The sequence below is a fragment of the Arachis hypogaea genome, chromosome 7 (genome assembly GCF_003086295.3).
Source record: "Arachis hypogaea cultivar Tifrunner chromosome 7, arahy.Tifrunner.gnm2.J5K5, whole genome shotgun sequence".
Classification (NCBI taxonomy): Eukaryota; Viridiplantae; Streptophyta; class Magnoliopsida; order Fabales; family Fabaceae; genus Arachis; species Arachis hypogaea.
Window position 1 is genome coordinate 10785438 of NC_092042.1, and position 122368 is coordinate 10907805.

General features: G+C 32.9%; 7 protein-coding genes and 1 long non-coding RNA gene across 8 annotated transcripts; 5 read left to right on the forward strand and 3 right to left on the reverse strand.

Annotated features, from left to right (window-relative positions):
* The first annotated feature begins 10183 nt into the window (after positions 1-10183).
* LOC112702425 (probable aquaporin PIP-type 7a) lies at positions 10184-12557 on the forward strand. Its single transcript, XM_025753440.2, has 4 exons — positions 10184-11135; positions 11292-11590; positions 11683-11823; positions 12104-12557. The coding sequence occupies exons 1-4, from the start codon at positions 10799-10801 to the stop codon at positions 12194-12196; spliced, it is 870 nt and encodes a 289-aa protein (XP_025609225.1). The 5' UTR covers positions 10184-10798; the 3' UTR covers positions 12197-12557.
* A 12826-nt stretch (positions 12558-25383) lies between these two features.
* LOC112701126 (uncharacterized) lies at positions 25384-27294 on the reverse strand. Its single transcript, XM_025751922.1, has one exon. The coding sequence runs from the start codon at positions 27292-27294 to the stop codon at positions 25384-25386; it is 1911 nt and encodes a 636-aa protein (XP_025607707.1).
* Positions 27295-45068: 17774 nt separating this feature from the next.
* On the forward strand, positions 45069-46485 carry LOC112702426 (WUSCHEL-related homeobox 5). Its single transcript, XM_025753441.3, has 2 exons — positions 45069-45540; positions 46105-46485. Exons 1-2 carry the CDS (start codon positions 45246-45248, stop codon positions 46365-46367), a joined length of 558 nt encoding a protein of 185 aa, XP_025609226.1. The 5' UTR covers positions 45069-45245; the 3' UTR covers positions 46368-46485.
* Positions 46486-50360: 3875 nt separating this feature from the next.
* On the forward strand, positions 50361-53607 carry LOC112702427 (26S proteasome non-ATPase regulatory subunit 7 homolog A). The gene is made up of 10 exons (XM_025753442.3): positions 50361-50729; positions 50800-50892; positions 51011-51092; positions 51795-51891; positions 52070-52145; positions 52270-52328; positions 52536-52658; positions 52837-52894; positions 52976-53061; positions 53254-53607. The coding sequence occupies exons 1-10, from the start codon at positions 50543-50545 to the stop codon at positions 53323-53325; spliced, it is 933 nt and encodes a 310-aa protein (XP_025609227.1). The 5' UTR covers positions 50361-50542; the 3' UTR covers positions 53326-53607.
* Positions 53608-55298: 1691 nt separating this feature from the next.
* LOC112702428 (uncharacterized) lies at positions 55299-56478 on the reverse strand. Its single transcript, XM_029287882.2, has 2 exons — positions 56206-56478; positions 55299-56020 (listed from the first exon to the last, which is right to left on the reverse strand). The coding sequence occupies exon 2, from the start codon at positions 55974-55976 to the stop codon at positions 55506-55508; it is 471 nt and encodes a 156-aa protein (XP_029143715.1). The 5' UTR covers positions 55977-56020; positions 56206-56478; the 3' UTR covers positions 55299-55505.
* A 5686-nt stretch (positions 56479-62164) lies between these two features.
* LOC112702429 (uncharacterized acetyltransferase At3g50280) lies at positions 62165-64233 on the reverse strand. The gene has a single exon (XM_025753445.3). The coding sequence runs from the start codon at positions 64049-64051 to the stop codon at positions 62411-62413; it is 1641 nt and encodes a 546-aa protein (XP_025609230.2). The 5' UTR covers positions 64052-64233; the 3' UTR covers positions 62165-62410.
* Positions 64234-72744: 8511 nt separating this feature from the next.
* LOC112701127 (uncharacterized) lies at positions 72745-74988 on the forward strand. Its single transcript, XM_025751923.1, has 2 exons — positions 72745-72813; positions 73075-74988. Exons 1-2 carry the CDS (start codon positions 72745-72747, stop codon positions 74986-74988), a joined length of 1983 nt encoding a protein of 660 aa, XP_025607708.1.
* A 27863-nt stretch (positions 74989-102851) lies between these two features.
* LOC140174201 (uncharacterized) lies at positions 102852-105413 on the forward strand. Its single transcript, XR_011863429.1, has 2 exons — positions 102852-103014; positions 103111-105413. It is a non-coding gene; the product is annotated as an uncharacterized lncRNA (long non-coding RNA).
* Positions 105414-122368: the final 16955 nt, after the last annotated feature.

A 122368-nucleotide genomic window follows, 5' to 3' on the forward strand; every position in this document is an offset into this window, starting at 1 on the left:
GAAAAAGAAATTCTTAAAGTCATGAAAAGATTCATCAAAAAGGGTAAAAATCCTCCGACCTTGTATAGCTCGGAAGGAAACCCATTGTTGTTTATTATTCAGCCCACTAAAAGGCTTGGTCATATGAAAAAGATGGAAAAAGATTTTCAGAGAAGTCGGGAAATCCAGAGCATGGCTAACAAATTGGTAAATTTTCAAGAAACCCCAGGAGTTGGGATGAAGCTGGGTAGGGGCAACCCGACAATGCTGCAAAACAGACATCTCAAAATCGGAAAAAGGCAGAAAGACGCCCAGACGGGTGATCATGCACTCATACATAAAGAAGAAATGGGGAGCCGTTTCGTTGGCTCTCCCATGACAAACTCGGTCCTCTGAACTGGGAACAAGCAACTCATATTTAGGCTCATCCTCATCCGAAGTACAGAGCCGGTGGTGGGTGCGAAGATGAGTAATAAACTCCGCATCAACCAACGGCTCCTCCCCCAGAACAGTAACGTCAACCCAATCTACGGAGGCCATTTTCTTTCTCTAAGAAAAATGAGAAAACCTACAAAGGGAAAAAAGAAAAGGAAAAATCAAAAACAAAGGTCTCTAGAGAGGAGAAAAAGGAACCGAGCAAAAGTCTACAAACCTATTTCTCTACAAAGTAAAGTCATACGAAAAGTGCGAAGAAGGAGAAAGAAACTAACCTCTTTCTGGAAATGAAGGTAGGAAGAAGCAAAAGTCTCCGGAGCACGAGAATATAGTACGAGTAAATACAGCACGAACAAAGAAAGAAGAAGTTTGAAAGATTGCAGAAACGGAAAAAGGAAAGAGAGGGAAAGTATTTATAAATATGCTAAGGGGCATAATGGTAAAGAGAGTGCACCGTTACCAAAGCCATCAATCCCTAAGTGCATCCCTAACGGACACGACGCTTGAATAGACGTAACTGTCAGAAACAAAAGGTCGCGAAAATCACGTCGGTTTAAAAAACCCGTGTTTCCTCCAAGAAAGTCGGCTACGAACCCGAGTTAAATACTTGAACCCAAGCCCTAAAGAGATCTTGGGCTCAAGTAGGGGCACTGTTCATACCCTGGCCCAATGATAAAGGCCCAGGTCCAAATAAAAAGGCCTAGTCCGAAGGATTAAACCTAGCTAATCACCGACCTTCATATAAGAAGTCGGTGTCGACTACGACTTACGCTAAAGAAGTCGGACGTGAGGTTAGCTGGCGGATAAACACTCATTTAAATGAGTAACCGCCCCTAAAATCTCTCTAACCGCTTCATCGAGCCATATCTTAACCTCCCTAAGATAAAGGGACGGTTAACCCCCAAAAGATACGGCACTACTCCAACGGTGGTTATTGGCTCACCACTATAAATACACTGACACCCATCAGGTATCTCTAAGCCCAATACTCTCTAGACCTGCTAACACCCTTGCTAACTTAGGCATCGGAGTGTCTTTGCAGGTACCACCCCCCATTCACTCACGTATACAAGTCGGAAGGAGGCTCCAGCGTGCAAACCAGCTCGGAGTCTATCATCCGCGGACGATTGGGCCAACCTACGCCATCTATTCTATTAATCTCCGGTTACCCACCGTAACAATACCATAGTCACATTTTATTTGCTGGAATTAGTTAGCCTTATTTAAAAAAGAATGGAATAGATTATGAATAAATGGGATTAATAAAAATAGGTCAGAGATAATGTGAAGGTGTTTTTGTGTGACTTTATAGTAGTTCCAAAATGACAATTAAAAATACTTGTGAAAGACTGCAATCCTAAATCAGTAAAAGTCTAAACATTTACTTAACTGGAGATATTTTACTTAAAAATTTTATTTAAGAGTCTGTCATTGGCCAATAAATTATTGTATGCACAAATCGATATTCGAACTCCAACACTTACTTAACTGGACGAGTGAGTTGACCACTCGACCAATCTAAATTGGTTAAGCAAAGAGTTATTCTCCTTTGATGTGAATACTAAAAATAGTTGGAAAACCTTTATCTTATTCCCCAAGTTTGGTCGAACTCGGGGCCATGGCCTGTTCATGGTTTGGGCCGAATTGTTATGCGTGGCCCAGATAAAGAGGGAGATCCCCTGTTCCTGAGCTGCTGTGTTGGGCTTATCGCGTGGATCATGGTATAAACAAAAACAGAAAATTCTTGTCCAAGAAAAAACGTATCTATTTGTTTATGACTTGATATTGGGGTCAAAATTTATTAAATGAAAACAATTAAATAAAGCTTCATATAATTTCATTTGTCATTTAAAAAACTAATAATAATTGAGGGGGGCTAATGCTCCATGACTATTGTCTCACCGCCCCAGCAGCCCCTAATGGAACAATAGTGTCGTAAAATTGGATGGAAACTACTCTCATTATAATTAAGCATATGATTATTACAAGTTATATATAAATCAGCCCTTAGCTTTTACTATCAACTAAGAACATGTGGCCATAATTTTGTAGACGGTATATCGGCTGAATAATTTACGGTATATTCATATGATGTTGTCATTGGTTGTTAAACTTTAGGAATATATTTATATAATAATACGGCAAGAGAGAAATGATCACCCACTTTGTTAAGTTTTATCCACACATTTATTCAAAAATCAGTGCCATCATGATTACCTAAAATGAAAGAGACACCTTACAGTGACCACATAAGATAAGATAGTCACTATATTATTATTCGGGAACAATCAGCATTCAGCAATGTGTTGCTATAATGATAATGATACAATAACTTATAGTTAATTATAGAAATCTCTATAGGCTTCATATTGAACAATCCCATGATTAACTCATTCCTCCCCTTTAAATTTTTCAAATGTTTTAAGATAAGATCAATTAAAATTTTTTTGTGAAATAATCTATGAAGTTACAAAATGAAAGTCAATTATCATTGTTTGACATTTCAGTTGTTTATTAGTATTAATTAAATTTGACAATTGATTTAAATTGGACAAATACCTTATTCATTCTTTGATATTTTTTTAGTAAAATATAGCGTACTTTAATTATTTTTATATTTTAATCAGGTCCCACTTATTAAGAAAAATAAATAGATCAACTTTTGTTATTAGATGATAAATGGTTACTCGCTGATGTATCAAGTAATAGTGTTAAGAATCCCACTCTCCCATACTATTTAAAATAACCATCTGAGTACTAAACATAATAAATATCTTCCCAAAAGTTTAAACTAATTTTGGGGTTCACCAAAGATCAAACTCTTAACCTTTCGGATCTAATACTCTAATACCATGTCATGATACCACTCATTCCAAAAGCTTCAGCTGATGGGAAAAGGTAACACTAATGGTTATATCTCTAATACTCCATAAACCTCTATTGTACACATTGTACAATTCCATTGGCTCCTCATACTTTTCCTAGTGTCAAATATCAACTATAAATATTTGTAAAGACTAAAAACTCTTTCTCTATCAATACAAGACAAGATAAGAACGTTGGCATGTCACACGCCAGTCCAAAGACGTGGCACGATAGACTAAACTTCCAGAGACTCCAAACTCCACAAATTCATGGCGTGTAACATGCCAAGACAAGGGCGTGCCACACGCCCAAGTGGAATTTCCAAGATTAAACATTGGAGTTGGTATGCAACACGCCAGGACAAGGGCGTGCCACATGTCCAGGGTGAGCTCCCAGGATCCTTCATTTAAGGTGGCGTGAAACATGCCCAGGTAAAGGCGTGCCACATGCCTTCAACGAGCTTCCTAGGACCAACATTGAAGGTGGCGCACAACACGCCAACAAAGAAGCATGTCACACGCCCAAAGAAGAACCAATGAAAAAGGTGGCGTGCCACACGCCAAAACAAGGGCATGATATGCAGGGCCAACTTTTCAAAGGCTCAAATTCAAGACACTTCAAGCAAGAAAGTGGACGTACAACATGCCAAAGTTGAGCATGCTACACACCCAATAAAGAACTCTCAGGCCAAGAAAGAAAGTGGCATGCAACATGCCAAGAATAGGGCGTGCCACACACCTAAAGATGCATCTCCAGGATTGACAATTTCTGTGGCGTGCCACACGTCAATCAACAAGGACGTTCTGTTTTTACATGCCTTCGAAGTCTCATCCAATACTAAAAGTTAGCGTGCAACACGCCAGTGAGTGGGCGTGCCACACATCCAAGATGGAGGCTCCCAGAGATTTGGCAAAGTTGGCGACAACACGCCAAAGAGTGGGCGTGCCACATACTCAAGATGGAGGCTCCCAGGGACTTGGCAAAGTTGGCGTGTAACACGCCAAGCAGTGGGCGTGCCACACGCCCAAAGAACTGCTTTCCAGGGGCTTGAAAAGATTGGCGTGCAACACGCCAATAATTGAGCGTGCCACATGCCCAAAGCTCAAGAACCCACAAGCACTTTAAGTATCATCCAAACCCACATTGCATGCAGAAGAATTGAATCACTAAGCTTTGGACCTAAATCACAATGGAAGTTGAAGATTAGTTACAGAAAATTTGATTTGATTTTTTCTTAATCAAGTTTGAATTTGAATTTTAAGTTTTGTTTGAGGTTTAGTATAAAAGACTCTTGAAAAAAAATTTGACGAGACCTTTTGGTCATTTTTTATACATTGTCTTTGATTTTGAAGGTTAGCATGAGTCATTAATCTCCTTGGTTAAGGTTAGTAGCTCTGTTGATACTAATGAACTAATGTTATAGCTTTTCTACTTTTAATTAATGCATTAATGTTCTCTCAAGAAAGAGTTTTCGTTCTTCATCACAAGGATTTAAATCTATTGAAAAATAGTTCTAATCTTAACTGAATTCTAATTATCATATTGAAAAACTTGATTTTTGGAATTAAACTTGAAAACTCATTCTCACAGTTCTTTAAGTTTTGAAACTATACTTAATAAATGACATCGAATCAATTAGAGTTAACTCTTGTGAATTGTGTAGTTTCTAAATCAGTGAACGTACTTCACCTCTTTTCATGATCAATTAATCAAGGAGATGGTGGTTTATTAAGTTAAGAAAAATTAAATTACCAAGGGATTGAGATTTGATTACTAATAATTTGCCTATATATATCTTGCATGATTAAAATAGAAAGTGAAAAGTATTTTTCCTGAAGTTCTACATCTCTTAATCATTTACTGTTTGTCTTATTTTATTCACTGTTTTTATGCTAAGGAATTCTAAAACCCTAAATTCCGATTGTTTGACTAGATTAATCAATTGACCATTGCTTGCTTAATCCGTTAATTCACGTGGAAACAATAACCTAATTTCATAGTATTACTTGATACGATTCGGCGTATTTGTCAATAGTAGTTTGCAAAAATATGCATCAAATCCTATAAGCATTTTATTGAGCTTGAATCTTCCATATAATTCAAAATTTTCATATGGTGTACGTCAAAGAACTTATCTCTTTCATTATGTACTTTCACCTCATAATTCACGGCTAATTGATTTTTAAATAAAGTTCTCACACTATTGAAAAATTCTTTATTTAGGTCTTTTACTTGATATTTTTTTCTTTTTCTTTATATGTATGCTCTTGGATAGAAATTTTTCTTTAAAACAAGTTTTGTGAAGATATTATTTTTTTTTTCTATTTATCTTTAACAATATCATATTAAGAATCAGTTTCATTCATGTTGTGTCAATTATAACTTTAGCCCAAGTTAAAATCATCTTTTGAGATTGACAAACACTAAACACTGGTTTAAAAAATTCAAATCAAAATTTGTTGTAGCTCTAAACTGACATTTATTGTTCTTCAAAGTTTAGTAAAAGATTTCACAATTTTAAATCAATAACTAGGAGTTTAATCTTGGATTGTTCTTCCTAAGAATTGTAATCGGGTGTTCAATCATTGGCTATGAGAGAGTTGGGATTATATTCGCAATAAACAAGAATTTAAATGATAAGAAATTAAAGGGGTAAACAATAACTAAATGTCAAAGATAAGCAATTAAGAAAATTAACTAAGAATTGAAAGTGAATTCAAATGCTAAAAAAAATCTTAGAAAGGATTAAAGGTTAAGGATCTATCCTTATCACTAATTATAACATGATAATTACAAAGAGCGAACCAATTTGTTAACATTTATAAATCGAAAAAAGTCAATTAGGTTTAATTAACCCTAATTCACATGTCCTAACCAATTTACTGATTGAATTAGTAAAAGATTAGCGTTAGTAGAAATAAAATTAATTAACATCCCCAAATTATCAATCATCTTGGATATTAGTAATTCAAGATCACCCAAATTCTCAACTCAAAGCCAAAAATATAGAATCTACTTTATGACTAAGAGAAGTATTTCATCAAACACTTGGTATGCATCAACATAGAACATTATAAATTACAAGAATTAATAAAAATTACTACTACCAAATACAAAAAAGTAAAAATAACATCTCAAATATGTAACAACAGAATATAAAACATCAAATTACATTAATAGAAATATGAGAATTCAACCATGGTTCATAAACTAAAATAACACAAACAAAAAACTACCAAAAGAATTATAGTAAATTAAGGTAGTAGAACAATAAGATGTAAATAAAATAAACTAAAACAAGATTAAAAATTAAAATAAGAGAAAATTAAACCAAAAATCTTAAAAATTTTAGAGCTTCTCTCTCTAGAATTTACTAAAATATGCGAGAAACTAAAATCTAAGACTACTTGGTGCCATCTTTTTCAATGTTTGCCTCAAATATGGCTCCCAAGTGGTCTGAAATGGGCCGAAATTGCCCCAAATTGTGAGTCATGTACCATTTTACATGAGGTACGAGACCAGACATGTACGTACGTACAGGTGTAGATTTTTTATGTGTGCATGCGCACAGGTACTAGATTTCTTTCTCCTTCGTTTATTCGCGAAACCTCTGCTTTTGCATGCTTTTCACCCATCTTTCCAAGTCATTCTTGTCTCTTAACCATCTTGAACAAATATATCAAGACATCAAATGAAATAAAAGTGAATTAATTTTATAATTTTAAAGGTCTGAAAAACATATTTCAATCAGTTAATCACAATTAGAAGAAAATCACAAAAACATGTACTTTTAAAAAATAAGTGCAAGTTAAATTGATAAATTCCACTTTTTTCAATCCAAAAATCATCATAAAATATAGATTTATTAGAGATCGACTTACTCACTAATTTTATCACATTCTCTCAAACTGCAGTAATTTTCTAAAGTTTTTTTCATTCCATTCATAGAGGAACACACCAAAATTTCTACTCACATTTTTTTTTGTTGTATTCACTTTATATTTGGACTACATATTTAAGATTAATATAAAATTCTTCTATATTTTTTACCAAATCAAAAAAAATAACTATCTTATAAGACCTAATACATTTTATATCAGTTAGAGTGTGTTAATTTTTAAAAAAATACGAAATAATTTTTTTCACTTCTAACGATAAATTTACTTTTTTTATAATATTCTTTTGGAGAATTCTATAGTGTCCATAAAGTTTTTGCTTAATTTGCCTAAAAATAGAAATAATAGAATATAAAAGATCTACTTTTTTACTTTTGAATTCTACGAATAAATATTAAATACTATAGAAGAAACTTTTTTTTTAACATTTCCGTCCATCACACATTTCGTTTCTCTTAGTAGTCTCTTTTCATTTTCTTTATCCTTAAAGTTTATTAAAAATTTTAAAAATATCTATAAATATTATTTTATTTCAATTTTATTCTACAAGCTTTGAATTGTATCAAATATATTTCTAATAGTTAATTTTTTAAATAATTTAAGACCAATTTAATAATAATTTTACAATTACAACTTTTAACATAAATAAATTCGGCATAATTGTCATGTATTATTATTTAATTAATTATAAAATTTTTGAAAATTTAGCTATTAAAAATATATTTGATACAAATTAAAAATTTTAGGAATAAAATTAAAATAAAATAAAAATTAAAAATATTTTAAAATTTTTTGACAAATTATATATATATATATATATATATATATATATATATATATATATATGTGCATTGAACTCGTTCTCTGAAACTCTCTAGTAAAACCCCCACTATATGTAAATGCAATGTGAGTAATATATTCTAATAACTACTAATAACAAAGTTGATAACATGACAAGAAAATAATCTGTTTGTCTTTATTTAAATAAATCAAATAAAATAAAAATTGAAATAAAAATAAAAAAATAAAATTCTTCACATAAAATGTCATAAACATTTTTTTAAAAGGGGGTATTGAACAATCTGCTAAATTAAATATGTGTGTGGATATGTAGTTCCCTACCCCAACCTAGCAAAATTAAAAGGAAAAACATAATTTGATATAGCAAAAAAGGGAGGAGTCCTTAATTAGCTGCGTCACTATTTTTATTTTTATTTTTTTCTGTCTGTTCCTTAAATTACAAGCCACAAAACAAAGCCATAATAAAGATGCAATATTGAGGGCCCTGCCACCCAAACTTTGCTATACAACCCCATCCAAATGAACGTTGCCAGAGTAGAATGACTAAGAGATTTATAATTTGCAAAGATTCCATATAAAATTTTGGCTCATAATAATTTCAAAAATCAAAACGATCAAGAGCCGTTTATTTGTTGTTTATGTTATCTAGACAAGTCATTGAGGCTAATCAAGGCACTAAACTAATCCATGTTAGGTAGTACGATTAATATAATAAACCATCCAATAAATATTCAAATAGTTTCTTTGCCTTTTTTTGCCCAACTGCTTCCATGGCTTTGTGCTTATTACTTAAAGAAAATTAATATTATCCAGCAAATATAAAATAAAATAAAGCCAATGGCATAGATAAGCATGTTAACGTTTATACAGACTTAATCATCGTCTCATCCTCGAACATAGGAACAAAAATAATATGCAAAAAAAATTCATTATGTTCAGTCTATGAATGAGCAGGGAGATGATGAGGTATTACAATAAGTAACTAATATTTTTTTTTTAAAATTGACGGCAAATAAGAGATAATTGCTTACCGCCATGGACCGGCCATATTTTCTAAATTGATTTTATAAAATGAAAAGAAAGAAAAGTTCAAAAATAGTAATAGACTCACGAACCTTATTTGTGTAGTCCAATCATTTATTTCTTTCATTGGCTTCTAATGAAGACTCTACACCAATGACATAAAAAAATCCCTCATTAACTAAAATTTGGCAATTGCATTATCAAATATCATTTTTTTAACAGAATATAGGATTGATGTTTAAAATAAATTTTAAAAAATCATTATTAAGCCAATATGGTTTATGAAGTATTCGATGTTATAACTTTATTTAAAAAAAAAACATGATTGATATTGGTTCTTTTATTATTTTTTCTATTGGTTCATAAGACACTAAATTAATTCATTTTTTGAACATTCTTTATCAATTATCATCAATTTCGTATGTTTCTGGATATCAATTTATGAATTGCATCATAACAAATTCACATAATAAACAGAAAAAAAAAATGACAAAATAACGAACATGAATCACCATCTGTATCTTCGTTCTCAACATTTTTTTATTTATAGAAAAAAAAACTTTCATTTAAAAAAAATAGTTTAATGGGACTTACAAATTACAGAAACATTAGATCTAAAATTAAAAAACAAAATAAAATTTTTTATGTTAATTTATAATCTATTAAGTACAATATTCAATTACAAAAAAAAATTATAAATTAAAAATAAAGACAAATCACCGTTTCTTTTGTTTTTAAATTTACAGAATGACATGCTTTCTTAACCTACACTCTGGTCATATCACAAATTTACATCTGAAATGGAAAAATGAGAATTGTTCATTCTAAAATAATAATTTTGCATTGTTATGGCACGGGCTTAAAATTTTTAATAGAGCATGGTCCTAAACTTTTTTCTGAATTTTGGAAAAAGCAAAAGAAGAGGAAAAAGCTGACTGACTCCTGACTGTAGTAGTACCAAACTACTACTATTATCAGTGTGCAGCCACAGCCACAGGTGCATTTGCGTGTTCCTTTCTAATTCTCCCTTAAGCCATGCGACGCTGCTTTACTGCCACGTGTCCACTCTCCGACGCAAGTTCAACGTGATTATTTTGCACACTGCGACAATCGGCACCGCCCTCACCCCCCCCCCCTCATCAACTTAACTCTTCAAGTAACACGTGGAATTAATAACCAGAAATATTCTCAAATTTCAATCACCACCTTTTCCTAATCGCTAATTGCTAAGTTACTTTGCATCAAAATTGATTAATTGAAGTGCTAGACTGCTACTAGTAAAGTTACCACAATCTCCCTAGTCCCTATAGCTATGTGACGCCCTCACCATGTTTCACAATAGTAAATGAGAAACTGTTATATCAATAATAAAATAACTGGTTATTTATTCAAAAACTTTACAAGGAGCTCTCAGTTTAGGTGGTACCACTAATCAATAATTTGAGTTGAATTTATTAGAGTAAGGTAGCAATTATTATTTGTTGGCAGCAAATTTTAATGCGTAAGAATTTAACCGGTAGCAGTAAGCCAGGTTCAAGTGCTGCGAGGAACATGGCGGGTTTTGGCGCGAGTGGCTACAAAAACGCCAGCTAGGACCCGAGGGCCCACGATTCTGGGGTCCTTATCATAAGAGAAACATTAAAAATATTTCAATAAGTTACGCGGAGTGGACCCCACCACCTTTCGTCCTCACTTGAATTAACAAGAACTGAATGTGGTTATAAATCCGCACCCAGCCACTCTCGCTCTCCACTCACATAAAAGGAAGAGAAGAGAAAAGAGAAGAGAAGGGAGAAGAAATGGAAGCGAAGGAGCAGGATGTGTCGTTGGGAGCTAACAAGTTCCCGGAAAGGCAGCCGATCGGTACGGCGGCGCAGAGCCAAGACGAGCCGAAGGACTACCAGGAGCCACCGCCAGCTCCACTGTTCGAGCCATCTGAGCTGACGTCATGGTCATTTTACAGAGCTGGCATCGCGGAGTTCGTTGCTACTTTCCTTTTTCTCTACATCACCATCTTGACCGTCATGGGGGTTAACAGAGCACCCAACAAGTGCGCTTCCGTCGGTATCCAAGGTATCGCTTGGGCCTTCGGTGGTATGATCTTCGCTCTCGTTTACTGCACCGCCGGTATCTCAGGTACATCATCATTTGTACAGAGTACTCAATTCTATCTTCTATATAAGTTGGTGATCACTCACTTGTCTTTGTCTACAAACTTATTCACGAGTACATTGTGGAGAGTGAGTATAAATTATGTTCTTAGTTTAATTTTGTGTGTGGTGTGGTTTTCAGGGGGTCATATAAACCCGGCCGTGACGTTTGGGTTGTTCTTGGCGAGGAAGTTGTCGTTGACAAGGGCGGTTTTCTACATAGTGATGCAGTGCCTTGGAGCTATCTGCGGTGCAGGTGTGGTGAAGGGATTCGAGGGAAAGAACTTGTACGGAACCTATGGAGGTGGTGCCAACAAGGTGAACGACGGCTACACCAAGGGCGATGGCCTTGGTGCTGAGATCGTTGGTACCTTCATCCTTGTCTACACCGTCTTCTCCGCCACTGATGCCAAGCGTAACGCTAGAGATTCACACGTCCCTGTAAGCCACTAGTTACAAACTCTTCTTCTTCGATTTGATGATGAGCTGATCACTAATTATTGCTTTGATTGGTTTTGTCACTTTGTGAGTAGATTTTGGCACCGTTGCCAATTGGATTCGCTGTGTTCTTGGTGCACTTGGCCACCATCCCTATCACCGGAACTGGTATCAACGCTGCTCGCAGTCTTGGTGCTGCTATCATCTTCAACAAGCACGATGGCTGGCATGAGCACGTATGTTCTAGATTTCACACTTAATTATTTCATTAAATCTTTTATAATTTGGAAGTTGAATCAGAAAATGTTCCAGGAAAACATATCTATAGTCAAAGTTGGTATCTATTTACAGATCTTTTTTATGTTCAAATTCAAGAGTAAAGACAAAAGCAGCAAGTGGATTACTGAGATTAATATTGATCTAATATATGAATATTTTAGTCATTTTTGTTGCTAACAAATAACATTGTTAGTGGTATTAGTAGTAATTGAATTTTTATTTTGGCAATTTGTGCAGTGGGTGTTCTGGGTTGGACCATTCATTGGTGCAGCTCTTGCAGCTCTCTACCACGTGGTGGTAATCAGAGCCATTCCCTTTAAGTCCAAGTGATGATCTCAAAATCCAACGGTTCATGACCAACCAAGTTGTGAAAACTCAAGAAGGAAAAAAGAAAAATAATCATGAAGCATTGAATGTTTGTGGAGTACTGGAGTTCGTTTCATCATCATCATTATCCGTTTATCCTTTTCTCTCTAAGGCTTTGTATTTTGTAATTTATGTAAAGAATGTATGTAATTTTATGATGAAGAATGAATATTATTATTATTATTACTACTAAATTAAACATTAGGGTGGTGGTGCATGTGTCTCCGTCGTGGGCCAGTTATCCTCTGCTTTTAAGTTTGGAGTGGGCCCAATCTCATGTGTGATGTACGGCTGTGATTGTGTAATTTTACTGTTTTGCCAGTCATCCTGATCTATTTATTTTTTTTATATCAAGTTATCAACATCGAGTCCTCGCTGTGATTTTTGTCTTCTTTCCGAGAGTATATGCCATGCTGTATTATCTTTATCGGAGCTTGTGTTATTGTTGGGGTTTGTTATGGAAAAATCCGGGGAGGGACGTTGTGAGAGAGGGGTGGGTGATGATGTTACCTAACATGGGTCCACCACCTTCTTCAATAATGCAATTTCGTTTGGTACCCTAAGCAATAATGATTTGTGACGAAAGCATTTTGAGGAGGAAAATATAATAAGTGCATTGTTGTAATGTTTTTGTAGGCATAGTTTTGGTAATGTCGAGCTTCATTATTATGGAACGGCAAGAAAATATATAAACTGTAAAGTTGTTTCTGCTTTGTTAAGTGAATGCGAGTTTGAATTTGAATATAAATGTTTTTTTAATATGTATTTGTATTTTAATATAGATTTTATTTTAGTAAATGTAAATAATATATCATTATTTTTAACCGTGTTAAATATATATTAAAATTAATTATTAATATAAAATATATATGTTAAAATATAAATATATATTAAAATTAAATTAAATAATATATATTTATATATAAAATAATTTGTGTATAAATATTTTTATATTATTTTTATCAAAAATATTATTTATATATTAAAATTAATTATTAATATATTTGGATATAAATATATGTGATTTAATTTATTTTTAATATATATTTATATTTTATATATATTTTATATTAGTGATTAATTTTAGTGCATACGTCATATTTTTATAGAGCATGTGATGTGAGACAGGAAAGAAGCTAGTTGATAAGGTTTCGCCAATGGATAATCTATGTCTATATATTTTAAAAATTTAATTTCCCATCATTTTAATTATATATATGATGATATTAGAAAACAAAATTGTAATAGAATATGTAGATTCAATAGATTGTAGTTGTAAGGCACAACCAGAAGTGAAATGACGCAAATTTGCTATTTTAATTTACTGTGTAATATATGAGTAATTGAGTATGACTTAAGGTCATATATAATTCGAGCTGCTACAGGTGTTTGGTTGCAAATTAATCGGAGTTGTCACTAAAATTCAAACGAAGTAAACAAATAAAGTTGGTGGATACTAGTACTAGAAATTCTTAATGATCAACCGAATAAGAGGACGTGTATTACAAGTATTCTATGGCTTTCACCAAATCGTCAGCATTCACAGGATAACATAAACTAGAAGGCTAAAGAAAGATCTACAATGTGCTATTTGAATATGGTTGCGTACAGCGTACTAATGGTTACCCAATAAACAAATAAACATTTATGAGTTTCCTCTTTATTCTAGAAAACACTAATAATTCTTTTCAACTCCCACCCAAATTTATTTTGGAGAATTTAAAAAACTAAAATTAATCATTAATATTAACTATTAATATAACATATATATTAAAAATAAATTATATTATATAGATTTATAAATAATAATATATTAATTGATTTTAATATTAATTTTGTATGTACAGATAATATTTTTGTTAAAAAATATAATGTTTTTGTTAATATCAGTTAGTTTTAAAAATTATTATTTTATTTTAAGTTTTGAATTTTAAATGTTAAATTTTAAGTTATAAATTTAAATTCAAATTGCAAACATTAAACTTTATAAAAACAAAAATAAAAAATAATTTTACAGTAACAAATTAACTAATATTGATTAACTCTCTATACTTATTTGTCTCGAATATATATTACTTTTAGATTATAATGTGTTTTCTTATTCTTTTTAATCATGTTTTTGTTATTAAAAAAAAAAAGAATTTCTAATCAACTTAAATTAGTTAAGTGATTAGTTCACATATTTGCTTAAATAAGTGTCAATAATTTTAGTTTTATTTTGCCCATATAACAATTTATTGAATAGTAATAATTTTTAAATAAAATTTAAATTTATGATTGATTAATCCTTAATTTATTGGTTGAATAATACAATAAAAAATAAAAAAAAACATAAAAATGAGAATCTGTCAAATAAAATATTTTTTTAAAGGGTAGTGCTAGGGAGTCAATGGCCTAAGTATACCCTTGACCTTTCGGATCTAAAACTCTAATACCATGTCATGAACCCACTCATCCCAAAAACGTAATCTGACAGGACAATGTAATATTAATAATCATATCTCTAATACTTTTTAAACCTCCATTGTACACATTGTACGCTTAGACCATTAGCTCCCTATACTTTTCCTTTTTTAAATTCATGTACATAACTAAAAATTCATAATATAATGAGAATGAATATTGTCGTTTATATTTTAATAATATCATTTTTTAATTTAATTATACAAACTTACAATGTCAAAAAATTGTATATAAAGTGGTCATAGAAAATAGGAATAATATTATCATTTTCCAGATATAATTTGTAATACAGTACACTATCGAGTAAACGATAAATAAATTTTTTATTTTTTATTTTGAAAACAAATAAATTGTTGGCTAATTAAAAATATAAAAGCGTTTTTTACTTTTTAAAATATAAGACATTTAAATTTTTTAAAAATCTAATTTATATTTATATATTTTAGACAAAAAAAATTTAAACATCTCATATTTTATAAAATTAAAAATATTTTTATATTTTCAGAAATTTATATATTTTTAAATTAAAAATAAAAAATTTATTTCTCTTTTTCTCCTATTATTTATTATACGAAAGAACCCCATGCCAAGTAGGGGTGTCAAAAATCCCCAGGAGACGGGATCCCTGCGGGGAATGCCCCGAATGGGGCTCCGATGATGGGGAGTTTTTCCCGTGGGGATGGGGATGGGGAGCAAAATTTCTCCGAGACAGGCGCGGGGACCCGAGCGGGGATCCCCGCCCCCATCCCCGAAATTCCCGGAATTTTTAAAGTTACTTAAATACTCTTACTTTATTATTAATACAGGGGTATTTTAGTAATTTTACCCATTAAAAACCCTATGTCCCGTAACCCTATTATCAGTCTCTCATATTCTCATTCTTCCCTTCTCACTTTGCGCCGTCTACTACACTACTACTATTCCATTCAGCCATTCTTCCCTTCTCACCTTGCTGCGCCATCTACTCTACTCTACTATATTCACCGTCATCGGTCGCCACTCCTGCGCCACTCACCACCACATCGTTCTCTCTCTTCAGGCGCTGTGTCTTTTTTCTCTCCATTCCTGCATCTGCGTGTTTGCTTCCGCCTCTTCACTGCTCGCCGCATTACATCCGATTGCTCCACCATCTCTTCGCTACTCGCGTCTACTGGAGAGCATAGTTGCTGACGCTGAAACAGCCACCGGTTGTCCCTCTTCTAGTCCTCTTCCTTCTTCCCATCAACTTGACTTTAGGTTAGATTTTCTCTCCTTCTATGTATCTGAAGCAATTAGACATATAGGGTTTATAATTATGAAATAGTTAGGGTTTAATTTTGTTAATTATAATTTCTGTGATTCTGAGTTGTTGGATTTGGTTAGGGTTTTGTAAATTTCTGATTTTCTGCCTGTAGTTATTTTCTGTGATGGATATGGGGATTTAAGAGTTTAGGTAATTATTTTTTATTATGTGAAATTCATATTAAATATATGATATTTTTGTTTATGATGTATGTTAACATATTCATATTTGTGTTGTATTTTAACAGAGAACATGTAGTTGTTTGTTGGAAGTTGAAGACTTTATTTTATGACTTTTTTAAGAATGAAAGTTGTATTTTAAAATTTCGTTTTATGAATTATGATTTTTTATTTTATATTTCTTGACTTGTAAGTTGTAATCTTGGATAAGATATGTATGTTTGTGTGTTGTAATAATGTTTTGTGGTTTATTTTTAAATTTTTTATTGTAATTTTCATATAAATGTTCAACATAAAGAGATGGGGAATGGGGACCCACGGGGAACACGGGAAATGCGGGAAATGGGGATGGGGCCAATTATCTCCCGGTGGCGGGGATCGGGGCGGGGACGGGGACAAAATCTGAGGGCGGGGACGGGGAGCAGGGAGGCATCCCCCGCCCCCGCCCCGCCCCATTGACATCCCTAATGCCAAGCACAATCACTGAACCAGCCCACAGGAATGTTACTTATAGCCCGTTGTTAACGTCCATAAAAGAGAAATAATATTAACAGATAAATACAAGTTTATTTTGAGCTGTGATATCGCTTTCAGAAAATAACACGCCACCGCCTTGACAACAGAATACATGACCCCAACAAATTTCAAATTGAAGCTCAAAAAGGAATGAATACACAAGTGGATAGAACACTCCAATGCAATTATGCAACAACCCCATATCCTCATTCTAGGATCTTAGCTTTCTTGCTTAGCCTTTTCTCTTTTTCATTTACACACTCTGGCTTCAATTGTCATGTAGTTTCTTTTGTTCCTCATGATTTTTGGTAATTGCTTTTTGTTCCTTTCTTTCTTCTCTTTAACATTTAACTGTCTTCCTCCTAAAACAGTTAAACATTATAGTACTTCCCTAACCTTGTGTCGTTATTCTGTTCCATCGTATTCCTAGAATGAGTATATATATGGGCCATGAAAACTGTTAAGAGGTCACATATTCAGATATTCTACAATATAGTATCCCATGTCTCCACATGACGTTTCTACTTTTATACTATCATCCTTGGAGATTAATTCATTGAAATTAACCCATAGTACTAGAAATCAGGCTATCATCGACAAACCTTAGTGACGGAATTGTTTAATTGACCAATGAAATTTAAGTCGGATTTTCTATTGGCAATGAAGGAGATGATGAATTTCTAAAAAATTTACCGACAAATTCGTAAATTTTCCGGTAAAAATAAATAATTTTGTTAGAAAATTATTATCGAAAAGGAAAACCTGCTGGTAAAACGATTTATCAAAACGCTGCAATTAATTATCAATTCATCGATGGAAAATATATCTATAAACCGAAGTTAAGTGAATTTTATATTCTCATCCGATAGTGGTATAAATTGACATCATATACCATATAACGTGGACATGCACATAACGTAATATATAGTGTGTGTACATATGGTAACTTCTTCAGAACAAAAGATTGCAACAATCAACAACATTTTGGCCAAAAGTTAATCAACATATCAAATTTTGACTGTTTATTAATCTCTATACACGCATATACATATGAATAAGTATAATTTCTACTTTATCCAGATTTTGATAAAGATTATACACACATAAATCATTATATTTTGTATTTTATGTTAGCTACAACATGTATGTTGACCAAAAGTTTATTGACTATTGAAATTGAATTTTTTTAATTTAAAGAGGTAATGTGTAAATATATGTATTTCATAAGACTAAGAAAAAATATGAAGAAAAAATTAAAGGATTGAAAATCATATTTTATAATTTTTATAAAAAAATTGAAAAAATCTAACTTTTTACAATCTAGTGGAACTATGTAAGAATTAGTTGGTGACGTGAAAAGTACGTGTACATCATATAGAATTGTTTTGGGCAGGGTTTTATACTGGGCCTACATAAGGCAAGAAGGTTCCCTTGATTTTTATGGATATTCAACGTTTAGCAATGTTAGCCCAATTCATAAAGCAACAAGTAAACCAAAAATTTACAAAGCAAGGATTTTTCGCGGAAAGAAAAGTACAGAGAAACAATGAGAATAATGAACAACGTGAATAATAGAATAAAAAAAGAAATTTAAATTAATTAATTTAATTAATTTATAATTATTTTAAATTTTGAATTTTAAAAAAAAAAATTATAAATGGTGCAGTTATATCCAATATTATGCTAATCTCCCTTCTCTAAGGTGTAGTGTGTTTTTATTTTATTGCGCAAATTTTAGAACCTATTATTCACAGTATTTACAAAAATCATTATTTATCTAGCAACATTGGAGTAGTGCGGCAGAACTCTCTCTAATAGGGGTGGCAATATGTATTCTACCCGCGGGTACCCAACCCGACCCCATTCGATTGGTAGGGTTGTCAACCCGATCCGGAGCAGATAGGATAGAGTGCGGGTTGGATTCTCGTACGGGCCGGGTAGAGTGCGGGTTGAGTCTCAACTCTACCCAACTAACCCGCACCCTATATATGTATATGTTATATATTTATATAAAAATATGTTTTAAGTGGATGCTGAACCAAAGACCTCTCATTAAATGTAAAAAATCTTTAGCCACTACTAAAAGAAGATCATTAATTGATAATTTAATATATTTTTTTTTTACATAAAAGTCAGTTCTATTTTAAATTATCATAAAGTTATATAATAATTTTGCATCTTTTTTGTAACCCGCGGGTAGGGTCAGGTACTCGCAGGTTGAGAAGGGATATGATTAGGATTGGGATATTCTCAACTCGCGGATAAGATAGGGTTGAGTTTATATAAAAATCTCAACTCGCGGGTAGGATTATGATTGGTTTCAAATCCTACCCTACCCTACGCATTGTCAACTCTACTATCTAATACCATATTGAAGTATGAGTCAAGATGAAAACAAATTGAAGAAGAAATAATTACTATGTTATATTTGCATTACAAAAGGAATTTGAGGTGTGATTCGTCCGAACACTGGAGGCCGTTCCGAGTATTTCGGGTGATTGATGCGGGCGCCGAGCTCATTGGCGCACGTGCCGAGCTTACGGTGCAACCGAGGATAAGGGTGACGTATCATAGCCCCCAAGCTTGCCTTGGTGCAGACAGGACTAAGGCGAGCGTTTGGACCAGAAATACCGCAATCCTCGGTTGCTGAGTTTCGTTTGTCATCTATGGTCCTTGTAGCCCCCGAGCTTGGTTTAGTCCTGGTGAGAATACAGAACGTTTTGAAATGGCCTCGATTTTTGCGCTTTTGATGTGATTGATGTGAAAAACCGCTCCGCGTCTCTAGGCACCCCTGTCCGTTGGATTGTGTAGTAGATTTAATGTTTTCTTTTTCTTGCCGTTTTGAATTAAATGTATAGGGTGAGTAACCGTTTGGGACTTGTGTTATTTGGACATTCCTTTACTTTTTCAACTGTTGTATTGTGGGGTTAAAGTCATTTTCTTCTCTGTTTCTGAAAAATGAGCAAGCAAGGTTAGTGGTGATTCTTTTATGCTTTTGTCTTTATCTTCTTGCCCTTTTTCTTTCCTTGTTTCTGATGGAGAAATGTGATGTGGGTAGTTTGTATGACTGGGTTGACGTTAGGGTAAGAGAACGCAAGTCCCAATTTGATGACGAAGAGTCTGTGAAGCTCTTAGGATCGGGTGTTTGGGTTAGGCCTGGTAGTAATATTAGGATTGAGTTGCTGCCTTGTGGAGAGGAGGACCGTGTGTGCGACCAATTGAATGATTGGTCTTATTTTTACATGTACAGTTGTCTTTTCACAGAATTGGGGGTGAGGCTCCCTTTCACCGATTTTGAGTGTGGTGTTCTATACTGGTTGAACTGCGCCCCGACCCAATTGCACCCCAAATCATGGGGCTTTGTTCGAGCTTTTGAGGTGTTGATGGAACTTTTAGAGTGCCCGCCGTCCCTTAGGTTGTTTTTCTCTTTATTCCAGGCGAAGGGGGTAAACAGGGGTTTGTGGGTAAATCTCAGTAGTTATCCTCGTAGGGCAGTGTTTGGATTGTATAAGTCTTCGTTTAAGGATTTCAAGTCAATGTTCGTTAAGGTTAGGAGCGTCCCGGAGGACTTTCCCTTCTATTTGAACGAACATCTGGTTGAAAGGTTTCCTTTGTTTTGGTGTGCTAAGCCCTACCAAGCCCTGGATGTAGATGATAGGTTACTTGATGATGATATTGTCATGGATTTCCTGTTTAAGTCTTTGGGTCCGAAGGGTTTGTTGTCAGTTGCCGAGATGTTAAAATGGGACTCTGATAAGCAGGCAGTGTATGATCATATAGGTAATTTGTGTCTTATTATGTTTGTCGTTGTGTCTTTATCTTTCTTTGCTTTATCTGAGCTTTGTTGTTTGCAATGTTTTGCAGCTGAGAAGGCTCCTGCGATTACCACTGCCGGGCTGAAATCGTATTTTAGCCAGCGTAGGAAAAGCGAGAGAGAGGTTTCATCCAACGTGGAAAAAGGCCCCGCTGCTGTGGTAGCCCAGTATGGTCCTGGACCGAAGTCTAAACGAAAGAGAGGTCAGGCTAAGGGTGGTCTTGCCGAGGTGTTGGATGGTAAGGGAGAGTCGTCGCTGATACTTGAAGCGGTTGAGTCTGCGTATGAATCGCAGAAGAGGCTTCATGGATATGATGAAAATGAGCATGGTCGATCCTTATGGGCGAAGCTTTATCCTTTTGGTGTAATGGCTGATGAACTTTGCTGCTTTCCTGGCGACATGAAAATGATTGACGAGGTGGGCCGTGCTGGCGTCAGTCGATTCCTTCAGGTGTGATGAAGTTGTATGTGTTATCTGAGTTTTCTTTTATTATGTTGTTTGCTTATTGAACTGTGTTTCCTCTAGGTTATTGGTGCTCGGGTGGTCGCCATTGGCCGATCTCAGGAGCTTGCCTTAGAGCGAGAGAAAAAAGAAGCTACACATCTGGAGGAATTGACTGAAATCATCCAGAAGAAAGATGATAAGATTGCTAAGCTGTCTTCCTCCGCTGAGAAGAGAGAGCTTGAATTTGCTGAGGAACAAAAACTGCATGAGGCTTCTTTAAAGAATATGAAGTCTGAGGTCGAGCGGTTGTCTGCTCGGGTCAAAGGGTTGGAAGGTGGGGTTTATGAGGCTTTTGCTCAGGGATTTGACCGCGCTGTTTCTCAGGTCAAGGTGTTGTATCCCGAGGCTGATCCTTCAAAGTTTGATGTAATGAAGGTTGTCGTTAATGGAGAGCTTATGGACGATGAAGGTGCTGCTGAGAGTGAGGGATCTAGTATAGGTGATAAAATGGAGTAGGTTTTCAATATTTGTGAATGCTTGTATTTTGGTTTTGAACTTTTGATCTGAACGTTTGACAGTGATGCTTTGTGCCCCGAGTATATAGCTCGGTTTGAAACAAATAACTTTTGATTAATGTGATATGTGTTTTGATTAGTCCATAGTGGTGTGTCGTTATGAGAAAAACGACTATTTTGCGTTTACTGACGGTAGCTGAAGTCATTTTTTGTTTGGTGGGTCTGTTGAGTGGGATAATAGAGGTTTAAATGTATTGCGTTGGTTATCCGTTTAGGATTTGCTTCGAAATACCTTATTGTTGTGTTTTGTATGTGCGTATCCGAGTGTTATTTATCGGACTGTTCGCGTATCTCTCCGAATATGAAGCTCGGATTAGCGCTTAGTGTTCATTTATTATGATTTGTGGGAAAAGTCAGTTTGTATTTGTCCGGGCATTGTGCTCGGCATGCGCATGTTGAATTCCGAGTATGAAGCTCGGATTAGTATGTTTGTTAGAAACATTTTGACTTGTTTTTGTGGTGAGCATTTCCGAGAATTAAGCTCGGCTAGTGATGGCAAGGTTCCGAGGATTATGCTCGGATTCTTTGAAATGTACGTTTTAACTGTCAGAATATGAACCGTTGCTCAATAGTTCGTACGAGTACAATGGTTTGCTGCGTCCGGCCTCGTTAAAACCCTCTCCGAGTAAAACCCATGTATTTTGGGAAAGAACCTTCGGAGGGGAAAAAGAGTACCATCATTCGCAAATTATATGTTACATCATGATTGATATCTTCTTAAGGAGGAGACGTTCCATGTTCCTGGAAGTTGATCTCCTTGAAGAGTTTCGAGCTTGTAAGCCCCCTTTCCGAGATTATGAAGTATACGGAAAGGTCCTTCCCAGTTTGCCGCCAATTTGCCATGTCTTGGAGGTTTCCGGGCTTCCTCTGTGCGTCTAAGCACGAGATCTCCATTGTTGAAAGATCTGGGAAGTACTTTTCTGTTGTGTCTTTGCTCTAGGTATTGTTTTCTGGCCCGCTGTTTTATGGCGGAGATGTCTCTTTCTTCTTCTATGAGGTCCAATTCGGTTGTCCGAGCTTGTAGGTTGCTCGTTTGATCATAGAGCTCGGTCCTTAATGTTGGGACGCTGACCTCTACTGGGATAAGTGCTTCTGCGCCATATACCAGTTTGAAAGGAGTCTCTCCTGTGGCGGATTGAATGCTAGTATTGTAACTCCACAGAACCTCTGGAATGAGGTCTGCCCATTCTCCCTTAGCGTCACCGAGCTTTTTCTTTAATCCCTGCAAGATAATTCTGTTAGCTGATTCAACTTGTCCGTTAGTTTGCAGGTGCTCTACTGAGCTGAAATGATGTTTGATGTTAAAGTTTGTTAGAAAAGCGGCGAGCTTATGATCTGTAAATTGTCTCCCGTTATCCGAGATTATCTCTCTTGGTATACCGTATCTGCATATGATATTTTTCCATAAAAAAGATCGCACTTTTTCTGCCGTTATGTGTGCTAGTGGTTGTGCCTCTATCCACTTAGAGAAATAATCTATTGAAACCAAGAGGAACTTTACCTGGCCTGGCGCTTTCGGGAAAGGTCCGAGGATATCTAATCCCCACCTATCGAAAGGCCAGCTTACCTCTATGGTATGGAGTTCTTCGGCTGGGGTCTCCGAGAGGGTGGCATGCTTTTGACAATTATCACATGCCTTGACTTTGGAGATGCAGTCCCTTTTTATCGTCGGCCAATAATATCCTGTTCGCAGGATCTTTGCCGCTAATGCTCGGCCGCCAATATGGTTGCCACAGACTCCTTCGTGTGTTTCGGCCATGACCTCCTCGGCCTCTTTGTTGCTAATGCACTTGAGCAGTGGTTGTGAGTGCCCTCGTCTGTACAAAGTGTTTCCTAGCACTGTGTAAAAGCTCGCTCTTCGTCGGAAGAGTGACAAGTTCGGCTCGTCATTCGGTATGATGTCTGTGTTGATGTAATTGAAAAAAGGTGTTCGCCAATCTGGGATCTGCGTAATACTCAGAATTGTATCCTGCTCAAAACTCGGTTTGTCAAGCGTTAGCTGGGACAGTGCCGACGTGTTTTCGGTTTGCCGAGTTGTGGCTAGCTTGGATAACACGTCGGCCCTGGTATTGTGTTCTCGGTTTACATGAATAATATCAAATTCTTTAAATTTTGAAATTAGATCCTTTGTTATGAGCCAATATTTCTCTAACAAAGGATCTTTTACCTGGAATTCGCCCTTTATTTGATGTACCACTAACGAGGAGTCGCAGTAGGCTGTTATTCGAGGTATTTGCAGTTGTAGGGCGAGCTTTAGTCCAGCGAGTAGGGCCTCATATTCTGATTGATTGTTGCTTGCGTTGAAGCGGAACTGTAGTGACTGCTCGGCCACCACTCTGACTCCTTCTTTGAGTAGTATCCCAGCCCCACTGCCTTCTTTGTTGGATGCTCCATCTACATGTATGGTCCATCTCACTTCTGTGTTATATGTGTCATTTGTCATCTCTGATATAAAGTCGGCTAGCACCTGTGACTTCAGTGCTTTCCTCGATTCGTACCGAATGTCGAACTCGGAGAGCTCGACCGACCATTTTATTAATCTACCGGCGAGCTCGGGTCTGGTTAGTATCTGCCTTAATGGTTGGTCCGTTTGTACTATGATTGTGTGGCTCTGGAAATAGTGCCGCAGTCTTCTTGCTGTTGTGATTAGTGCCAGTGCCAACTGCTCTATCTTCGGGTACCTTGTTTCTGTTGGTTGCAGTACCCTACTGATGAAATACACTGGGTTCTGCTTTTTCCCTGTTTCTGTTACCAAAACCGAGCTTATAGCATGGTTAGATACTGATAAGTATAAACATAATGGGTTACCTGTCTCCGGTTTCTGGAGGATTGGTGGTGATGTCAAGTGTTGTTTAAGTTCGGTGAAGGCATTTTCACACTCGTCTGTCCAGTTGAACTTCTTGCCTTTAGAGAATGTCTGGAAAAAGTGATAAGATCGGTTTGCCACTGTAGGTAGGAAACGTGACAGGGCAGCTATTCGTCCTGCAAGTTGCTGGACTTCTTTTATCGTCTTCGGGCTCGCCATGTTTAGTACGGCTTTGCATTTTTCTGGGTCGGCTTCGATGCCTCGCGATGTTAGCATAAATCCGAGGAATTTTCCTCCTTGGACTCCGAAAGCACATTTGTCTGGATTGAGTCTCATGTTGTATGCTCGAAGCTGTTTGAAGATTTCTGATAAGTCGTCACAATGTGACCCCTGCATGGGTGTTTTGGCTACAATGTCATCTACATAGACCTCCATATTGCGGCCTATCTGATGCTGAAATACTTTGTCCATCAGCCGTTGATATGTCGCACCTGCATTCTTTAGACCAAAGGGCATTACCTTGTAACAAAAATTCTCATGTTCTGTTATAAAAGCTGTTTTGCTTTGGTCTTCTGGGTGCATTAGAATCTGGTTATAGCCAGAGTATGCATCCATAAAACTCAAAGCTTTAAAACCAGAGGCGTTATCAACTAATTTATCAATGCAAGGCAGTGGATATGCATCTTTAGGGCAAGCTTTATTTAAGTTTGTAAAGTCGACGCACATGCGCCATTTACCTGAGTTTTTCCTTACCATTACCACGTTGGACAACCATGTGGTGAAACGAATTTCTCGGATGAAACCTGCATTGAGGGGCTTTTTGGTTTCTTCTAGTGCTGCTTGTTTTTTCTCTTCCCCGAGATTCCTTTTCTTCTGCGCAACTGGTCGGGCTGTTTTGTCAATTGCTAGTTTGTGGCAGATAACCTTTGGGTTTATTCCGGGCATGTCCTCCGGCGTCCATGCGAAAAGGTCGGCGTTTTGACGCAGTGTGTGAATGAGTCTTGCTCGGTCTGCCCCTTCTAATGCTTCTCCAACGTATGTGTATTGGTTGGCGTCTGCTGTTAGTGTCACTTATTGAAGGTTGTCCATTGGCCGAGGTCTTTCGCCGAGATCTTCCCTAGGGTCAAGATCGGCTAATGACGCTGTGCTGGCAGACGTTTGGATGGTTTGGACCTGGGGCCGAGCTTCCTGTTTTGTTTGTACTGGTTTCAGACCGGCGTTATAGCATTGCCGAGCTTCTTGATGGTCGGCATACACCGTAGCGATCTTGTTTTCCTGCACTGGAAACTTGACACACAGATGTAATGTGGACACCACTGCCCTGAATGTGTTCAGTGCGGGTCTCCCAAGTATAATATTATAAGGGCTGTAACAGTTTACTATTAGGTATTGAATATCAATTGATTTTGCCATAGGGATCTCTCCCATTGTGGTCTTCAGCCATATGTGTCCCATGATGGGGACTCTCTCTCCGGAGAACCCAATTAGCTCTCCAGAGGAGGGTTGTATCAATTTTTCTGATAATTTCATTTTAGTGAACGTGGAGTAAAATAAAACGTCAGCACTACTACCTGGATCTAACAATGTTTTTCTTACCAACAGATCTCCAACCTGGATTGAAATTACCACGGGGTCGTCGAGGTTAGGGCTTGCCGATTTGAAGTCTGTTTGGTTGAAGGATATTGTGACGTCTGGTCCTTTGTCCTTCTTTGGTTGTATGGTTCCTTCGATTGCCAGCATTGCTCTGTAGCTCCGCTTCCTGGCCGAGCTTGTTTCTCCTCCGCTTGCGAATCCTCCCGATATGTGGTTGATGACTCCTCTTGGCGGATCAGGAGTGATCCTTTCTTTTTTGTCGTCAGCCGTTGCTTGCTTATGCTCTGCCCTGTCCGAGTTTCCTCCTTTGCCCTTCCGGGTCTCAATGTACTTGTCCAGGAGACCTTGGCGTGCTAGTCTTTCCAGGAGGTCCTTTGCGACGATGCAGTCATCTGTGGTATGACTGAACTTCCGATGGAATGCACAGTGTTTTGTCTTGTCCACGAATCGTTGATCCTGGTAGTTCCCTGCTCGGGCTGGTGGTTTTATGATTTTGGCGTTGAGGATTTCTCTGATGATGTTTTCTCTTCTGGTGTTGAATCTGGTGTATGTGTTGTATTTTGACGCTGGCTTAGGAGGTTTCTTTGTGTCCCTGTTGCCTGGAGATCTGAAGGTCCTTTCCTCATCTCTCCGGTGTGGTTGTTTGTCTGATTTCTGGGCTTCTCGGAGTTCTTCAATTTCCATTTGTCCAGCCGCTCTTTCTCGGAATTCCTCTAGGGTTTTTGGTTTTGTTATGGCAATGGTCTCCCGAAATTTTCCAGGCCTGAGGCCGGCCTTGAGAGCGTGTAGGTGAACAGCTGGGTCCAAGTCTTGGATCTCCATGGTGGCGTCAGCGAACCTGGTCATGTAGTCTTTCAGGCTCTCATGCTGGCCTTGTTTGATGGTGCCGAGATAGTCCGATCCGTGTACGTAGATTCTTGATGCGGCAAAGTAGTCGATGAATGATCTGGCAAGATCTTCGAAAGAGGAGATTGATCCCTCAGGGAGTTTGGAGAACCAGAGTAATGCAGCGCCGTCGAGGTAGGTTGGGAATGCTCGGCAAAGGACAGGCTCGTTCTTAGGGCCGTTGAAAAACATCATTGACTGGAACTTCTTTATGTGGGCTCGGGGGTCGCCGAACCCTTTGTACGGTTCCAATGCGGTTGGGAGAGTAAAGTTTTTTGGCATCTGATAATTTGTGATCTCCTCGGAGAAGGGGTTGTCGAGGGTGAGCTTCTCCTTTGGCGGGGCGATGTTCAAGGGGTCTGTGGCACTATGAGCCGAGCCTTTGGAGTTCTCTCCATTGTTTTGCGTTGAGAGCTCGGCTATCCTCCGTACCTCCGCCTGAAGCTCAGCGATCTGAGCTAGGAGGTCATCCTGTGATAGTTGTGGATTTTCCTTGTCAGCCATGTTCAAGGATCGGGAATCCTGCAAAATAGGGTAGAAGACTAAACAAAGGAAAAAAGTGGGGTTAGATGTACTCCGGCCCCACGGTGGGCGCCAAGTGATTCGTCCGAACACTGGAGGCCGAACTTAAGCACTTCCGAGCAGATCGCCGGTGAAGGGGAAGAGCTTTACGTCGGCCGGAATCAAACACCGCGGCGGGAATACCTGCACAAGATACTCCGACGCTCAAGTCAGTAATGATTCAAAGGGAATGAATTAAGTGAGTTTAGAATAAGAGACTGAGAGTGATAGAACCTGAGCCTTAGTCGAGTGTGTTAGCTAGGCTTTATAGGAATTAGTTTCTACCCGTTAGTGGGTGAGTCCTAGTTTATAGATTAGTTAAGATTATTCTGTTTTGGTGCTGTGGACCAGCTGAGCACGTTTCTTATTTTCAGTTGAGTAATGCTGGCTTCGGTCCTGATCATGTGCCGAGATTTCCGGACGGCTGATCCTGGCCGAGCTTTGTGGTGCACGTGTTCTTTGACTCGAATGGGTGCGGCCGAGCTTATCTGCTCCTGTTCCGAGTTTGTTTGATATGACGCCAGCTTTAGCTGTTTGCGTTCCGAGTATTTCGGGTGATTGATGCGGGCGCCGAGCTCATTGACGCACGTGCCGAGCTTACGGTGCAACCGAGGATAAGGGTGACGTATCAAGGTGAATAAAAGATGAGGAAAAAAAAAAGGGATACAAAGAGAAGAGAGTACAGGAAAGGGAAGATGGAAGGTTACCGTTTGTTACTTCTTATTGAGTGGGTTAAAAGTGACTTATCTCGTATGGTTTTTATCTAAGCTTATAGCCTCTAATAGGCATAACCAAAGAAAAAAAAGATGGATAAACTGTGTTGACTTCTAAAGGAAATTAAAGTAGAGAATTTTGTGTTCAGAAGTTCTAGTGTTAAATGGAAATGTGGGTGATCTGTGTATAATAATGTGCATATTGGATTCTTATGTTCTTAGAGAAAAATAGCTTGCTTGATACTTACTCAGACACTAATTTAACTACATCATGATGTCGATGTCATTGTCTATACTCATCAACAGTTACATAGAGCATGATTGAATAATCCAACGTTAGAATAAGAATAATCTTCAATTCATGACCCTTTTAAATAATATAATTCTTTGTTTGGTACAAAAACAAATTCAGAACGAAACGGTAACAATGGATGTATGTAGTTTCCCTTCTGGGATTTATAAGACTACACACTGATTTAGAGCTATTTTGCAGTTGTATCTGGGTTCCAAATATGGGTTTAACCCATCTAGTGAAATAGTATACGAACTCGGATAATTATATTTAGAATTAGGAGCTATGTAATTGATCTGACAAAAAAAAAAAAGCTATTTTGCACCACTCTCATGTAATCATGCGCATCTTTAATTTCCTTTATTTTTTTCCTTAGCATATTCATTTTTGGGGATCTTCATTTATAATATAACACATGAAATTGTTCATCAATTGATGTAGTTGCTCACATTTGGAACTTGGAAGTGTGTTCATTGTCCACATTTGCAGTGCTCTAATATAAAAATAGTAAGTGTGTGTTTGGATTACAGTTTGCAAACGGAAGTTTGAATAAAATTGATTTTGTAAACTTGATTTTGATGAAAAGTAAGTTTGTGTTAAGTGATTTATATTTGGCAATATTTATATCAAAATGGATTATAGTAAAATAAATGATGTTTGGATTACACTATTCAAAATCACTTTTTAGATACAAAATTACTAAAATAGACATCAATTTACATAATTTTTGTATATTATTTTAATTTAGATATTTAAATAGATCTTATTAATTAATTCTATAATAAAATTAATATTTATACACTAAAATAAAAATAATATATAAAAATTGGCAAAATATACTTTTAATTAAAACTAACAAAATATAAATTTTAGAGAGTACTAAAAATAATAAAAAATTAAATATTTATTTTGGTAGTAATTAAAATAAATCAAAAAAATTTTTATGATATTTTTTATATAGTATATTTTTAATACTCTTAGTACTCTTTTTTAGTATGTTATAATTTTTTATTATTATTATTTAGAATTCATTTTTTGTTTAATTTATTTTCTTAATAGGATCAATATATTATATTAAAAAAATAAAAATAATACAAAAAAATTATAATTATAAAAATGTATAATATCAAATAAATAATTAATAAAAAATAGTAAATAATAGAAAAAGATAGTTCATATAAACAAAAATAATATAAATAATACAATAGTATGCATAAAGGATAAAATTGGTAGAAGATAAATAAAGATTGAGTATTGATGACTAAAAGCCCGTTGGTGAAACGCAGAAGCTTAAAATTGTTGCTTCTTGAAAACGTGGTTTTGAATGCAAAATCACTTTTTGCGTTCATGATCCAAAAATTTGCCAAACAAAACATTACAACTTTCAAGATATCTAAACGTACTTTTTCTCTTTGAACGTGGTTGCCAAACACACCCTTAATTAAGTGGTAGAATGTTTGTCGCTGTCACTCACTAGTGCTAATTAAGTGCTAAGTGAGTGATGAGTATCATTCTCAGTGCTATCTTTTTGTCATGACTTGAAAAAGCGCATCCACATTCTAAGGAACATACGACATTTGTGTCCTAAAACTAACAGGGATCACTGATCACTGATTACTTTTCCTTTTTGGCTTTATTCAAGAAGCGCAATGTGTGATCACCATGATAAGATAAGCATTTTTTTTTAATTTAATGTTGTTTGTTTCCGCATAGTAGGTAGTTTTGTTCTAAGAAAAGCAGGGACAAAAAGTACGGGAGACAAGAAAAGTAAAAGACACGGTTGATACGGAGAAGGGTGGCGGCGTTCCTAGATTTCACGCCTGCCATACCCTTATTCTAGACTCCCCAATCCTAACCTTAATCAAGGTCTTTATTCTTCATTGTCCCTTTGTCTTTTTTTTATGATGCACACTTGGACGTTACAAGAAGGCGTAGCAAGTTGGCTAAAGATATATAGACACTTAATAGTTAGTAGCGCATAATTATTGGAGATTTCATGTTAAGGTATAGTTCAGATGATACAATCTCTTCATCTCGTACTTACTTAGAGGTCGTGGATTCAAATCTTCTTATCTTTGGTTAAAAAAAAATAGATATAGTTGTCGTAAAGCTCTATAAAAAATTATATATAGAGAGTGTTATGACTTTTATTTTTTGTTACCTAGTTCGCATCTCACACGAATTATATGAACTTATTCGTTGTCCTTCTTTCTCATATAGAGTAAAAATTAAAAAAGAAAATAAAAATAAACACACATAATCATACAGTAATTATACACTACCACTATTACTTCTCTTGTATATACATTTTTTTATTGTATAAAAGGATAAATCTTTTATCTTTTTATTAATTACTTTTAATATTAAAATAAAAGGTATACAAAAAATTTACATAAAAATAATACACATAACATTGCCCTTTTTACAAATAATATATATTAGTCTTTCTGATATTTAAGAATGCAATAAAGAAAAAAGTTTTAAAACTATCTGCCTAACATGTAAATTGTAATGCAACACTAAACAGCTTGGGTCCAAAATGGCCTAGAATTTAGAGCATGCATACCGCTAGTGTCAAGTTTCAAGAGACAACACAACACTTATGCATAATACAACATCTTTGGGAATTGTAGAAAGTGCACACAAAAGAATGTGGTCTCTTCTGTCTATGCTTGACTAGCCACTACAAAATTCTTATTCCTCGACAACTACCAAAATACACTTGTTTTTGGGGGCATTTTACTATATCGATTAAAGTGATACTAGAGTAGTATAGAGAGAGAAAATAAATTCTTTTTATAGTTATTTTTTATTATTTTATTATTATTTAAAGTGTGGATTCTACCTTTTTTAATTTCTCTTTCATTCCATAAAAAAAAATCTATAAATTTACATCTTTACCATATAATCACCTTGTTTCTTTTGATTTAACATGCATCTACATAATTCTTACTCTCAGGTTAAAAAATTTTGATATGGAAATAAAATGAGTGATATATTTTAACATGGTAATTTTTGGTGTTTTTTAAAATTGTGGGAGTACACAAATCGGACCCTCCGATTTGTGTTTAAAAAGTTAAAAAAATTCAGAGTACACAAATCGGAGGGTCCGATTTGTGTTAAAAAATTTGAAAAAATTCAGAGTACACAAATCGGACTATGCGAGTTGTTTGATTTTAAAATTTTGCTTAATAAATCGCATGGTCCGACTTGTGGTTAAACAAATATGAATTTCGGAAGCTAGAAAACGGACCCTCCGAATTGTTTGTTGTTATCAATTTTTTTATGAAAGAAAGAACTCGCATGGTCCGAGTTCTATTCACTAACACCACATGACTGTAAAGTACCTGTATTCCCCACATCTGAGTCTAATACCACTTTTTCTTCCATATTCGAATTAAAAAGTGTCTCACCGTTCATTGCCATTGAATTTTTTGTTCCATTATCCATTAGCCCTCTTTTTTAATTCACAATTATTGGTAGACTAATTAACATTCGGCCAAAAGAATAATATTGAACCTAGGGAGAGCCCTAGAAGATAGATTTACGGAAAAGAGACATCGATGATCATAAAGCAATTAGGCTGAATTTGTTTATAAATATTGAGATATAAATTAAGAAATACAAAATTATATCTGGCAGATAAAACATAAATAAAAATATTATATTTTAGAATATTAAATTAATATATTTTATATTTTTTTAATAAAACATAAATAAAAATATTATATTTTAAAAATTAAATTAGTGTGTATTTTATGTCGTTCTTAATAAAAGGGACATGAAGAAATATTGAATGGAGACATAATTTATTTTTTTATTATTATTATTAAATTTTTATAATTTTATTTTTTATTTTAAATTTTATGTGAAGAAAAAATAAATATAAAAATAAATTTTTTATTATTTATTTTATCTTATATTCAGTTTACTACCAAACAAAATATAAAAATATTAATTTTTATATTTTTATTTTTTGTGTTTTGTTCAATATCTTATTTTATCTTATTTCAAAAATTAAACGTAATCTTAAGATTATTTTAAATAGAAAAAAGGTTAACTTTAACAGAATTTATATCGTATAGTTGATGAAGCCTAACTATGACATGGTGTGTGGTAATGTATATTAATCTTTTGAAACTATTAAGTCTCACTTAAAAATTGCAGGCTAGAAATTATACTAATTGAAAAAAAAAACTGACCTCTTCAAAACTCAAGAACAAGAGGAGACTTAAGCATCCACTCAAAGGTAAAATACCAAAGGCGTCAATAAAAAGGACGAAATATTAATATATATATATATATATATATATATTTGTATTCACTTTTTCTTAAACAATAATTCAATTTATTCTTTTATAAAATTAGATAGAATGGAGAACTTATATCATATAAATTTCAATAAATGATAGAAAAGATTAGAATGGGTTGATTCAATATTTAAGGAAAAATAAATATCAATAAAAATTATAGTAAATATATGTAAAACAACTTAAACCCTAAAACAACTTAAAAGTTAACGAATATTTTTAAATTTTTTAAAAATTTTAAAGATAAATATATTTTATTCAAAAATAAAAAATAAATCTATTATGGAAGGCAAGTTGTTTTTGTTATTGTATTGATCTTGAGTTTTTTCTCCAAATCTCGTTCAAATTGGTTGCTTTGTTTGTTGAAATTTTGTCTCAGGTAGCAGAGAAAGAATTTTTAGTGAGAGCGAGGAGATTCCTAGAGTAGAATTTTGAGAGCTTTTTAGATGAATTCTGATTCACTAGAATAATGAATCACACTTACATTAGATACAAGCTTTTCTTTTATACAAATCATAATAAGTTTAAGGGATAAGTATTGTTTTGATCCCTAACGTTTAGGGTCAGAATCGAAACCTTCCCCAACGTAATTTTTTGTTTAGAATCGTCCTTAAAGTTTTATTTCGTATTAAAATCGTCCTTTTAACTTTTTACGGACAAAAATACCCCCACCACCCCCAGCACCTTTACCACAACCACCACCTCCCTTACGCCACCACCACCACCTCCTTTACTCAAATACTAATAATCAGATTCAAGTACACCAACAATAACACATTATTCAAATCCAGAAATAACAACATCAAATTCAACAATGAAATCAACACAAAACAACAATGAAATCAGAAAACAACAAATCAAATCAAAATTAGAAATAGAAGCAAAAGCAGTAGCAGAAGCAGAAGAAACAGAAACAGAAGTTTAAGCAGAATTTTAAGTAAAAGCAAAAAGCAGAGGCCAAAGCAAGAAGAAGAAACCAAAGCAAGAAGTAGAAACCAAGGCAAGAAGCAGAAGCAGAAGCAGAAACAGAGGCGGAAGCAGAAATGGGGAGGTGCAGCGGCGAAGAGCATCGGCGAGAATGTGGCGGCGAGCAGCGGCAAGAACGTAGCGGTGAGGAGCAGCGGTGCAGAAGCAGAAGCTCTCTCACTAGCTCACGACGGTGGTTCCAAGCTTCGCCGGCGCCGTCTCCCCTCCCCTCCCCCTTCCCCTTCCCCTATTCCCTTCTCCCTTTCCCCTCTCTCCCCCTTTCCCCCTTTCCCTTTTCCCCTGCCCCTAGCGTCCTTTTCTTTTTTTTAATTTTATAATTTTTTATTAGAATAGGGGTAGTTTAGTAAAAATATAAAATTTTATTAAAAAGGACGATTTTAATATGAAATAAAACGTTAAGGATGATTCTAAATAAAAAATTACATTGGGGACGGTTTCGATTCTGACCCTAAACATTAAGGATGAAAATAATACTTATCCCTAACCTTAACTAATAATTAATTATCTACACTATATAACTAACCATCTATTTTGCATTACTAAGCTAAGTTCTCTGACTGACTAACAAATACAAGTGACTTAGCTTGATAACTGAAATTTGTTATATTATCAAAGAGCTAACACTTTTATTTTCCAACATCCCCCCTCAAGTTTGGCGTGTGAAAATCTATTCAGCCAAGTTTGGAATGAAAGGTTGAAAAAGGTCCTGAAGCAAGTGATTTGATAAGTACATCGATAGTTTAATTTGCTAAAGATATTGGTAGAAGTTTAAGGACACCTTCTTGAGTCTTGTCAGGAACCACATGACAATTAATATCTATGTGCTTGGTTCTTTCGTGAAAAACTGGATTTGTGGCAATATGGAGGGCTGCTTGGTTGTCACAATACAAAGTGATTGATTTTTTTGTTGAGTTTTTAAATCATTGAGGATACGAGTCACCCATAAACCTTCACGAGTGGCTACCACTAGAGCTCGATACTCTACCTCTGCAGGGATCAAGAAACAGTAGTTTGCTTTTCGCTTTTCTAAGAGATTATGGCTGATCCGAGGAAGAAGTAGTAACCTATCATGGATCTTCTCAAATCTAGATATGTCCTCCAATCTGAATCTAAGTAACCAGTGAGTTAAGAATTTGATTGAAATGGGAAAAAAACTCCCTTGGCCAGAGCTTGTTTGAGGTATCTAAAGATGTGTAGGGCAGCCTTAAAATGAGCATCCATTGCATAATCTAGGTACTAACTCAATTTGCTAACAGAGAAGCAAATGTTAGGCCTAGTATTTATAAGAAATATGAGTCGGCCAATTAATTTTCGATAAGGTTGGAGATCATCCAAAGGAACCCCCTGATGACTTCGAGAGTGTTGTTGTATAGTTCATGAGAGTGGCAACTGGTTTTGCATCTAGTAATCCACATTCCTTTAATAAATCTAAGGTGTTTTTCCTTTGATACAATGAAATTCATTGGCTGTTTTGAGCTACCTCTAACCCCAAAAAAAATTTTAGTTTTTCGATATCCTTAATTTTGAACTTTTCATCCAGCAACTTCTTCACAAATTCAACCTCTTGCATATCATCCCCAGCCAATATTAAATCATCAACGTACACTAATATTGATGTAATGCCAGAACCTGAATTTTTGGTAAACAATGAATGGTCAGCCTTTGACTGCGTGTAACTTAAATTGAATAGTACAGAATATAATTTAGAATTCAATTACCTCGATGTGTGCTTCAATCCATAAAGGGACTTCTCAAGTTTGAAAACCATGCTTTGGGGGGCTTCAAGGCCTGGTGGGGTTTCATGTAAACGTCCTTTAGTAAATCACCATGCAGAAACATAATATTAACATCTAGTTGGTGAATGTACCAATGTTTCTTAGCTGCCAAAGCCAACATGATGCGTAGTGTAGTCATCATAATCACGGGACTAAAAGTGTCAAAATAATCAAAGTCTTGAACTTGAGTAAAACCTTTAGCTACAAGTCTGCCCTTGTGCCTTTCAATGGTATCATCCGCTTTGAACTTTGTCTAAATACATACTTACAGTTGATCATTTTATTTCCGGGTGAAAGTTTAGTCAGTTTCCAAGTCTTATTTCTCTCCAATGCATCAAGTTCGATTTTGATTGCCTCTTTCCAGTAGTAATGCACAATTACTTGCTCTTAAAATTGTGGTTCTTTGATATTGGATATCGCAATCGAGAATGTTCTGTGATCATTATTCAACTTGTCATAGTTTACAAAGTTGCATACAAGATATCGTTTAACATTGGAGTCAGCAATACTGAAAATTGAGGTCTGCATACACTGGAAATCGTCCAGATATCGAGGCCCATTTTTAATTCTTGTAGATCTTCTAGGTGTATCATTAACATGTTTAATGAATGGTTGTTGTGTGTGATTGAGGTGTGATGATATTAGAATTAGTTAGAATGTATGCATGAGATGTATGAGATGCTGGTGTATTATGTATGTGAGAATGAGATATGCTGTAATTAGGTAAATCAATGTGTGTCATGCTTATCCCTTGATCATCATTAGGCATTGAGATGGTCTTTATGTCATTGGCATGAGTTATAGTGTTAGGAATATTATGTTGAGAGTCAAATTGACCTTCAAAAGGATCAAGAGTATGTATAGAAGGAAAAATAGGTACTGTGATTCCTGGTGCACTATTTAACGCTATGTTGGCTAAAGTGGTGTGAAATGAAAAAATAATTTCATAAAAAATTACATTTCTTGATATAAATTTTTTTCTAGTATCAATATCTATTAAAATGTAACCTTTAGTGGTAAGTGGTAAGCCTAAGAAAATACATTTATTTGCTCTTTTATCTAATTTTTTTTCTATTTGCTATCAAAGTAGAGGCAAATGTGCAGCAACTAAAAATTTTGAGATGCTGAATTAAGAGCAATTTTTTTGTGTAAGATATGATAAGAGCTTTTGTCCTTCAATATTGAACTTGGCACTCTATTAATGATATAGGTAGCATATGCAGCTGCATAATCCTAAATATTTAGGCAAGCTGAATTTAAATAAAAGGGCCCTAGTCATATTGAGGATCTCTTAGTGTTTTTTTTTTTTCACTACCACATGTTATTGAGGTGTCTCAATACAAGATATGTGGTGAAGGATTCCTTTCTTTTGTAAAAAAATTGGTTGAGTTTGAATTCACTCCTATTATCATACCTAACACACTTAACATGAGTACTAAATTGAGTCTCAGCCATCAAAATGAATTATTTTAAAAGGTGAGTTGTTTCTGTTTTTGACTTCATGAATCGAAGTCATAGAAATATGTTGTTGTCCTCTACAATAATTAAAAAATATTTATTTCCATTCATTGAGAGAGCGGCTAATGGCCTTCATATGTCAACACGAAGTAGTTCAAATAGATTTTTTGATTTATTTTTATTGAGATAAAATGGTAAGCATTTTTGTTTTGCAAAATGGCTAAAATCACAAGGAATATCATTTTTTGAATGAACTAACATAGAATTCTTTTTCATTATTTTCAACCTATCAAGTGAAATGTGTTCTAACCTACAGTTCCATACATCAAGATCATCAAAGAAAATCAATATGCTTGTGTGCTTTATTGTGTTTGTGACCTGACTCTTTTTATATGCTCGTAGGTCTAATACTGCCTCCTTTTGATTCTTTTCTTTCAATATATACAAACTCTTTTCTTTTTTAGATGCTCTAATCATCTTTAAAAAAATTTGATCATGCACCTCACATTTTATGTGATTGAATAAAAATTGGCAAGACAAATTATTAGTGGCCTTAAAAATAGTAGAACCTATGCACAATTACTCAAGAGGGGGGTGAATTGAGTAATGCAACAACAATGAATCTTTTTGCGAAATTTAAAGACAATATACAAAAGTGTTATTGTACTAGTATTTTTCCAAGAGCTTAACTCAATTGCTAAGCATTTATAAGGAGCTTTTACTTTCCAATAGACACCAACTCAAATAAATTGATCAAGCTTTTCACCAATCGGACTTAAGCCACTCCTTAAGTACTTACGAAGCTACTTTTCGATCACAATTTATTTGCTCAATAGTAAAAGACAATAATATTGAAGAGATGAGTTTGGAGAGAAGCAAACGCTATTTAGAGTGGTTCGGCACAATCCTTGTCCTACGTCCACTTTCTTTCTCAATCGCAATTGAGAAGTTCCACTATTGCCAAGCTTCAAGGTGCTCGTGCAAAACCTTTTACAATCCGAGTCCTTAGTTTCTAACACCTCACGGTATATGATCACCACTCGTATACTAACCCACTCCACTTAGAGATACCTTCTCTAAGATTTGCCTTGAGTACTTAGTATACCTCTTTGGTATCCTCACCGACTATAGTGTTTATAACTCTTGACTCAACCTTGGAGATCACACTCCAATTTACAAGGTGTACAAGAAAACAATTCTCAGAGAATTGTTGAGATGAAATGAGTACTCTCTAGAAGAGTGTATGATTACAAGTTTAGCACTATTGAACCAATTGATATTGCTCTCTCAAATTGTGTATTATATTACTTTAAAAATGTGTAGAATGAAAGAATATGAACAAGATAGTTTCCAAATACTCAAGATTGTGAAATAAGGCTTCAATCCATCCATTTATAGATTCCCCAAACCTTAGAAACGTTGGGGAATTAATGGGATGGAGCATTTATGTCAAAACTAGCCGTTTTTTTTTATGTTTTTGAATTATTTGCATCGATGCATAACACTTTGCATCGATGCAAATGTGTCTTTGATGCTGAAATTTGAATTTTCAGCTAGGTTGCATCGATGCAAACATCTTTGCATCGATGCAACAAGTCGTTGCATGCTTTGCATCAATGCAAGATGAGTGTGCATCGATGCAAACCTTAAAGAATGGCTTAAAATCACTTCAAAATGCTTAGGATTGATCTCAAACTTGTTGGAGTCAATTCCTATGCTTTTGTACCTTTGAAAACAAGTTTTTAAACCATTTGGCTAGCATCGAATTGCAAGATGTGCATCAAAACATTTTGTGAGTGTGTGTTGAGAGATTTAGCAATTGGTTCTTAACAAGAAGTTACCTAAGTCCTAAGACACTATACTTGTCTTCAAATGTTGTGGACTTGAGTTTCTTGTTGTTGTTGTGTTGCTTTCAACTCTTCATTCCTCAACGTTGAATGTTGGTTGATCTTTCAATCATGCTTGTTCATTCAAGTTGTTTGTTGGTTTGTCTTTCATGTCGTTTGTTTGGTTTGTCATTCATCAAAACCTACAAATACAAACTTCGCATACAAGCAACATGATTTACATAAATTATATTGAATGAAAAATTGAAAACATATAGAACATCAATGAGGTAGAATTTACTGAAAAAATAGATTGTTCTACATATGATTGAAACAGTTTGTGAATCATTCAACATTTTTATAATCACTGGATTAATAATCCTATGTAATTAGAAGAATTTTAGAGAGAATGACACATGAGCGGTGACTCATGTGTCTAAAATCCATTTATGAGAAAAGTCTGTGTGAGTGTAAGAAAAAAGTATTTGAAAACACTTAAGGATGTGATCAATATTGTTGTTGCCGAATCAATATTATGAGTAGGAACTTGTGTATGATGTTAAAACAAGGCAATTATTGTTTTTTTCTTTTCTTCAAAAAATAATTCTTCGAAATTCTAATTCTTTTCCTCTGGAGTTGAAGTTTTGTTGCTGTTTTCATCACTACTTGCAGCAACTATTAGGTTATTAATGTTTGCTCCTTTTTGGGTTCTTGCATGTGTGGAGGGAACCCATATTGTGGTAACAATTATCAATCAAGTGGCTAGTTTTGCCACGGTGTGAGCACATCTTTATAGATGCTCGACTTCTTCCTCTACCAAATACTCCACGACCCCTCCTTCTTCCTCTATTGCTAAAACTAGGATATTTACTGCTGCATTGATCACAGCTCTAGAATTCAGGATTTAAGCTTGGTTCATCTGTTACTTTTGTTGCAAAAGTAATGAGAAAATTGCAGCTACATTGGGAAGGGGCTTCATCAATATTATTTGGGACTTCACAGTAGCATACTATTCATTGAGTTCTCTTAAAAAACAGATGACATTCGTCTGCTTCCTATAACCTTTCATTACTCCAAGTCCACAAGAAAATGTCTCAACACAGTTACATTGAGAAATGGGTCTAAAATCATCTAACTCTTCCTAAATTTCTTTAAGTTTAGTAAAATAGGATGTGATCGACATTTCTTCTTGTCTCATTGTGAATAAATCTTGTTGTAATTCATCTATCCTAAAAATGTCTCTTTCATAAAACCTATGCTTTAAGTCAGTCCAAAACTCATAGGCATCATTACACCATAATATATTATACAAGATTTTTTGACTCAAAGATGTATGAAGCCAAGAAAGTACTATTATATTGCATCTATCCCAAACACCGAAAGTACTATCATTTTTATCAGGTTTTAGAAGAGATCCGTCCACAAATTTGATCTTATTTTTCGATTTCAATGCAATCCACACAGATCGGTCCCAAGAATGGTGATTCTGCTTTGATAAGGGAATTGATGTAAGAACGGTACCTGGATTCTCACTATGATGTAGAAAAAAGGGACTCGATGGGTCTTGATTGAGACTGGTGCTCGTCTTTGCAGCTTGTGATTGAAACGACGAAAATTGTGCCATCATTTTTGCAAACTTCTAAAAATCTAACATAGTGAATTCTTGATTCTCTAGATTTATTTAATCCATTGTTCTTTCCTGTGTGTTCGACGAAATTGGGCTTGAATCACAGTATCAGAATTTACAAAGTAATTAAACCTTGAATAGTGGAAGGTACTCACGGATCTCTGGAATCGTCCACGTTCATCGCACCATGCTAAAGTTTTGTCTCAAGTAGCAGAGAAAGAAATTAATGATGATTTGGTGAGAACAAGGGGATTACTAGTACAGAATTTTGAGAGCTTCTTAAATGAATTCTGATTTATTAGAATAATAAATCACACTTACATTAGATGCAAGTTTTTCTTATATACAAATCGTAATAAGCTTAACTAATAGCTAATTATCTGCACTATATAACTAACCATCTATTCTACAGTACTTAAACTAATTTCTTTAACTGACTAACAAATATAAGTAACTTAACTTGCTAACTGAATTCTGTTATATCATTAAGGAGCTAACTAGGGGTGTATACGGCCCAAAAACTCGGTCTGGACCCAAACATTTGAGGAACTAATTTGGTGTGATTTCATCGGGTCTAGAGTCGACTAAGGATCTAAAAAATAGACCCGGTCAGGGTCAGATCCGGGTCAAAGTGAATTCGGCTTCACTCAACCCACGTGCACCCTAGTTAAGGAACTAAAAAAAGGTATAGATGTTTTAAATTAATTCCAATATTATGTTATATTAATTATAAGCTTATTATTTTGTTTTTATTTACACTTGTGAAATTAGAAAATAGATCAAAGAAGCATCAAATTACAATTTATGGACAAATTCAAATTCAAATATAGATATCAACTTCTCGATAATAAGTTTCTTCTTTATAAATAAGTGCATTATAAATAAGTTTTTTTATAAATAAATTCTTTTATAAATTATTGTTAAAACTTTAAAGATCCGATTTTCATCTAATTTAAACTAAGTATATATAATTGTAGTCCAAAAATATTTAAATTTCATTAAATTTAAGATCAAATTAAAATCTAAAAAATATATTTAAAACCGAATTCAAATTTAAAAAAATCTAATTTTACTCTACCCATATCCAATCCTAGAGCTAACACTTCTATTCTCCAACATTGATGTCCCTTAGACCATCTTAATAGGGAACTCATCCCAATCCCTATTTATGGCCCATCTGTCATAAAAAGTAACTCCACGTCAGCTTTTGCATGTAAATAGGAACTCAAAACATCTCTCTCTTCTCCATTAGCAGGAAGTAACTTTAGTCTCTATTGTGGTCTCACTTAATTAATTAATTGAAATACTTAAAATTAATTTAATTAATTTCTTTTAATAATATAATTTAAATCTATAAATTTAAAAATAATTCACTATTAAAAGATATTAATATTAAATAAATTCATATATAACAATAATAAAAAATATATAATTCGAGATTAAACTTGAGAGTTTGAGGTTTGAGATTGTTGGGTATTTAGAGTTTGAGAAAAATTTTGTAAATAATTGAAAAAGAATTGAGTTGGTTTGGATATATTTTTTCGTACAAAATCTAATATCAGTAGAACTTTGATTTCGTAAATTTGAAAGAAGATGAAGAAGATTAGAAGAAAGTGTGAGAATAAAAGTGTATGTAAGTAGTATATATAGAGTAATAAAATATTAATTTATTAATAGTAACGATAACATAGTAACAATTAATTTCCAACGGCTAATTTTGTAATGGCTAATTTTACAACTGCTAATTTTAATAATATGGTTAGTATTTTAAATTTCAAAAATAAAAATAACCAACTCAACAAAAAAATAGTTTGTAAAGTATAAAAATTAAATTTATTTTTTGATGTAAGTAAATTTAATTAATTATAATTTAATATAATAATATAAATAATATTTAATATAATAATATAAATAATATTTAATATTAATTATAATATAAATAATTAATATAAATCATTAATTAAATAAAAATTTAATTATTTAATCTAATTAATTATTATTTAAATAATTAATATAAATTATTAATTAAATAAAAATATCATTATTTAACTAATTAATATTTTATATAATTATTTTTTTAATATGGAGTCTCCATTTAAAAAGATTTCTCTTCCTCGAAACTGGTGCAGGAACTTAATTTGTTCCTTCTCTAACACTTAAATTCTTGTTTTTCTCTGATACTACAGTAGAAGGGCTCCAAATTTTCTTTGATTGGAGATGCTGTTAGTTTACGTTTCTACCCCTTAAAAAGAAGATTTTCGTGAACTTCAGTCATTTAAGTCAAAATCTGTCCATTTCTTCTGTTCTGATCAGAAACCTCCAATTTGAATCGACGTGTAACTTTGACTTTCACTTCCCTTTTTACGTATCTCTTAGACTTAAAAATTAAATATCTAAAAAATTTGCTTAACTCACGTGGGCTAAAAAATTTGGATATGGAAGTAGAACGAGTGTTACACCCATGGTTCTGAAAACCGGACCGGACCGGCCGGTTCAACCGGAAAAACCGGGAACCGGTCAGTTAACCGGTCCGGGTAAGCTCAAAAACCGGCCAGCAAAAAACCGGTAAAAAACCGGTCGAACCGGCCGATTAACCGGTAAACCGGTCAAACCGGTCAGTTTTTTAACGGTTTTTTATTAAATTAATATATTTAAGATTATTTTTAAGTTTTTTAATAATTTTATTTAATATTTAATTAAACCGGTTGAATCCCGGTTGAACCCCGGTCAAACCATTGAACCATTAAACCAATAACCTCACCGGTTCATTGACCGGTCCGGTTCTCGCAACCTTGGTTACACCTTAACATAATAATTTTTGGTATTTTTTAAAATTATGAAAATTATACGAATTGAATCCTCCAATTTGTGTTTAAAAAATTTTAAAAATTTGGAGTACATAAATCGAACCCACTGAATTGTGCTGAAAAAATAAAAAAATTTAGAGTACACAAATTAGATTGTTCGATTTGTGTACTCTAAAATTTTTTAATTTTTTCAACACAAATCGGACGGTTCGAGTCCAGAAATCAGACGGTTCGATTTGTGTACCTAAAAATCGGACAGTCTGATTTCTGTACCTCTTAAAAATCGGTTGTACTCCGTATATTAAATTATTCCACATTTTAAAAAAATACCATAGTAGATCACAATTTTAAAAAATACTATTGTTAATCCAATATTAAAAATAAAAAAAGTGAACTCAGAGAGAATTAAATCATCAATATGATAAGTATGATGCCTAATTAAATATTTGATTATATTTCGTATATACTAAAATTAATTATTAAAATCAATTATTAATATAAAATATATTAAAATATTAATAGATAAATATATTAATAATTAATTTTAATAATTAATTTAATATATAAATAATATTTTTATTAAACATTAAGCAAAAGACATTGAAAATTACATAAACATAAAAGGAACCAATATATGTACACACATATAAGTATAAAAATTTAGGAGTAAGTGCAGACTTTACTGAAAAACACATCGTGTCGTGTTTGAGAAGATGAACTCGAGGAACTAAAAAACTATAGAATATATGTTTTTTTTAAGTACAATTAGTGAAACTTATATTTTCTCTGTGCTGCAAAACCGAAACGTTGAACAATGTATATGCTTTTGCGCATGTCTTTATTATCTTTTTGTTTTTTATTACAGCACATAAACAATAATATACACTAGCCCAAGTGAAACCGATCTGTTCAACCTTATATTCCCTAAATTCAAAGCAGACAAAACGTAAATTGATAACATAGTGCAGATCAGATCTGTGATCCCCACAAATGCAATTAGAAAATAAGACAAAGTTTTATCTTTTCAAAGTTGAAAACTTCTAGTAGTCTATTTGATTAGCTAATATACTTCTATGATAATTATTTCGACCGAGTCGGTCATTTTATTGTATTCATTTTGTAGGTAAAAATTAATTTAACATTTTCTTATTATTAAATTGAACATGATCCCATTTTAAATGAGAATAAACACACCATATTCAGTAATAACAATACAATCCGACAATTATGGCACCGATTTAAACTCTTGTTGATTGGCGCCACATGTTGTGTTGGATTTCTAAATCCAACAATAATGTTTCGAGACTTTCCAATTAAATTGTTACTGTTAAGAATTTTTTACGAAAAATCCAATGATAATACTGTGGTTTAAAATCCGACAGTATATTAGACGTTTTTTTGTAAATAATAATATTAAAAAAATCAAAATTTATTTTATTTAATATTTATTAATTATTATAATAATTAATAAATATTAATAAAACAAATTTAATTATTTTTGGACTAATTTTTTTAATTATCAAACATTAAAATTTCTAGTAGTGTAAAAAATTTACTACCATAAAAACCGTTTCAATTTCTTAAACTAGATTAATTGAAATTTTTTATAACAAGATTCAAGTATATATCAATAAATAAACTAATAATAATAGCAATAAAAAATGTTAAAAAAATGATATTTGTTATTAATATTAATTAATATTTTATTCTAATATTTTATTTTTATACCAATTAGTTATCATGATAATATACCGAATTTGTTGTCAATGAATTATAACTCAAATGATACAGTCTCTTCATACTTATTTACGAGATTGCGGGTTCAAATCTTGGTATTTTTTGATATATATATATATATATATATATATATATATATATATATATATATATATATATATATATATATATATATATATATATATAGAGCAAAATCATAAAAGGAAAAAGACAAAGATTTTGGGAATAGATTAATGAGTTGAGGTACTCTATAAATATATGCACACGGAATAGGATCTTTATGGTTGGGATAGATAAACTCACATGAGAGCTAAAGCTGTTGGTTTGTTTTGAGAGAGAGAGAGAGAGAGAGATATTAGAAGATGGAATCGAAAGGTGGGAGCAGTAGTGGAAGCACAAGCAAGTGTGGGCGTTGGAATCCGACGGCAGAACAAGTTTCGGTTCTGAGTGAACTGTTCAGGTCTGGTCTGCGCACCCCAACCACTGATCAGATTCAGCGTATCTCCAACCACCTCAGCTTTTACGGCAAGATTGAGAGTAAGAATGTCTTCTATTGGTTTCAGAACCATAAAGCTAGGGACAGACACAACAAGCGCCGCAAGCTCTCTTCTTCCTTTCCTCATCACTCCAAGCATCTCAATCTTCTTCACTGTCAAAGTAACTACTCTTCTTTTTTCTATCTTCAATATTAATCTCTCAATTCTTAAATATTTTAATTTGGCCTCATCCATCTTTAGATAAGAATACACAACTTTATTTTTTAAAATATTATTTACACACAAAAAAATAATTATTAAATATTTGTATATAAATATATATTATTTAATTTATTTTTAATATTTTTTTTTATTTTAATATATACTTATACAATATTTAATTTGATATGAATTAGATTAAAAATTTAAATATTAAGTGTATATATGAAATCTTAAGAGTGATATTAGTCAAATAAGACCACATATAATCTTTGTTTGAACTTTGAATATTATTTATTAGAACTATCATTTTCGTGTGATATTCAATCTATTTCCTTCTATTATAATTTGTTAGTGTAACTTTTCGTATATTATGAGCTTAATGAATGTATCTAATTAACTGAAAATTCTCTATCAAATATTAAAAAAAAGAAACTTGACCGAAACAAACAAAGTAAAAAATGGATCATTATTGAATAGGCTTTGGATCTTGAAGGCCCAATTCTAATTTTGGCTCCTTTTGCAGGTTTAGCTGAGATGTATCAAGTTTCAGAGCCTGAGAATAATAACAGGGTGATTGAGACTCTTCAGCTCTTTCCCTTGAACTCTTATGTTGAATCCGAATCAGAGAAGCTGAGAGTGCATGCAAATGATGATGAAAATGGTGATCATCAGCATCATCATCATCATCAATGCATGGATCATGATGATGATACTATGTTCTCATACACATTAATGGGAGAACAAATGGAGTATCCTCCATTGGACCTGCGCTTGAGCTTCCTCTAAACAAATTGTAGTAATAATTTTACTATTGTTAATTAACTATAATTAGTGAACTTAATTATTAATTAGTAGGTTTAGTGCATTATATATATATACATATGGTTATGGAGCGTTGAGCAAAGATACTTTAATATTAATTATCACTATTATAATATGTAGCTACAAAAATTTCTCTTCTGCATGCTGATTCAACTTGGTTAAATTTCCTCTAATTGAGAATTAAAACTCGTTTGGATTATTACAATATATTATTAAGACTTGGGATTCTAATTTCTCTTGTAGTCATGAGATGTTTTACCTTAGAATACACAAAAGATTATTGGATAACAAATTAAAACGAGTAGTCATACCTCGCCGGGTGTGATTCTATCTTTGAATATGATCATGAACCATATCTAAACAAGTTGGGAATGTTATTCATCGTTATTATCAAATTAATTCTGATGTTGGTTTATGTGTTTTAAGGGGAAATAAATATAAGACTTAGATTAATCATGAAGACCAGTGGTCTCATTCATGCTCACATGCAAATGGAGCTAGCAAGGTATATATGTATGTATAGCTAGATCACGTGTGAAGGCAAACAAATAAATAATTAATGAGATTATATATTACTTATTATTTGACCATTACTCGTTAACTAGAAAAAAGTGTTGTCCACACATTGTCCATTATTGAAAGAATCACTAACCTTTGGCAATGATGCAAAGTTGCTAACTCGTGGTTTTCGGATTTATTTTTATCAAAATAGTAATATAATAGAAAAAGTATAAGTAGACAATAAAAATATTAAACAATGTGAATAATAGATATATTTGATGTTTATTTTATTAGGTGTACGGATAGTTATTCTAATATTAAAATTTAGGTGAATAATTTAAAAGCGTAGTATATTTTTATTTGATTAGTAATTGTTCATATTAATAAAAAAAGGCATTGGTTACCTGATGCCATAATAATAATAATAATAATAATAATAATAATAATAATAATAATAATAATAATAATAGCATTTGGTAATTTGGAAGTACATACAATATATATAACTGTACTTTCAAATTCCATATTTATAACTCAATCATATTGATAAATCCTATTTAATGCAATGTTTTGCTCAAGTTGTTTGCACATATGACTTGATTACTTGAAGAAGCTATGAATACTGGATTGACAAATCATGATTATTATTTAGGGAAGGAAAGTATGAGAAATTAATAAAATATTTGTACAATAAAAATTTAGGAAATATTAAAGATATAATTATTAGTATTATATTTTTTTATCAGTTGAAGTTTTTGAGATGAGTGGTACCATAACATGGTATTAGAGTTCTAAATTCAAAAGATGAAGAGTTCGATCCTTAGTGAACTTAAATGTATCTCAGTACACATTATACAAATAAACTATTGTCTCCCTAACAGGATTCACTTACTTATTATCATTTAAGGATTTCATCACTTGAACACATTATATAAATACAATAACACTTTAGAGACAATAAAAAGTTATTTCAAACTGTTTAAAATTATCTTATTTAATATTTATTAATTATTATTAGAATAATTATATAATTATATAAATAATTATGAATGCAGCATATTTTTTGGCATATACACAGCAGAATAATGTAACCGCTATACTAGCTAACTAATAATAAACAGCGGAGGACTCACATATAGATTACCCAAATTAACGTTTTTTTGTGAGGACAGTTTTTAATAAGGTAATACGTATCCTATTTAATTTATTTGAGTTAAATAAATTAATTAATCTGAAATTAATGCATATATAATACATATAATAAACCAGATTTCAAACAAATAGAATGGTGAGCTGATATATATTTTTAAGTCAATATTTTGGGTTAATTCTACTGATTTTTTTAATTATATTATTTTAATTCAAATAATTAAAATATGATAATACAGCTTAAATTATTTTAAGAGTAGAAATTAATATTTGTACTTATGCTATATAAGCTTATTTATTAATTATTCCAATAAGTTATGTTCATTTTCATATCTAATATTCACATAATAATTTAAATTTATTTTGTCTATTTTATTATTTTATTTCGTATATGATTTGATTTTATAAATATCATATACGTATTTAATTGTATGTATTTGAAATATGTTAAATCATGCTATTATTATTGATAAAAGTAGAAAGTATAAACATCATTTGTATTTATTTATGTAATTTACAACTTAAATAGAACTAAATAATTTTTTCAAAATATAGAGAGAAGAAGAAGAAAAATAGGAATCGAAAGCCCTAAATAACATATGAATAAAAATTAAAAAGAAGAAAACAGAAGATAATAAAAGAAATTAAAAGAGAGAAAAATACTAAATTTACCTAACTAGAAAAAGAAAAATAAGAATTGAAAGTGCTAACTTTTATTTAATTTATTTTTTATAATAAATTTTAAATATTTAAAAATAGTTTATTTTTATCCTTTTCAAATTTAATATTAATTTTTAATTTTTGTCAGTAAGTAAGTATTATTTTTAGGTACCATAACAATCAATCTATTATATTTTTTTGAATTTTTATTTTTCTATTATCTTTTTCAATTATTTTTTCATTTTATTGTTTCTTCTTTTTTCCCCTAATTTTTCTACTCTTAAAATAATTTAACTACAAAAATGTCCAATTATAAAAAGAGAAACCAGTAGAACTAGCCCAAAGCATTGGCTTAAAGTATAAATTAGTTCATTATTTTATTTGTCCAGAGTCTAATTTATTATATACATTGATTTTGGTTCAATTAATAATTTATTTAACTCAAATAAATAGGATACATGTTACTTTACTAGGCATTATCCTCACAAAAAGACATTTTTAGTTTTTTACTATTTGTATGTGAGTCGTTCCCTAATAAAAAATCAATCAAAAATCTAAATGAGCTCAATATCCTATTCTATTTTTTTTAATTTATTCTTTTATCATTTTTTTTTTCATTCTTTCATCACTTCAATTTTATCTACAATCACAAACCAGCTACATTCAGCATTAGTCATTATCCATTTATCCTCGTTATTGACGACCACCGCCAACCCCTTCAAGCTGCCAGATTATCTTAAATTTTAAACTATATGTTTTAAATATTAAATTTTAAATACTAAAATTTAATTTTTTATTTAAATTTTAAATGTTTTTATTATTTCTAATTTTAAATATTTTTTTTGTTGTGAATTGTTAATTAGTTTATTAACTGAAAATGATTGTTTACCGTTATGGATCGCCGAGTCTAACCCACTAGCCGTCGGATCGGGACACCGTTCCTGACCCAGGTCCAAGGCACCCCCCACAAAGGAAAGTCCGACGGGTCAGGTCCTAGAATGTCCGACCCAGAACATATCCAACTTACCATTCGTACGGTTTAAGACACTGGTTGAGCCGGTACTTTCTGATCATGACCCGAAGCCCTGACTCGGGGTCCAGAACGATCTGCCCTTTCCACGTGGATTATGACAGCTCATAAAATTTTTTGAGCAGTGGACTAGGTCGTTCTCAGGATCTACCCCACACAGTATAAAAGGGGAGAGATCAACTTTCCTCTCGAAGTACATAATATTCTTACCTAATTTGGCTATCACATCATACAGATGCTGACTTCATCGTCGGAGTGTCCTTACAGGTAGTCATCCTATACTGCACACATCACCAGCACGCATCTCTGTCTTTACTCTACGTCAACTCAGAGTCTCATCTACTCCTCTCCTCATCACCACCCTAACCCACTAAGTATCCGAGATCATCAGATAACAAACACTTATCTATATTTTTTCAAAATGTAATAATTTACGGGAATGAATCCCTTAACTTGAAGTTTTGAACTGACCATGTATTAAATATTTTTTTCTCTTGGCCAGTAGGTATTTTAGTAATTTAACATCTAGATATACTCTTCATTGATTTATTTATTTTGGTGACAGATTTTGGGCCGGACTTCGGATATTCATAACCTGAAAGTAGGTCCAAATGAATGGGCCATATAATCAGGCCCATAAAACAGCCCAAAAAATAATAGATCCTCCCAAGTGAAAAACCTAAAGAAGATCGAAATTCAGAAAGCAAAACCTAAAGAAGAAGAAGAAGAAGAAGAAAAAGAAGGGGATTGAAATTTGAAGAATTGATCGATCAATTGAGTTTGAAGAAAAGAGTTAAGAATGGATGTGATAAAGACGCAGCAAATATCGTGGAGGGCGATAGAGAAAGTTGTGGTGCACCCACTTGTGCTCCTCAGCATAGTCGACAACTACAACAGAGTCGCCAAGGACACGCGCAAGCGCGTCGTCGGCGTCCTCCTCGGCTCTTCCTTCAAGGGCACCGTCGACGTCACCAACAGCTATGCCGGTAACTAACTAACTCACTCACTCACTAACAACCTCAACTACGCCCTCTAACTGATTTCGGTTCGTTACAGTTCCCTTTGAAGAAGATGACAAGGATCCTTCCATATGGTTTCTTGACCATAACTACCACGAGTCCATGTTCTCCATGTTTAAGAGAATTAACGGTACCTTTCATTATTATTATTATTATTATTATTCATTCCTTTAATTCTTAATTCTGTGTTGATTCTGTTTCTTCAGATCAGATCTAATCTTTTCTATTTTGACATTTTTTTTGTTCAGCAAAGGAGCATGTTGTTGGGTGGTACAGCTCCGGCCCCAAGCTCCGAGAGAATGATCTTGACATTCATGCTTTGTTCAATGAGTATGTTTGTTTATTCAGCTCAAATTCACAGAAAAATCTTCCGCATTTCAGTATTGATGTTTATCTTTTTTTTTGTTCGTTTAACTCGATTGAGGGCTGTGGTTGTGTGAAGTAAACGTAATTTCCATGGTCTGATTGAAACTTCATCTAGCGAACATGATATTAGTGTATTTACCAAAAGAGAGAAAATATGCTATTAGTGTAATATCATACCTAGCTGTGATGAGTGAGGTGCAAAGCTAGGGTGGTGCTTCTATAGGAGTGAGCCAAAGCATAATTTGTGTATGTAAATGTTAGTTATTCAAAATAGGGAATAATAAATTTCTAATATTAGCTGGTAATCCCGAAATACAGCGGACGATGCAAAAACATTTCTTAGTTCTAAACGGTTTGTTTCTTTTTGCAATGAATAATTATAGCTCTGATAAGCAAGGTTTACACCTAATGCTGTTCGGCAATATCCTCGAGCACAGTTTGTACCTTTCTATGCTTTAGCAACTTGAGGCATGTTTCGGTTGCTTTGTAGTAATATCTCTGTGTAATCCTGATTGTTATGTGTTGTTATGTGCAGTGGTTATGCACATACATTTTCTCACCACTGGGGATTAGTCCTTTTACTTGGAAGCATGATAGAACAAGAAACTTTTTATGCTGCTGTTTATCTCTATTTATATCAATTTGTCACCTTCCACATTTTTGCAGCTATGTTCCCAATCCTGTTTTGGTTATAATTGATGTTGAGCCTAAGGAACTGGGAATTCCTACCAAAGCTTACTATGCAGTTGAAGAGGTTAAAGAGGTAGAACTGAAGTATTTCTATCCTTTGATTAAATATACTCGTGGTTTCCTTGATCCTACATAAGTTATGAAAATTATTAATGATGGGAGTAGCTAGCTAGTGTTTGCTTGTGTGGAACTCTTGTGTGGAACTTAATCAGTGGACACAAGAACTGATAAGCAGTTTAAACTAACTGCAGAATGCCACTCAGAAAAGCCAAAAGGTCTTTGTGCATGTGCCATCAGAAATTGCTGCTCATGAAGTTGAGGAAATAGGTATGCCATCAAATCCAAAATTGCTGCATCTTCTGTTTTTTTTCCTTTTTCAAAGAACAAAAAAAAGTTACCTTATTTGTATTCTTCATGGTTGTCTGAACATTTTCCTCTTTCCCTTGTTTAGGGGTGGAACACTTGCTTAGAGATGTGAAGGATACAACCATTAGCACCCTTGCTACAGAGGTGGGTGACTGGATTCATCATTTGCTATATATTAATTTCTTACTAAATGTTTTTGTTTCTTTATTTTGCTGTTATTGTTATCCTTGTATTTATATTTCTCTGCATGCATCATATTTGTGAGTATGCTAAGATATATATATATATATATATATATATATATATATTATCTAATGACAAATGTTAAAATTGTTGTTTGAGTTCTTTCAGGTAAGTGGAAAACTTACAGCCTTGAAAGGTTTGGATGCAAGACTTAAAGAGATAAGAAGTTATCTTGACCTTGTCATCGATGGAAAGCTTCCTTTAAACCATGAGATTTTGTACCATCTGCAGGTTGGTTTACACACACATACATGTATTTCTTTGTAATTAACAATTATTTGGCCGCTGTCACATGGTTTAGCAAGATATGTTAGAAGAATTTTCAGCTGATCCACATTTCAATTTATTTATTTTTGGCTCAACTCTATTATTGTGTTTCACCATCTCATGATTTATTGAATTTTGTTAGGATGTGTTCAACTTGCTACCAAACCTTAATGTCAACGATCTGATAAAGGCCTTTGCAGGTTAAGAATGTGAATGAATATGTATGTGTTATGGTTTTCTACAATGGCCTTTATTGTTGATATCTTTCTTCATTGTTGTAGTGAAAACAAATGATATGATGCTGGTAATATACCTGTCGTCCCTTATCAGAAGTGTAATTGCGCTCCACAACTTGATTAACAATAAGGTTAGATACACTATGGTCAATCATACTGCATCTATTTGTTATTGTTGTTTGGCGGGTGATTTTGGTTTCATAGCTTAGTCCTAGTTTTGGCTGTGTTACATTATTATTATTATTATTATGATTATTATTATTATTATTATTATATGGAGTAAGTTTCAGAAGGTTAGAGTAAAAACTTTACTCTTTTGGCAGATGCTTAACAAAGAACATGAACGCGCAGAAGACTCAAAGTCAGTACCAGTATCAAGTACAGCTGGAAGTTAAAGTTGCTGTTATTGACTACATAGACCAAGATCTTTTGCACTTCAACCGTCACTTTGATTGGCCTTCGGCTTTCTTGAGGACTTCTGATTGGATTCGGGAAATACATGTAACATGGCACAAAAGATCTTTTAACCTGGGAGTGGGAATATTATTGGTTATGCTCATGTTTATGTTATTTGTACTCTTGAGAACATTTTTGTTTTTCAATCTTAGAAGAGTTACAACGATTTGTCCTTAAGCAGTTTGATCACGAGTCAGAAATTGAACTTCTATTCCCTGCAAGCTCTGTTGATGTGTTACGAGAATCATTCTTGTTACAAACCGTGCATTGTAGCTCAAACATGACTAATGATACAAAAGCACGCAAATTCATTTGAAATAGTTTTAATTTTATTTATTGTAAAATTTGTGACAGTTAATAACAGGGTTAATAACAGGGGAGAAAAGTACAAAGACTCACTTTTGATCAATTAAAATCTCTTTTTGGCATTGTTTCCAAAGATAATTAATCAATCAAAAACTACCAAGTCAAAATGAAATACAAGAGTCCTGTATCAATAACAAAGTATGGATTAAAAGATTACAAAATTACACAAAAATGAATCGCACTACCCCATTTTAGATTTATAGACGCCAAATGTTCACCCCTTCAAATAGCATCATGGCAAGACTTTTCCTTTCCAAAAAGCTCATAGACTTCCATGATTAGTGCAAAACCAAATACTCATGTCTCACCTACTCACAAAATCATTACCCACAAAATCAGACATTCATATATTCACATCAATTACATTATCTCATTTTGACATCCTCCATTGGCATATCATTCACTTACTCGCACCAAATAAATCCCTCTCCTCATTTATTTTCACCAAACAATGTTCCTTTTGTATTTCCATGTCATCCACTTGTTTAGTTACTTTTATTCATAGTCTGCTTGTCCAATTCAACATCGAAGCCAATAATTCAATTGCATCCCATCTACAAGTGTTCTCCAATTCCAATCTTTCCCAAGTCTTCCTCTCTTTGAAGTTACTGCTGTACTTGAACCTCACCTCCACATTTTGCATGACTTTTTTGTTACATATGTCTTGTTCCTCAACATTCTTAAGTCCTAACTTACTATTTTTCCATGCATCCATTAAAAGATATTTTTATTATCAATTATAAATATCAATCCCTCCTCTTTCTTATTATCTTCCTCCAATAATATTTGTAATACTATCTCAAGGCTTTGTAAGATTGCGTCCCCTTCCATCTTCTCAGATATTACATCCCCCATTAATCCTCTTGACTCACCTTTTGCATTTTCCGGATATCCTCCAGCCATATATGCTTACAAATGATGCTCATATTCCACACTATTCACTACCATCACTCTCCCTCTATTCTTACCTCCTTCTCTGTTACAACCATCTGTCCATCTTGATTTTCTATTTCTTTCTAATCAAATTTCATTGTCTAACAAGTGTGTAAATTTGCTCCCTGTTAGCCATCGATTCTTTATTCTCATAAATTTTTAAATTCATACCCTGCCAAATGACCCACACAATCTTAAAAGAAAATTATACACCACTTATTCTTACTAATGTTATGAATTTTTTTTGCTGCATCCAATTTTCAAACACTAAATTCATAACCCATCTTTAACTTTAAACTTGTCTAATTCCAAATCATCCCAAATCCAACTCCTCTAACGCTTTCCTTCACCACTGTCACCACCATCCTCATCCCACCCATGTTTGATAGTATTTAATTAGTACTGCGGAAGTTGTTTCGACAATTTGGTATACAGATTTCAGGATGAAGAAGAAATAATGTCAGCTTAACTTTCTTTATGATAATCAAGAGCATGTATCTATTCATGAGCTGTTGTACAGTTACGATTCCCTACTTTTTCTAACCATATGTTCTAATTTATTCTCATTTATTTAGAAGATTTGTAAATACTTCTCCAAGAAATAGGAACAAGATATCAAAATATTTCCATATATCTATTAAGGTAATATAAATAAATGGTACATAAATGGAACATCTTCAAAGTTAGCCCAAAAAATAAGTAAAAAGGAAGAGAAAACCTTTATACCTTATACAATTTCATTTAAAAGAAGAACTAGATGATACCTACACAAGTGTAGTTGTATATTCTGTATAGATGAAGACTCAGTTGAATACAAAACTCAATCCTCCTCAGTTTCGTAAGAGAGAACGGATTGCTCAAACTCAGCATCCATAATAACACCATCCATAACATGAACAACAATCTCATTCCTCTTAAAATCCACCATTTCAGATCGAACCCTATTAACAACCAACATTCCATCGATGTCCTTTGAGATGTATAGTGAGAACCCAGATAAAGAATCATAGTTCACAAGCTCACCAAGTTTCACACTATCCGAGTGAATTGATCTAGGAACAGCTGAGAATCCCAACACACGAGACACAATCGCATATGTATCATTATACTTGTCAGGTTTCAAACTATCATTGAAATCTAGACGCAGATCTCGCTTGAAAGCTTCCTCCGATGGAACAAAAACAGTGAATGCAAGATCATGAGGCAACATCTCAAGCATCATGTCACCGAACTTGCTCAACTTGAAATCATGAGGGATTTTTCGGGATCTGATTTTTGGGTACAATACCATTTGGCTGTTCTTGGTTGATGCATCTGGAAGCTTGAGAACTGTGACTATTACAATCAAAAGGCAGCATATAGTTACCATCACGAGGATAAGAGCTATTGAATGCTTCAAGAACATGCGCCTCTTCATTTTGGTGAAGACCCAAAATCAAACTTGATGAAAACTTAATTAATTTTAATACAAAGTTTTGAACTTTATAACCTCGTTATTCAAGATAAGTGGAATCTATTACCTGAAGTTTAAAGGGTAAAGGCTCAAACTTGAAGTGATCTTGTGAATGATATACAATCAGGTACAATACCCATTTTAGGTAAAACGAAAATCTTAAGAAATCAGAATCTGGGACTTAAAAATTGAAATGAATTTAACACTCTGTGACTTGGATTCTTCTTCTTGTCAGATAAACAGAAGAACCTCTTATAGAACACTCCGTCGTAGCCGCCACTATTGCTGGATTTGCTTTTTGTCCTTATTTCTATATTTTGCTCTTGGAAATCACAATTATAATTTTTTAGGACTGCGAAAAACTAATCTATATAAAACTGAGATTGAAGTCCAGATGTACCTAAAACAGTCTTTCATCATTTGATTAGTTTAATCGGTTAAATTCTTAGCTAAAAAAACTGAAAAATCATAAAGTTATAACTATTAGACACTGTTAACTGACCATTTTAATTCAATTCTTACAATTGACTGTTATGAAAATGGTTGAAAGTATAAGGAAACACCATCCCATATTCATATTTCATTCATACATAGCCCTCTATCATGTCACAAAAGAGTGTACCAACATATGAAACCTAAAGAATTGCATGAGAAAAACCGACATATGATTTTTATCAGGAATTAATTTATACAACTGTAACAAAATATAGATATTTACAATCAAAATGATTTTCATAATTTTTTCCCAAAATAAGAGTTTCAATTATTAAACAAGCTTTTATTTTCCAATTTTTTATGAGAATGGCACATTTCATTAAACAAAGTTCAAAATATAAGGGGATAATAAGATTAGCAGTACACAACGGAATACTAACAAATATATTACCAAGCACGTAAGTTGGACTTTGGGTTTTTTTAGGTAAATTTCTAAAAAAAAGTTTAAGTTTTTTTAAAAATAATTTTTAAATAAATAAAAATAATTTGATGTTTAAATATCCAATCTCATGTAAATATATTTTTTATTTATTAATTATATTTGAGTAGAATAACATAAAAATACTTTTTGTTTATTTATTATATGAAATTTTTTTCTAAAATAAGAAATCTAATCTAAGAAACATAAAAATTATAATTTTTCTAAAAATAATTTTTCTAAATTTTTTTAATATTTTTCTTTTATTTAAAATAAAGAGATTTTTTTTCCGTGCCCTAAAAAACTTGAGAAAAAAAAAAGATTCTTTTTAATCTTACAACCTCGTTTTCGGCAGCCTTTCGTGGATTGTTGGTCAATTGAAGAAACCTTCACTCTTTTTGTCGCTATAAATAAAACGAACAAAGCTTTGGTCAAAATGATAAATGCTTTTTTAGAGGCCTCTTTGCTACGACAACTAGGGCCCCGTATTTTTGGTGAGAAGAAACTTCTATATAGCCTATGAGTGAAATAGTGACCCACGGAAGAAATAGAGCCCAAAAGAGATTAAATTGTGTGGTTCATTATAATGAAATTCAATATCCATTTACCAAAAACAAAAACAATCAATATCCAAAAAAAAAAAAACGGTAATAAGATGTTAATGATATTAGATACTAACGTTTTATTACGAAAAACAGAAAAAAAAAAAAAAAAGATACTAACATTTTAACTATACATCTTGTACAAGGATGCATTAAATTCATAGTCAACATAAGATAAGATAAATGGTTATATAGAGCTTGATTATACAATTTTAGATTCAAGTGTTATTAGGAAGGAAATTAGGAATGTGCTACAATCCACCATCACAGAATCAAAGTTGCAATTGAACAATTACTGAGGCATGGGGAAGCATTTGCCTGTGCAATGCATGAACATGACATGCTAATTGCGTTTGAAATGTTAGACCCTCATTTGTTTGCAGATACGTTGGGGGTTTAAATTTGTGCCTTGGAATAAATTGAAAGCCATGCATGTTATTTGGCTGCAACTGCATTATACACATAATACATACATGTACAAGTCAAATTGGTATACCATACGTTCATACGTACACAAACACCAAACAAGGTTCATTGCACAAGTAGCATATTAGGCTATTAGCTAAGTTTCATTGGATGATAAACCTGCGAAAATTCTTATGATTTATTCAAAGGATGCACTTGTGGGGCTGAATTTTTGATGGTGAATTATATAGCTACGTATTGCCACTAGAAATCGCCAATGGGTTATGGGGGGACTATAAATGCATGTGGGGGATAGAAAATAAGGAAGCAATGCAAGTTGAGTTATCCGTCTTAAAGTTTGAATTAAATTCGGTGACCTTTTACAGTTTAAGATAGTTATTTGACGTGAAAGTATTTGGTCCCATTCATCCAACATGCTTAAAGGGATCTTTCAATGTCAAAGTTAGATATTTATGTGGACTAATTAACTCATCTTGTGTGCTTAATGATTCTTCAAGAGAAGAGTTGCATTAGTTTATATGTTACCACGGTTATATTAGTTATGGTTTTTTAAGAAGTGTTGTTAAAATAAAAATAATGTATTTTATTATTTAGTAACGTTTTTTAAAAAGTGTTGCTAAAATATTATTAAAACATAAAAAAATCATTTTAATTTTAACAACACTTGGATAAACAATGTAATTTGTAAATATTATAAACACACTAGAATTCGCTATTTATAATATAAATTTTATGGTGCTTATAATTTAACGTTTAATTTTTATTTAATTTATTTTTTGTAGTATATTTTAAATATTTTTTATTAATGTGACACATTAAGTAATACTAGGATACATATAGAAGTCTTAATTGACTATTAGTATGATACGTTTATGAAATTAGATCAAATAAAAACATACTTAAAGAAAAAACTTAAAACATTGGAATTCCTCAATTTAGAATTAATTTACTCTAATTTCATAAATTTATCACATTAGCTGTCAATTAGGATTACGAAATATGTATTATAGTACTACTTAACGTGTCATATTAATAAATTTTGACATCATTAATAATAGAAGTAACAGAAAAAATAAAATGATCAATTTAAAATCTTTAAAGAATGAATTTCATTAAAAAAAATTTGTAGACTAATTTAAAGTCTATTGTCTAAGAAGGGTGTTTTTAGTTGCATAAAGTTTTTCTTTGGATCAAACACTAAATATAAACATCTTGTAAGTTCTATCCCACCTGCTAATTTTACGAAATTCAAAATATTAAGAAGTGTTTGAACCGATCCTGGCTCACTCTCAAAAAGAAGAATATGTGGCAGTAAGGTCCAAACCTATTATACCCTATCCCACCATCCCATATCAATAATGTGGTTGTTATCTTGCAAAGACGAGTCTCATAAGCCCCACACATTTATGATTTATCCTACCAAAACAGAGTACGGCCCCATTCTTAATTTCTCGGTAATATCGGTTCCTGCGAAATCAATATCACTTGATTTTTGTTTGAAACTTTTCCTTTTGGAATCTTGTATGCGAAATAATAAATGACATTAGTATTGGGGTTAAGTTTATTATTAGAAGTCTTCTTTGACATTCAATATCCATACACCAATAATGTTAAAAAGACAAAAAATAATCGGTTCAAATAATTTAAATTTAGTTTATTTAATATTTTTTATTATAAAATATATTAAATAAAATTAAAAATAATAAATTTTAATAGTTTTTAGCTAATATATTTTTGTTATTAAATATTTTTACTATTTGAAAAGATAAAGAAAGAAATTAAAAATAAAAATTTAGGTGTCACTGTCTTTATATAAAATTAATAATTAAAAATTATTAAATAATAAATGATAATTTTATCAAATATCTAATAGTTTTTAACCGTGAGATATAGACAATTATACATGAGTTTGTGTCAAATTAAAAAAAAAAAAAAACAAAAACAACAATGAAGAATGAAAAAGATTAAAGAGCACTTTCTCCCTTATGGTGGAGCAGTTTTCGGTGTTTTCTTAAATTCTAAGGCAGAGCATTTGTTGAAAATTAATGATAAAAAAAGGATAAATATATAGATAGATAATGGTAGATAAACAAGTGACAGTTGAAAAAGAAATTCTACTATATTATTGCTGAGGAAGAAACATAATTGAACATCATAGAATGGTAGAAAATGACGTCAATTCAATCTATCAGTCTTGCATTTCATGCTCATAGTATTAATTTAAAGATTTAATTTCACTATGTATTATTATTATTATTATTATTATTATTATTATTATTATTATTATTATTATTATTATTATTATTATTATTATTATTAGTAGTAGTAGTAGTAGTAGTAGTAGTAGTAGTAGTAAAAATATTAACTTTTGCATTTATTATTTAAAAAATTACCCAAATATATAAATTTGATGAGATGATTGAATAAAATTATCTAAAAAATTGTCACTTTTTTAATAATTGAGATACTAAATTAACATAGCCTCTCTTTCAAACATCAAACTAATATTCATTTTGATCAACGTTAATATACTATTGCAAAAAAAAAATATATTGCCGATATGGCAAGATTAAAAGGTATTGGAAATTATGATAGAAAAAGTATAGGTAAATAATAAAATATTAAATAATGTGAATAATGAATATGTTGGATGTTCAATTTAATAGATATATAGATGATTATATCTATTATTTTTAATTAGATGGTTATTTTTTATTCGATTTACTCATACACTATTAATAATAGATGAATATTTAATTCACTAGATGTGCATATAATTATCCTAATATTAAAATTTAAGAAATAATTTAAAGGTGAAGTGCTTTTTTATTTTATTAGGTCAATTATAAAATCTATTGTTTATATTATTTTATAAAAATTATTGTTTACCTAGTAAAATTATTATAATAGGGTTTTACAGCCATATGATTAAAACATGTCAATATGTCATTATTGTCTAATGTCTATATTGTTGTAATTTATTTTTTTTTCTATGGTTGCTACAACTAAGAACTAACAACCTCATTAGTGTCCATAATACATGATTAATTATTATTTGATTATTTGAATTATGTCACATGCACCTATTATATAAGTCGCTATTTGTAGGCATGTATGTTTTTATCCATTGTGGTGTTTTATGTTGATTGTTGAGCGTGCCTTTTTGGCCTTTTCGTAACCGATATCCGTAAAAAGTAGAGTCAACGAAAACCAAATTAAACTTCCTCATAAGAAAATGTGAGGGGCAATGTATATTCACGAGGCAAAAAGGGGACCAACTTGTTGTGTGTCCGGAAACTTTGTACATCTGAATTTGGTTCATACAAATCATCTAACTATATAAAAAGTTAATTTGATATTGACATGTAGGACATTATATTATATCAAGCAGTAAGGTGCATGGGATCAAGATATAAATTGCTAAATCCAGTGAGGTCCAAATTAAAGGGGACCTACTTGCTAAATTTAGTTGTCGTCCAAAGGAGAAAGACTGCACAAGATACTGACTTTTCATGCCATCATTCGACGTTGAAGAGGAAAAAAAGAGAAGAAGCTAAGGGGGCAGTTTTAGACTTTTATGAGAGAACAAGGAATAAAAGGAGTTAGCATTATATTTTTCTTCTCAAAAGTAAAAAATTCTTCACTTCATCAACTTGAGGAATAAAAAGAGAAAAAGGTGTTTTTACTCGTGAATATTTCATGCTTTGTTGACTTCTTTATTCCTAGGCTCATGGCATCTAATAAAACTAACAGAAATATTTAAGCCTCAACAAAATTTATTATTTTTTTAATATTTTTAATTATTATCTTAATTATTTTAGTCTAATAATTTAATAACATATTTTTAATTTATATTTTTAAATATTATTAACTAATTATTCGTCAAAATTTCTTTACATTTTTGGAAATCTCATTCTCTTATACTTAAGACTTTAAAAATCCTTTGATGCAATTCATCTTTTTTACTGTGAATCGAAAAAAGCTAATATTCAGTATTTAATTACTTGTGATTGAGTTGAATTTCATTACGTGTTAGCAGCCTTCTTTTCCAGAAAGAAAATATTAAATTCAGAAAATTTTAAAAATTGTCCAAAAGAGAAGGAAATTTATAATAATTTCTTATTCCGCAACTTGTTACAACATTATCATAGTTAAAGAAAAATACTAAACAAAACAATTACAATATGTCACAAATTAAAGGACGGGGGGAGACATTATTTGTGTGTCTCGTCCATTCAGCCCCCAGGCTCCCCACATCAAATCTTAACCGTTCAAACCACTCCCCGTGGGACCACATCAACGGCAAGAAAGAGCTCTAAAGTTTGACACTATCATAACTGTCCAGTAGCGTACATCATAAACTCAGGATCAGACTCCAAACCGGCCATCGTCTCCGGAGCCAAAACCACCTCCAAATCGACGGTGCCGCTTCCGTCTCTTCCCGGAAACGCCGAAATCTTTCCATCGAACTTGTTCGCGCCACCGCTCCTCACCGCCAACGGCCTTCCCCAACCGAAGTCGTTGTCGTACATCGGAAACCTCGGCGAGCTCCCCATCGTGATCGACGCGCCGTCGGGATTCCCCAGCGGAAAACACCGCGGGTTCGATTCCCAATCCTTCACGAACTGCCTCACTGTAGCGTCGTTATGAGCCCTAACGTTCTTGTTGAGCTGCTCCGCGCACCAACGCAGATCGTGCGAGAGCACGTCGGCGGCAGTGGCGAACGTCGGAATGCTCTGAATCGCGTTTCCGAAGTAGAAAGGTTCCAATTTCGGCTCTAACCGGTGGCGACAGTTAACCGCCATTCTAAACGTCGTCGTTTTGGAAGCCGGCAATTTCCTTGCGCGAGTGACCGCACGCCACAGCAGCGCGCATACGGATTGAAACGACGAAATCTCGACAGTTGTAACCGTTTCTGTTTCAGCCGCGCTCTTGAACCAATTCTCGAGGAGTGTCGTTACCTTACCGTTACCGTTATCTTTTTGTAGAAGATTGTCGTTACTCTTTTTCCGTAACAGCTCAACGGAGTTAACACCCTCTGTCCATTTTCTGTTGTTCGCTCTTGCTTTCAGCTTCTGAATTGCTTCGCGGCTGAAGCTGAAGATTCTCTCCCTAATTGGCGCGTCGGCGTTGAAAGTCACCTTCGGCCCGCCCTCTGGCAATCGGAGGACGGCGTCGGAGATAAGTACGCTGTCGCGGCGGAAGTCAGGAACATTCCGGATACTCTTACTGGCTCCTCTGCATTCCTGAGCGAATGTGTTGAAGAAGTTCCAGAAAGAGGTTCCGTCAGTGACGGCATGGTTGACGGAAATTCCGATGAAGAAGCCGTCGGCGAGCTCGGTTACCTGAACGGCCATAATCGGGGAGTAATGACCGCTGTAACTAACCTTTCTATCGAAGGTGAAGAATTCTCTGAAAGATTTATGGACGTCAAGAGGGGAAAGAAGATCGAGAACATTGAGAGCGGGTGCGGCGGCGTGGAGGAAGTGGACGCCGGCGTCGTTACAGGAAATATAGACATAACCGTGGGAGTCAGTGGTTAAACGACCGGCGAGAGGGGGAAAGAGGGAGAGGGTTCGTGAGAGGGCGGATTTCAAGAGTGGAATTAGTTGGTTAGAAGAGAGGGAAGTTGGTTGGGTGAAGAGGCATCCCTTTTGGATGTAGTGGCAGGATAACATAGGAAGGTCTGAAACACTAAGTTTGAGTTTTGAGAGCGAGGATTTTTGGTCAGGAAAGATGGTGCATTTTGAAACCAAAGTGGGTGCTGAAGAAGGCATTGTTTTTGTGTGTCTGGCTATTAATTGGGAATGGTTTGGATATATAAAGGAGATTTTTGTCTCCACCCTCTCTCCCTGGGTTGTTTTTGTGATATTGAGTGAGGAGATGAGAAAAAGAGTGGGTATTTGTGTGGTATTTATAGGGTAAAGGACGGTGTGCGTGTCCTGGTTCATGCATCGAACTTGGTCACCCATCTTTGATTTCTCTCTCTCTCTCTCTGCCTTAATTTGGGAGGTTTTTTCTTTTCTTAAACTAAGATATTATTATTTAAACTACTATGTAATGTAATCAGCCTCTCTGGTTGTCTCAAAGGTATATACTTTTCTATTTCTTTTTTTTTTAAATTGTGATGTGAGATGAAATTTATAAAATCTGAAATTCCATCCTAGTTTAGTTGTCAAGATAGCATGATATTATATGATATATTTTCTTAAATCTATTTTATTATTTTTAGATTTTGACGTGGTTTGCTTTTTTAAATTCTTCGTTTTTACTGGCAAATTTGGTGGTAAAAAATATTAAACTTTTTTTATGTAAAAATATTATTATTATAATTTTTTTAATTTTTATCGTGGTAACTATTTACATACAATTATTTAGCGTAAAATTTCACTTCAGTTTTTAACAATTTTATTAAATTTGCCTATTCATTTCCTAATAAAAGCATAATATCATTACAACCTCTATTCATAGTCTTCTACCAATATTCTGGCTTTTATGCAAAATTTTTTGGTAATGTAGAAGATGACGATGATCTTACATGTAATATTATGTTCCTACGTATAACATGGCATTCTTATGTGTCAAAAACAATTTTTTTGGGACAAATCGCCTCCTAGTAGTAAACAAAATGCTGGCATTTTGTATGATGCAAAAGTGCAGCATTTGATTCTTGCACCATTGTGTGAGTAAAAGTTTTTCATTCATCTCCTTTATTCACACTAACACAATAACATAGGACCCTAATGACGTCTAATTTGGTGCCAAAAATTCACCGAGACACTAAATAAGATCTTTACTTTATTTATTAGCATTTTATGTGTAATTTTTTATGATCCTCCTGTAGTCCTACTATGTGACCCTTCTTCCTAATTCCATTGCATGCGTTTTCACGAGAGAGTTGCTTTTTGGTTAGGGCAATAAAAATTTTTTATTTTGGGACTTAATAATTAAGTAAAGAAATTTAGAAATGAAAATAATTTAGAAGTAGTTCTAATTCCTTTTAAAAGTGATTTTACTTTGAATTATTAGGATTTAGTTTAATGTTATTGTTACTTTAGTGCATATATCTTATGAAATTATGCCTTTGTTTTATTGTGGAGAATGATTTGAAAGGGACAAAATGAAGTACTCAACTACATAAATGACAGAGTACACGTATATATTCCCCTAACAACAGGTACAGTTTAGTCCTATAATTATAGTATTTTGAAATTTAAGTGTCTTCTAAATAAATGATAAGAATTTATGAATTACTTCTTTAAATTTTTAGGGACTTAGTTATCCACTTAATAAAACGATAAAAATATAATATATTTTTTGTATGTAAATAATTTTAAAAATATGTCCCACTATTAATGCTCTAAAATCAAATAGTATTGATTTAGACGTGACAAATATATTTGCATTAAATTTTATTTTTAGTTGTACATATAAATTTAGACTAAATTTTATTCTTTTATACAAAAATTATAATTAAACATTATTAAACCATAATTTCATTAAATATATTAAATTATTTGATAATTCTAAGGTAAATTCATGTAAATAATCACTTTTTCTCTCAACATGTGGTTAGACATAAGCTATCCTACCAAAGAACTGAAAGTACGGATTTGAAGTACGAAATCCACTTATAAAAAATTATGATAGGTAATTAATAATGTTGAGACTTTAACTTAATTGTAGTAATATCACTAGCACATGTATTCCTTTTTTTTTTTATTCTAAACAAACTTTGGAATAGATGAACAAATCATTTCGTCTTATCTTAATTAACAACTGTTATGATGATTCATATTTTTATTTTTTCTAGAGTGTGAAATTATTAAAAACAAAATAGTAGTAGATGATGAAAGAATAGTAGTAAGAATGTACGAATAGATATATCCAATCTAATTAGGGATAATGATGTTTATTTATATGCTTCTTTACATTGCACTTGTGCTTATATTAATATGACAATACAAAGAAGTAGAGATGATGGCGTATACCATCAAATTTTCTTTAAATGATTAAATCATCACCCCATTATTAAATGAATTTGAAGCTGATGACAATAATAACGCAACCTCATACTAAGGAAGTTGAATTACTTTAAAAAACTAAAAAATAAAAAATAAGCGTGATGTACAGTAGCTTAGAGATTAGATCAAAACTACTGTCAATTCATCATTTGATAGCTTTATTATTGTTTGTCTACTACCGAACAAACCAATAAATACTCACAAACAATTATCTTTATACGAAATTATTATTTAAAAATAATTAATAATACTTTAGTTAAATATACTAAATTATTTAATAAATTTTAACTAATAATTTTATATAAAAATAATTGGATGTGAGGCTTCCTCGAACAAATTTGACAATCTTGTTGTTTTTATTTTAGGGATAAAATAATGATATCATATAGTTCCAATATAATGCATTTGTGACACTTGGTGATGAAGGGTTTTGTTGGCGAGGGTAAACAAAGCCACGTGGGACTGTCCCATATTGATCTATGAGATAGATGGATGAGCATTGATATGGTTTTTGGGGGAGGCTTTCTTGGAATGGTAGACATATAATAATAATAATAATAATAATAATAATAATAATAATAATAATAATAATAATAATCAAGAGATGTGAAATTAAAGATTCAGTCACATTATATTTGAAATGGAAAAACTAGCTAGCTAGTAAACGAGTAGTATCCCAAAATCCAAATAAGAAAAGAACATGTGATGCAAACAAATGAAGAGATTACCAAAGATCTCAGATTTTTTCTTAAAATCGCAGCAGAATCCTTGGGAGTGAGGTTCCTTCGTGGTGTGTGGTCTTCCGTGAAGTAAGCAAATGCAAATATATGACAGATTATTGCAAGCTGATCCGATTATTTTGTCTCCTACTATTGCAATCACTCAAAATATATCACTTCAATCCTTGTAAGAGAGCCTAAATTATTTTTCATTTACAATCATTTTAGATAGGTTTAATTTCGGTTGGCTTCTGTAACCTTATTAAAATTTTAATTAAATTTTTGTATTTTTTAATTGAATTCTTATAATATTTTTAATTTTAAAATTAAGTTATTTTTATGTAAAAATATTATAATTAATAGAATATTTTTTAAAAAAATATGTATCAAACTGTCGAAGATGTAATTAAATTTTTAATTATAAATATTTTTAATTTATAAAAAAATATTTATTTAATTTTAATCATTTTTACATTAATAAAAATTTAATTATAAAATTAAAAATAATGTAAAAATCTAACTAAAAAATATAAAAAAAATTAATTATAAATTTAATAAAATTATAAAGACCAACAAAAATAATTAAATATTTTAAATATAATTAAAACTTTCATGACTCAATTGAATTCTTAATATCTGAATCTTATAATTAAGAATTCCGATGACTTAACTAAAGCTCCATAAAAAAATCTTTTCTAATAAAAAAATAATATTATTTTTATTTTGATAATATCACTTATTTCTTTTACAAATTTACAAAAATATATAATCCAAAAAATAATATATGAAATAAGATTGTAAAAAATTATGTAGGTATTATTTTATCTACATAAAAAATATTTTACAATAAAAATAATTTAATTTTTATATTTATATTTTTAAAACGTCCCAATTTAATTTCCTTAATTGGTTAAGTGTTTCTCATCCAAACTGCACTTAGCGTCCTATCAATGACATGAAATGTAATATATTTTCATAGTTGTAAAAAGATTTTTAATTAATTTGCATATTTTATTTCGCTTTTTTAAATATTTGCTTATCAAACTTAGATCTTAATAATATTAAAGAAATAACAAGAAAGGCATGCATAGCGCCCACTAGTGTATTTACATTTTTATGCAAGTATATAGGCTGTGAATAACTCTGATTCCTCAAATCCCAAATTGGTCGGTTCCATAGAATCTCAACTGTTTAGCTAATCTTGAACTGTCTCATATCCTAAACCAAATATTGTTAAGGCTACTTGAACCTTATTATATGTTATGGAATCCATTTTCCTATTTATATAATATATTGTAACTTAGGTTTTAGATCATCTGATTGCAAAAAAAAAGTTCCGTTTAAACCAACTTCCAGGAATCTCACAACCGCCATTGTGATTTGTCGGTTTGTGTCAGCATAATATAATATCATCCTAACCATTAATATTATATATATACATGGTGGTGTGGATTGTCATTGCAAATAATAATTACTAATAATAATAATTGAAGTACTAGCTAAGCTAGCTAATAGCACATTTAATTTTGGCCTGTGAGATATTTAATTTGTTTGACTAATAGAGTATATATTACTATATTGGACCTTAGCTTCAATTAAGAGAATACAAGTACTTGATAAAGAGGAATCGGTCTAAAATTGTGCTGTATTTGTACTAACTTTTAACTTAACATACATTTTTTATTAGTAGATTGATGAGCATGAAATTCATTTATTTTATTTTTAAATATCTATTATTTTGAACATTTAATTACATCAAAATCTAATATATATTATCTAACTATTATTCACATTCGAATATTAATCATTTGAATAAGAAATACTTATATGTGTATATATGAGTTTTGACTATATATATATATATATATATATATATATATATATATATATATATATATATATATATATATATGTTTTAAAATTAACTGTCAAATCAACTATTATAAATATTTTATATTCTAATATATATTTTATACGATTAATTAATATAATAATTATTTTTAATATATTTATAATATTTTTAATTAGATTTAATTATTTTATTGATTTTTATAATTTTATTAAATTTTTATATATTTTTTAATTAAATTTTTATATTATTTTTAATTTTATAATTAGATTATTTTTAATATAAAAATATTAAAATTATAGAAATTTTCTGTAAATTAAAAATATTTAAAATAAAAATATAATTAAATTTTTAATTATATATTTTTTAAAAAATATTCTGTTAATCTTAATAGTTTTGATATAAAAAAAATTTAATTATAAAATTAAAAATAATATAAAATTTAATTAAAAAAATAAAAATTTAATAATAAATTTAATAAAATTATAAAAATCAACCTAATGATTAAATATTTTAATTATTTACATCCGATTTAATAATGGAAGAATAAGAATATAATACGTGAGGCCCCTGGATATGATATTGAAAATAATAAATTTGAGAGTGCTAACTTTTGGCACTATGGTGAGTGGATGTGTCCAAGTTCTGAGATCCTTTTGGGAATTTTTCAGTAACCACAATGTAGCTTGGAATCAGCCACGTGTCTCACAGTTCAGGGCCAGCCAGCCACAACACAAGCCTTCTCTGTGTGACAGTTGCCATGTGTGTGACAGTGCAAAACCAACCATGAAACCAAAATTTATTAATCCTTCTAGGCAAAGTATTCTATGGAATTCATGTAAAGAACTCCATTTATAAATATTTATAAATTTATCTTAATTTATTAATTTATATTTATATATTTTTAGCAAAACTTTTTATATTTTTAAAATAAATCTTTATTATCATCATTGATATGGTCATCATTATCTCATAATAATGGTCGTCATTACTGTACATTATAACTCCTCCCCATAACCATTAGCAACACATAATATACCTCGTCATTTTCTGTTACTATACGAAATTATGAGTTATAACTCGGCGACATTAACGTTTCCATCATATCCGACGTTCCAACGACAAAATAAAGTCGGTTACGATATTACTCAGTCAAACGTTAATACCGAGAATATAACGGACAAGGAACTCATCACATATAAAAGGGAAGTAGACTATTTCTAAAGACCTAAGTTTTTCTAAACAAGCTAGAATATACACTGACTTAAGCTTTGGAGTGCCTTTGCAGGTGCACTCCACCCTCTTTGTATTGCTCGTGCTCTCACACCTACAACGAACATAAAGAATTCGAATTCTAAGAGACGGACGTTCAACTTTGCAGCACATAGCTCGGCCGGTCTCGAGGAGTTGAAGCCAATCTATTTCCCAGGCAAGATCAATTGGCGCCCACCATAGGGCCGAGGAAATCGTACTTTTTCTTTTGGTCCCATTACCTCTATCTGCATCCATGGCTGACGTGCCGCCTCCTTCACTGTCCGAACTCATGCGAATGGTGGCTGAGCTACAACAAGCCAATCAACGAATGGCTGACGAGAACCAAATAATGGCTGCCCAAATTGCTGAACTAAATCATGCTCGGATTGAGCACAACGATGCTCATCGCCAGCATGCAGAAGACGAGGAGCATCAGTCACAACCCACTCATGTTTCGGAGACCGCTCGAGGCGAAGAGCAGCAATCCGAAGATGAAAAAGAAGAGTCCGACGACCTTGTAGGTCCCTTCACAGAAGAAGTGATGAACTTCGAACTGCCGAAGAGGTTCACTCTGCCGCTGACCCTCACCACTTACGATGGACTCGGAGACCCGAGGAAGTTTCTAAAGAAGTTCCGATCAATAATGATCGTCAATGGTGCATCAGATACAGTTTTATGTCGTTGTTTTTCGAATTATTTAGACGGCTCTGCACTTGATTGGTTGTGTGCTTTGCCTGCAGGTTCCATTCCACGGTTTCACCAGTTGGCGAAGTTATTTGAAGAGCATTTCGCCGGATCCGCAATATACTTGCACGATTCCGATTACTTGAACACTATCAAGCAAGGGCCAAACGAAAGCTTAAAGGACTACATGACCCGCTTTACCAAGGTCGCGATCAGCATACCAGACCTCCATCCCGAGGTCCATCTACACGCAATTAAAAGCGGCCTCCGACCCGAAAAGTTCCAGGAGACAATCGCAGTAGCCAAACCAAAGACTCTAGCAGAATTCGGGAGAAGGCAAAAGGAAAAATTGATATCGAGGAGCTCAGACAAGTTCGGAAGTCCGACAAGTCACACTTCCGCGAAGAAGATAAGAGCTCCACCACTAAGAAAAGTTTTAAACTAACACCTCGATTTGATTCTTACACGCAGTTTAACACTAAGAGAGAAGACATAATCAAAGAGATCCTGAACTCCAAACTAATCAAGCCACCGAGAAAGGCTGGTACATACCAAGATGCAAAGAACGTGGACAAATCGAAGTACTGCGCTTTCCACCAGAAACACGGCCACAATACTGATGATTGTGTGGTCGCCAAAGACCTTTTAGAACGACTAGCAAGACAAGGACATCTCGACAAATACATTGGTGGTCACATCCAAAAGCGCGGCCCTAGTTTCACAACAAACGACCTCTCTGAACCAAACCGAGGAAAAGAGAAGGCGTCTTCAAGCCAATACGAAAGACCACGAGGTATAATCAATTATATTTCAGGAGGATACGCCGGTGGAGGATACTCAAATTCGGCAAGGAAAAGATCGTTCAGAGCAATATGCTCGGTAAACGGACCACAGCAAGATGTAGCAATCACTAATCCACAACCAGAAGTCACTTTCACACACGCCGACTTCAACTCCAATATACAAAATTTGGACGACCCTGTGGTAGTCACCATTCAGCTAGGGGATCTGTTAGTGAAAAAAGTACTCTTGGACCCCGGGAACAGTGCCGATGTTCTGTTTTACTCCACATTTCAAAAGATGAAGCTCAGCGACAACATGCTACAGTCCACAGGAGGAGACTTGGTCGGCTTCTCAGGAGAACGAGTTCCAATACTCGGATCAGTGTGGTTACAAACCACACTGGGTGAGCATCCTCTTTCAAAAACTAATGATATTCAATATTTAGTAGTTGATTGTTTCAGTCCATATAACCTTATTCTTGGCCGACCTTTTTTGAATAAGTTCGGCGCCATTGTCTTTACCGTTCATCTCTGTGTAAAGTTTCCACTGCAAGATGATCAGGTTGTAACAGTCCATGGAGACCATAAAGAGGCACGACAATGTTACAACATCAGCATGAAATTCCAAAACCGCTCGACGCAACAAGTCAACAATGTCGACCTCAAACAAAAGGAGCACACACTGGCCGACTTAGACCCAAGAGCTGATTTTCTCGAGCGCCTGAAACCCTCCGATGACCTACAAAAAGTGTATTTCAATAATGACCCTAACAAATTTACATATGTAGGTACATCAATCAACACAACTGAGTTACAGGCCATAACGACCTTCCTGCAAGAATACGCCGACCTTTTCGCATGGACACCTTCAGACATGCCCGGCATCGACCCAAAAATTATCAGTCATAAACTTGCAGTAAACCTGGCAGTCCGACCAGTGCAGCAGAAGAAACGAAAACTCGGCGAAGAGAAAAAGAGAGCGTCACTAGAAGAAACACAAAAACTCATCAACGCCGAATTTATCAAAGAGATCAGATTCACTACCTGGTTAGCCAATGTGGTAATGGTAAGAAAACAAAACGGTGCAACTTACCAACGCCTTATGGATAAAGTGTTTGCCAAACAGATCGGCAGAAACATCGAAGTCTACGTCGATGATATGGTCGCCAAAACACAAGTCGGATATGATCACATCAGCGACCTAACAGAAATATTCGACCAGATCCGCCAATACAACATGCGCCTTAACCCCGAGAAATGTGCATTCGCCGTTCAAGGGATAAGTTTTTGGGGTTTTTACTAACATGCAGGGGAATAGAGGCAAATCCAGACAAATGCCGAGCAGTGCTAGACATGGCCAGCCCTAAAACAGTCAAAGAAGTTCAGCGCCTCACAGGACGACTTGCCGCACTTTCCAGATTTGTTCCTTACCTAGCATCTACTTCTATTCCTTTTTTCGAAACAATTAAAAAGAAAAACAGATTTGAATGGAACGACGATTGTGAGAAAGCCTTTTCAAAATTAAAAACAACTCTCTCACAACCGCTGATTTTACAAAAACCTCTACAAGGGGAAGAATTATTTCTATATATGTCAGTTACTGATTGGGCGATAAGTTCGGCCCTTGTCACAGAAAGAAACAAAGTTTAGCATCCAATTTATTTTGTCAGTAAAACTCTCCAGCATGCCGAGCTCAATTATCCAAGGATTGAGAAGCTCGCACTGGCACTAATATTCTCGGCGCGACGCCTCCGACCTTACTTCCAGAGCCACATTATCCACGTCAGAACCGATCACCCACTAAGACAAGTGTTACACAAACCAGAAATTGCAGGGCGACTTATAAAATGGGCCGTCGAACTATCTGAGTTCGATATCAGATACCAATCCAGAGGACCGATCAAGTCCCAATTCCTAGCAGATTTCATTGCCGAACTCACAGTACCATCAGAGGAAGATCATACAAAACAATGGACTTTATATGTTGACGGCTCTTCAAATCACGGGGGATGTGGAGCAGGAATCCGTTTGGAGGCGGAGGACGAATTCATATTGGAACACTCAATACACTTAGCTTTCAAAGCCAGCAATAACCAATCCGAGTATGAAGCACTGCTCGCCGGACTCCGACTTTGTTTAAATCTCCAAATCTTGGCGATCACGGTATATTGTGATTCTTTGTTAGTGGTACAGCAGGTAAACGACCTTTTTCAGGTAAAAGATGCTCTACTCTCTAAATACCTGCTATTAGTAAAAAAATTATCAACAAAATTCGCCAAATTTGAAATAGAACATATACCACGCGAACAAAATCAAAGGACAGATATCTTATCTAAACTCGGTAGTACACAGTCCAAGTTATCTACACTGCAACAGTTTACAATAACATCACCCACTGTTACTCTGACAAATGTGTTAAGTGTTACACAGGCAAAAGATTGGAGGGACGAGTTTATACACTATCTACAAACAGGTGATATACCAGAAGGGGTCGAGAACAATAAAAAGTTCCGACGGCAAGCATCTTCCTTCACCATATTCAATGGAACACTGTATCGACGAGGTTATACTCGGCCTCTACTAAAATGCCTTAGCAACTCGGAAGCTGAGATAGCCTTAGCTGAGACACATGAAGGAATCTGCGGCACACACACAGGTACTCGGAGCTTAGCATCAAAGGTCCTCCAAGCTGGATTTTTCTGGCCTACTTTAAAGCACGACAACCAACAAAAAATCCGGTCATGCAACAACTGCCAAAGACACGCACCACTGATACACATACCAGCAGAGCAATTACATCATTCAGACATCAGCTGGCCATTTAACCAATGGGATTTAGATATACTCGGTCCGTTCCCTATGGCATCGGGCCAGGTAAAATTTCTTATTGTCGGCATTGATTATTTCTCCAAATGGGTAGAAGCCCAACCTTTAGCAAAAATAACATCCCAGCAAATGATTTCGTTTGTTTGGAAAAACATTATTTGCCATTTTGGCATACCTGAACATATCATAACTGACAATGGTCGCCAGTTTGCCGATCAGAAATTTCAATCTTTTTTGCAGAACCTCAAAATAAAACAGCATTTCGCTTCTGTCGAACATCCTCAAACAAATGGACTAGCTGAGACAGCAAATAAGGTCATCCTGCACGCACTTAAAAAGAAGATAGATGATGCCAAAGGTTTGTGGGCCGAGCTTATACCTGAAGTCCTTTGGGGATATAACACCACCCTACAAACATCAACAAAGGAAACACCATTTAGACTTGTATATGGCTCCGAGGCTATGATACCAGTGAAAATCTCCCAAAGCTCATTTAGAACACAACTCGGCAATCAAGAAGAAGCTCGGCGAGCCGAACTCGATACCATCGAAGAAGTTAGAGACATCGCAACATTACGACAACGAGTAGCACAACAAGCAATAGCTCGCCAATACAACAAAGCGGTTAAAAGCAGATCCTTCATGCAAGGAGACTTAGTACTTCATAAAACAAAACTGCTCGGAAACAGACCTCACATGGAAAGCTCGCAGCAAACTGGGATGGTCCATACTGAGTATCAAAAGTACTCGGCCAAGGAGCATACAAGCTAGAATCACTAGATGGTAAACTCTTGCCTAATACATGGAATGTGTCTTCCCTAAAAAAATTTTATACTTAAAAGACAGGGGCAGGCTTGTACTCTTTTTCCTACTACCAAGATTTTATCCCAAATGGTTTTGCTTGGAGAGGTTTTAACGAGGCTAGCCTACCTGCACCTTTGTATTTAAAAGGTCCAAAAAGACTCCGAGTATATAGGAGACAAATATTATCTTATTCTTTATCAAATAACTATGTGGATGATCTTATCAATCAAATATAACTCTATCAATACAGCTCAGACAAGTGCCAATACTCGTCTAAGCTACAAACTACGATTATCAGATAACATCATCAACCACAACGCCAATAAAATCGGAACACTTTTCGAACAATCACAAACAGCTTTTTATAAAAAGCATCACATTCAAAATTCAAACAAGTCAATTCAAAAAAGTTCAAAACACACGAACTAACTATTACATATGCAAAACAAATTCAAAAAAGTTTCTAACAAAACACATTAAGCATTATCCGCTTCATCTTCTGCATCACCATCATCCTCGATCAGCTGACCATCTCGCACTATCTTTCCAGGATCCATACCAGAGAGATCGGCATCTGGTACCAAAAACTTTACTTGCAACATTGCCCTTTCAAAACCTTCAACAAAGGAATCCAATATCTCATCCGCCTTTTTCTTCTCCATATCCTTAAATTGATCATTGACCTCAATAAGCCGAGTTTGCATGTTTGCCAGATCACTCTCCTTCTTCTTCAAATCTTCCACATCTCTAACATAACTTTTCTTTGTCTCTTTTAATAATTTCTCTGTCTCACTAAGCCGATTCTGAAGTCCAGAAGAAACAGCTTTCTCCTTGCTCAGCTCTTCCTTTAACAAAGAAATTTCACTCTTCTCCAGAGGAGCCTTCTTACACTTCAACTCTTGGCTCCGTCCAAGACTGGCAAGACGAAGTCCGACAACCTAAGACAGAACAAACAACATCAATATTACAAAAAATCAGAACATAAATACAGAAATAAATTCGGCAACTACTTGCATATACTGCCCAATAGCCATATCACCAACTTCCTTCGCAAGCGAAATATCAGCAGAAGACTGGCAGTATTATCAACCACAGCCATGTATGGGTACTCTTTTCCCCACACAGAAAAGCCCTCACTATGCTCGGAAATCTCATGAAGTTTTTTATGGTTACCCATAAAAACTTGTATCTCTTCCAAAGGAACTACATGTTCCTTCTCATCAGAATTCTCAAAAAGCTCTACAACATCCGATTTTCTCTTTTTTACAATTACCTTAGTCCGACCACGGGAAGGTTGAGTAACCTCCCCGGTTCCAGCTCCTTTATCAGCATTAGAAGAAGACACCTCTTTGTCCAAATTTTTAGTCTTAAAACGAGACCTTAAAGATGCAGCAGAGACGCCAGGATACTTCCCATCTACAAAAAACAATTCATGTTAGATTCTTAAGAAAATAACACAGACATCAGTGCAAGCCCTAAACACTCACCCAAATACTCTACAACAGCACCTTTATCCTCCTCCCACTTCAGCAACTCATACATCGATATCAAATTTTTACGATCAACATTCTCCACCAAAAATTCTATCAGACACTCGTTCCTCGGCGATATCACCTCTGGGCCGAGTATATTTTGAGGCTCCGAGCACCAAAACAGGGAAAACTTCTCAGCAAGATTTTCATCAATAAAAAATGGAAAATCCTTCTCTGAACCCTTGACTTTAAAATACATCTCCTTAAAGTCTTTAAAAGAAGACTTGTAAAGTTTGAAAATCCCAAAACCCGGAGTACTATTGAAATTCACCCAACCCCCCTTCCACACCCCTTTAACTTGAAATAAAGAAAAAAATAGATCAACAGATGGCACCTCCTCAAGAAATTCCATCAAAACCTCAAAAGATCGAAGAAAAGCCCACCCATTAGGATGAAGTTGTGATGGAGCGCAGTTGAGCTGCTTCAGAATCTGACACTCAAACTCTGTAAACGGTAGCCTAACCCGCAATTCTTCAAGCACACAACTATGCATGTAGAAGAACCCAAACCCCCACTCCCGGTGATAAACTCTATCATCAACACTACATGGTAACAACTCTACCTTAACTCCAAAACCCACCCTCACTATTTTATTCACATCAACCTCCTTCACCGCCGCTTCATCAGAGAACAGTGACACCCGCGATTTCACATCCTCCCCTACCCAATCATAAGACCAATCCACCTTATCCTTTTTCTCTTTCTCAAAACCCATCAGTTCACCAAACAGAATCAGAATAACAGAAACAAGAAGAAACAGAGAGAAAGATGAAGAAATGGATCAGAAATGAAGAAGCAGAATCATACCTCTTTTACTCATTCTTCAAAGAAGCAAGCATATAACCAAACGCCAACAACAACCAACAAATATCTCCAAGGATTAAAGCTATTAAAGGAACAAAACGTTCCAAATGATAACTCCCACTCCCAAAACCACATCAAACAGTGAACCCAACATTGGGAACAAGCAAAAATTAAATAAAACCATTACTCTCTCTCTCATCAGAAACTAACGGACACGACTCCCCACGTACAAAAATATAAAACACAAAATCCTCTTTTAATGAGTAAGTTGATCTGGGGGCTCATCTACTAACCCACGCAAGCCGAGTTATAACTCATCCAAAAAAGCTCAACCTGCTTCATTAAAATCCTCCTCAGGTTAAGCTTGGGGGCTGTGATATGGTCATCATTATCTCATAATAATGGTCGTCATTACTGTACGTTATAACTCGGCCCCATAACCATTAGCAACACATAATATACCTCGTCATTTTCTGTTACTATTCGAAATTATGAGCTATAACTCGGCGACATTAACGTTTCGAAATAAGGTCGGTTACGATATCACTCAGTCAAACGTTAATACCGAGAATATAACGGACAAGGAACTCATCACATATAAAAAGGAAGTAGACTATTTCTAAAGACCTAAGTTTTTCTAAATAAGCTAGAATATACATTGACTTAAGCTTCTGAGTGCCTTTGCAGGTGTACTCCACCCCCTTTGTATTGCTTGTGCTCTCACACCTACAACAAACATAAGAAATTCGAATTCTAAGAGGACGTTCAACTTTGCGGCACATAGCTCGACCGGCCTCGAGGAGTTGAAGCCGATCTATTTTCCAGGCAAGATCAATCATCATATTCGTACACGTTATTTTCTAGACATCAATATTTGTTCATAAAAATCAACACTCGTAATTTTAGAGACATCATTGTTTACTAGACAATGGGCATTTTCAGTAAAAATGATTTGGTTTTTAAATTGGGAGACTTAAAGTTTTATTTTATTGAGTTTAAAATATTTATGGTTGCTATCGATTAGCAAAGTTAAATTCAGAGCCATGGACAACTTAATTATTATCAGTTATATAATAAGTTATTTTTTTCTTATCAATACTTCTTTTGCTTTCTAAAGAAACTAAGTCTTTTTTTTTAGGCTCGGACTTGTCTTTGAAATTTAAAAATTTGTTAAAAATATATAAATATAAAATCTTAGGTTGAAGCGAATCTATAATTAATTTTTACAATTCTATGGAGAGGAGATTTCCGTGAAAGTTCGATAGAATACTTTGCCTTCTTTATAAGTACACTTTTATTTCTGCATGCATTGGGATTATTATTTGAAATTATTGCTTAGGGATGTGTGCATGTACGGATGTTCTATCAATTTAGAATACATTTTATTAGCTAGTTAAGGAAAAACCACTTGGATTTTTATTTAATTAAAAAACACTTTAATTTTCGTACTACTTGATTATTTTACATGTATCGGTGTGATTTTTGTAATTGTGAAAGAATAATATTACATATATACTCTTTATTTATTTCCAAATATTTCTTTTTTTCGGAAAACTTCTTTTATGATTAGTCAATAGTCATGTTATATATATATATATAGTAGCGGAATTTGAAATAAAATTTTTGGGGCATATAGAAAATAATTATCAAAATATTTTTGATATGGACTCTATTTAAGATAAGCTCGTCTAATTTTATCTCTTTGGTTTGGGTGATATTGTCAAATTTAAAGTCGTTTCTAGGATCTCGTTCCAAAAAATTAAAGTCAAACTCATTATATGTAACTTTTTGAACTTTTAAAAGTTGTATCTCACTTTTTTCGTGATTCATTAAAGTAGAAAAACTATCTACAGGTGTTGATATTATAAAAGTTATATGTTCTCCTTCTTAAATATTAGCCTTCCTCTTAAAAAATAAATCACTTCTTTAATTTTTTTATTATTATTTTATATAAAAATTTGAATATATATCCTATAGAATATGTAAAAAAGAAATTAGAAAAACAAATATTAAAATTTATAATATTTATTAAATTTTTTTATCAATTTATATAAATACAATAATATTAATACTTATTGAATATTCTATTATTTTTTATCATATAAAAAATTAAATTAAATAAATAGTAAAATATAAAATAATAATAAATTAAATAAATAAAAAATATTTAATTTTTTATATTTAAACTTAAAGATAAAAAAAATATTATTTATTAAATTTATTAAATATTTTAAATTGTAGTAAAATATTTAAGCTAATTAAATTAACTACTAATTTTTTTATAAAAAATTTAAAAAGATCATGACCCTTTATTTGAATTAAGTTTCGGTCTATATATATATATATAAATATGTCAGTACTCTCTAATATATTTAAAATATATATATATATATATATATAAAAAACATTTTAAATATATTAGAGAGTATTGACATATTAATTGTTTTAACTATTAATTTTAATTAATATATATTATATATATTTTTTATAATTCAGACTAATGATTAAAATAATTGGAATATTAATACTCGTAATGTACTTAAAATGTTTCCTATATAATAAATCGACCACCAATTAACTACTATTTGTATGAAAATGCGAAATGACCCCACACTATACAAATATTAGAAAAATTATCTCTACAAATCTTATCACGCTCAAAATACATGAAATCTTTTTTTTTATTTTTCAAAAACTCACGAAAGTGACAAAACTCACAGCAAACTCCTCTTCTACTTCTTGTCGGTCGCAATTTCTTCTTCTTCTTCATTGTGGGTTTTTCTTTTCTTTGATAACAAGTTCTTCTTTTTTATTATATGGTAAAATTTGGTTAAAGGTATAATTATTTATATTATTTTTTTATTTATTTAAATTTTTAAAAAATAAAAAAATATAATATTAAAATTCTATATCAAAAAATCTAAAATTTTATTTTTAATAAATTTTAAAAATAAAATAAATAGTATAAAATAAATAAAAAATAAAAAATTATCCAAAAAACTTCTATTTTAAAAAAAATATTAAAAATATAATTATTCATATTATTTTTATACCAAAAAAAGGTATCGTGATAAAAAAATTTTCTCCCTTATTGGTAGCATTTTTTAACCTATTTTTTTATTATTATTTTTAAATATAACCATTTATATTATTTTTATAGCACAAAAAAGTGGTATCAGCATGATAGATTTTTTTCTCCCTTCTTGGTAGCAATTTTTTAACCCATTTTTTCATTTTTTTAAATTCTTTTTCAGTTATTTCTATTCTGTTATTTATTGCCAAAAAGTAAATATCAAGGTTTTTCAAAAGCTGAATTAATAAAATTTAAAATTTAAAGATAATTTAATTGATATTCAAGTGAAATTAAATTCAATACAATAATAAAATAATATATTTATATATAAAATATATGTTTTTTCAAAAAAAAGTTTTTTTTTATGTTTTATTAATTTAATGCGCCCATACTAGATTTGGTAGCTGATTTGACCAAGAAAAAAACTTACATACAATATATATAAAACAAAAAAAATATATATGATGGGCGATTTTGGATTTTTGCGAAGCATGTTTATTTTAAAATGCTTAATTTGACCTCTTGGTTTCACTTATAATCACCTATGTATGTATGCAGTTTTTTTTAATATCGTTTGTGCAAGTCTCGACCAAATAAGAGAGGAAACATCTTTGATGTGTAGTCAATATAATCTTCTTTGATATTACCATCAAGGATAAATTACAAATCATTTATATGTAATTAACCGTGTGACATAACTCAATTTGGTTTTCTAATGGACTTTAAATTGAGTCGTCCATATTTATAAAATCAATCGTGTCATATATGTACTAAAAATATCAGTTATTAAATTAGCTGTGTGTATAAAATATATATTGAGATAAAAAAATATAAATTAAAAATAATTTAAATAATATATATATTTATATATAAATATATAATAATTAATTTACTAACTAATATTTAGTGTGTGCATAACATTTTTGTTATAAAATTTAGTGCATTGATGATAGACAAAATTAAATTCCTCAAAATATCAAATGGATGAGTTTGATATTTTTAATATCATGTGAGCTAGTTATTAAACAATTAAATAGTAGACTTAAGTATTTTATTAATTCGTAAAAAAAGTAATTTACTGTTATGTACAAAACTCAAAGAGCAAACTAATAAATAAGCTTAGAACAGATGGGCTATTATACCAAATTGAGTATTATATTTGTTTTGCATTTTTATAAAATGAACGATGAAAACGTTTGAGTTGAAAACGTGGTTAAATCCAAGCGGCCGGTTGGTATACAATATAACGTGGGCATAAAATAGTTGGTCGGTAATTAATTCATGCACCTAGTGCCGCCTGTGTCACGTTAACGCTTTTAAATTGCTTCGGTAAACTTATTAGCACTTATTAATATTGTAAACTCTTCATTGATAGAATATTATGTTTAAGTCATAATATTAATGATAATAAGAATATCATTTGCATTTCTTTATTTATATATTTAGTTAATATAGTAGTATGCCTCTTATTATTTAATTTCTTTAGAAAATCAATCTAAAATTTTTTATTTTTCAAACGATTCCATAATATAAAATTAAGATTATGTATCGTAATAATATATGATCATAATAACTTAGTAGTCTTTCTAAGATCCCATACATCTTGATTTCCATCACTTTCGCACACCAACAAATACAAATAAAGACGTACAATAATATTTCAGTTTGCATGAATTTGATTTTTTGTGCTGTACAAATTTGTGTGTTTCATCTTTTGCTTTCGCTTAACAATTTTGTTTATATTTATGTAAAAAAAAATAGTTTCCAAAAAAATAAATGTTACAAGCGTTGCTGCTTTAATATATTTTAATAAATCTATCATGCATAAGATGTGATATTAATATTATTATTTATTACATTTTTGCCAATATTTAAAAAGTAAAATATTTTAACCTTAAATAAAAAAAGTTTTGGCATAAGTAGTAATAATAATAATAAATTATAAAATATTCGAAAAAAAGAAAAGAAAGAAAAAAGAAACCCTTCACAAGGTGGGATAACTTTAAAAAAATAAATACAATATGGATTGTATAACTTTCTTTTTAATTTTTGGCACATCATATTTTTGTAACTTAATTTATATCATCACATATTTAAAACTTGTTTTTTTAATATTAATTGAAATTTTTTGTAGGTTAAAAGGAAATAATTTAAGAATTTTTGATATTTTTTAATATTTAAATAGTTTTATTTATCGCAACTCATCTTTCATACATACAATGTTAATTTTATTTTTTAATAAATATTTTAATATATTAAATATTTATAAATAAGATTAATAACTTATTATTTTATTAATTAATTTTAAGTCTTGGATGCAGACAAAACATTAATAAAACCCCCGAGATAAAAGCATATCCGATCCATCTCTTTTCAACTGATTAATGGAGTTGGACCAATTAAAAGGGCGGCTGTAGTGGATGAGATTCATAATCTTTTTCAATCAATGTTTCCGACACTTCAATTTACTGCTAAGAACGAAGATCTTCTAGCCAGCGAAACAGTGCCGATATTGCTCTATTAATGGTTCAAATTAGAGGTATAGGGCAGGTGAAGTCGGGTTTGATATGATTTAGATTTATTTTAAAATATACACTGGATTTATTTATTAGATCCGTATTTGATTCTAAATCCGATGAAACTAACACACTTTCGAGCCACAATTATATCGAGTAAAAATCGGACCATCAACATTACATTACGTTGATACCTTCTTGTAAGCTAGTATGTAAAAATATCTAAATTTTCAAGATTTCAACCATTAATTGACATGATAAAATTCACTTAAAAAAATATAATAATAACCAACCCTTCTTCAAAATTAAAGTATAACCACAATCAATACTAAAGTATAACCACAATCAATACTAATAATTGTCTAATAACACTAAATATTTAAATCAATACAAATAACACAATATTATGCATTCTAAACATAAAACATTAACTTATAGTTTTATAACGACTAATAACACAAAATATTAAAGTTTACAATACTTAAATTCCACATAAGAATAGCCATGATCCATCACTAATAACACAAAATATTAATTATGCATGATGACCGGGCCAACTTCGGGTGACCCGAGCTATGGCCCGGACCCGACCCGAAATAATGACTGGGTCTATTTTTGCGACCCTTACCCAACCCTAAATCCGGTGAAATCACACCAAATTAGCCCCTAAAGTGTTCGGGGTCGGGTCGGGTCTTCGGGCCGGGCCGAGCCATGTGCACTCCTAGTTCAAATATAAATGTTTTATACGATGGATACTACAGTTCCTTGAATTCAAAATATCCAAGATAGTTCACCATTTTTAGAGAAAGTACGAGGAGTCAATGTAATTAGTGTATACTATACAATATAAATAATGGGAGTTGATATGACCGTTACACCAGTTATAAATTGGCTTCAAGAGTCATAATTCAATATCGTCGGCTGAACACAACAAACAGTTTTTATACAACATTATTACCTTTTAATAACAATAATAGCAGAAAGTGTAACTGACGATGACCCATTCTGCATATAAAGGTATGATATCTCACCTTTAGAATATATAGAAAAAACACACAATACTGACTTAAATATCGGAGTGCCTTTTGCAGTACACTCCCCCTTTGTTCATATTCTCCATAACGTGGCATCTTTTTGGACAAAAGACTCAGATCTTTGGAAATAATAGCTCGACGTTGAAGACAACTACTTGGCGCCAATCTTCAGAGCTAAAGTTACGTCTACGTTATTCATTCAAGAACATATTGGCACCAGAAGGAGGGCAAAAAATATACAATTTCTCTTAATCATTGGCCTCAAAGATTTTCATGTTTATCCATGGCTGATGCGCCTCCCCCTACCCCATCCGAGCTTCTTCAGATGGTAACGGAATTACAACAAGCAAACCAACGCATGGCGGAGGCAAATCAGCAAATGACAAAGAAAAACTAGAAGATGGCAAATCAAATCGTCGAATTAGCCAATGCTGGCCTTGAGAACAATAATGATCGCCGTGATCAACACGAAGATGAAGAGCACCAGTCTGATGCAACACATGTTTCCGAAACTGCTCAAAACGAGGAAGGTTGGCAGCCACGAAACAAGGAAACCCGAGGTCCACAGAATGAGGAAGCTTGGCCAGAAAATGAAAACACCGAACCCGACAACTCTGTCAGACCATTTACGACCGACGTTATGAACTTTGAATTGCCCAGGAGGTTCACCTTACCACTGACCTTAACACCTTATGATGGGTTGGGAGATCCCAAGAAGTATCTCAAAAAATTTCGATCAATAATGATCGTCAATGGTGTTTCCAATTCCATTTTAAGTCGTTATTTTCCATTTTATTTAGACGGTCCTGCACTTGATTGATTTTGTTTTTCGCCTGCAGATTCTATTTCTCGTTTTCAGCAACTAGCTAAACTCTTCGAGGATCATTTTGCTAGATCTGCAATCTACCTACATGATTCCGACTATCTCAACACAATTAAGCAAAGCCAAAATGAGAGCCTAAAGGACTATATTACCCGTTTCACAAAGATCACCATGAGCATACCAGACCTGCATCCTGAAGTGCATCTCCACGCCATCAAAAGTGGACTTCGACCAGGCAAATTCTAAGAAGCAATTGATGTGGCCAAGCCAAAAACTATTGCCGAATTCTGTGAGAAAGCCAAAGGACAAACGGACATAGAGGAATTACGACAAGCTCAGAAAGCGGAGAAACCTCAGCACAAAGATGAAGAGAGAACCCGTGACAGCAAAAAGAGTTTTAAGCCAACACCTCGTTATGATTCTTACACTCAATTCAACACGAAATGAGATGACATCATCAAAGAAATCCTCAACTCTAAATTTAAAACCCCCGAGGAAGGCTGGCACCTATGCAGAAGCAAAAAACATGGACAAATCAAAATACTGCACTTTCCATCAGAAACATGGACACACTACTGATGAGTGTGTCATTGCAAAAGACCTCATCGAGCGACTAGCTCGGCAAGGTCACTGGGACAAGTACATCAGCGACCACATGCAACACCGCATACCATTCCCAAATGACAACAGCACGTCAGGACAACACTCCCGAGACAAAGACAGACTGACTTCCAATCACCATGATTAGCCACGAGGGGTAATTAACTGTATATCTAGTGGTTTTGCAGGTGGAGGAATCACAAGCTCGGCACAAAAATGCTCATACCGAGCCATGCTATCGGTAGAGGGTCACCCCACTAAAGGCCGATCTGCATTACATTTCTCTCGAATGACGTTTTAGATATCGGATTTCAATGCAAGCACTATCAATCTAGACGACCCAGTCGTCGTCACCATCCAACTTGGAGATCTCTTTGTACGTAAAGCACTCTTGGACCTAGGAAGTAGTGCCAACGTCCTTTTCTATTCTACTTTCCAAAAAATGAAGCTGAGCAACAACATCATACAATCTTCAACTGGTGACCTAGTCGGATTCTCAGGTGAACGAGTTTCTGTCTTGGGATTTGTGCGGTTAAAAACCACACTTGGTGAGCCGCCCTTATGAAAAACCTTAGACGTTCAGTTTTTAATAGTTGATTGTTTCAGTCCATACAATATCATACTCAGCCAACCTTTTTTAAATAAATTCGGTGCTATTGTGTCTACCATTCATCTTTGTGTTAAGTTTTCTGTGCAGGACGATCTTATTGGAACTATCCACAGTGATAATCGAAAAGCTCGGCAGTGTTACAACACTATCCTGAAAAGAGCCATCCGACCTCCGACGCCATTGATCAACAACGTCTGTAGTTCGGACGAGATTCCAAATCTTGCCAACCTCGACCTAAGGGCTGATATCCTCAAAAGACCAACTCCAACCGAGGAAATGGAGAAAATTTATTTTCATAATAACCCATGCAAATTTACTTATGTAGGTACCACACTAAGCCCAGAGGAAAAAAAGCGTCATTTCAGGAATTTTTACAACAACGCGCCGACTTGTTTGCATGGACATATGATGACATGCCAGGGATAAATCCATCAATTATTTCTCACAAATTGGCTTTGGATCCTGCTTTCCGACCAGTAGCGCAGAACAAGCAAAACCTCGGAGCCGAGAAAAAACAAGCCTCTCTGGAGGAGACGAAGAAGTTGATCAATGCTAATTTCATTCAAGAAATCCGTTTTACAACATGGTTGGGAAATATCGTCATGGTAAAAAAAACATAACGGTAAATGGAGCATGTGTGTTGATTTCACCGATCTCAACAAAACATACCCAAAGGACGCTTATCCTTTACCCTCTATAGATTGTTTAGTAGATAATGCTTCAAGATATCAGACATTAAGCTTTATGGATGCATACTCTAGTGATAACCAGATCTTAATGCACCCATTTGATCAAGATAAAACTGCTTTTATCACTAAATATGGAAATTACTGTTATAAGGCTATTCCATTTGAACTTAAAAATGCAGGAGCAACCTACCAACGCCTTATAGACAAGGTATTCGCAGATCAAATCGGCTGAAACCTAGAAGTTCACGTCGATGAAATGGTGGCAAAAACAAAGCTTGACAAAAATCACTTAGAGGACCTTTTGGAAATATTCAACCAAATTCAACAATATAACATGCGACTTAACCTAGAGAAATGTGCTTTTAGGGTACAAGGCAAAAAATTCCTCGAATTCATGTTAACTAACTGAGGAATCGAAGCAAACCCTGAAAAGTGCCGAGCTATATTGGAGATGGCAAGTCCACAAACAATAAAAGAAGTGCAACGGCTAACAGGGAGACTTGCTGCACTCTCTAGATTTTTACCTTATTTAGCATCTAAATCTTTCTGCTTTTTCCAAACCCTAAAAATGAAAAAACAATTTATTTGGAACGAGGAATGTGAAAATGCTTTCAACAACATAAAACAAATACTCTCCAAACCTCCTATTTTAGAAAAAACCCCATCCAGGGGAAACACTTTATCTATATCTATCTGTCACTAACTCGGCTATAAGCTTTGTTCTTGTTACAGAAAGAAACAAGCAGCAACAACTGATTTACTTCGTCAGCAAATCCCTACAAAATGCCGAACTTCATTTTTCAAAAATTGAAAAGCTCGCCCTAGGGTTAGTTTTCTTGACCCGACGTCTTTGACCTTACTTCCAGAGCCATGTCATTCACGTCACGACCGATCAGCCGCTGAGAGAAATACTGCAAAAGCCCGAACTAGCAGGACGATTGGTAAAATGGTCAGTCGAACTCTCTAAGTTCGACATTCGATATCAAGGCCGAAGTTTAATAAAGTTCCAATGACTTGTGGATTTCTTAGTAGAGTTCACCATACCAAGCACAATGACAAACATTTCACAATGGATCTTATATGTTGATGGTTCGTCAAACCCCTAAGGGTGTGGTGCTGGAGTTTTATTAAAAGAGGGCAATGGTTTTGTTTTAGAGCAATCATTACACCTTTCTTTCAAAGCAAGCAACAACCAGACAGAATATGACGTACTAATTGTCGGCTTAGGGCTTGCCGCCAATCTTAAGATCTCGGATTTATAGGTATACTGTGATTCTTTACTTGTTGTGCAGCAGGTAAATACTCTCTATCAGGTAAAGGACCCACTCTTAGCAAAATATTTGGAAATTGTCAAAAAACTAATTTCCCGATTTTTCAAAATAGAAATAATTCACATACCTCGTTAACACAACAACCGAGCTGACATATTATCAAAGCTCGCCAGCACACAGACGCAAACATCCACCTTATATCTGCCCAGACTCTTACAATCTAGCATTGATCTAACCGATGTTTTAAGTATTGCGCAGGATACAGATTGGCGGACGCCTTACATGCATTACTTATATACCGGAATTATTCTTGAGAATACCAAAAATATACGGCATTTTCACCGACAAGCATCTTATTACACTATATATAACAACTTTTTATATAAACGAGAGTTTTCTTGTCCTTTGCTAAAATGCCTTTCCAGGTCTGAGGCCGATCTCGCACTTGCCGAGGCACATGAAGTCATTTATGGAACACATGTCGGTGCCCGAAGTTTGACATCAAAAATACTGCGGGCAAGTTTCTTTTCGAACACATTACAACAAGACTGCAAGTCAAAGGTAAGAAGCTGCGAAAGCTGCCAAAAACATAGTCCAATCACACACCTCCCAGCCAAAATTCTACCCTTTTTCCGAGGTTAGCTGGCCATTCAATCAGTAGGGACTTGACATCTTCTACCCTTTCCCTTTGGCAGCCGGACAGGTAAAATATCTAATAGTTGGAATTGAGTATTTCTCGAAATGAATAGAAGCACAACCACTTGCAAAAATAACATCACAACAAATTATATCTTTTGTTTGGAAAAGTATTATCTGCAGATTTGGCATACCTCGGCACATTATCACCGATAATGGTCATCAGTTCGCCGATCAAAGATTCACAACATTTTTGCAGTAACTAAAAATCAACAACCACTTCTCATCTGTGGAACACCCACAGAAAAATGGCCTAGCCGAAACTGCCAACAAAGTCATCCTACATGCTTTAAGGAAGAAACTTGATGATGCAAAAGGTCTATGGGTCGAATTATTTCCAAAAGTCATTTGGGGCTACAACACCACTGTCCACTCCACAAAAAGGAAACACCTTTCTGATTAGTGTATCGCTCGGAAGCAATGTTACCAGTTGAAATCTCCCAAGAATTTCGCCGAGCACAAGTCGGCGATCACAGCACACTCCAAATAACCCGCCAACATAAACTAGACGTCATTGAAAAAACTCGGTCTGCAGCAGAGGTAGCACACCGAGCTATGCAATAGCACATAGCTCGGCTTTACAACGAAAGGATAAACCCAAGATCTTTCCAACATAATGATTTGGTCCTAAGAAGAACCGAACAAGCATACAGACCATCACACCACGAAAAACTTGTAGCCAATTGGGAATGCCCTTTCAGAATCACCGAGGTTATACGAAATGGGGCCTATCATCTATAAACATTGAACGGTAAACCTATACCCAACACATGGAACATTTCTTCTTGGAGAGGTTTTAACGAGGCTAGCCTACCTGCACCTTTGAACAAAATGTTCATATAATATATACTCAGTTTCTCAATTTCTTTAACCGATCATTATACTTCCGATGACTACAAAATCGGCAACTAAAAACGTTTTTTAATCATAACTAATGTCTATTTGATTAATCAATATCTCAGAAAAATCCCACCTATAATAACTTCGTGGGAACAGATCCCTCACTGTTATCAAATAACAGTTATCAACAACATACAGTCAATCAAAATAATCAAATAAATTATTCTTCATAAGTAATACCACAAAATTCAAATCCTAAACAAACAAAATAGTTATCAGCAGTCATAAAGCAGCCAAACATGGCATAATGTCAAAGCATCTGAAACAGATAGAAAAGAATGAAAACTATTACAAAGTCAAGAATCTCGATTTAAATTATGATCCCCTTTTTCAGCAACGTCCTTGTCCTCAACTAAGGCTCTGTCACGAACTATTTTTCCAAGATCCATCTGAGACAAATCCTGATCAGGCAATAGAAAGGCGTTGAGAATATCAGATTGTTTACATTTTTCCAAGTCTTTCATCTTTACGGTAACCTCTATCATCTACTCTTGCATGGTAGAAAGGTCAATCTCATTTTTCTTCAATAACTCGGCCTCTTTGTCATATTTATCCTGCACATTTTTTAATTCCTTTTCCTTTTCCGCCAATTTTCCTTCTAACTCAGCAACTAAAATCTTCTTCGCTTCCAATTCCTCGCTCAACCTGCTTGATTCCTCAGAATTCCCCATCTGTTTTTTATGCCTAATTTCTTGAGTGTGACCCAAGCTAGCAAGCCGTAACCTAACCACCTACCAAATTCAAATCCGCATCTTAGAAAGAAGATAAAGATATACATTAAAAACCACAGATCACATACCTGCATAAACTGAATGATTGTCAAATCCCCAACCTCTTCAGCCAAGACCTTGTCAGTTGATGATTGCCCAATTTTACCAGGAACGACCATGTACGAAAAATCTTTTCCCCATAATGACTACCCGTCAACTTCCTCGGCAAAGCCTTGCAACCTTTTCTGATTATTCACAAATGACGTCAGCTCCTCTAAAGAAACCTCCACCTCCTTTTCAGAAACACCTTTGGAGCCATCCAAATCAACAACATCGGTTTTTCTCTTCTTTAGAATAACTTTTCTCCATCCTTGTCGAGGTTGGTTCATCTCACCCTAAACTCCACCCTTATCAGGATTGGATGAAGAAATTTCTTTTTCTAACTTCTTGTTTTTAAAACGAGCCCTCAAAGTTGAGGCAGAAACTCCTGGATATTTCTCTCTTCTCCAAAAAGCAACAAACTATCAGATGCAAAAAAATAATAATAATACAACTTCAAAAACTTACCCAAATATTCAATCACAAACTGTTTATTATCTTCCCAAGGAAGCAAATCAAAAACAGACATCAACCCCACCTCCTTAACAGCTTCTACTAAAAACTCAATCACACACTCATGATGAGGTTAAGAACACCAAAATAAAGGAATACATTCTCATCTAGATAAAATGGGAAATAATCTTCAACAGATTTCACTTTCAAAAATATCTCTTTAAAGTCTTCGAAAGAAGACTTATATAATTTAAAAATAGAAAAACCCGAGGTGCTATTTAGATTCACCCAACCCTCTTTCCAAATCTTTTTTGCTTGAAATAGGGAAAAGAAAAGTTCCAGAGACGGTTTAATCTCCAAGAACTCAAGCAGAATATGAAAGCAAAGTAAAAAGGCCCATCCATTTGGATAAATATGTGATGGTGCAGAGTTCAGTTGTTTCAGAACAACACACTCAAACTTAGAAAACGGAAGTTTCACACGCAACTCCTCTAGTACACAACTATGAATAAAGAAGAACTCGAAGTCTCCCCTTCTGTGAAACACCTGATCAGACCTCGCATACGGCAGCAACTCCACTCGAATACCATAATCCTTTCTAACAAGTTTACGAACATTTATTTCACCCATACTATCAGTATCAACAAACGACGACGCTCTTATCTTAACGTCATCACTAACCCACCCATAGGAACCATCCTCTACTAGAGGTTGATCCGTGTACAAATTTTCATTCTTCATTTCTCAGTTGAAGAAAAAAGCAACAGAGAACACAAAACCAAACAAAACCAGAAACAGTAGCAACGTACCTCTCTTGCTTATAGTTATTTTTGGGAACCCCTCCTTGCTAATAAGAAAACAAAACCTATGACACCTATCTGGATTCCAAAAGTAATCAAACACATGCAAACCCAAAACCACTTCAGTTCCAACAAAAAACCCTACCCGTTAGATGAAATAAGGGCAAACCCCTCAGATCCCTTGGTAAACCCAAACAGCACAAGTGCAACTTCCCAAGCACCATCTCATTTATTACACCACAATCTTCATTTAATTTATCATACATGTCACCTTATCCTTTGTTAATAAAGTATGTTGAGCTGGGGGTCCCATATTCATCATACATGACAAATTATAACTCAGCCATCAATAAGCTCAACTTGCTTTACCAACAGCAGGCTAAGCTTGAGGGCTATGATATGACCATTACACCAGCTACAAATCGGCTTCAAGAGTCATAACTCGGCTAAAACGTTACAACAATTCAATAGAGTCGGTTGAACACAACAAACCATTTTTATACAACATTATTACCTTTTAAAAATAATAACAACAGAAAGCGTAACTGACGATGACCCATCTTATATATAAAGGTATGATATCTCACCTTTAGAATATATAAAACAAACACACAATACTGACTTAAGCATCGGAGTGCCTTTTGCAGGTACACTCCCCTTTTGTTCATACTCTCCACAACGTGGCATCCCTCTGCACAAAAGATTTGGATCTTTGGAGATAATAGCTCGGCGTTGAAGACAACTACTCGGCGCTAATCTTCAAAGCTGAAGTTACGTCCAAGTTATTCATTTAAGAATAGGAGTAGTATTTTTGAAATTAACATTAAATGATATTTAAATTAACTAATTACAAAATTATTTCCAATTTTAAATACAAAGAAAATAAGGATTCCAAATAGTCACGAACACCTCCAACCGGTCTCCCTCTCCCTTTCTCTCTCCCTCTCCATCCTCTCTCATCTGCCGCGCTGCCATAGACACCAGCCGTTGTAGCCTTTAACATCCACTGCCGCGGCGTCACGTGACCTAAAGCCTTCATCAGCGCCGATCGGAACTGTAGCGCCCAACCTACTTCGCGCGTGTCTTCCCGTCGCTGGCAACAGCTGCTTTGGTCGGCCCCGGTCCTGCACCGCTCACCCATTGCGCCCGTTCGTCTTTCGGCGCCGGCCCGTCTACGCGCCAGTAACCTGTGGGGTGCGCGCGCCCTGCGTACGCCTGGCTCCTGCCTCCTTCGTCAGCCAGTTGAAGGCGTGACCGTTGAATGGGTCACGGTCGCATTGGTGTTACGGCCCTCACACCGACCGTCGTCGTCTTCTCCTCATCTGTTCAAGCTTTTTTCCTTTTTTTCATTTTTTCATTTGATGGTTACATCAAATCATAAGACTTATGTGTCAAATTATACACCTTTTTCTTTTTTTAATAAAAACTAAATTGTTGGATGATCATAGTTGCTTCTTCTGTTTATTCATTTCCTTCTTCTTCTATTTTAATGGTCAATTTAGGATGGTCATTTTAGTAGGTATCCTAAATAACAAGTTTTCTGTCAGGTTGAGTTATAGTTTGGCGGTAAGAGAACAAGGGGTGGATATTTACAAAAGATACTTCGACACTCAAGTCAGTAAGTGTATAATAAGTTCTGTAGTGCTGTATCTCAAAAACAATTTCTTACCACCCTTTTATATTTAGGATGAGGTATAAACGGTTATATTTTCCAAGTATTTTGTTTAAATAAGGAATAATAGCATATTAGAGCGTTATAATTTACTTTGGTACTTATTATTGATAACCGACCTGTAGTGTTTATAGCCGAGTTATAACGTATAACCGAGTTATAACAGTCATATCATAGCTCCCAAGCTTGGCCTGGTGATATTTTGATAAAGCAAGTTAAGCTTTAAATGATAAGTTATAACTTGGCGCTTTCAGTCATAGGTATTGAGCTCCTAGTTCAATTTACTTGTTTAAAATAAGTGGAAAAAAGAAATAAATGAAATAAATATAGTCTTGTCATTAAACGTAAAGAGGTCACCGTTCCATTTTCCAATGCAATCAGGGTCGTTGGTTTGAAATGAAGCAATAGTTAGGGTTTTGTGATGGAACTAAATAGGTTTCATAAAGGTAACTTCTCTTTCTTGGAAACGTGTTGGAAAAAAGAGTAATAAAAGTATGAGTGAAAGAGGTGAGTTTTAGTTATTGTTTATTGTACCTCATTCTTTTTCATCTTTTTCATTTTTGTTTTCTGAAAAACAATGGTCGATAAAAAGGGAAAGGGAATATAGAAAGATGTGGATGATGGTTCATACAAGTGGGTTAGTGAGGATGTAAAAATTTTGGGTCTTTATTCGTGGATGATGGTAATGTAGGTAAAATAGATGCATCAAAATTGGTGAAGGCAGAGTCTGGTGTGCAGGTTGAATTGTTACCATGTAATAGGACTGACCATATTTTTCATAGAAAAAATTATTCTAAATACTTTTACATGCATATAGTTGTGTATTAGAAGAAATTTGAGTGAAACTGCCGTTTATTGGGTTTGAATGTGATGTTTTGAAATAATTAAATTGTGCTCCGTCGTAACTTCGTCTAAATGGTTGGACATTTTTGAGGTGTTTTGAAATTTTAATGGAATTTTTGGAAATAAAACCTTCGATTGAGTTGTTTTTTTCTTTATTTCAAGTTAAAGAAATTTGGAAAGAGATTTGTGTTAATCTGAATAGCTCTCCTGATTTTGCTATTTTCAAATTGAATGAATCCTCCTTCAAAGATTTTTAAAAAATGTTCCTTAAAGTAAAATTAGTAGATAAAATTTTTTGTTTTTACCTAGACGAGCACCTCAGTAAAAAGTTTTCTTTGTTTTGGTATTCACAACCATAACACATTTTAGGTCCAGAAGAGATAAGTGCTAGGAATGAATGCATAATATATTATCTGGTGGGGGTTGTTGATAGAAAAATTTTATTTTTCATTTTTGATCTGCTTCCATGTGAAGAGGATAGAATGTTTGTGGTGAACTATCTTGTTAAGAGTTTATAAAGTGTATGATAATTCGAATATGTGACTATTTTTGAAACTGTTTTTCTTTGTTTTATAGGCGGAAAGTTTCTAGGAGTCTCAACGGCGAGCTTAAGAGCTCGTTTGAAGATGAAAAATGTTGAAAAAGAGTGTTCATCATCGAACCCTAGTAAGGTAGATGGAAAGGGGGAGGTTAATCAACTAGTTTAAAAAAAAGAATATTATATTTTAGCAGAGGAAAACCGACTTTATTCATGATAACGATTTAATGGAGAAGAAAAAAGAAAATTCTCTGGAAGAGCAAACTGCTTTTGTGATCAAACAGGAGAGATTGCACGACTTTGTTGAGAGTGGTGATGGTTCCTCAGTGTCGGATAAAAATTTTCCTTTTTTGGTTGTTGCCAATGAGGTGTTTTAGTCAACTTCTGACGTGACCTTGGCTAATGAGGTTGGAGATGAGACCATTCATCAATATCTTCAGGTATGACTTTAGTATCATAATAGATGATGAGTTTTGAGTTTATATAACTCTTTATTTGTTTTGACGTAGATGATCGGCTTTTGGATTGCAAATATCGGTCGGAGTCAAGAGAGAAAGCATAAAAAGTTGTTAAAGAAGATTGATGAGTCAATAAACTTGAAGGAAGAGTTAGAGCTGAAGAAAAATTTGATTGATGATTTAAAAAAGAAGTTTGGTAAAAAGGAAGAAAAATTGAAATTAGTTAAGAATAACTATGAGAAAGATTTAGATCTGCTGAAAAAAAAGGGAGCGATCTTTCTAACATGAAAAATCAAATGATTGAAGTGATTGTCAAGTTGAAGAACATGAAGAAAAGTAAGGAAACTGGAATTTTAGATGTGTTTGCTGAAGAGTTTGAACGTGTAGTGACACAACCAAAGTTTTTGGCTCTGGATAATAATTTCTCTCAAATGGATCCAGGAAAGTGGTGCATAATTGATTGTTAGTAGATGATTATGAAGCTACCGAGGAAGAATATGAAAACTTGGCAGAGTGATTTGCAGTTTCTATTTGCATTTTGATTTTATGCTATTATTTTGTAGTATTTTGCTCATCAAACTTGTGATGATTTAAATTTGACATTTGCTAAGTATTTTGACTTATTTGGATATGTAACAGTTAGTTGTGGAATTGCTAGATGATATTTTGATAATGTTGACTGTTTTGATATTTTGAGGAGGATTGATTAGATCAATGAATGATTTATCAGCCAGTGATAAGTAAGTTGGTAGATTTAAAAATTTTGGCTATATTGCCAGAAGTTGGTATTATGCTATACCAATTTTCTTTTCATTTTACTTATAGGTTATTTGATAAAAATTCAGCTCAGTGTTTGATAAGAATTACTATTGCGAGTTTGTCAATGATTTAGAATTATCGATTTTTGTTGGTAAATTTTGTTTTGTAAACATTTTGATTCTAGTTGTGTCAAATTTACCACTAGTGAATAAAGTTTTGACATTTTGAACATCTGATCGGTAGAATGGTTTGAATCATAATTGTATATTAGAGAAATGATTCATAGAGCTGCTTGTTATAGTTATAGATCGGATTGTTATAGGCCGTTTACTAAAAAATGAATGAACGAAAAGGTCGGATTTTAGATCATGGTAATAGAGTGTTATTAGACTTTTAGTTACAAAGGTCCAGGTAGGCCTGCCTCATTAAAATCTTTCCAAGAAAAATCTTTTGTTTCGAAAAAACTCATGTGAGTAGAAAAAAAGTATAAACATAACCCTGTCTTTTAGCTATAATATTGTTTTAAAGAAGAGACATTCCAAGTAATAGGTAAAGTGTACTATCTAAAGATTGAAGACGTTATGCGCTATTTTCTAGAACTTCAACAACTTGGAATGGGCCCTCCCATTTGGCTGCCCATTTTTCATGAGATGGAGGTCGTCTGGCCTGTTCGGTCTTTCTGAGTACGAGGTCGCCAGTTTGAAATGATCAGGGGAGAGACCTTCTGATTGGGCCACTAAGCTATGTTACGTTGTATTGCTCGATGATGAAGAGTAGCTATATCTCGGATTTCTTCAATGGAATCCAAATCCAATCACTGATCTTCTGATTGTAAGTGTTGGTCAGTAATTTGAGTTTGCAACGATGATTGGGAGACCTCTAAGGGATCATTGCGTTAGACCCATAAACCAAGCGAAAGGGAGTTTTCTTGGTGGTGGAGTGTATAGTAGTGTTGTATTTTCAAAGATTTTCTGGGATTAACTCGGCCCAAAGTCCTTTAGCATTGTCCAATTTCCTGCTCAAAGCATGTGGAACTACTTTGTTTGCTACTTCAGCTAATCCATTAGTTTGTGGATGTTCAACTGAAGAGAAATGTTGATGGATTTTTTTTGTTTTGTAAAAAAGACATCAAACTATGATCGACAAACTGACGACCATTGTCAGTGATAATGTATTGTGGTATGCCAAATCTACATATAATGCATTTTCAAACAAATGAAATCATTTGTTGAGATGTGATTTAAGCTAATGGTTGTACCTCAATCCATTTAGATAAATAACCAACAGCAACTACAAAAAATTTGATTTGACCTGGTGCAATAGAGAATGGACCAAGAATATTAATTTTTCATTGGTAAAAAGGCCAACTTACTTCAGTGTTATGTAATAATTAGGCTGGTACATGTATTTGCAGAGCATATTGCTGCCACTATGTACAAGTTTTTGCTTTTTCAAAACAGTCTTTTTATGTAAACTCATCCAGAAAAAACCAACACAAAGTATTTTAGAAGATAGGCTCCAACCTCCTACATGCGTGCCGCAGATGCCGTCATGGGCTTTAGTTAAAGCAAGATCAGCTTCCGATATATTCAAACATTTTAAAAGTGGACGAGTATAACCTTGTCTATTAGGATATTATCTAACAATGTTAAGAAAAAAGCTTGTCGTCGAAATTTTTTAAAGTCGTCAACTCCAGGTGGAATATTTCCAGTTTTTAGATATTGGATATAAGGACAATGATAATCATTAGTCTAAGTCATGCTTAAAACATCAGTTAGATTTATGCTTAGTGTAGCTAAAGTGGATTGTAAAAGGATCAAAGTGTGTGATTGTGTACTTGCTAGTTTAGATAAAATGCCAGCTCTGTGATTTTGATCCCTCATAATATGATGAATTTCAATTTTGGAAAACAAAAAAAGAGAGATTTGACACTTTCTAAATACTTTGCTAAAAGATAATCTTTTCCATGAAATAATTGGTTTACCGGTTGCACCACTAGGAGAGAATCACAGTGTACCTTTAATTTGGAAATGTTTAGTTACATTGCCAACCTTATGCCGGCAATGAGTGTTTCGTACTCAACTTGATTGTTGCTTACCGTAAAGGAGAAGTGTAGCGAATAATTTAAAACAATTCCATTAGCATCTTCAAGAAGGATTCCAGCTCCACATCTTTTTGGATTAGAAGCATCATCTACATAAAGGGTCCATTCAAGAGAATGATCCTCAGAATTAGGAGCAATGAATTCGTCGATGAAATCTGCTAGGTATTGTGATTTGATGAATCCTCGGCTTTGGTACTAGATATCAAACTCAGATAGCTTATTAGACCATTTTATTAGTCGTCTAGCTAATTCTAGTTTTGTTAGCATTTGTCCTAGTGGCTGCTCAGTCCGAAAATTAAAAATATGACTTTGGATATAAGGTCGGAGACATCTAGGTTAAAATACCAATGCCAAAGTGAGTTTTTCTATTTTTGGATAACAAAACTCGGTATTTTGTAGTGATTTGCCAACAAAGTAAACAAGCTTTTGCACCTCACTCCTTTCTGTAACAAGAACAGAACTAATAGCCCAGCTAGTGATGGTTAAATAAAGATAAAGTTCCTCCCATATTCAGACTTTTGCAAAATCGGAGGTTTTGAAAGAATAACTTTGAGGTTTGAAAAAGCAATTTCACATTCATTATCCCAATTAAAATTGTTTTTCTTTTTGGGTGATTTAAAAAAAGGAAGAAGACTTAGAAGTTAAACAAGGTAAAAATCTTGATAAGGCAGCAAATCTCCCTGTTAATTGTTGGACCTCCTTTATTGTTTGAGGACTCTACATTTCAATACGGCTCGGTATTTATCAGGACTTGCCTCTATACCTCGGTTTGTAAGCAAAAAGTGGAGAAATTTACCTTTTTGGACACTAAAGATAATTTTTTTGGAGTTTATTCGCATGTTGTATTTTTTTATTTGCGCAAAAATCTCCACAAGGTCGTCCACGTGAGACTCGCCGATCTTGGGTTTTTGCTACCATATCGTCAACATAGACCTTCATGTTCTGACCAATTTGTTTTGCAAAAATCTTACCCATAAGTCATTGATAAGTAGCCCTTGCATTCTTAAGGCCAAAAGGCATAACTTTATAGCAAAAATTATCATATTCAATTATAAAGACATATTTATCTTGATCTGAAAGATGCATCTAGATTTGGTTATATCCAGAATATACATCCATAAATCTTAAAGTGCCAAAACCAAATGAATCTTTGGGGCGTGCTTTGATTAAATCAGTGGAGTCAACACACATGCGCCATTTACCATTATATTTTTTTTTACCATAATGAAGGTTGTGGTTGGGCGGGAGGAAGAGAAGGACTACCTTCGCGTGGTTGTTGACGTTGTCTTTTGCGGTGAGGAGATGCCGTCAATTGCTTCGTCGGGAAGCACGGACGGCATAGGGTCGGGGTCAAGAGCTTTGGATGCGCGGGGTAACGACGGTGCTCGAAACTCCGTTCGGGAGGTCGTGGTCGTCGTCGCCAGCGAAGAGGTCTGGAGAACGTGTAGTACTTGGTCGACGGCGCTCGAAACTCCCTTCATGGTTGCTGTGGTTGTCATCGCCGGCGAGTTGACAAGCGGCGGTTTGCTGCGGATGGAAGCTCGTCGGCGCCGGTTGGGAGGCTGGCAGCGCAGCTGCGTGGGTGTCTTTTTAGAGATAGATGAGACAGATGAGAGGATGTTAATGAAGGAGGGGTAGACTGAAGATGATGGTGGGATCTGGAATGGAAAAAAGAGAATGGAATTTAATTTTTTATTTTATAATTTTTATTTTATTTTAAAATTTTAAAATTTATTTTTTGTAAAGGTAAAAAGGATAATTTTATAACGTTTTATAACGTTGAGAATAATTTTAATACAAAAAATATCAAAAACAATTTTAATTTTGACCCCAAATTTTAGGGACGAAAAAAGTCCATAACCCTATTTTTTATTTTGAAAGTCCTAAGGCTTTGTTTAGAGAGTCTGTGTTATATATATAGCATGTTATGCATAGCTCCACAAGATAAGAAAAAAATTTTCTTTCACTATGTAATAAAAAATATTTTTCAGATATTCTTTTACTTATTCGTTCTAGTTCTTCTTTTATTTTTCATGTTCTAGTTTTTTTGTTATATATAGAAATTATATAACATTGCTTTTTTATAATGACAGCTACTCCAAATCTCTTTAACTAGTTCTCTGAAATATTAGAAAGTGAATATATAAAAAATTAATATAATTAATTTTTTAGATTAAAGATTGATGAACTATATTGGCTATATAGCATTTCTTTTTATCAGTTTAGAAAAAGATTTTATATTTTTGTTATTTATATTAAAAATATAATTATTTATGTGTCTCTTTTTAAAATTTAAAAATTTTTAAAATAAATAATTTTATAATATAATATTAAAAAATTTAATTTTTATTAATCTAAAAAAATAATCATGATAATTTCAATATAAAATAAAAAATTACTTAATCATATCTCTTTTATTGATTAAAATTTTTAAAATAAATAATTTTATGACAATTGAATGACAAAGATGTGCAAACCACTAGTAGGCACTAAGTATTCCAACTCAAATTTAATTTGTTGCATTGGATAGATCAGATGCATCATCTATGGTCAATTACTATAGGATCCCGCTAGGGAGATAATGAACTATTTGTACAATGTGTACAATGGCTATTGAGTTATGAAATGAACATCCCCGTTACTAATTAGAATAACCATCCGAGTATAAGGAATAATAAACATCTTCTCGAAATCCCAAAAACTTCAGCTGATGGAAAAATATAACACTAATAATTATATCTCTAATACTCCATAAACCTCCGTTGTATACATTGTATAAATATTTCATTGGCTCCTCATACTTTCCCATTACTATATACATCAATAACGCATATGTGCAGTGGTTGGCGTAGATTATTCCCCATACATACATATAATATCATGCTGTATATATTTTTTCCATGATCCATGATGTGTTTCTTTTCTTTATTTAGGTATACATTTTTATTCCATTATTATTGTCCATCCTGCACTATGCATATATATCAGTGACTTGAACTTGGACGATTACAGTCATCAACAGGTAGAACTTTGCAGCTTATATATTTCTTTTGAGATTTGTGCTTGAAAATCGTCCCTACTTTTGGATGCATCTATGTTTTGAAAGATTAGTAGGATGTTTAAAGTTAATTAATTTCCAAGACCCACTAATAGTTAAGACTTAAGAGCAGTCTTTCTATATTTTTATGCCACTTCTAATATTGATTCTAGAAACTAATATAAGAATTTATGTTATATATACTTCTATTCTCGTTAGTAGTTGTTTTTATCTTTTAGTTCGAATATTTTCGATGATAATAGTGAGAACAATCTTCATATAATAAAATAATATCTAAAATGAGATATAATTTTGAATGATTTGTACAAAATTTTATATTATTCATCCAGCCATATTTTTTGTTAATTTAATATACATAATTATTTTTAGTATGTCTATTCTACAATATAATGATTATGATATTTTAAAAAGTGCATAAAATACTGTTTTTATTATTTAGTAATATTTTTTTAAAAATAATACTAAAAAAATCTTATCAAAATATAAAAAAATATATAATTTTAATTTTAATAACACTTGTATAACCGTTATGATCATTAGAATTATATATATAACAAACTTACCAAACATGGTCTATATATAGTACTTTATATATGGAGAGCATGCATAATTAGCATTTGCTATTGTGAATAATTTTTTGAACTCTTATTATAAAATATAAAATTATTGTTACATGATGTCAAAAAGATAAGATCAACTAACCACGCATGCACCCTCCAAATGCATGCATGAAGATGAATATCGGTTGCAAATTGTCTTCTAAATCAAATAATAACAGTGTGTACACTGTACTACCTAGCTAGTGGCTCGGGGAAATACCTATACTCAATAATTTAATTTTCATTTATTTATTCTTTTTCTCCTTAGGTGTATAGGGTTGGGGAGTTGCGGGGAGATGAACTTTGCCAAAGTGCCATGATATTAATGATGGGATCTTGGTCTTTGCAGGAAAAAAATATTCATTGGTTGGTGTTAACAGCTTGATGATTGCGACATTAATTTTTGTTTTATTTAACATTCGACATGACTACACATGAATTAGTGTATTACACAACTCTGCATTCAACAACTACTACTATTATTATTGTTGTTATTGTTTTTTTCAAGCCTAGGAAGAAAGATGTCAAAGCAGCAACATTTATCGGTGAACAAATCAAATCAATCTTTGTTTCTAGTGGCAATAATAAATTAATGGTGTTGTTTTGGGGGAACAATAAACTAAAAGTGGATCTTTTTTTTTTTGGTGCGGAGTTTCAAAAACTTCAGGAAAATAAAGTGTGATTTGAATGATTTTGAGAACTGAGCATTGGTTACTGAATTAATCCGGTTTAAATCTATCTGTGTCTAGCAATTCTATTAATTATGTTAGCATACTATGCTTGAGGTAAAGCACTACGATTAATTAATCGCTTCATTAATTAATTTAATTATTTAAAATAAGGTCTAAAAATTTAGAATATTAATTAAAAAAATTTAAATATAATTGTTGGATTCAATAGATTTTTTTGAATTGAAAAATGTAATGTTTTGTGAAAAATTACGTAAAAATACGTATCAATAAATTAGCCAGTAGTACCGACTTAAATATGTCCAATACTGTGTGAGAACAGTAAAAATGGTAAAAAAAAACTTAGAATTTTAGTTAAAGTTAAAAATCGAACGCTAATTCTAAAAGTTTGGCCTAATTGGGCCAAAAATATTAACGAGTTAGACCGGATTCAAGTTGGACCTAAGCCCAATATATATAAGTGTCTAAATAAACTCAATTAAGCTGTTAACACACTTAAACCCAACCCTAGTAGCTGAAAAAGAAGAGTGAAGGAAAGAGAAAAATACTATTCACTCCTCTCTTCAATTGGCTATAACTTAAGCTACGGAGTTCCGATTCGCGTACTGTTTGCGGCTACGCGAAACTCTTTCCGAACCCGTTTGTTCTATTCAACTTGTATAGGTAAGATCTCGAATTTCACTCCCCATTCTTCTTCTCTAAGAAATTCAAAATTTAAGGTTTTGGTTTTGAGTGGATTTTGTGTTTTCAATTGATTAGGTGGTATCTAAGGTTGAGCAATTGGTGGTTTGTGCCCCCAAACACCATCGGAAAAGATAAGTAAACTCTTTACCCTTGTGAAATTGTGTATTTAGAAACCCTAGGTATTAATTTGTGATAAATTATATATGTCTAACTTGAAATTGTGATTATTGGAGCATTGGTTCTTGAATTGGTGGCTTGTTGGTGAGTTAAGGTTTGTCGGAGTCCAATTTTAGTGTTTTGCACATATTGGGAGTCGGTCAATGTACGGTTTCGATTTTCTCTATATAATATGTAATATTTCTGGACACTTAGACTAATAGACCATTGGATAGGATTGAATGGTTGATAGTGGACTATGATTATTGATACTTGTGATGATTTTGGTGAATTATGATGAAATATAATGAATTGTGTTGGTGAATAGTTAAATTGTGTAAGATTGGGAATGTTGAAATCTTGATTTAGAACTTGTAATATTTTGATGAATTATGTTAGAAAAATTGGATGAAATAGGTTTAAATCGATAGAGGAAGTCAATTAGTAAGTGAAAAAATATATGGTTGTGATTGTGGAACATAAATTGTGAGAATTTATGTGCAATAGAATGTTTATGAAATGATTTTTGTTAAGGAGTTTGGAAAATTTGAGAACCTTGCTGATTTTTGTGAAAACCTTGTTTTACTGAACTTTGGCGGATCATAACTTAAGCTTAAATTTTTTAAATTGGTTGAAGTTTGTCTTAGATTAAAGTTCATTTAGAGATCTTTAAATTGATATAAAGTTTAAGGAAAATAGAATTTTGTAGAGGAAGTTATGAACGTTTAAAGTTTGGTGTTTAAAACTGATTTCTGCAACTTTACAGAATTTCACAAATCTGGGATGGCATGCGTATGCGAGCACCCTCATACGCGGGTATGCATCTCTGCCAGGGCCTCATGCGTACGCAGCCTAGGCATGCGTACATGAGATGGGCCAACAAAAGGAAATGCGCACGTGGCCTCCAACACCATACGCGGGTGATGGTTTCTGTCCATCACCCTGCGTACGCGACTCCTGGATGCGTACGCATGATGGTCCAAAACTGAAGTGTACGTACACACACTTGGGCATGCGTATGCACTTGTTCTGTTTTATTGAAAAATTATTTTTCTCTTGTTTTTAAGATTCTCTAGCTTTCCAAACTTTCTTTAAGTACTGTTTAGGAATACTATCTAGTACTTAGGCTCTAATACTTCTAAGGATGAGTTAGTGACTTAATTTAGCGAATTTCTGTATGAATCTAGAAGATGGAGACTTATGTTTTTGGAGTACTGAGGATGAAATTAGTGGAGTGAGATGGCAGAGTACTGTAATGATGATTGTGCGATGGATTGTGGAATTACAGACTGTTGATGGTTGAGACGAGTCTAGGACTCGAGATTAAAGTAATGACTTTACTGAGTACTGAGAATTATTTTTGAAAATCACTGATATTTTGTTTTATACTAAGATTGTTGAGATGCTATGCGCCTGGCAAGGACGGTGGTCAATCCCACTTGTCGAGGTCGCGGCGGCGTAAGAACGGTGGTTAATCCCGCTTACGTTGAGATGTGAGGTGTGTGGCAGAATATCCCGCTTGCATCTTTTCGGATCACAAGAGTGTGCCCGACACTATATCCGTGGAGGGGGGAGGGGATCCCACTTTTATTTGTGATCGAAATTCCCATGGGAATGTGTCGGGTTGGCAGTTGAACTGACAATGTGATATCACAGTCAAATAAGACAGGCATTCATCATGCGCATATTCTATATGTTTGGTTGTTTTGCCGACTTACAATTTTTGCCTAATTGTATAACATGCTTAATTGTTTCTTGAATTACTTGCTATAGATGATTATACTTGTGTTTTACTTGCATTGCTATTACTTGTATTTTCTAGTGGGATCGAGGAGATTCGAAAGGCGGTGACAATGGAATCGCATGGTGGTTAGGCTGGTGAAAGCTGTGATACAACAATGTATCTGATACCAATTTGAATCTGTGTCAAGATACCAATTTAAATCTGCTATTGATTGAGGAACATCCATATAAGTTGAAGAATTATGAAAAGATGATGTTGGAGGAGGTGGTGCAGGGGATGCTGCAGAGATTTGTGATGCAAAAGTAGAATTGGATGAAGAATTCGGTCTAAAACGTTGATTTGATGCTTGAGAAGGTGGTGGTAGTTCTTGCTTAAATCTATGAAACAATATCATACAATGTGTCCAATTCGACCACATACTTGGCATTGTGGTTTTAAGGATGAAAAAAAAGATTTTTCTTTTCTTTGAAATCTGCTATCCCTACCTCTTCTGTCAGCACTTTTTCTGTCAGTTAATTTTTTACCAAAAAATTTGTATGTACTAAAGTTTTCTTGAGCTCTAAATTTTTTATTTAAATCATCATGTGACAGAATTAAATTTTTTACCTCAAATAGAGAATAAAAATCTAATTTAAAGTTAACTGTAAATAGAAGCATTTGATACTCAGCAGTGAGTCTTTCAAGCAAAGTTTCAAAATATTGTTGAGAAGTAAGAGGACTTCCCAAAGCTATTAAATAATTTGTCAGTCTTGATCTTGAAGACATAACCCATTGCTGAAAGACCATGCTTCTTGGTGAGTTTTAGTTGTGACTTTCACTGATTTATTTTATAATCTGTGAACTTGCTGAAATAATCTTCAATCTTCTGCCAAATCTAATAAGAAAATTGAAGTCCTATCATTTTATTATTGAAAGATGTGTCCATATAGAAGCTAGCATCCAAGATATTAAATTGTAATCCTCCTGTCTCCTTTGTTTTTTATAGGAAAGAAATGCAGTATACATATACACTAGTGACAAGTCAAAAAAAGTAAGAGATCAAAGTCAACTAACTAACAAATTCTATGACTAACAATCCGTTTTTGATATTCTATTAATTTTATTAGCATACTATGCTTGACAAATTTGTGAAACTGTAACTTACGTGAGATTTCCATAGAGCAATGTAGCTCTTTTTTATATGAGGGAGTGATATATAGTTAGAGAAATATTTTGTCAAAATAGTATTTATGCACCTAATAAATAAGTATTTTGCTTTTATTCATCTAATTTAGTATTTTACCACTATTATGAAGAATATAATATGGTGTCACGTATTTATTCTTTTTATTTCTATTTTTATTTTCTTCACATTTAAATTCAATATATGTTTTAATTATACACATCCATTTAGGTGTTTAACTATCATCACCCATTTTTAACATTATGAAAGGATATAACTAAATAATACACATCTAAGAATAAAATGAATCAAAAGTCTAAAGAGTAATCAATATAAATAATACATTTCATAATTATGAATAATATATCCTATCTAATAAAGAAAGTCAACGACCCAGAATTGTCGTTTTATTGCTTTTTTTTATGATATAACTATACATTTTATACTACTTAAAGTATTTATATATTATAATAATTTTATTAAATTAAATTTATGCAAAACAATTTTTAAGTGTCTAAACTTAATCATGAAAAAAAATAAATTTAAATGAAAAAGGTTTTATTTTTATTTTTTTGTAAATCTAATTATGTGACCAATAAAAAAGTTTTATCTTGATTACTACATACAAAAACTTAATTTTTAATTAGTGAATATTATTTAATTTTTTATTGTAAAATTATTTTTTTAATCTTCACTTCTTTCAAAATATTTAGAATTTAAGATTGAACAATGCTATATAAACAACTAATAAAGGTATTTTTATACTTAATTTTAAACCCTAAATTCTAAACTTTAAATCCTAATAGTATAAAATAAAATATAAATCTAAAATATTAACTAATATTAATAAAAATATTAACCTTTAACATTTCTCTATCTTTGAGATTATTTGGAATTTAGAATTTACAGTTTAAAAAGATAATTAATAAATATGAACATCAAAAGATAATTAAAAAAATACTAATATTAACTTAAAAAATTTAGTTCTAGCTTGATTATTCTTACATAAATACAAATAAAGTATAAGATATTGTTATAAATAATAATTCGCACTCTATTTGTGAATAATCAGTATCCATCTACATATCAAAAAATAAAATACAATAGCACTTGACAGGATATGTATGTATAGCTAATAAAATATAAACCTCATTTAAATTAGATACTCACATATTCCCCAAGAAATAAACAATAAGAAAATAATATATACTTTTAAAGAAGTATTTTACTTTTATTATTAAGATCATAATTATCACACACGATTATTTTTTTTAGAATCATGCTACAAGGAGTCAATGGAATATTTGTCCAATGTGTACAATGAGCTATTTATTTGGTTCAATATGAGTTAAAAAATGAATATTTAGAATAAAATACTACTAATTTTTTAAACACAATACACTCATATTTTCTAGAATAAGCATTCGAGTACCAGAAATAATAAACATCTGATATCTTATTGAATCGAACATTCCTGTACCACCATTATATACATTATATAGATACTTCATTAACTCTCTATACTTTCTCTTTTATAATATCTTATCCACTTATACACTATTGTGCTTGCCACAAGGACAAATATGGGTTCATCCATATCACAGATACACACAACACCCACTATCCGTAAAGTTATCCCAACTCATGCATTTTATCCTTCTTTTTTTTTTCTTCTTTGCCATCAAAACTTCCCGTATATGAAATTTACCCAGAGTTTCAATAACTTTATTTTAGACACGTTAGCTTAATATGGAAATAAAATTATGCCTACTACTAGCTGTATTGTATTAAGGTAAAAGGTTTTCCAACGATTTCATTTTAGTGTCAAAAGCTTTCTTAAATTTGTTCTTAGCTTGTTCTAGAAGAAGGGACTACTTAGATCCTAAGATGGGCAGACACTTCAACTTTGGTGGCGGACTTCGAGTGATCAACTGGGAAACTCAAGAGGCCGGAGTGGTTTACTTATTACAAACTTTAATGGTCAAATTTGTTGTATTTTTTTTAAAAATTTAAATGAATAAAAAGAGATATATGAATAACTATATTTTTGACACGTCTTTTAATATAAGATTTTTTTTTAGATTTATATAACTTTTTACATAGACATTTTTTTAATTATTTATTTTATTCTATTTTTTAAAAAATAATAATTAAATTTTAGACTTTTTGATAATAAAAATTTTAATATCATATTATAAAATTATTTTTTTAAAATTTAAATTAATAAAAATATTTACACAATAATTATATTTCTAATAAAAATGAGAAAAAAATCTAAGAAATAAATATAAAATAAACATGTAAATAGATTAGTAATATGATCACTATGTATAGGATATGATAAATGTGAAGAAAATATATGGGAATCGAGAGAATTAATTTGAAAAACTGTGAATTCTCTACATCTTTCTAATAATTTTTTTATTATAAAATCATTTTTTTTTCAATTGCTTACATTTTTAGTAAGAATTTTTTTTAGATTTATTTATTTTTTATATAAATCTTTTTCATTTATTTTATGCTATTTTTTTTAGGTTCACCAAATTAAATTTTAAATTTTTGAATATAAAATTTTGATATTATATCATAAAATTATTTTTTAAAAGTTTAAATAAATAAGAAAAAAAGACAATTTAAATATTTATATTTTTAATATTTTTTAACTATTAATAAATCAATATTTTTTAATTTTTCTTTTTTTCTCCACAATAATAATTTAAACTTATATTTTTGTCCATCCACTAGTTTATATATTGATTGATTGTTGATGAAAAGAAATATAGTTTTCTAACAAAATCATTAATTATAATGCTAACACGTGTTGTGAAAGATGAACCAAATGAATGGCATAAGAGAATGTAATAGAAACCACGTATTTATTTTTTCCACTCACACACATATAGTGAGATTCTGTGCTCAATTCAAGTGCAGAAGAAACAAAAATACTATTAGTACATTAAAATTAATTATTAATATATATTTATATAAATATAAATATATTTTAATTTATTTTTTATATATATTTGTATTTTAATATTTATTTTATATTAATAATTATTTTTTATTATTAATTTTAATATACACATGATATAATCGAAAAAGAAAACATATCTTAATTATGTCCACTAATTAATCTCAAATGTCAATGGTAATGCATTCAGCAAATCACTAAGAATATATCAACGCAAAAAACAAAACGAAAAAGCAATCCTAACCCTAATAATAGGTTGAAAGTGTTGAGAGTATAGAGCACATAGCATCATATATGGAACGTTACAAGGCCAGGGGGAGGGAATGGAATTTCCGATCCATGTTCAAGATTTTGATGTTGTTGCTATTCTAATATGATTTTATCATATAATTGTAACATAATTCATCACTAGCTACTTCAGTTTTAAGATAGTGACATAAGCCCTTTTATTTTTCCCCTTAATTGACATCTTTCTAGCTTTTCTCTCTCTTTGAGTGATGCTATATTAGGCTTAACACACTCCTTACCAAGGCCAATAATTAATTAAGAATTGAGAGCAATGGTTCTAGTTTTTATGAAATGACAAAAGCTAAAATGTTATTTCTAAAGAGAATTATATTGGGAATATCTTTTAGTTTTGATTATCATAAATGCTAAAATTTAATTCATTATTATTATTATTATTATTATTATTATTATTATTATTATTATTATTATTATTTGAATGTCTATGTCCTAAAGGAGTCTCCTAATACAGCCATAAAAAGCTAAATTTGTATTTGATTATATCAATTTATTTGTAGGAGTAGATATTATCATATATATGTCAGCTATCAGCATTCTTTAAATTTTAAGCCGGAAAATTTTAGATAAGAGAGAGAACATACGTTTCTTTAGGTAGCGTTTGGTGGAGAGACAGAGACAGAAAGACTGAGACTGAGAGACAGAGATTGAGAGACAGGGATTGAAATAAATCTCAGTATTTTGTTTGGTGCAAAATAGGAGACATAAATTGAAATAAGAATGAAACTCTAATTTAATTTGCACAAAGGGTAAAATTGGAATTAATTAATTGAAATGAAAGTATTTAAGGTATAAAATGTTATTAAAGTTTCAGTCTCCATCTCTAAAAATTTCAGTCCCCTGTGTCCCTACTTTTTGGAGGTACTGAAATACTGAAATTTTGGAGACAGAGACAGAAATTTTAGTACCTGAACTAACAAACACAATACTGAGTCTCAGTCTCTGTCTCAGTACCTGAAAAAAAACGCTACCTTAGTTCTTAACATGTAGTTATTAATTACATGTTAATATGTCACATTAAATTTTGAAATGCGTGAACGATACATGAAAATGAAAGATAAAATAACATGCATCTTGATGATTTGCGGTCAATTTAGGAATAATTCGTACCACTTGTCAATTTTTGCAACCCTCACCCCAAGCTTTTGTCTTGTTTTGCAGTGTTCATAAACCACATTCAAGTAATATACTCCACTCATAATATAAAATATTTTACCTATCATTTAATTATATTAATTTTAAATAATTATTCATGTAATTAATAAAAAAAATAATTATTTTTAATGACATAATATTACGTAATAAGATAAATATATTTTTTAAATTAAATTTTAAAAATATAGTAAAAAAAATAAAATTATACACATAAGAAATTTTTAGTAATAGTGATAAAAAAGTTATTATTTTTTATTTTATTGGCTAAAATTTTTTATTATGAAAAAATACGTATAATTTAATTTTATTAGTTGTGCACATATTTTTATTTTAATATGAAAATTAGTAATTAGACTTACTGATTATTTTGTAAATTGATTTTTAAATTTTTTTAATATCAAATTCGAAGATTCGATTTATTTCTTGTAATTTTTTTAAAAAAATTATAAATTAGAGAGTCCAATTTTTGTTTTTAACAAATTTAATGATTCAATTTTTATTTTTTAAATAAAAAATTCTACATTTAAAAATAACATTTTTATAATTTATAATCTTAGAAAACACCATTTTCACCCCAATACAAAAAATAATTTGCGTAATTTATCTTGTCCTTCATCATCACTTCATTTTCAATTTTGTTTGTATCTCTCATTGATTTCCCTGCCGTGTGCGCATGTCTAATTCTCTTCACTAATTTGTTGTGGCTCAACAATTTTGGTCAATCATAAAACCAAGGATAAATAGATAATGATAGCGTAAGCTAAATAGTGCAATGCATTGAATACATGTCGGTTCTTTTAAGTCTTCCATTTCCAACGATTAATCCTAATTATTCTTTATCATAATTAATTTTTTCAATAGATAAAAAATTAACCATTCAAATCTAAAACATTATATGTGAATCATTCAAACAACTACTATTACAAATAGTGGGTTCATGCATTCAATGAAAACAATCAATTGCTTCTATATGATAAGCCCATGTTATCTCTGTCCATTCCTAATTTCATTTTGATGTGATCCAATGCATCCCTTACCATTGCATTATAGCAACCAGAAATGTCTTTTCACTATAAGAGATATTTTCTTTTTCTTTTCAACGTTGAATTGAAATTTTGCATCAACACTCACAAATACTCTTCACCTATGTACATGTACAATTTCAAATGTGTTTTTAGTTTTATTTTATAATATATTACTAATTAACATTTGAGCTATGTGAATTTTAAAAAACTTTTTACATGGGTTATGTATTAAAAATATAATCATTTATATTATTTTTTTCATTAGTTTAAGTTATTAGGATAAATATTTTTAAAATATAATATTAAAATTTTATATTCAAAAAGTCTAGAATTCGATTTTTAATAAATTTTAAAAATAAAAAACATAGAATAAATAAAAAAATATAAAAATTAAACAAATTCAAAAAAATATTTACTTTAAAAATATTTAAAAAATAATCATTCATATAACTTTCTCCTAAAAATCTAAAAAAAAAGAAAATTAAAAAAAAAGAGTGTCTTAACTTAAATGCTTTAAAAGTAAAAAAATTTCAAATTTTTTATAATTAATGCTCAAGATAACACATAAAAATAATTCTAAATCTTAAAACGTTAATTCGAATACTTAAGAGTACATATAATAGAATTATAGAGAGTACATATAATAGAATTATAGAGGATTAGGATAGAAAAAAAATTTTAAAAATAAAAAATAAAAAATATATTTTTATCCTCATAAAAGTTTGTTGTCATTTCTATATTCAAACAGATTGAATCAAATTGAATGAATACCTATAAATAAGATTAAAGTTGCCAAATCTAAATAGCAATTAAAACTGTGTATTTAAAGTTGAACATTCTTGTATTCATAGCCGTTTATCAAAGTTACATCATTACTTGTATTTGTTATCCGGTGTATATTGTTTTTGCCAAATTTTCTAAAATTTATATTCACGTGATATTGTGACGATTAGGTTGTCACCACTTAGTAGCGATCAATAGAAATATTATTCAGACATTGAATCGTATAGCGGAATTAGAAAGCAACACGTTTTTATTGGATGGTTGTTTTTTTTTCAGTAATTTTGGATAAATTGTGTTAAAGAGGCTCTGTGCCCTTTGACCTGTGGAATATAAACAAGTATACATAAAGACAAAAAGGTAACCAAAATAATTCAAATGGGTCCCTTTGACTGTAATGGACTTTGATATCAGTTAAGGACAATTTGATGATATTAAAGCATTAAAGCCATAAAGGGCTGCTGTTCAATTTGTTTGTTGTTGACCAGAAGAGTCAAAGATAATATTGGATGATTTTTTTTTATTTCAGAAAAAAAATGCTAGGGTGGAGGAACCTATTCAAGGTGCCGTTTTTCCAATAGGGAGATGCAATTAACCAAATTTAAGATGAATAAAATGTGAGAATAAAAGAACGAGCTTTATAGGGGAAAGACAAATTGAGTCGGAATTGAGATAGATTTATTGATCCTAAACGGATTTGAGTTATAATGTGTGAAAGTGTGAAACATATTATTTTTTGTGTGTATTCGAATTACTGTTTGTAAATAGAAGTTTGCATAAAATTAATTTTATAAACTTGATTTTAATGAAAAGTAAGTTTGTGTTAATGTTATTTATGTTTGACAATTTTTATATTAAAATAGATTGTAGTAAAATAAAATATTGTTTGAATTACACTAATAAAAATCATTTTTAAATAAAAAATTACTAAAAGAGATATCAATTTAAATAATTTTTTATATTATCTTATTATTTTATTTTAAATATTTAAATAGATCTTATTAAAAAAATGAATAAAACCAAATAAAAAAAGACACTCTAAATATTAAACATAAAGAACAGTAAATAAAAAATAAAAAATAATAATATACATGAAAAAGCAGGACACTAAAAAAATTAATATAAAAAATATTTATCATATAAATAAAATAAATACAATAAAAAATAAAAATATGAAAAAAAGTGCGTACTATATATTTTATAATACCAAACAAAAAAATATTCTATAATCTTTTTAATACGTTATTATTCTTTAATTTATATCATTTTGGAATATACAGTAAGAAGTACAATAAAAACAAAAAAAAAATTTCATACAAACATATAAATAAAAAAATACAATAAAAAACATAAAAAAAATGAAAGTGACTACTAAAAAATTAAAGTTTTTACCTTGCCCGTGATTGAAACAGATTAGATTTTGATGAAAAAAAATTTAAAACAAAAAAACATACACAAAAAAATGAACAAAGAACTACTGTGAAAGCAGGGACGAAGATAGAGGGCGAGTGGCGGCCTCGTCCTCCAACTTTTTTTAATAGTAATAAGTTATTGTGTATAATTTAATTTTTTTTAAAAAAATTATTTAGTATTTAATTTAATATAAATAAAAGTTCAATCTAATTTAAATATTAATGATTTTTAATATCTAAAAAGTAAGTAACAATATTAAAAAAATTGAAAAAGATATTATTATTAATATTTTTTAATTAAATAAAAATTTTCAAATCTCGTAAAGTGAATTTTTTTTGTGGCCGTTTTTTTATTCATTTGGTATTAATTCTCTCTGTTTCAACTGCTATAAAATTTTTTTCAATTATGAATATTATGAAAAATAACTTAGAAATAAAATAAAGATAAATTTCTTGCTAATTGTCTTTTAATTATATTGTAAAGAAAATTACTGAAAAATTTGACACAAATTCTATAATCGGTAAATTTTATGATACGAAGAATCGATCGCTTTGTTAGTAAAAAGTATACATATGTTTTTTAGTTTAAAATATATTCTTTATTCGTATATTTTTGTAATATATTTTATATTATATAATTTTTTAACATAATTTTTAATATTATATGTATTATTGGCCCCCATAATATCATTTCTGGATTCGTCCTGAAAGTATGGTTACTTGCATCTTTTTATAAAGAGAATGAAGGATAGGGTTGGTAGAAAAGAAATAAATCTCTCACCTAATTCCTCCAACAGTAGACTCACTTTCTCAACGTGAACGCAGAAGCTAGAAATTTTAGCTTCACGTGGAACGCACATTTAGAGGTAAAAGTACTTATGGGCTCAGAGTTTCAACAATTGCCAAACATAAAAATGGGACGTTTAAGACACTCAAATTGGCTTCTCTCCTCTCTAATGTGAACCCCAAATATACCCTTTGTCCTGTAACACATGACTGTGATTATGTGATACTGTTTTTTATTTAGATAAAATTAAGATTAAAAGATAATTTTAATACAAATCATAAATATTAAAAATAAAATTAAATATTAAAAAAATTTAGAATGAATATTTTTTATTACTGATTATTTGCTTGGGATATTGCACTTTCTGATCAACCCTTGCAAAATAGTATCCGATTGACTTATTAAATATGTGTATTATATAAAAATAGATTTCAAAAATAGAAATTAATACGTCACTAACAATTTCTAAAAATAGGATTAATAAGTTTTGTTGATTTTTTTTAAACGAAAGAATATCAACACAAAAGTGGAGCGAGAAAGTTAGAAAAGCAATAAAACAACACTTCTTGTAATCACCTGATAAATTCTCACACCATAGTAGTTTATCCCAATATCATTTCTGGCATTGCCATCAATAACAAAAGAGATCCTCGCACTGCTACTCATTGTATGAAGTAAAGTCATGTTGAAGATTTCTTCAGCACCTTTTCCTGTGTTCTGAAACAACTTCCTGCTTCTTTTCAACCAAGCGTTCCAAACAACCGCAAAAAAAAAACTTATGAACCACTTCTTATGCTCCTCCTTCCTACTTGTAACACATGTTCAGTTTTGAAAGTGTTCCTTTAAAGTACTGAGATAGGACCATTGTCTGTCAAAATCAGATAACCAAGCACACCACACCTGCCAAGTAAATTCATAGCCAAGAAACAAGTGGTGAACATATTCAACATTCTTATTACATAATACATATAAATTATCACCCTAATTAATAATTCCGAGTCGACCCAGCCTTTCCTTTATATTCACCCTACCTAACAAGACAAATCAGGCAAACAAATCTATTCTTAGAGGGACTAATCCTTTCCAAAGAGTCTTAATAAAGCTATAACTTGTTACGTCATCCGGAAGCGTTTCTGCCTGTAGCACCTTCACAAAAGAGTTAGTAGAAAAAATACCTTGACTGGCATACTTCCACACAACTCTATCCTCTTTATCAAAGGCTAGTTTAACCGGCCTCAAAGTATCGTGTAACTAATTCACAAGTTCCAACTCCGATTGGAACAGAGCACGCCTCCATTGGAAGTTTCATATCCACTCTAACCCTTTCCAGAACCCACAAGCCTCTATGAGGCTATGACAGAGCCTTTCTGAATTGAAACTGAGAAGAGTCTTGGAAACCTATCCTTTAGAGGACCACAACTTAACCAGACATCTTTTCAAAAAAGAGTTCTTCTGCCATCACCAACCTCCATGGACAAGCTAGCTATGATCTTGTCTCTTATATGTTACTCCTTAATCTGTAGCTGGCAAATATCCTTCCATGGGCTCCCTCTAGTAGGTAGAGCCTTGGTGGACAAAAGCTTATTAGGGGAGAGATTATTACAAGAGCATACCACCTTCTTCCACAATGGACAATCCTCCTTTGAAAACCTCCACCATCACTTAAACAAGAGTGCGGTGTTACGAACCATCTCATTTCCGACTCCTAACCCCCTAGCTTCTTCGTAGCTTGGACCACTTCCCATTTAACCAAAGTCATACCATTCTTTCCATCTTCCTTACTCCACAAAAATCTTCTCTGTAATGAAATAAATTTCTCCGCCACGGCCTTCGGCATCTTATATAAGCTTAAATAATAAACCGGTAAACTATTTAATACTGCTTTGTCGAGCACCAACTTCCCCGCTTTGTTTAGAACCTTCAATTTTCAACTTCCAAAGTATCTAACCGGCAAAGTAGCTTCCTTGTACCCCAGCAAACTACACATACTTCGAACCCACTGTTGTTCACAATTGATTGGGATCAAGATGTATTTATCAAAATTGATGCTTGGCCCCGACATCAACTCGAAACATTGTAGGAGCCTCTTTTAGTTCTTAATAATATCCTCCTCTAGCGTACAGAATAACACAGTGTCATCGACAAATTGGAGATGTGATAATTCTATATTATCTCTCCTAACAAATAAAGAGGATATCCGACTATTTCGAACAACCTCTCCTATCATCGAAATTATTATATCTCTCTCCTTTTCTCTCTTCTCTCTTCTTCTTTTTTGTTCCATTCTTTTTCTTCTTTTTTTTTTTATTTCATTCTTCTTCTATAATCCTACTTGACTCCACTCACTCTCTTGATCAATAATATTTTTTTACCAATTTTTACTTTTATTTTTTTAAATTTCTTTCACCATCTTATTCCTATTTCAATAATCTTTTATACGATCTTTATTTTTAGTATTTTTATTTAAAATATTAAGAATACAAATGGAACCGTTTGAAGCAGAATTCCATCACAAGTTGAATTTGAAGGATAAGCATGAAAATATCATTGAAAACAATAATAAAAAAATGTTGTTGTTAGTAGTGAAGACTTTGGTGGTAAAGAATTGGATAGTAAAATTGGTTGTGTCCCAAAAATTGGTGAAACATAGATAAGTGACAATAATGATTGTTGGATTAATTATGAGGATTATGGCTGGATTAAAAATATGAGAGTGAGGTTGACAAAGTAAATGAAGATTTTAATGGTGACAGTGATGATTGTTGCTGGGTCCCCAACTAAGTGGGGCCATAGTTTTAAAACAATAAATAAATAAATAAATAAATAAATAAAAGAAAGTGGCAAAGCCACGAGAGAGAGAGTGTGAGCTTTCTTTTAATTTCAAAAGAAAGCAAACGAAGCCTGCTTCGGCGTCGAGGAAGAGGAGAAGAATTTTGGGGAAAAGGGCTGTTACAATTTAATCCGATTAAACCGGTAAACTTGCTCTATTTCTTATAAAATTTTAGTATGTTATTCCTGGTGTAGAAATGAACAATAGGATATAACTTGCTAGTTGTATTGCCTTCTCTTTTGGCTGATTTTAGATACCCACTTTTGTGGAGGGTTTATGTTGATTCCAACAGTTTTGATGAAGTATTTTGTTGACTGTTGAGATGCCCTAGTGTCACTAGAAAGACTGTTTGTGTACCTATTATTTTGATAGTGGAAGATTTTACTGGACTAAGTCCTGTGGATTTATTGTCCCTCCTTTGAGAGTTTTCCCACGTTAAAATTTTGGTGTTCATTATTTAATTTCTGCCATTATATTTGGTGCTTGGAGTATCTTTGGTATTTCCTAATTAATCAAACAGGTTTTGGAAAAAAAATTTTGGTGCTTCCACTGTTAGACAAGTTCTTGTTTGAATCTTTGTTGAGTTTTTCCAACAAAGTAGTATCAGAGCCGATGGTTAATTGGTCTAGTGGTTTTAAAGGGTATTCAAGGTGAAGCATCGAAGTCTTTCCGGCAAAGGTGGTCCGGGTGGCGTGTTCTGCGGTATTTTGTGGCGGTGTTATTGACGAATATTCGTGGTGGAAGAGCTAGAAAGAGGGGGAGTTTATGCTTGATGTGGATGCTCACACTTAGGGGTGGCAAGCGGGGAAGCCCGTCCCGCCCCGCCCCGCCCCGCCAGAAGCCCGCCCTTTGGCGGGCTGGCCCGCCCCACCCCGCCTAATTAGGCGGTCCTAGAATCCTAGCCCGCCCCGCCTAACTGCGGGCTGGCGGGCTGGCGGGCTAAGCCCGCCTAAGCTCTTCTTTTTTTTTTTTACTATTAACTACTAAGTAATATATATAATTTCACAACCATATTAATAAATTTATAATTTCTAATGGCATAAAAAATTATATTTTTTATATTCACAAACATTAAAGTCTTTGTAATTATAAATATCTAATAAATATAATTATAAACCAAATTTTTATTCAAAATATAAGTATAAATATTCTCTCCAAAGCAAAATAAACATAATCCAAAACATAATTATAAATATTGTCTCCAAAATAACATAAACATAATTCAAAACACTCAATTTTTATCTTCATACTCTTGTAAGTTAGGTTGGGGGAAGTTAGGTTTTAGGAAAAAATTGCAAAAATACCCCCTCACTAAAAAAAACCTTAGCCCGGTGGGGAAGCCCGCCCCGCCCCGCCAAAGCCCGCCAAAACCCGCGGTTTAAGCGGTGCGGGTTAGGCGGGCTTTTGCTATTTGGCGGTCCCGATTTTCCAGCCCAGCCCGCTTTTTTTGGCGGGTTACGCGGGCCGGCCCGGCGGGTTTAGGCCCGTTTGCCACCCCTACTCACACTTGAGGGAGAGATTGTTAATGTTGCAAGTGTGAGGAGTGTATGAAGTTAGTCCCACATCAAAGAAAGCAAGGAAGAGTGAGGAGTTTATAAGATAAGAAACCCATTAACTTACTACGTTAAAGTTTTGAGTTAGATGTGGTGTCTTCTCATCTTATGTTCTCTCGCTTGATTCCTCCCCAAAGTCTCCCCGGTGGTCGAGAGCTCTCCACGGTTGGCCCAACAAAGTGGTATCTAGATAACGTATGCCGAGAAGATGTAAAATAAATTGAAGGAGTTATATGAGAGGAAGAATGTGCAAAATAAAAGCATTCTTGATTAGGAAGCTTGTCAATATGAAGTATATTGAAGGTAAATCAATGCCGGAGCACTTGAGCATTTTTCAGGAGACGGTAAACCAACTGACAAATAATGAAATCACTTTGAATAATGAGTTGCAAGCTTTGTTGTTGTTGAGCTCTTTGCCTGATAGTTGGGATGTTCTGGTTGTGATACTGACTAACTCAACTCCAATTGAAAAGTTGACATTAGCAATGTTTAAAGAGAGTATGTTGAATGAAGAAGTCAGAAGAAGAGAGCGCGGTTTGACTAATGCCTCCTCCCAGTCAGAAGCACTTGTTTCAGAGTCACGGGGGAGAAGTCAAAGTAGAAAATCTCACAGTTCCGATAAGTCAGAGAGTCAAAGCAAGTCAAGAGAAAAGTACAAGCTAAGAAAGGAGTTCATTTTTTGCCATTGTGGCAAGCTATGACATATCAAGAGGTATTGTAGGTTCTCATCCTATAAACTCCCCACTCTTCCTTACTTTCTTTGATGTGGGACTAACTTCTTCATACACTCCTTACACTTGCAACATAAACAATCTCCCCCTCAAGTGTGAGCCTCCACATCAAGCATCAACTCTCCCTCTTTCTAACTCCTTCACCACGAGTATTCGTCCATCACACCGCCATAAAACACTGCAGGACACGTCGCGCGGAGCACCTTTACTGAGAAGACTTTCGATGCTTCACCTTGAATACCCCTTAAAACCATCAAACCGATTAACCATCGGCTCTGATACCACTTGTTGGAAAAACTCAACAAAGGTTCAAACAAGAACCTGTCTAATAGTGGAAACACCAAAAATAATTTTTCCACAACTTGTACGATTAAATAGACAATACCAAAGATACTCCAAGCAGCAAATATAATGGCATAAATTAAATAATCAAACATCAGATGTTGAAGTTCCACTTGAACTACCCAGTTGAGCCTGAATTGAGAAGATCTACTAGAGAGCGTCATCCTTCTCAGAAATACTCTCCTCATGAGTATGTGATGAACACTGAGACTGGGGAGCCAGAGAACTACAAGGAAGTTATGTCTGATGAGCATAAGGAAGATTGGTTGAAGGCCATGCAAGAAGAAATGAAATCTTTACATGAGAATCATACGTTTGAATTGGTAAAGTTATCGAAAGGTAAGAGAGCATTCAAGAATAAATGGGAGTTCAAACTGAAAGCGGATGAAAATGTCTCACGACCAAGATACAAAGCTTGATTGGTTGTGAAAGGCTTCGAGCAAAAGAAAGGTATTAATTTTGAGGAGATTTTCTCTCTAGTTGTGAAGATGTCCTCTATTTGAGTTGTACTTGGACTGGCGGCTAGGTTGAATTTAGAGATTGAGCAGCTTGATGAAAAGACTGCATTCCTTCATGGTGACATAGATAAAGAAATTTATATGAAGCAACCAGAGGGTTTCGAGGTTAAAGGAAAGGAGCACCTTGTATGCAAGTTGAAGAAGAGCTTATATGGGCTGAAGCAAGCGCTAAGGCAGTGGTACACGAAGTTTGATTCCTTCATGGAAAGTCATGGGTATAGTAAGACTTCTTCTGATCATTGTGTACATGTTGATTGTTGGTCATGACACTAAGAAAATTGAAAGTCTTAAGAAAGACTTGAACAGATCCTTTACTATGAAGAATTTGGGTTCTACAAAGAAAATCCTTGGCATGAGTATCACTCGTGATAGGAAGAATGAGAAACTGTGGTTGTCACAACAGAAGTATATTGAGAAGATTTTTGAGAGGTTTAGCATGAGTAATTACAAACCTGTTAGTACTCCACTTGCTAGTCATTTCAAGCTGAGTCCGCGGCAATGTCCTACAAGTGAGAAAGAGAAAGCAGAAATGAAAAAAACTCCATATGCATCTGCAGTTGGCAGTTTGATGTATGCTATGGTTTACACCAGGCCAGATATTGCTCATGTCATTGGAGTTGTTAGTCGGTTTCTCTCTAATTCTGGCAAGGAACACTAGCAAGCAGTGAAGTGAATTCTCAAATACCTTAATGGTACTTCTAGAGTTTGTTTATGTTTTGGGAGTGGCCAACCTGAGTTAGATAGTTACACAGATACAGATATGGCTAGGGATCTTGATTCAAGAAAGTCTACTTCTGGTTATACGATGACTTTTGCAGGGGGAGCTGTGTCATGACAATCTCGACTTTAGAAATGTGTTGCTTTGTCTACTACAGAGGCAGAATACATTGCTGTTGTTGAAGCTTCTAAGAAAATCTTGTGGATGAAGAAATTTCTACAAGAATTAGGCATCAATCAAAAAGAGTTTTTGTTATTTTGTGACAGTCAGAGTGCTATCGATCTCAACAAGAATCCGACATTTCATTCTAGATCGAAGCACATAGAGGTGAGGTATCATTGGATACGTCAAGCGCTTGAGATGAAGTCATATGCACTTGAGAAGATCCATACTGATGATAATGGTTTAAATATGATGACTAAGAGTTTACCTGCAGTGAAGTTTGATTCTTGCAAAGAAAAGGCGGGTTTGGTGGAGCAGCCTATTCCCACTTGAGTTAGTGAGGGGGAGATTTGTTGGTGGGTTCCCAACTAAGTGGGGCCCACAATTTTAAAACAAGAAAAAAACAAATAAATAGAAAGAAAGAAAGTGGCAAAGCCATGAGAGAGAGAGAGTGTGTGTGTGTGAGAGCTTTCTTTCGATTTCAAAAGAAAGCAAACGAAGCCTACTTCGGCGTTGAGGAAGAGGAGAAGAATTTGGGGGAAAAGGGCAGTTACAATTTGATCCGATTAAACCGGTAAACTTGCTCTATTTTTTATGAAATTTTAGTATGTTATTTCTGGTGTAGAGATGAACATTAGGATATAACTTGCTAGTTGTATTGTGTAAGACCTCTAAATTTTTAAAAGTTATTAATTAATTATTTACGATGCATTATATTTATTTAAGACTGTATTTTGGAGATTTTTATATAAAAGTTGAATAAACTCTTATTTTTTTTTATTTTATTTAGAGTTCTTATAATTGAAAAAATAGTGAATATTTTATATGCCTTGATTTTAAATATTTATATTTTTAACCTTATCTATAAATGAAGGAGAATTAGTTTATTTGTCTCCAATTTTATCGGATTAGCATTTAATCGAAACTAATTTATAAATTTATAATTGAAAGGTATTTTAAAGATAGATATTTTATATTTAATTT

What these genes read in the sequence shown, in the direction of transcription:
- LOC112702425 (XM_025753440.2), top strand. Translation starts at nt 10,799, where the DNA reads ATGGAAGCGAAGGAGCAGGATGTGTCGTTGGGAGCTAACAAGTTCCCG. An exon ending in CTGCACCGCCGGTATCTCAG is followed by an intron (nt 11,136 to 11,291) that starts GTACATCATCAT and finishes TGTGGTTTTCAG; the next exon opens with GGGGTCATATAAACCCGGCC. An exon ending in CTAGAGATTCACACGTCCCT is followed by an intron (nt 11,591 to 11,682) that starts GTAAGCCACTAG and finishes CTTTGTGAGTAG; the next exon opens with ATTTTGGCACCGTTGCCAAT.
- LOC112701126 (XM_025751922.1), bottom strand. Translation starts at nt 27,294, where the DNA reads ATGGCTGACAAGGAAAATCCACAACTATCACAGGATGACCTCCTAGCT.
- LOC112702426 (XM_025753441.3), top strand. Translation starts at nt 45,246, where the DNA reads ATGGAATCGAAAGGTGGGAGCAGTAGTGGAAGCACAAGCAAGTGTGGG. An exon ending in CAATCTTCTTCACTGTCAAA is followed by an intron (nt 45,541 to 46,104) that starts GTAACTACTCTT and finishes CTCCTTTTGCAG; the next exon opens with GTTTAGCTGAGATGTATCAA.
- LOC112702427 (XM_025753442.3), top strand. Translation starts at nt 50,543, where the DNA reads ATGGATGTGATAAAGACGCAGCAAATATCGTGGAGGGCGATAGAGAAA. An exon ending in AGATTTTGTACCATCTGCAG is followed by an intron (nt 52,659 to 52,836) that starts GTTGGTTTACAC and finishes GAATTTTGTTAG; the next exon opens with GATGTGTTCAACTTGCTACC. An exon ending in ACAACTTGATTAACAATAAG is followed by an intron (nt 53,062 to 53,253) that starts GTTAGATACACT and finishes CTCTTTTGGCAG; the next exon opens with ATGCTTAACAAAGAACATGA.
- LOC112702428 (XM_029287882.2), bottom strand. Translation starts at nt 55,976, where the DNA reads ATGGTATTGTACCCAAAAATCAGATCCCGAAAAATCCCTCATGATTTC.
- LOC112702429 (XM_025753445.3), bottom strand. Translation starts at nt 64,051, where the DNA reads ATGGGTGACCAAGTTCGATGCATGAACCAGGACACGCACACCGTCCTT.
- LOC112701127 (XM_025751923.1), top strand. Translation starts at nt 72,745, where the DNA reads ATGGCCAGCCCTAAAACAGTCAAAGAAGTTCAGCGCCTCACAGGACGA. An exon ending in TTGCCGCACTTTCCAGATTT is followed by an intron (nt 72,814 to 73,074) that starts GTTCCTTACCTA and finishes AAAACTCTCCAG; the next exon opens with CATGCCGAGCTCAATTATCC.